This window comes from Haliotis rubra, unplaced genomic scaffold, assembly GCF_003918875.1.
Source record: "Haliotis rubra isolate DU_JTF1 unplaced genomic scaffold, ASM391887v1 Scf592, whole genome shotgun sequence".
Lineage (NCBI taxonomy): Eukaryota > Metazoa > Mollusca > Gastropoda > Lepetellida > Haliotidae > Haliotis > Haliotis rubra.
In genome coordinates, this window is record NW_025767293.1 from 79,717 (window position 1) to 223,895 (window position 144,179).

Genomic DNA, 144,179 nt, shown 5'->3' on the forward strand with positions numbered 1-144,179 from the left:
GTTACGTCAAGACGTCAAGATCAGAGAGGACTGAAACTTAGGTAGATTACGTCAAGATAGGTGAGGACGGAGGACAGATACTGAGGTAGATGTCACGTCAAGATAGGTATCTGTGTCAGTGAGGACAGATACTGAGTTAGATGTTACGTCAAGATAGGTAGGTATCTGTGTCAGTGAGGTCTGATACTTAGGTAGATGTCACGTAAAGATAGGTATCTGTGTCAGTGAGGACCGATACTGAGGTAGATGTCACGTCAGGATATGTATCTGGTTCAGTGAGGACAGATACTGAGGTAGATGTTACGTCAAGATAGGTATCTGGGTCAGTGAGGACCGATACTGAGGTAGATGTCACGTCCAGATAGGTGTCTGTGTCATTGAGGACCGATACTGAGGTAGATGTCACGTCAAGATAGGTATCTGGGTTTTGTGAAGACAGATACTGAGGTAGATGTTACGTCAAGATAGGTGTCTTGGTCAGAGAGGACAGATACTGAGGTTGATGTTACGTCAAGATAGGTATATGTGTCAGTGAGGACAGATACTGAGTTAGATGTTACGTCAAGATAGGTAGGTATCTGTGTCAGTGAGGTCTGATACTGAGGTAGATGTCACGTCAAGATAGGTATCTGTGTCAGTGAGGACTGATACTGAGGTAGATGTCACGTGAAGATAGATATCTGTGTCAGTTAGGACAGATACTGAGTTAGATGTTACGTCAAGATAGGTAGGTATCTGTGTCAGTGAGGTCTGATACTGAGGTAGATGTCACGTAAAGATAGGTATCTGTGTCAGTGAGGACCGATACTGAGGTAGATGTCACGTCAGGATATGTATCTGGTTCAGTGAGGACAGATACTGAGGTACATGTTACGTCAAGATAGGTATCTGGGTCAGTGAGGACCGATACTGAGGTAGATGTCACGTCAAGATAGGTGTCTGTGTCATTGAGGACCGATACTGAGGTAGATGTCACGTCAAGATAGGTATCTGGGTTTTGTGAAGACAGATACTGAGGTAGATGTTACGTCAAGATAGGTGTCTGTGTCAGAGAGGACAGATACTGAGGTAGATGTTACGTCAAGATAGGTATATGTGTCAGTGAGGACAGATACTGAGTTAGATGTTACGTCAAGATAGGTAGGTATCTGTGTCAGTGAGGTCTGATACTGAGGTAGATGTCACGTCAAGATAGGTATCTGTGTCAGTGAGGACTGATACTGAGGTAGATGTCACGCGAAGATAGATATATGTGTCAGTTAGGACCGATACTGAGGTAGATGTTACGTCAAGATAGGTATCTGGGTTTTGTGAAGACAGATACTGAGGTAGGTGTTACGTCAAGATAGGTGTCTGGGTCAGAGAGGACAGATACTGAGGTACATGTTACGTCAAGATAGGTATATTTGTCAGTGAGGACCGATACTGAGGTAGATGTGACGTCAAGATAGATACCTGTGTCAGTGAGGACAGATACTGAGTTAGATGTTACGTCAAGATAGGTAGGTGTCTGTGTCCATGAGGTCTTATACTGAGGTAGACATGTCACGTCAAGTTAGGTATCTGTGTCAGTGAGGACTGATACTGAGGTATATGTTACGTAAAGATAGGTATCTGTGTCAGTGAGGACAGATAATGAGGTAGATGTTACGTTAAGATAGGTATCTGTGTCAGTGAGGACCGATTCTTAGGTACGTGTCTAGTCAAGATAGGTATCTGTGTAAGTGAGGACCGATATTGAGGTGGATGTCACGTCAAGATAGGTGTCTGATGTGAGGTGGATGTTACGTCAAGATAGGTATCTGTGTCAGTGAGGACGGAAACTAAGGTACATGTCACGTCAAGATAGGTGTCTGTGTCAATGAGGACCGATTCTGAGGTAGATGTCACGTCAAGATAGGTGTCTGTGTCAGTGAAGACTGTTACTGAGGTAGATACTACGTCAAGATAGGTACCTGTGTCAGTTAGGACCGATACTTAGGTAGGTGTCACGTCAAGATAGGAGTCTGTGTCAATGAGGACCGATACTGAGGTAGGTGTCACGTCAAGATATGTATCTGGGTCAGTGAGGACGGAAACTAAGGTACATGTCACGTCAAGATAGGTGTCTGTGTCAATGAGGACCGATTCTGAGGTAGATGTTACGTCAAGATAGGTGTCTGTGTCAGTGAAGACTGTTACTGAGGTAGATACCACGTCAAGATAGGTGTCTGTGTCAGTGAGGACAGATGCTGAGGTAGATGTCACATCAAGATAGGTATCTGTGTCAGTGAACACTGATACTGAGGTAGATACTACGTCAAGATAGCTACCTGTGTCAGTTAGGACCGATACTTAGGTAGGTGTCACGTCAAGATAGGTATATGTGTCAGTGAGGACCGATACTGAGGTAGATGTCACGTCAAGATAGGTTTCTGTGTCAGTGAGGAAAGATACTGAGTGAAATGTTGCGTCAATATAGGTAGGCATCTGTGTCAGTGAGGTCTGATGCTGAGTTAGATGTTACGTTAAGAGAGGTTTCAGTGTCAATGAGGACGGATACTTAGGTAGGTGTCACGTCAAGATAGGTGTCTTTGTCAGTGAAGACAGATACTGAGGTAGATGTTACGTCAAGATAGGTTTTTGTGTTAGTGAGGACGGATACTAATGTATATGTCACGTCAAGATAGGTGTCTGTGTCAATGAGGACCGATACTGAGGTAGACGTCACGTCAAGATAGGTTTCAGTGTCAGTGAGGACCGATACTTAGGTAGGTGTCAAGTCAAGATAGATGTCTTTGTCAGTGAAGACAGATACTGAGGTAGATGTTACGTCAAGATACGTTTTTGTGTTAGTGAGGACGGATACTAATGTATATGTCACGTCAAGATAGGTGTCTGTGTCAATGAGAACCGATACTGAGGTAGATGTCACGCCAAGATATGTATCTGGGTCAGTGAGGACAGATACTGATGTACATGTTACGTCAAGATAGGTGTCTGGGTCAGAGAGGACAGATACTGAGGTAGATGTCACGTCAAGATAGGTATCTGTGTCAGTGAGGACAGATACTGAGTTAGATGTGACGTCAAGATAGGTAGGTATCTGTGTCAGTGAGGTCTGATACTGAGGTAGATGTCACGTCAAGATATGTATCTGGGTCAGTGAGGACAGATACTGAGGTACATGTTACGTCAAGATAGGTATCTGTGTCAGTGAGGACAGATACTGAGGTAGATGTCACGTCAAGATAGGTGTATCTGTGTCAGTGAGGACCGATACTGAGGTAGATGTTACGTCAAGATAGGTATCTGTGTCAGTGAGGACCGATACTGAGGTACGATGTCACGTCAAGATAGGTGTCTGTGTCAGTGAGGACCGATACTATTGAGGTAGATGTCACGTCAAGATAGGTATCTGGTTCAGTGAGGACAGATACTGAGGTACATGTTACGTCAAGATAGGTATCTGTGTCAGTGAGGACCGATACTGAGGTAGATGTCACGTCAAGATAGGTGTCTGTGTCATTGAGGACCGATACTGAGGTAGATGTCACGTCAAGATATGTATCTGGGTCAGTGAGGACAGATACTGAGGTACATGTTACGTCAAGATAGGTGTCTGGGTCAGAGAGGACAGATACTGAGGTAGATGTCACGTCAAGATAGGTATCTGTGTCAGTGAGGACAGATACTGAGTTAGATGTTACGTCAAGATAGGTAGGTATCTGTGTCAGTGAGGTCTGATACTGAGGTAGATGTCACGTCAAGATAGGTATCTGTGTCAGTGAGAACCGATACGTATGTACGTGTCACGTCAAGATAGGTGTCTGTGTCAATGAGGACCGATACTGAGGTAGATGTCACGTCAGGATAGGTATCTGGTTCAGTGAGGACAGATACTGAGGTACATGTTACGTGAAGATAGGTATCTGCGTCAGTGAGGACCGATACTGAGGTAGATGTCACGTCCAGATAGGTGTCTGTGTCATTGAGGACCGATACTGAGGTAGATGTTACGTCAAGATAGGTATCTGGGTTTTGTGAAGACAGATACTGAGGTAGATGTTACGTCAAGATAGGTGTCTTGGTCAGAGAGGACAGATACTGAGGTAGATGTTACGTCAAGATAGGTATATGTGTCAGGGATTGCGGATACTGAGTTAGATGTTACGTCAAGATAGGTAGGTATCTGTGTCAGTGAGGTCTGATACTGAGGTAGATGTCACCTCAAGATAGGTATCTTTGTCAGTGAGGACTGATGCTGAGGTAGATGTCACGTCAAGAGAGATATCTGTGTCAGTTAGGACCGATACTGAGGTAGATGTTACGTTAAGATATGTATCTGGGTCAGTGAGGACAGATACTGAGGTACATGTTACGTCAAGAGAGGAATCTCGGTCAGTGAGGACAGATACTGAGTTAGATGTCACGTCAAGATAGGTGTCTGTGTCAGTTAGGACCGATACTGACGTAGATGTTACGTCAAGTTAGGTATCTGGGTTTTGTGAAGACAGATACTGAGGTAGGTGTTACGTCAAGATAGGTGTCTGGGTCAGAGAGGACAGATACTTAGGTACATGTTACGTCAAGATAGGTATATGTGTCAGTGAGGACCGATACTGAGGTAGACATGTCACGTGAAGTTAGGTATCTGTGTCAGTGAGGACTGATACTGAGGTATATGTTACGTAAAGATAGGTATCTGTGTCAGTGAGGAAAGATAATGAGGTAGATGTTACGTTAAGATAGGTATCTGTGTCAGTGAGGACCGATTCTTAGGTACGTGTCTAGTCAAGATAGGTGTCTGTGTAAGTGAGGACCGATATTGAGGTAGATGTTACCTCAAGATAGGTATCTGGGTTTTGTGAAGACAGATACTGAGTTAGATGTTACGTCAAGATAGGTAGGTATCTGTGTCAGTGAGGTCTGATACTGAGGTAGATGTCACGTCAAGATAGGTATCTGTGTCAGTGAGGACTGATGCTGAGTTAGATGTCACGTCAAGAGAGATATCTGTGTCAGTTAGGACCGATACTGAGGTAGATGTTACGTTAAGATATGTATCTGGGTCAGTGAGGACAGATACTGAGGTACATGTTACGTCAAGAGAGGAATCTCGGTCAGTGAGGACAAATACTGAGGTAGATGTCACGTCAAGATAGGTGTCTGTGTCAATGAGGACCGATACTGAGGTAGATGTCACGTCAGGATAGGTATCTGGTTCAGTGAGGACAGATACTGAGGTACATGTTACGTCAAGATAGGTATCTGGGTCAGTGAGGACCGATACTGAGGTAGATGTCACGTCCAGATAGGTGTCTGTGTCATTGAGGACCGATACTGAGGTAGATGTTACGTCAAGATAGGTATCTGGGTTTTGTGAAGACAGATACTGAGGTAGATGTTACGTCAAGATAGGTGTCTTGGTCAGAGAGGACAGATACTGAGTTAGATGTTACGTCAAGATAGGTAGGTATCTGTGTCAGTGAGGTCTGATACTGAGATAGATGTCACGTCAAGATAGGTATCTGTGTCAGTGAGGACTGATGCTGAGGTAGATGTCACGTCAAGATATGTATCTGGGTCAGTGAGGACAGATACTGAGGTACATGTTACGTCAAGATAGGTGTCTGGGTCAGAGAGGACAGATACTGAGGTAGATGTCACGTCAAGATAGGTATCTGTGTCAGTGAGGACAGATACTGAGTTAGATGTTACGTCAAGATAGGTAGGTATCTGTGTCAGTGAGGTCTGATACTGAGGTAGATGTCACGTCAAGATAGGTATCTGTGTCAGTGAGAACCGATACGTATGTACGTGTCACGTCAAGATAGGTGTCTGTGTCAATGAGGACCGATACTGAGGTAGATGTCACGTCAAGATAGATATGGTTCTGTGTCAGTGAGGACAGATACTGAGGTACATGTTACGTCAAGATAGGTATCTGGGTCAGTGAGGACCGATACTGAGGTAGATGTCACGTCAAGATAGGTGTCTGTGTCATTTATGACCGATACTGAGGTAGATGTCACGTCAAGATAGGTATCTGGGTTTTGTGAAAACAGATACTGAGGTAGATGTTACGTCAAGATAGGTAGGTATCTGTGTCAGTGAGGACTGATACTGAGGTAGATGTCAAGTGAAGATAGATATCTGTGTCAGTTAGGACAGATACTGAGTTAGATGTTACGTCAAGATAGGTAGGTATCTGTGTCAGTGAGGTCTGATACTGAGGTAGATGTAACGTCAAGATAGGTATCTGTGTCAGTGAGGACTGATACTGAGGTAGATGTCACGCGAAGATAGATATATGTGTCAGTTAGGACCGATACTGAGGTAGATGTTACGTCAAGATAGGTATCTGGGTCAGTGAGGACAGATACTGAGGTAGATGTTACGTCAAGATAGGTATCTGTGTCAGTGAGGACAGATACTGAGTTAGATGTCACGTCAAGATAGGTGTCTGTGTCAGTTAGGACCGATACTGACGTAGATGTTACGTCAAGTTAGGTATCTGGGTTTTGTGAAGACAGATACTGAGGTAGGTGTTACGTCAAGATAGGTGTCTGGGTCAGAGAGGACAGATACTTAGGTACATGTTACGTCAAGATAGGTATATGTGTCAGTGAGGACCGATACTGAGGTAGACATGTCACGTCAAGATAGGTATCTGTGTCAGTGAGGACTGATACTGAGGTATATGTTACGTAAAGATAGGTATCTGTGTCAGTGAGGAAAGATAATGAGGTAGATGTTACGTTAAGATAGGTATCTGTGTCAGTGAGGACCGATTCTTAGGTACGTGTCTAGTCAAGATAGGTGTCTGTGTAAGTGAGGACCGATATTGAGGTAGATGTTACGTCAAGATAGGTATCTGTGTCAGTGAAGACAGATACTGAGTTAGATGTTACGTCAAGATAGATAGGTATCTGTGTCAGTGAGGACTGATACTGAGGTAGATGTCACGTCAAGATAGGTATCTGTGTCAGTGAGGACTGATGCTGAGGTAGATGTCACGTCAAGATAGATATCTGTGTCAGTTAGGACCGATACTGAGGTAGATGTTACGTCAAGATAGGTATCTGGGTCAGTGAGGACAGATACTGAGGTACATGTTACGTCAAGAGAGGAATCTCGGTCAGTGAGGACAAATACTGAGGTAGATGTCACGTCAAGATAGGTGTCTGTGTCAATGAGGACCGATACTGAGGTAGATGTCACGTCAAGATAGGTATCTGGGTCAGTGAGGACAGATACTGAGGTAGATGTTACGTCAAGATAGGTATCTGGGTCAGTGAGGACCGATACTGAGGTAGATGTCACGTCCAAGATAGGTATCTGTGTCATTGAGGACAGATACTGAGGTAGATGTTACGTCAAGATAGGTATCTGGGTCAGTGAGGACAGATACTGAGGTAGATGTTACGTCAAGATAGGTGTCTGGGTCAGAGAGGACAGATACTGAGTTAGATGTTACGTCAAGATAGGTAGGTATCTGTGTCAGTGAGGTCTGAGGTAGATACTGAGGTAGAGTGTCACGTCAAGATAGGTATCTGTGTCAGTGAGGACTGATACTGAGGTAGATGTCACGTCAAGATAGATATCTGTGTCAGTTGAGGACCGATACTGAGGTAGATGTTACGTCAAGATATGTATCTGGTTCAGTGAGGACAGATACTGAGGTACATGTTACGTCAAGATAGGTATCTCTGGTCAGTGAGGACAGATACTGAGGTAGATGTCACGTCAAGATAGGTGTCTGTGTCAGTTAGGACCGATACTGAGGTAGATGTTACGTCAAGATAGGTAGGTATCTGTGTCAGTGAGGTCTGATACTGAGATAGATGTCACGTCAAGATAGGTACCTGTGTCAGTGAGGACTGATGCTGAGGTAGATGTCACGTAGAAGAGAGATATATCTGTGTCAGTTAGGACCGATACAGGTAGATGTTACGTCCAAGATATGTATCTGGGTCAGTGAGGACAGATACTGAGGTACATGTTACGTCAAGATAGGAATCTGTGTCAGTGAGGACAGATACTGAGGTAGATGTCACGTCAAGATAGGTGTCTGTGTCAGTTAGGATCGATACTGAGGTAGATGTTACGTCAAGATAGGTATCTGGGTTTTGTGAAGACAGATACTGAGGTAGGTGTTACGTCAAGATAGGTGTCTGGGTCAGAGAGGACAGATACTGAGGTACATGTTACGTCAAGATAGGTATATGTGTCAGTGAGGACCGATACTGAGGTAGATGTCACGTCAAGATAGATACCTGTGTCAGTGAGGACAGATACTGAGTTAGATGTTACGTCAAGATAGGTAGGTATCTGTGTCCGTGAGGTCTTATACTGAGGTAGACATGTCACGTGAAGTTAGGTATCTGTGTCAGTGAGGACTGATACTGAGGTATATGTTACGTAAAGATAGGTATCTGTGTCAGTGAGGACAGATAATGAGGTAGATGTTACGTTAAGATAGGTATCTGTGTCAGTGAGGACCGATTCTTAGGTACGTGTCTAGTCAAGATAGGTATCTGTGTCAGTGAGGACCGATACTTAGGTAGGTGTCACGTCAAGATAGGTGTCTGTGTAAGTGAGGACCGATATTGAGGTGGATGTTACGTCAAGATAGGTATCTGTGTAAGTGAGGACGGAAACTAAGGTACATGTCACGTCAAGATAGGTGTCTGTGTCAATGAGGACCGATTCTGAGGTAGATGTCACGTCAAGATAGGTGTCTGTGTCAGTGAAGACTGTTACTGAGGTAGATGTTACGTCAAGATAGGTGTCTGTGTCAGTGAGGACAGATGCTGAGGTAGATGTCACATCAAGATAGGTATCTGTGTCAGTGAACACTGATACTGAGGTAGATACTACGTCAAGATAGCTACCTGTGTCAGTTAGGACCGATACTTAGGTAGGTGTCACGTCAAGATAGGTATCTGTGTCAGTGAGGACCGATACTGAGGTAGATGTCACGTCAAGATAGGTTTCTGTGTCAGTGAGGACCGATACTGAGGTAGATGTCACGTCAAGATAGGTGTCTGTGTAAGTGAGGACCGATATTGAGGTGGATGTTACGTCAAGATAGGTATCTGTGTCAGTGAGGACGGAAACTAAGGTACATGTCACGTCAAGATAGGTGTCTGTGTCAATGAGGACCCATACTGAGGTAGATGTCACGTCAAGATATGTATCTGGGTCAGTGAGGACAGATACTGAGGTACATGTCACGTCAAGATAGGTGTCTGTGTCAATGAGGACCGATTCTGAGGTAGATGTCACGTCAAGATAGGTGTCTGTGTCAGTGAGACTGTTACTGAGGTAGATACCACGTCAAGATAGGTGTCTGTGTCAGTGAGGACAGATGCTGAGGTAGATGTCACATCAAGATAGGTATCTGTGTCAGTGAACACTGTTACTGAGGTAGATACTACGTCAAGATAGCTACCTGTGTCAGTTAGGACCGATACTTAGGTAGGTGTCACGTCAAGATAGGTATATGTGTCAGTGAGGACCGATACTGAGGTAGATGTCACGTCAAGATAGGTGTCTGTGTCAGTGAGGACAGATACTGAGTGAAATGTTGCGTCAATATAGGTAGGCATCTGTGTCAGTGAGGTCTGATACTGAGTTAGATGTTCCGTTAAGACAGGTTTCAGTGTCAGTATGGACCGATACTTAGGTAGGTGTCACGTCAAGATAGGTGTCTGTGTCAGTGAAGACAGATACTGAGGTAGATGTTACGTCAAGATAGGTTTTTGTGTTAGTGAGGACGGATACTAATGTATATGTCACGTCAAGATAGGTGTCTGTGTCAATGAGGACCCATACTGAGGTAGATGTCACGTCAAGATAGGTATCTGGGTTTTGTGAATACAGATACTGAGGTAGATGTTACGTCAAGATAGGTGTCTGGGTCAGAGAGGACTGAAACTGAGGTAGATGTTACGTCAAGATAGGTGTCTGGGTCAGAGAGGACAGATACTGAGTTAGATGTCACGTCAAGATAGGTATCTGTGTCAGTGAGGACAGATACTGAGTTAGATGTTACGTCAAGATAGGTAAGTATCTGTGTCAGTGAGGTCTGATACTGAGGTAGATGTCACGTCAAGATAGGTATCTGTGTCAGTGAGTACCGATACGTAGGTACGTGTCACGTCAAGATAGGTGTCTGTGTCAATGAGGACCGATACTGAGGTAGATGTCACGTCAGGATATGTATCTGGTTCAGTGAGGACAGATACTGAGGTACATGTTACGTCAAGATAGGTATCTGGGTCAGTGAGGACCGATACTGAGGTAGATGTCACGTCAAGATAGGTGTCTGTGTCATTGAGGACCGATACTGAGGTAGATGTTACGTCAAGATAGGTATCTGGGTTTTGTGAAGACAGATACTGAGGTAGATGTTACGTCAAGATAGGTGTCTGGGTCAGAGAGGACAGATACTGAGGTAGATGTTACGTCAAGATAGGTATATGTGTCAGTGAGGACAGATACTGAGTTAGATGTTACGTCAAGATAGGTAGGTATCTGTGTCAGTGAGGTCTGATACTGAGGTAGATGTCACGTCAAGATAGGTATCTGTGTCAGTGAGGACTGATACTGAGGTAGATGTCACGTCAAGAGAGATATCTGTGTCAGTTAGGACCGATACTGAGGTAGATGTTACGTTAAGATATGTATCTGGGTCAGTGAGGACAGATACTGAGGTACATGTTACGTCAAGAGAGGAATCTCGGTCAGTGAGGACAAATACTGAGGTAGATGTTACGTCAAGATAGGTGTCTGGGTCAGAGAGGACAGATACTGAGGTAGATGTTACGTCAAGATAGGTATATGTGTCAGTGAGGACAGATACTGAGTTAGATGTTACTTCAAGATAGGTAGGTATCTGTGTCAGTGAGGTCTGATACTGAGGTAGATGTCACGTCAAGATAGGTATCTGTGTCAGTGAGGACTGATGCTGAGGTAGATGTCACGTCAAGAGAGATATCTGTGTCAGTTAGGACCGATACTGAGGTAGATGTTACGTTAAGATATGTATCTGGGTCAGTGAGGACAGATACTGAGGTACATGTTACGTCAAGAGAGGAATCTCGGTCAGTGAGGACAAATACTGAGGTAGATGTCACGTCAAGATAGGTGTCTGTGTCAATGAGGACCGATACTGAGGTAGATGTCACGTCAGGATAGGTATCTGGTTCAGTGAGGACAGATACTGAGGTACATGTTACGTCAAGATAGGTATCTGGGTCAGTGAGGACCGATACTGAGGTAGATGTCACGTCCAGATAGGTGTCTGTGTCATTGAGGACCGATACTGAGGTAGATGTTACGTCAAGAGAGGAATCTCGGTCAGTGAGGACAGATACTGAGGTAGATGTCACGTCAAGATAGGTGTCTGTGTCAGTTAGGACCGATACTGAGGTAGATGTTACGTCAAGATAGGTATCTGGGTTTTGTGAAGACAGATACTGAGGTAGGTGTTACGTCAAGATAGGTGTCTGGGTCAGAGAGGACAGATACTTAGGTACATGTTACGTCAAGATAGGTATATGTGTCAGTGAGGACCGATACTGAGGTAGATGTCACGGCAAGATAGATACCTGTGTCAGTGAGGACAGATACTGAGTTAGATGTTACGTCAAGATAGGTAGGTATCTGTGTCCGTGAGGTCTTATACTGAGGTAGATGTCACGTCAAGTTAGGTATCTGTGTCAGTGAGGACTGATACTGAGGTATATGTTACGTAAAGATAAGTATCTGTGTCAGTGAGGACAGATAATGAGGTAGATGTTACGTTAAGATAGGTATCTGTGTCAGTGAGGACCGATTCTTAGGTACATGTCTAGTCAAGATAGGTATCTGTGTCAGTGAGGACCGATACTTAGGTAGGTGTCACGTCAAGATAGGTGTCTGTGCAAGTGAGGACCGATATTGAGGTGGATGTTACGTCAAGATAGGTATCTGTGTCAGTGAGAACCGATACTGAGGTAGATGTCACGTCAAGATAGGTATTTGTGTCAGTGAGGACAGATACTGAGTGAAATGTTGCGTCAAGATAGGTAGGCATCTGTGTCAGTGAGGTCTGATACTGAGTTAGATGTCACGTCAAGATAGGTGTCTGTGTCAATGAGGACCGATACTGAGGTAGATGTCACGTCAAGATATGTATCTTGGTCAGTGAGGACAGATACTGAGGTAGATGTTACGTCAAGATAGGTATCTCGGTCAGTGAGGGCAGATACTGAGGTAGATGTCACGTCAAGATAGGTATCTGGGTTTTGTGAATACAGATACTGAGGTAGATGTCACGTCAAGATAGGTATCTGTGTCAATGAGGACCGATACGTAGGTACGTGTCACGTCAAGATAGGTGTCTGTGTCAATGAGGACCGATACTGAGGTAGATGTTACGTTAAGATATGTATCTGGGTCAGTGAGGACAGATACTGAGGTACATGTTAACGTCAAGATAGGTATCTGGGTCAGTGAGGACAGATACTGAGGTAGATGTCAAGTCAAGATTGGTGTCTGTGTCAGTGAGGACCGATACTTAGGTAGGTGTCACGTCAAGATAGATATATGTGTCAGTGAGGACCGATACTGAGGTAGATGTCACGTCAAGATAGGTATCTGTGTCAGTGAGGAGAGATACTGAGTGAAATGCTGCGTCAAGATAGGTAGGCATCTGTGTCAGTGAGGTCTAATACTGAGTTAGATGTTCCGTTAAGACAGGTATCAGTGTCAGTGAGGACCGATACTTAGGTAGGTGTCACGTCAAGATAGGTGTCTGTGTCAGTGAAGACAGATACTGAGGTAGATGTTACGTCAAGACAGGTTTTTGTGTTAGTGAGGACGGATACTAATGTATATGTCACGTCAAGATAGGTGTCTGTGTCAATGAGGACCGATACTGAGGTAGATGTCACGTCAGGATATGTATCTGGTTCAGTGAGGACAGATACTGAGGTACATGTTACGTCAAGATAGGTATCTGGGTCAGTGAGGACCGATACTGAGGTAGATGTCACGTCCAGATAGGTGTCTGTGTCATTGAGGACCGATACTGAGGTAGATGTTACGTCAAGATAGGTATCTGGGTTTTGTGAAGACAGATACTGAGGTAGATGTTACGTCAAGATAGGTGTCTTGGTCAGAGAGGACAGATACTGAGGTAGATGTTACGTCAAGATAGGTATATGTGTCAGGGAGGACCGATACTGAGTAAGATGTTACGTCAAGATAGGTAGGTATCTGTGTCAGTGAGGTCTGATACTGAGGTAGATGTCACGTCAAGATAGGTATCTGTGTCAGTGAGGACTGATACTGAGGTAGATGTCACGTCAAGATAGATATCTGTGTCAGTTAGGACCGATACTGAGGTAGATGTTACGTTAAGATATGTATCTGGGTCAGTGAGGACAGATACTGAGGTACATGTTAGCGTCAAGATAGGTATCTGGGTCAGTGAGGACAGATACTGAGGTAGATGTCAAATCAAGATTGGTGTCTGTGTCAGTGAGGACCGATACAGAAAAACATGAAATAAGAAAATGCAATTTCTGGTGGTTTACTGAAGTATACTGAGTCAAAAAAAAACTTAACAAAATGTAATTTGAAAAATATTGAATAATTTTGCTCTGATGATACATCTATGTATCCGAAATGGGATCCCTATCTTTCGACTCTAGAAAAACGTTAGCAAAACCCACTCAAACCCATCCATTCGTCGTGGAAATGACGTTAGTGTCAAATCAGATTTTGCACGTGCAGTCGATCACGTGATCTTCGCATCGAAGTTTTCTTCATATGCACGTGTTTGCATTGGCCTCAAGAATTGTAAAAACACTTTTAAACCACAGTTCTAACGGTACTTGAAATGCCACGATTGTCAAATGTGCAGCGTGAACGTGCCGTTGGCATGTTGCAAACGGGAAGATCAGTTAGTGACGTCGCAAGAGCAATGGGATGCAGCCGTCGTACTGTGTATGACTTGCGAGGTCGTCTACAACAAACAGGCACCACTTCTGATCGCCCAAGGTCGGGTCGTCCACGTGTGACGTCAAGAGCAGAAGACCGTCAAATCGTCCTACGTCACTTACGTGACAGATTTCTGCCGGCTACACGAACCAGGACTGAGATGTTTAGAGGTCGACTGTCCTCACAGACCATTCGAAATCGATTGCGGGCTGCCAATCTCCATTCTCGACGTCCATATCGTGGGCCAATATTGACGCCGTTTCATCAACGTCAACGTCTGCTGTGGGCCCAACGTCACCTCCGATGGACCCAGAGACACTGGAATCGAGTCGTCTTTAGCGATGAATCCAGGTTTACCCTCAGATTCGCGGACGGCAGGCATAGAGTCTGGAGACGATGTTGTGTCGACAGGAAGTCGACAGATTCGGGGGCGGAAGTTGCATGGTGTGGGGTGCTTTCTGTGGGAACAACCGTTCCCGACTTCTGGTCATCCTTGGAAACCTCACAGCTGCTGCTTACCGCGACCAGGTGCTCACCCCTGAACTCGTTCCTTTCATGGCGGCTCATGGCCCAGGTCTACAGTTCCAGCATGATAATGCTCGGCCGCATACCGCGATGTTGACACGAAATTTCCTTCAAAACGCTGGAATCAACGTCATGGACTGGCCATCGAGGTCCCCTGACCTTAATCCAATAGAGCGCGTTTGGGATGCACTTGGGAGAAGGCTTCGTGGTCTTAGGAACCAGTCTCAGAATTTGCAGGAACTTGGCGCTGCCTTGCAAGAGCAATGGCGCAGAATCCCCAACCACGTGTTCACAAGCATTAGGCAGTCGATGAGAGACGGTGTTTGGCAGTGGTGAATGCGCGGGGCGCCCATACACGATATTGAACTGAGAAATTTCCCATTTTTAATCTTGTGACTTGACATTCTGTATACCCATGTTTTGGAACGGCGGTGTAGCCTAATGGAACTGATTATGGCACTGTCAGTGTATCGAGTACATCACACAGATCTCAGCAATGACATAACAACAATTTAACCATCTTACCATCTCTTGTTCTTTTATAGTGCCCTGAAGAAAGAATGTGAAGTTCCTTTTTTTGACTCAGTATATATACGGAATTCCCAGGTCATTAAGTAATTAAATATAAAAGGAGTGATGATGTAAGTAAAGGCAATGATGACCATTTCACAAAGCTGCAACTGTGCTTCGAAAACAGGCTCTGGTTTAGAAACTAGGGTCAAACGTGGTCCTTACATGAATGCTGATCATCATGAAACGTCGGTGGTAATACCGAGTTGACTAAAACACACGCGCACGCAAATGTATGCCACCGTCCATGGTTAGATTTGTGGCACTACTATCGATGGCGTAACAGGCCAACGATTTAGCATGTAGTGACACACTTTAATTGTAAAAGACCACAAACTTTCGAGTCAAAGGGCAAAATTGGAACTATTTTCATGTCGACATTTTACAATCTAACCGAAACGGAAATAAACCTTGTTTTAACTGCGACTAAATAAGTTCCCATTTTTGCTGTAGAGCAGCATTAAATAAATGTCAATACCGAGATAAAGTAGTAAACGAAACACTTTGATATTTATAGGCAGATACAGATACCCATTTTAATTTTATACCCCCAGGAAACATTGCTCTTTTCTTGACAGAGTTACAGTCAAGCACGTCTTGCTTGACTGTGTTGAGTTTTCCAACACAAGGATAAACATTTCAAAATGAAAACAGTAAAGGATGTTTTTAGCAATGTTGGTTATCCTTTAATATTTTCTTTTTTAAAAGAAATTGAATTATTTGATGAATTTTGATGTAACTGTCTTCGTTTTATATATTGGTAGGATATGATTATGAAACTGAGATTGTCAGTGGCTGTGCCCTTGATGGGAACTGAAGCATTGTAAAATTATTGTCCCCCGGAGAGGGTGTATAAGACAATGTCTTTCAAAGTGTTCTTATAACTACCTGAATTTTAAAAGTGATGAATAATTGTTGAGTTTTAATCTCTGGCTAAACCTTCGACAACCGCCAGTAACTAGTGAAAGGTGTATCATTCTGGGGAACCATGTAGGTAGCAGAGGTACCGTAAGTACCCATGGTCCCCAGTATGGTGTCCTTAACTGTGTTGCTGGCGTCCTCTAGCCCCATTTGTATCATATTTGTCAAATACTCAGTTTTAATGTTCTATAACCAGTTTTAAAAACAAATATGTGATATATTGCTGGATGTTTTTTTCTGCACACCGATGACGTTTTTTTAAAATTATCGTTTAACTTTATCAAGTCACAATATAGGTGAAATATTGCCGACGTGACTTAAATCAAATTCACACACTTACTCACTTTGCTTGACAACAGTCCCCCCACACACACACACCCACACCCCCACACACACCCACACACCCACACACACCCAAACCCCATGACTTTTGCTTTGTCCAAATTAATATCTAAACCATAATTAATACAGACTGGTATTCTTCTAACACATCTGTGCGCTCCTGGGGTCCCCATGTACTATCACCAGCCAGTTGTAGACTCAATTTCCCCATAATCTTCACACCAATAAGTTAAACGTTCTGTTCTATATAGAAGCATACAGCTTACTCATGACACTAAGAACTGATATATCGCTGTGTGACGGACAATTCATGTCTCCTCACTTATGTACTGGAACAATAAGCAAGTTCAAGACACAAGCAAGTAACAGTTTTCCAAATATTTTTAAATATCAATGAATAACTGAATAAACATATCATTAGCATTTTTAAAAAAAAATATGAACTGAGAAAGCCATTACCTGAAGAGATACAATTTAAAGCTAACATTGCACACTACACTTATTTCTGTGTGAAAAGCATGTCCAACATAGGACAAAACATGTACAGATTTTGTTTGTTTGTTGTTTAACGACGCGCACAGCATTATTCCAGCTATATGGCGGCGGACTGTAAATGATCGAGTCTGCACCAGTCAATCCAATGATCAACGGCATGAGTATCGATCTAAGCAATTAGTTACGATGATATGTTTCAACCAAGTCAGCGAATCTGACCACGAGATCCCGTTAGTTGCCTCTCACGACAAGTATGTGTAGCTGAAGACCAAATCTGACCCGGATCTTCATAAGTGATATCTTTATTATCAATTTCAGCCATGTCTGAAATACTGGCTTCAATATCAGCCGTCAAGAGTATCAAACATCTTTAAATTGATCCTATCATTGTCCTAATCATATATTTGGAAGACGAGTAGCAACTAGTGTTGGGAATTGGTTAAAATCTCATAATTGATGATTGGTTCATTACCACCGATCAATCATCGAAAATAATTGGTTAGCGTCATTTATGAAATTTGTTAATGCACACAAAAAATAAGGGAAAAAACCATGTAGTTTATTTTGGGGGTTTGGGCAAAATTTCACATCTCTAAAGGATGACTAGTATGTTAGGAACATAAATTTCTTGGTGTCTTTAAGATAAATTCAATCATGACTTGGAACAAGCTTATAATGCTTATGAAATGTAACAGACAAAACCAACCTTGTGAAAAATATTGTTGATGAAAACAAGTGTTCAAGAATTGTTTGTGTTCGATTATGAGAAAACGTGATCGACTGCTTGGTCGTTTAGTCACTGCGACCAATCTTCGATTATTTCAATTAATCGGATCACCACTAGTAGCCACATCACCAGATACACAAAAGTATTTGATATTTGGATGATTGGATACAACCCTGACACATATATAGTCATCATATTTATATTGTTCTGACTCAGTAAGCTTGTATATGTATTTTCAGAATCCAGTCACACACATACGTTGCCACATAGACAGTGATTAACTGGCTTCTGTGTAACCAAGAAGAAGTGACGTTATTCTTTCAACAATATAAAATGAGAACTTACCATGAGTTGGAAGACAGAGCTGCCAAAGGTATAGAACAATACAGAGAAACACACGCGTGTAGTCCATTGTTACTTCCCGTGTCCGTGCTTCCCACCAACTGACAACATCACATCACATCAGGGAAGTAAGTATGAAATACACTTGTGACATGAGTAACTTGGCTATATCTATATCTCCAACACTGTCAACAGTGAAGCGTATTGGATAATTAGCGTTTGATTAGTTTACATACATACATTCAGATACACTGGACTTGGAATGTTTGGAAAATACCTCCGAAACGACGTGTTATTCACAATAAAGAAGTTGACATCCATAAATCTTACTTTTCTTATGTATACCACTTCTAAATGCCCTTCACAAATTATAGCTTTTTGATTAGTTTATGTACATTTAGATCCATTGGAAATGGAATGTTTGAAGCTCCTTAAGCATAACTATACAGTGCATTTAAGGAATAGTAATGCCCCGTGTATTTCGACATTTAAAATTATTTGAGGAAAATTATCTTGGTAATAATCGTACATTCGCTAATGTACAATGTTTCCATGTGACTGCTGTATGTTTGGTCAAAGGGAGGTAATTCGCATTGGGATGCAATCCCTTGTACTTACTATCAAACACAATTAAAACTATTCAAAAGAAACGGGTGTTGACCGATGTTAAGAAAGCATATCTGTGTGTCATGGTGATAAGAAACTTTTAATGCATTATGGAATCTCGTATTGTTTGTCATCAAGCAATCAATTTCGCTCCATCATGGGAGTAAGGAGTATTAGTGTATTAGACATGAAGCACTCTACGGATATAGCGTTTGAAATCATTGAATGACATTATACAATTCACGCAACTATGGCTAATTACAAATGACAGAACAGAACAGTTTATCCTCGAAAACCCACCCCAATCAAACCGACTTGGCAATTGCTACAGGTGGAAAGACCTACACATTACATTACCCGATCTGACTTGCATCGATTCATACATGTAACGCCTACTGCCATTTTGTCTTGTAGGACCAATGCAAATTTTGTTTTTTATCGGATAATCGAAGCTACACATTATCATTCCACTATACATTTACGTATAATGATACATCATGTCGAGTTTGCCATAACACATATTAAGGATATGGGAAAGTATTCACAGGCTTGGTGCATTTGCTATTAAAATTTCTTTCATCACAATCATTAGTGAGACGTTTTTTTGTTCAAATTTCTACCACGGATACAAATATAGGTTCTGGTAATTTTAGAGTTTTAGAAGGAATATACGAAAGAAAGAATAGAAACTCATGGAGAGCAACGTCTTCGTGGTGAGTCATGGGTAACGGTAATTTCTCTTCCACCCCAGGGACCCCGGGTAGAATCTCTCCTCAGCACTTCATTGCTGGTGGTAAAGGGCGACTGAATTGGGTGACACTGTGTGTTTGCGATCATGTCGGTGGTGGACAGACGTATGGTGGATGAGGGCGCAGGAGCCGGGAACCGATTTCATTTTGACCAACACACCACTTCGACCTTGACTTAACCTAGACGGGTGGTTAAATGGGCCCGGTTCTATCAATCGGCTGTTCATGCCAAGCCCTGTGCTACTATATAATGTTGCACAAAATTATTTCAAAAATGCGTTTTCAGTCTTATCCAATTGATGTTTTACTTCAGATCTTAAATGCATGCTTTCAGCTTTGTTGTATGCCCACTCAATGTCGTGTGCTTAGAAAGTGGTGGCGCAAAGGCCAACCTCATGGAAAAATTACAATCATTTCAGTTCCTTTCTGTTGGAGTATATTATCTTAGCATCCTTAGTGCTGCACGTCTGTGACTTACTTATTTTAGCATTGTCTTTATGATACTCCACAGTAAGTGGGTAGCTCAGATAATGAGACTTATACAACGATGGTATGTTAAATTCAGTACTTAATAAGGCCACATGCCTATAGTACATTATAAAACAAAATACACAATCAGACATAGTATAAAAATATAAATAAAATTGTTAAAGCTCACCGAGCTAGATTGCAAACTCATTTTGCAATTATGTTAAATCTGTACACAGAGGCATGAAAATTGAACATAGCTAAATGTTGAAGAACATTACCATTTGTATTTGATAACAATAAATAAAATTTACTTAAATTTTGGGTATATAAAGTAATAGGGTTGCAGATATCTTTCTCTAAGTTGTAAGTAAAAAGGACATACAAGCAGAAAATGATATTCATCTTCAGCTGAACTTAAGTTACAAACATTACAAATTCTTTGGTCCAGACTAAAATGATCATGAGAGGAACATCTAAAACGTGAAAGAGCAGTTCGGAAATTTGTAACAATAATCTTATAAAGGTAATCTTCCTAAATTATTTGTGATTTAAATAGTTTGTAGTAAAAACACTTATTTGATAAAGCCAGTGAAGCAGTCCATGTCTTTATATACATATCTTTTAGCCTCTGTGTTTATGACAATGCAAAATTTGATTTTGAATACACATTTTGATTTTGCCAAACTTTTCCAAAACCACTATTGAAAAGTAACTCTTTAACTCCAGTAACCCAGTTTCACTTTCCATTTTTATCATAAAGTAACATCATATTATAACATCGTTTTGGAGTCTGTATGAAGGTATATCAAGAAGTCTTAACCAGTATATGATAACCCTAATATTTGAGTGTAGATAAAGTGGAAACCGACCACACTCACCATATACCATCAGGCTAGATGTACACATTTTCACACCTTAGAATGTTTTACAGGCATATAAATGATTTTTTTCTTTCACATCAAACTTTTCTAAACCCCACACTTCTGAACCATATAATAAAATTGGGAGTATTTTAACATCAAATATTTTGAAAAATGATTGGTATGAAACAGTGACTTACTTGTCTTAGTATTGTCTTTAGGATACTCCACCGTAAGTGGGTAGGTCAGATAATGAGACTTATACACAAAGTGATATTGTTTGTGTTTGTGTTTGTGTTGTCCGCGTGTTTCTTTTGCCCCTCATATTAAAAAAGCAATATTAAAAAGTGCACCAATACGCAGGAACAACCCGTCTTTCTTTGAAGACGAAATATTATTCACCCGGACATTAGGTTTACACAAGTGAAATAAAAAATGTCTTAAGCTTAGAACTTAAAGAAACCCTTGCTTCCACCACCAGAATACCGTATAAAACAATCACCAGCGTAACCAAATCATCTGCAATCTTTCAAAGATTCTTTTGATATGGGTTAAAACCGATTCTTCTCAGATTCTGTTACAGATTAAGAATTGCAGAGGGTTAGGTGGAAGGGAAAATAATGCGGTTCACTACAGACATATGGGTTAAACCCCTTTCTGGTGTCCCCGGCAGTGATGTCAGTAGAAGCACTCACATAGGGATGTGTGGTTAAAAACACTGATGAAACCTAATTATAAATTTCGGTTATTTGAAGCGTATGCTCTTACGATGTATAACAATACATTTACACATCCCTTGGAACAATATCTACAATGATGTTGAGAGTGAATGAATCATAGCTGTAATAATCTGATGACATCACTTCAGTTTCATTTGTTACTTGCCTTATATTTAACTTATTTCAGAAATAAATGTAATGAATATGTATGTCGGCTGATAGGAAACAGGAACCATCAAATTGATGCGGGTGGGTGGGTGAGTGAGTGAGTGAGTGAGTCAGTGAGTGAGTGAGTGAGTGAGTGATCTTCACTGCATTGGTTACCTCATTGTTACTGGACTGACAACTGTTTATAGGAGTGTATGAAGGACCGTCCATTGGAAGACATTCCGGTTATGGGCTCTATTCACCATTCAGATATTCCCCATTGTGTCATCTTCATAGGGAATCAACAAACACTGCAAGAGGATATATAAACCCACTTTTTCACATTTTAAGGATGATCGAGTCCTTACGATGGAATTCCATTATTAATAATAATCATAACCTTTGCAGTAAATTCCTTTGAGAATAGAGAGAGGCATGCTGTAAATAATTATCTCAAGGGGTGCATAACTCATGTGCATGCATAGATTAGTCATAGTCGAATTTCTGATTTCAGTGTAGTGAAATGCATTCGACGGATGAGCACTGTGATCTTAGCTATTAATTATTGATCAAAACATTGGACCATACCCCCCAAAAAAGACCTAAGGGAAAGAAAGACAGACAGACAGACAGATAATATATTTGAGTCTCACCTCAACATCATACATATGTACATAGAAGGGAATAATAAAACGTTGAGCCAATCTATACAGACTTATGAGAGACTATATAACATATAAAATACAAAACTAAAAGAATATAGGACATATGTATATAATACATATTTACAGTACCAAGTTAAGAGTATAAAAGGGCATGTCGTCGCCGTAAGATAAGATAGCAGGTGTTGGCTGTATTAAAAGACACTTGTGGATTGGACAGTAAAAATCTTATCTTATCAGAGTCACTAAAAGACATAAAACTAACAATAAGCTGCTCACATTTACTAAAATGGACACCTCTTTCAAAAGAATACAGTAGACAATGCAGTAAAACATGACACTCGTCTTCAATAAAATCTTTACAGTAAAAACACGTTCTTTCCTTTAGAGGAGTATAATTATAACGTCCAGTTTCAACTCTGAGAGGAGCAACACCACATCTAAAAAGTGCTAAAGCACGTCTATTAGAGCGAGGCATGTGGCTAAATAAATAAAATTCAGGATTATATTCATCTTTAAAGGTAGCATAAGTTCTTAACTTATTACCTCCATTGCTCGTTGTACTATTTACATTTGAAATAGAATTAACATGTATGTTATTCAAATGTTGGAGACCAAGATCAGAAAATGTAACGTGCACTCTAAAATTCCAATTCTGTTTACTTAAAACAGCAGAAACATTACTCCAAACAAAAACTTTACTTGTTATACGGAATGGATCTAAATTACATAATCGTCTAAATATTCTAGACAAACCTCGCCACTGATCAACAAATGGTGGGCACCAACCCATGTCACCACTAACAGCATTGATTGGGGCATATTACGTAAACTCAAAAAAAACTCATTGCACGGTTTTGTACAGCATCTATACATGAAAATTTATAAGTGCCCCACATTGATACACCGTAATTAATGGTGGACCAAACCATAGAATAAAACAACGTGGAATATGTTTGATAAATGGCGTACCGCTTAACATTTTATACTTAGTAATTAACAAGCCAAGTGCCCGACTAGCGGAATTAGCTACAGAGTTTGCCATACGTAAATAATCTAAATGCTCTGTTAAAAGTAAACCTAAATAATTATAACAATATGTTGTCTCCAATTCCGTATCACCGCATACAAATAAACCATTACTTCTTGAAACTGACGGGCGTCTAAAATGAACATCTTTGGATTTAACATCATTGCCAGTCATCTTATTGGATATACACCAATTATGTAAACAGTCCAACATAACATTTAAATCACTCTCATTTTCAACAATTAAAACAATATCATCTGCATAAGCCAAAACTGGTACCGTAAACTTTAACACCCAGAGATAGATTCTCAATTGAAACAATAAGATCTTTAACATACATCTTTAACATAAACATAAGTGGTGACAGTAAACAACCTTGCTTTAAACCACACTGAACATGGAACCAGGATGTATATTGCCCATTAATACGCACAGCGCATTTAACATTTTGTGATAAAATAGGTTTATACATGTTACCATTCACACCAAGAGAACTTAGTTTCTCCCAAAGTAAAGACCTATGAATACAATCATAGGCTTTTTTAAAGTCAATAAAAGCTGTAAAAGTAGACTCTTTGTGATTTTCATGTTTCTATTATAGACGTTAGACTTGAGATGTGTTCCACGGTTGACCGACTCTTTCTAAAACCATTTTGATAATCATGTATAAGTTCGTTTTCTTCAGCATATTCACTGAGTCTGTTGTTTAGAACACCACAATAATGTTTATACGAGGCACTATAGTCCGATTGTCTCAAAATTGGACCGATGAATTGCAATCTAGCTCGAAAACTAATAAACATGAAATACTCAATGAAACACTGATCATAATTAAAACGTCAGACAAACTCTGTGAGGTTTTCACAGAATTTATGTCCTAAATTAAAAATGTTCTTTAACAAACTATCATTAAAATATTGACACAGTTCACTATTTGTTACGAGGGAGGAGTGCAGAGAAAGGGACAGCCAGGTGTGCGAGAAAGGATGGAGACGGCACAGCACAGGTTAATGAATCAATAACTTTGTGGGCACTTGTGCACGTGCTTCTCTAACACCTGGCTGTTCATATCCAAAAGTAACCGCTGCCAGTGATTATCACCTCTACATGTATATTCAATGTAAGACAAGTTTTATATAACTTGATTATCTACGGTTTCTGCTTTGACGAAATATAAATATGTTTAAACCAGATGTGGGGCTAAACATCCGCTTCCTCATCTGAGAGCCCTTTAACTTCTTTGATAGACATTTTAGAAGTTGAGTTGATGAAGAATGATGACAATTTTTATCGATGTACAATAAAAGAGAATAAAAGAAGTTGTATATCCATAAAAATTGTCATAATTCTTAACCCTTTAGCTGTTTAAGAAAACATGTAGTCTAATCCAATACAAGCCGACCCCCTAATTAATGAACTTAGACTCTCCCTGAAATTCGACCGATTAGCACAGAACCACTCAAGCATGATTCGACGGATCGGCACTGCGGATTAGGCCGTAATCATATGAAAAATGGACTACATCTTTCATGTATGTTTAATATACCAAATCAATTCATTACAAAACTATTGTTAATTATTTACAGTAGTTACTATGATCAAAGTAAGATGCGCCTGACGGGGTATTATTAGTTTCATTCAAAATACAATATTACTTCAGCGAATAAATCAATATACATATTGCTGTATTACGGACATTGACTGTAACATATGTCATAAAAATGTGTTTATGAATGTAATTGTGTGAAATAAATTTGATATTTGAGGTGGTCACGATAAAGTGCGCGTATCCTGCACCGCCGGTGTTTGTTACCAAACACATGCAAAGGCAAGTCAATTGTTCACCAGAAATATATATTCAGAAACGATCTGTATTATTAAATTATGAATCATAAACACATGTTGACAGTGTTGGTACAATAAAGATTTCTTATGATTATGCACATGATTCTTTTGATATTAGCATTACTGTCGATGCTACAGGACTTGTCAACGCTCAACATCAGCGATCTTCTAAACCAAACGCCTCGATGTTTAGCACTGGTACTTTCCCGATAAGGTGTAAGTCTAAACATTAAAATGGATCACCGAGGATTAAACATTTAAACATTCAGACACCATTGCCGGTTAACCTACTTAAAGCATGACCAAGATTCAAAGATCTTTAACACCTAAGATTGCTCCCTTTGCCTTTTCGGACTCGTAAAGATCTGGGTTAGAGTTGGTCTTCAGTAACCCATGCTTGTCGTAAAAAGCGACTAACGGGATCGGGTGGTCAGGATCGCCGACTTGGTTGACACATGACATCGTATCCCAATTGTGTAGATCGATGTTCATGTCTGGTCCAGACTCGATTATTTACAGGCCACCGCCATATAGCCGGAATATTGCTGAGTGCAGCGTAAAACTAAACTCACTCATTTACTCACTCACCCAATCCCACTAACTCACTCTTTGCTTTTTAAACGTTCTTGTGTACCCCGTCAACGCGGGTTATAACATGCACGTCTCGGGGAAAACAAACATTCCATACTGGTCGACAGGAGCACATTTATCAATCATATAAGTTCTTGTGATGCGTCTAATCAACTTGCAGAGATCTAACAGCGGTTAGGGAGAAAGGCCGTAGAGGGCGTCTCAGATTTGATTAACTAATCTTCAAAGATGGTGAGGTTATAACTTGGAAAATGAAAGATGATAAGGCTGATCTCAACGACTTAAGGACTAGCTGAGGAAGTGGCCGGCTCAGAATGATAGAGTTACCTCCCTTCTATCATGGAATGTACTTGGTCTCCAATCTAAGCTGAATATAAGTGAATTCACTGTATTTTGTTCAAAGTGTACGTCATAGGACTCTTGGAGGTGTGAAGTAACGTCAATGAAGACTTATTAGCCAACATGTTCGACAGATATACCTTTTATTTGAACTTCAGGGATTACAAGAGGTGATGTCATAGCTTAATACAAAACTCAATCAAAGAAATGTAAAGGTCACTAGTTAAAGTGACTGTATTTTTCTTACATTGAATTCAACATCTTTTGCCTGAAAAGAGATGTTATACTCGGTTTTGTATACACACATCACATATCCTTCAGTTGTGGAAGATCAAGACTTAACAACCAGCCAACCTATTATAAGCATGTCTGTGTTTGTCTCACCCTACAGAAAATCTCCACCCCAACATAAATACAGTATGCACTCCAGAAGAGAAACATCCTCGTCGCTGGGTAATAGGTCCATGAAGTCTCAAATGCGCCGGCCCAAAGAAAGAGACACTTATCCATAAAACATTTTCCTGACAGAAGTCACATTTTCATTTTTATACAGGCAAATGATTGATTACAGCTAAGGTAAAAGTTGAGTGATTCCGCCTCAGTTGGAATGTATGACCAATTCAGCCTAATTGCTTTCAGAAACACTAAAAGTACTGTTCTAATGAGTTCAGAAGTACATGGAAATATTATCTCTGAAAATGTTCATGCACATGCAGATTATGTGACATGGTAATATCGCCCCTTGGTTATTATTTCTTTTTAGACAGTGTACATGAATTGTCATTTGTGAAGTGTTAAGGCACAACTACATGGAAGCTTTGCTCGCCATGGCATCCTTCGGCGTCTGAAGCAGCTCCAGTGCATGTGCTTGAGAAAAAAGCAATGAGCTTTATTGAGTGTCCACGAATTTAAGGATAATTCTAAACCAATTGGAAAACAATCAAACTGTCCACAGTCAGTAATACAACAGGATTGCCTCTGAAGATTTCTCTGGTCTCTGATAACAGTTTATGCTCTGCTAATGGTTTCACAACTGCTATTCGGACGTTTCCGCGCTTCTGTTCGGCGCTCGGGAATTTGGTATTAGAGGTACCTTCTGTCTTTCTTGACCTTGCACACTATGACAGAAGTGATTTTCTGAAAGGATAAACAGATGCAGTCACAGTTTATGGCTATCTACTTGTAAGGGGCACGGGAGGTCTAGTCGTGTTAGGTACCGCAGTTCGATGTGCACAGCTGCATGCCTTTGGCATCCCAGAAATATAAGAATCTGGGTTCGAATCCTGGTTTGCCGTGATTATATTCCATGATCGTAGTTTTGTGGGTTTTGCTAAAGTGGTAAACGTTTCAGACCACTGTTGGTTGGACTCTAGTGGTAAACGTCTCCTTTCCTACCGCTTGATGCTGACACTTTGGGGTGTCTAAGATAACTCACTCACACACGTGTTCAAGTACCTGGAGAATTCGGAGTGGTTCTGAAGCGCAGGTATCATTAGATATTAATAATCCCCAACCACCTCGGTTAGATAAACGTCAATTGAAGGAAAGTGACTGAATCAATTACTGGTGTTCTGGGTTGTGCATACATCTATATGCAGTATCTGTACATACTGGCAGTATATATCTTCTACTCTACATAATGAATATCGTTTTTCATTCCGTAATCTCACCTGTTCAGGCAAGCCAGAAAACCGAAAGTCAGAACCACGATTATTGTGATCCAGACCCAGAAGAATAGTTTTGAAGAGGATATATCTTGCTCTTCATGTTCCACGAACTTGGTGTCTGAAAAAGGCGTTAACTGTAGTTATTCCACACATTTGCAGTGATGCCAATTGCACATATGCATATTATCAACAACAATGATTGGATAAATTCCCAACAATCAAAGTATATCTAATCTTAAACATAATCTAAAAAATTTAATAGTAAAATACGTGTCCTGTTAAATTATGGCTAGAAATGGTCTAAATTGCTAACAGCTAAAAGGATGGTATAAATCAAGCTAGGACCCATGGTCCTTATGATCCTTATTATGGCGATACACCTTCAGATTTGGGTAATGTATAGCCTGTTTTTATGTTGTATTATCTGCTATACTTCATTTTGTTTAAGATTTTGTATATCTATATCTGTGACATTCCAATTTTAACTTTGATCTTCTTCAGCATTGCAACTTGAATGAAAAGAGCTTTGTCTACAACAAACAATTTCAAAGTAAAGAGCTGGGATTATTAGATGTATGGACGAATGGTTGGCTAGATATACTGGATATACTGATTGTGTTTGTACCCGTGAAGGTACGGGTTGGAATTGATCTTCAGCAACCCATGCTTGTCGTAAGACGTGACTAACGGGATCGGGTGGTCACTGACTTGGTTGACACATGTCATCGCATCCCAGTTGCGTAGATGGATGTTCATGATGTTGATCACTGAATTGTCTGGTCCATATGATGATAATGTACATTTTTGCCATGTAAATGTGACTAAACGGCAAAAGGGCAAAATACGCTGCGGACAACACTCTAGATAAACGAAAATAAGATAGACACACACAAACACACACACTCCCCCCCTCATACATACACTCATACAGACATACATACACTCATGCAGACACACACACACACTCTCTCTCTCTTTCTCTCTCTCGCTCTCTCTCACACACACAACACTTCTACAACATATAATTCCGATGACACTTAAACACTTAGAGTTCCCACCTGGGGTAAACAAATGTCCCTTACCGACCGATATTCCGTAGTTTTTTTCTAAAGACAAACAGAGAGTTGAGTGTCATCCTTTCTGCAATGATATATTTATCTGTCTGTCTGTGTATCCCAGTAAAGAACGAAGCACACCTTATCATAACTACGGTTTGTTTTATTTTTTAGGAATGTTACAAAATATTGACGAGATCCATCTGAAAATATTAAGCATGTGAATTTCATTTTTATTGCTACTGACATTGCATTTATAGTCGTTTATGTGAACAATGGTACATAGTGGAAAAAAAGAAAACTACAAAAGAAAATCTGGCGAACTAACCGAATGAAACATTCATCTCAAGCAAAGTTTGAGTATTGCTGGAAACTGCCCATGTAGGACCTTCCAGACTCGTAGCAGAATTCAAATTGTTCCTGAAATTATAATAAAATATATAATCAAAACTTCGTAACCAAGTCTCTGTAAATGATTCTATAATGATTACAGTCATGCAAATTCCAGTAAACCTGGTACTTTCAACCAAATTGTTGAGTTGTCAGACGTGATTGTTTAACGCACTGTCGCCATTGTAAACGATATGCCCGTAACACATTCTTCTCCTGCTGCCGAGTATGCTCTAAATTCATTAATTCACCGATGCAGCTGTAAGTGTTCCCACAGCTGTTGTCATGGGAACTAACATCTCATGAAAATATACGCGAATCTATGGTCACGGCGATGGATACTTCTTCATATAATGAACTCTACCTATGAACTGTTTTTTGGGTAGCCGAAAATGACTCACCACATCGGAGATAAGAAACAAAACAAAAAACAAACCAATAACAACCAATAAGCACCAATACGGCGTAGGCAGTCCAAGATTCGGCAAGATTTGGAAACGGGAATCAACGACCATTGGATCCTGATATCCGTATTGGAGCCAGACTCCTAAATGATTGTTAGATTTTGTTTTACTTCTGCGAACTGTATGTACATGTATGTGGCATGTTTGTCCTATGTCTTATGGTGCTATATGTGCCATGTATCTTATTTTATTCTATTGTGCACTTTCAAATGTAAAAAATTCCCTCCTTTTGGTAATAAAGTATTGTCATTGTCATGGGGATTTGAGGGCGTTTGGCCAACTCCTCTTGGAACGCCTGGAACATTTAGCCCACGTGGTCGGCGACCCCCGATGCTAACGCACGCACCATGCTCAATGGAGAAAAGGTCTGAGGCATATTTCTGGCCATGCCATATTGCTGAAGGTGAAAAGTAACGATTCGTGCACTGCCAGCACGTCCTGAAAGACTAAACATCAATCCAAACGCCTTTAATGGGTGCTTCGATGAAGCTGTTCGGTGACCATTCCTTGCTCAAAAAGGAGTGGGGTACTCCTCAGTAATAACTGGGGCCGTTCTGAAAACATCACACGCAACCAGCGACAACTACCCTGGCTTTACGTTGTGTACAACATTGCTGTCCTTTGGTAATAAATGATAGGGACTAAAGGATATGTCACCAGCAATCTGATTCGCCGTTTTAACCGGATTTCGAATCAGTCGATTTTGGACTGCAAGTACACGCATGCCTGTGGTGTGAAACTATGCGCATTGCCAACGCCACATCACCGTTTGTTGCTTAACGCCACACTCTGCAATAATCAGTCTATGTGGCGGCGGTCTGTAAATAATTGAGTCTGGACCAGACAATTCAATGATTGACATCATGAGCATCGATCTATGCAATTGGAATACGATGACATGTGTCAACCAAGTCAACGAGCCTGACCACCCGATGCCTTTAGTCGTCTCTTATGACAAGCATGGGTTACCTGAAAATCAATTCTAGCCCGGACCTTCACGGGTGGTCACATCGTTGATTCATGCACAAGCAATGAATGAGTTCATGTTATATGATCTATAATCTTACCACAGAGATTAAACAACTTTCTCTGAACGTGTCAAAATCAGGAATGACACACACACATACAGCATACGCAAATTATTGGATGCGTTTCGGGGTTAAGGTATACAGACAACTTTTACCTTTCATCATCTCCTTGGGGTAAAAAATAACTTTAAAAATCGTGATCATCTTCTCTTTGAATTAATATATAAGGAATGAGTATTCAAATCAAATCAAATGTTTATTGTATGAAGGCCATAGGCCCATATACATGAAGTGTACATGGTACAGTATAGGATCTATTAAACAAAAGATTCACATTTAATTTCTACTCTTGAATGCATGTTTGAATTATAACATTACAGATTTTAAGTCTTGATAGTTTGTGGTTGCCATGAGGCGAACAAATAGTTGTACTGAAGGGAGATTTAAATATTTAATTGGTTTGTATTTCTTTTGAATGTTCTTTAAGGATGGACATATCTGAATAGGTGAAATGGTGCATATCTTCGACGTTGTTTAAATTACAATATGCACATACCCTTTCAGACTTTGCAATTTTATTATAATAATCATAATAACTAATAATAATTGATTTGTAGAGCGCCTATTTCCAAAAGATTGTAGACAATGTCTATGGAAAAGAGAGTTTGAACAGATGAGTTTTGAGGGCAGTTTTGAAAGCGTCAGCAGATTCTATTTCTTTCAGGGCGAGTGGTAGAATGTTCCAGAGATAGGGGGCTGCAGCAGAGAACGCTCTTGATCCCATGGCTGTTTTGACGTGAGGCTGTGTAAGCAGTAGGGAGTTTGACGAGCGGAGCAATCGGCTTGGAACATGGAGATAAATGAGGCTTTTAAGATATTGAGAAAACATGTTTTCATAGATGCAGCTGTGTGTAAGAAGAAGAAGTTTGTATTGAAGTCTGCTTGATACAGGAAGCCAGTGAAGAGTTTGGAGGATAGGTGTCACAGTTTGGTAGCGTGGTGCACGGGCAACAACACGGGCGGCTGAATTCTGAAAGGAGCTGTTGAGGAATGTTGTAATAGAGGGAGTTGCAGAAATCAAGTTTAGAGAGAACAAGGCTGGTCGTTAGAAGCTGGGCGGTGTTGAAGTCTAAGAGGGTTCGGATCTTGCTAATATTGAAGATATGGTAGAAGCATCCTTTGCTGAGTGATTTGATTTGATTTTCTAATGACATTGTTGATTGAAAAATGACACCAAGATTTTGTGCAGTCGGACTGCGAGATAACATCTTGTCCAATTTCAAGAGATAAACTGTCAGGCACTTTGGAAATTTGATGCCTGGATCCGATGGTCAAGAACTCAGTCTTTGTGTCATTCAATTTCAGAAAGTTCAAGGTCATCCAGTCTCTTATTTCAGCAATACATTGTTGTAGCTTCAGTGCACAACCATCAGCAAGGTTAGGCTCCGCTGACAGATATAACTGATTGTCATCAGCATAAAGATGAAATTTCAGTGAGTGCTTTCGGACAATGTCACCAATGGGAAGAATGTACAGACTAAACAGTAAAGGTCCAAGGACAGATCCTTGGGGAACGCCATAGTTGAGTGGTAATGCAGTGGAGAGTACAGATTCCACTTTGACGGACTGTGACCTATCAGATAGGTAAGAACGTACCCAGTCAAGGACAATTCCATCGATACCGACTCTGACCTTCAGACTCTGCAGAAGAATTTGGTGATCAACAGTATCAGTTTCTCCCGGTATCAATATTTAACCGTGTACATCCAACTCGAGCACAAGCAAAGTCGGTTGCAAATATACACAAGGTCGAATATATTACATATTTCTCTGCTTCAAGGCTAATCTTAATCTCGCATAACATTCACATCTAGTGCTAGATGCTATTATATTTGTCCATTCTTGGGAGTACATATCTTTTAATCTGGTTTTGAAAAAGCTGAGAAAAGTAGTTATCCAACGTCTTGATAGACCCAAGCATAAGCAAGACCTGAACTAAATAAGATATGTCTAACTTTACTTGCCCAATTATGTCTACCTACTGAATCAAGATTAACTAACATTTCGTACGCCTTACGTGGAAGTCGACTAGGTGGCATGTGAAGTAGTTTTAGCCAATATTTGATGCGCTTCTCTGAACTGTCTATAAACAATGGGTAACGACTACACTCCCCAAGGGCCATCACATTAGGAGTGTTAATGCCAGTACCAAGATAGTATTTACATGCGAGAAACTGGACCCTCTCTACGACCTCTGGTCTTTGATGTCCCCATATTTCGCATCCGTAAAGAAGGATGGGTTTAATTTTTGAATCAAATATTTTGAAAAATGTTCCGAGTGAGACTTTTCCATATGGCCAAAGTAATTTTAAATGAGTGAGTTTAGTTTTACGCCGCACTCAGCAAAATTCCAGCTATATGGCGGAACTAATTTTAAAACAGTCATTAGTGCTCTTTTTCCATTTAACGCTAAATGGGATACTTCCCTTGTTGAATTTAATGATGGAATCATCAGTAGCCAAAGGTACTATTATTCTGGAACAACTTCTACAATTTCATTGCGACAATACCATTTTTTAAGATTTCCACCCTTTCAAAAAAAAAAAGATTTTTGTTTTTGAAAGGTTGACATTTAACTTCCATGTTGAACAGTAGTCGTCTAGAATATTCAGTTGCTCTTGTAGCCCACTAACTCTATCAGACATGAAAATAGCATCATCGGCAAACATCAGTAGAAACAGTTCATGTAAATCAGGGTATAATTGTACTCCCCTACGACAAGTATCAAGAATATCGGCAGCCAACTCATTAATAAAAAGAGTAAAAAGAATTGGGCTTAATACACAGCCCTGTTTTAGTCCGATAGGACAATCAAAACACTCAGTAAAACCAGCGTTACACCGTACGCATGCTGTTACAGACGAATACATAGACTGGATCATAGTCAACATTTTAACAGGTAGACCACTTCTTTTGTAATACAGACATAAGTTTATTTCTATCTATAGAGTCAAATGCTTTTTTAAAGTCTACAAAGCAACATAGAATCGACCCCTACGTTTACCTAAATATTTCAGTATACAAGCTGTTAGTGTGCACAAGTTGTCCGTTGTTGCGTATTCAGGCCTAAAGCCTGCTTGTTCTTCGCATATCTTATTATTATTTTCTGCCCATGTTTTTAATCTGCGCTTAATTATAGTTGCAAATATCTTTCCGAATATACTGTTTAAAGTTATACCCCTGTAGTTATTAGGATCATCTCGAGGGCAATTTTTGTAGATAGGTACTATGATACCTTTGCTCCAGGAGTAAGGAATTTCGCCTGTGGAATATATTCTATTAAATAAAGCCTGCACGTAAGGCATAGTTAGGTCACATGATGATTTGAACATTTCCGGAAATGACATATCTAAACCTGATGATTTTCAACCCTTTAATAATTTTATACCACTCAGTATCTCTTGTTCTGTAATCGTTGACTCCAGCTCATGATGAATTTCTGTTTGATCTTGGCATCTCCAAATTACAATGGCCACGTACAGAAGAGACCTTCTTATCTATAATACTTCTGTAAGCATTTAGCCCACAGTGTCCAAGTTTGAGACGTGAAAGAATAACCTCATCAGGCCTTTTACGACCACGAATTTTATGACCAGATTTTAGTGATGGTCTAAGTTTGTACATATGTCGGCCGGTAGAACCTGTATCCCACAACTGTTGCCAACTCCTTGTAACAGATTTCGATAAAACATTTTCAAAATCTTTAGGGATTGGTTGAAATTTAAATAAATCAACTTCTGGAAACTGTAATCCGGATTTGGCCAAATTATCTGCAATCTCATTCCCATGTATTCCAACATGTGCTGGGACCCACACGATGTCGCATGCAATGTACTTCATGTTTAAAGATGTATCCAACTTTAATATCTCATGAACAATGTTATCTCTGGATCCATTTGCACCAGCTTCTACAGGTTTGATTGCTGCTATGGAATCTAAAAGATAATTGCTTCACTACGCTTCCGTTCTTCTACCCATCTCAGTGCTTGCAAATGGACACAAGTTCAGCTGCAAAAACAGAAAGATAATCAGAGATTCTGAACACCTTAGCGATCGATAAATTGGGTATCCCAAAAGCCCCAGCAGTACGATCATTGGATGGTTCTTTCGATGCATCAGTGTATATATGTGTGAAATTAGAATAATTTTCAGAAAGAAAGTCTTGAGTTATCACTTTTATTATGTTTTTGTCCATTCTCTTATTCGTGATTAAACTGAGTTCAGAATTCAATCCAGGCTTCAGCAGAAGCCACGGAGGTGTGACAGGTGGTGTCCAGGCGGGAGAACGGAACACGGTTACCGCGCTTTCATCGTTCTGCGTAGTAGGACAGGCCCATGTAGATCAAAGAGACATAAGTTGATGCACGATGTCGTCTTCAGAAAAGGAACGCACAGAATATTATGGTGATTTTGTACATTCGTCACCACTCGCCCCTTTCCGTAACCTCCTAGAAGACTCGTCCCCCACTCGATACTTGTTATTATGCGAAAATACGACAAACCAATCAGAACGCGCGTAAATGAGCGCGGTGCTTTGGTAAAAATAATCCCGAGTACTTAAATCGTTTATGTCATTATGTCATTGTTTAAAGAATCATGAAAAATATATATCGTCATATTGAAAGTACAAAGAACGTAGCCAAAAGGATTTTGCTGCCTATTATGAAGTTTTTAATAAGAATCATGCCATTGACGGTGAGAGATTCAAATACACGCACGTGCGTTTGTTGACATCACTGCTCTCATGGGTCCAACTGAGTGTATTTCTGACGATCTTGCGGGCTTGTTATGGAGATTGTACGTGCGCTTCGACCAATTTTAGGATATGTAATTATAATCGCTACGAGTTTCAAAACAATAATATCGTATTTGTATGCAACTAATCAACCTTAATCTTTAACATTGGGCTTATATTTCATAGCTCTGGGGATATTTTAGTCTGAGTATTTTTTTCAGTCGTACTTATTTTTTTCAGGGAATTCATTTGAAATTCCACCAGGGGTGTGACAGCAAAGTTACACGAATGTTCAGTTTGAGAAATACTTTAAAGTCATTTTTGAGTATCTGCTTTGGGATTTAATGTAGCTGATTTTTTTAATTGATTTTTTGGGGTATATTCAATAAAACAATTCCCATTTGTGATAATTAAACCCTATTAAGAAAATTAACATAATTGGAAATATAAGGTGAACAGCTGGTAATAATTACATTAGAATATGTCTAACAAATATGTTTTTCTCCTTCTTTTAGTTGTATGGGAGAGGTTTAATTATTTAAAATAAATAAGTAAAAAAAACCACAAAACAACAACCTAGCAATACAATGTACATGTGCTTCAGTGATATTAAGAAACTTTGGAATCAATCAGGGATAGAGTTATCGTTCTTTTTTAAAGTAGTTCTGAAGTTCATGCGCCAATATGAAATCCTTCCAGAGAGGCACGAGTCGCTATTCGGCTTGTCCCGGAATAACACGAGTTGGTCACAAATGGATTTTGTATTATCAGAAAACATTCAATACAAATGCAATATTTTTGACTGAACGATTAACTGGTGAAAAACACAAACGCAACATTTGTAGACCTTTGTAACTTTACAGAAGAATTTTTGATAGCCTGCACGAAAACGTCTTGGAAAGTAAATTAACAGCCGGGAGAACGTGGAAGTTATGACAACCATATGCAGTCACAAGGACTAAATATAGGCACAAAAATATGTCAACATTTTATCATATTACGGTCCTCGACTAATTGGTAATGGGAATACTCCTTAAACGTAAATCATCCGCTTCTAAAACAATGAACGTTTTATTGAAGTATCGAATCTGTGTTCTATAGTGTATGAAATGGAGGTATTGGAAAGAGGCCGTGCCTATTGCTCTGTAATTTTCGCTTTTTAAGCCTTCGAATGTTAAAGATCACATATACTCTAGGGGCGTACAAATACATTATCACTAATTGGCATCGTTATAAATGACACCCCGTCATTAAAACTACTCATTTCGATCTTTAATTAACTTAAATCGACCTTTTTGACAACAGTGCTCAATTCCCACCCGCAAACGAAATTTCAACCAGTCTCTGTGACGTCATGTGAGGAATAGATAGGAAGGCCGATGCAGAATTCATGTACATTTCAGGGGGTCAATTATCTTGTTTACAGGTTTGTATAAACCTGAAATCGTGACAACTGTTTTGAAAATTGAAAGCTATATGTTCTCACAATCTACTGTTATTTATTTTTGTCTCCTGCTTTGCCTAGTTTCCGAGTTACAACTTGTTTTCATAGACGATTCTGTCAAAATCGCTTGGTGTCGCTAGGCCTTATTTGTTTGAGCCAGACGCTAGTGATAATGAAAACGATGATCAGCCTCGCTCATCACGGTTACGGTTAATTTCTTCAACCTAAACAGTGCGACATTAAGAAGGGTGGATGCCCGTCAGATGCAGTTATTTCAAAATACCCCCGGTAGTTCTTGTCTGATTGTAATAAAGTATCAAAGCAGTGAGGGCTTTTTCAAGTTTTCTAATGCCTGGATGGTATGACTGATCCAAATTGATCCCATTTCTGTTTTTTTTTTCACTCGATATTTAATCATGTCATGTAAAAATATGACGTCTATTGCGTATGGTATTAAAAATTGACATTTGATGTATTTGAATCCGTAAACTAAACAACCCTACTTTGCCATTGCTTAGGTAAATAGGTAAATACAGTCTTAGCACACAGCAAAGCCTTATATGTATTTCTTATGCAACAATGAAGTTCTGTTCGTATTCTCAAAACAGTGTCGGCCCATAAGTTTTCAGATGCAATTAAAATTGCATGCAATACAGCAATTGATACTCCCTTGTTGTAACCGGTGTTAGGTGGTATAAACCTACACATGTTATTTGTCATCATTCACTTGATGGTCAGGTAATGACTTTATAACAGGTATAACAAGTGGTAACACCACTTAGATTACTCGACAAAGGTTCCCATTTGGCATTTCTTATGTCTGGAGTAAATACTCAACATTATAAACGTCGATCAAAGGATTAACCGATAACACACTGATTGATTAATTACTTTTATCTTGCACAGCGGATTTGTCAAAAGATAGTGTTTATATATGTAGATTTACTAATCTATACTGAATACACTCTGTCGTGTCTGTGTCTGTGTAAAAAACCCGTCCTTCTTTCAAAGCATTAACCGCCAATACATTGATTGATTGCTCATTATTGGCTAACTAAATTACTTTTTTTTTTTTAAAGAATGCATTATGCAATTAGTTGCCAGGTGTGCTATCTTGGGTGACCAATGAGACTATACACCACTGTGAAATACCTGAAACGATATATTACTCTTTCGTATATTAGACTGTTAAAAGGCACATCTCATGGAACAGCTGCAGATGAATGGCATATCACTCGTTTTTGTGGATATTGATGGATACATACCTCGAACAAGGTAATAGCCTGACATTGTTCCTATAACTTTAATTTGTTTTAATTTTAATATTTGCATTTTGCTTTTATTCATTTGTCGTAGCATTCAACATAATCATTGTTTTCGCGGTGAAGTGTAATGAGACAGACAACATACACTTGGGCATGTGTGCGAATTATGATTCACATTGGCAAACTATAAAATGTTTAGATATTACAGTCCTGTTATAAATTCACTATAAGTACCAGCACATCGCCTGCTTTTTATTAAGTTTCAAAATGCATACAAGTATGATAATTAATTAGGATTATAAGACCAAATATAAAGACGTACATTGACTACATACTAGTGAGTGGACGTTAACCACGTGAATGTAGCAAGAAATTTATCGCGCAGTATTGTCACTTCGACCCCCACCTTGCTTCCGTGGAAGACATCCTTATGTTACAAGTTGTGTCATGAAAAATCCCTTTGGTCATGATTCAAATACATATTTAACTACGAGAAGAAAGTAGTTTGATTTGATGATTTGATCAACAAACAAACCATAATCTCATTAATTCTAACAGACTTTAGCCCGTGTCTTCACGATTTTCAAAAAAGGCGGCGCCCTGTCGCGAACATCCGCCAGTCTGAGGATAAATGCTATTTAGGTTTGTTTTCACCGAGTTATAAAATCAAAACTACTTTCTACTGGTATGACACAGATTATAACATAACAATTTCTCTCGTGGAAGCAAGGTGGGTGTCAATATAATACTACTTACAATATTATTGTCACTTCGACCACAACCTCGCTTCCGAGGAAGATATCGTTATGTTACAAGTTGTATCATGGAAAATCTATATGGTCATCAATCATATACATATTTACTACAACTAGTCAGTAGTTTTGATTCTTTCACTTCCGTGAAGCGATCTGAACACAAGTAAGATATCGTTCCAGGCTTCCACAACGCTCGCTTCGCACTCACAAACATAACCCATTTGGCACGAACTGCGGGGTCCTGTGGTGACACCATTGACCGACCCCTAGGAGCAATTGACGACAACGCAACGATTCGGCATGTCTTCGTTGATGTCGAGAAATTATCAAAATGACGAGCTTGCTACACACTTTACATACAACTAACTGAAAATCCTTCCTCACATGACATCACTGCAGTGCTCTGGCGACAGAGTTATGTAACCTGTCTGTGGTTTCGTTGGCGGGCGAGAGTGAAGCAGGCGACTTTTTGGCAACTTTTAATCGCTCGGTATTAATTAACCATAAGGTGTTTTAAGAATGAATTTGATGTTCCGCATAAGACTAACCACAAATCTTTCATATGTAATGGTAAAAAGAGAACAAAACACCAAAGTTTATTTGTTCTGTAATGAAAAGATGCAGCAGAATAATGGGAATACTACATACATTTATAGAGCGCTGCAGTTCACAATCATGATGGGCTTTGTGCAGTAGCAGATGTGGAAAGGCGGGAGGGCAAGAAGTTGTTGACTTAAAAACACAAGCAAACTTTTCGCTTTAATTTGAAAGAAGAGAAAGTGGTTGCAGTTTTGATGATATCCGGAAGGCAATTCGTTTCAGATGTTGTGAAAGAGAAACATCTTTTTCCAAAAGTAGAAGTAACCATAGTGCAGTGTTACACTGAGTGATTGAGTTGGGATTTACGAAGCGTTTAGCAATATTCCAACAATATCACGGCAGGGGACGCTAGAATTTACATGTACATGCGCCATTCAGATTTCTTGTAATGTCGATAACGGCGTTTTGACATGTAATTTGAAGACTTTACTAACAAGTGCATCGGATTTTCCAGTTTTGTGTGATGCGTTTCTGTATCACTACTCCATAACAATATTAAATATTGTTACATTATACATATAGCCCCCCGGAACATGATCCGTCATATCAGACTAAGTAGCAAGGCCAGACTATCAGTGCAAAAATATCTGATCACTGCACGTCATCAGGCAGGACAACATCTGGTGAACCTGACGCCGGAGTTTCATTGTACAGTACATCCTGGTACAGAATATGGTCCGGGTTACCCTAGAACCAGGAACAGAGTGAGAACACACCATGCTGGTGTCCATTGCACATTACATTACATACATTACACTACATACATGCATCTTGTTTTTATTGTCACACTAGACCAACCAAGGAGTTTCATATTTAATACCAGCACGAGCAGGGATCGGTTACTGCCGTCCATAGCACCAGCTTCCGTGTTGAAACGGTGGAGATTGTAGAAAGTGTCTAATACTGTACAAAAACTTGGAAGTCGTGTATACGTGCAGAACAAGGATGTATATCGTCACTGACAATCACGATCTTTTATCAGTTTTTATATGAATGGTGAGGCCAGAGACATGCTTGCCTGTTAATCTGAAACCATCATGTTCCATCATGTTTGTGAAAATATTCCTTACTATCAGTATCCAAACTTTTAATCGTTCCTACATTATGAAACCCCGGTTCGATTCCTCACATGGCTATCATTAGCGAATTAAGTCGTAAAACCACACTCACTGACTCACTGACATTATGAAATATGCTATTTTTCCATTAGAGATAAATTCAACAACATTTTACTGATCTTTTAACATAAATTACTTTCATGTTCAAATAAAAAAAGACGAATTATACTGATGATTTTCATTTCAAGCAATTTCAGATCGTAATATAATACATTCCACATCCGAACAACATTTTTTTCATTTCAAACTGCATTTATGAATTGCAAACCGTACAATGATGCAGTAAAAGTTTGCTTTGAGCACAGCTGAACTTCAGATTCATATGAGAAATAAAGAACAGTTTCAGCTAACGTATCGTTCTTACAATCCTGGAGACAGACTGTATTGGAATTGTTATGACCCTTTGTTGAAGCGCCATTTCCGTGGGATTGAAACATACACTAGTTGTCTAGTTATGAAATGGTTACAAGTATGTGTGTATAAAGACATGTATCTACATGTTCTGGTTCTTTTCTGAAATGACGTTGGTGACTGAGTTGTGTTTACGCCGCATTTGACATGATACGATTCAAGCCATATCACTGTGGAGGAAGACATATCACCATGCTTGTGTTAAGGTTTAGAAAATGCCGTGACAAAAGGTTTGTGAGTCTAAAATATTCAGTAATATATTGAATAAACAATGATCAAGGTTACAATGAATGACAATACAGATAATACAATACTATTGAGTCACAAATCTAAAATACACATTAAAATATTAACTAAATATCTATAATTACCGGAGTCTTGATTCTTGTCGATATACTGATTGAAGATTGTTGACACTGACAGTCAATGTAGACAGGGCCTTGTGAGCAGTTGGTCTTGAAACGTCATGTTAGCAGACACATGAGCGTAAATCCGAAGCAGTAGTTCCAAGGTCGTGTACCAACTATTGCGCGCGATCTTATAGATATTGTTTACATCATCCAGGGTGACATATGTAACAAGAAATAAATACAAGGAATACGTTATAAAATGTTTCCAAAAATTACCGTCACGACTGACTAATGACCATGCATACACACTTTTTAAAATCTGGTTTTACTTACTTTTATTGCTTAATCTTCTCAATGGCCTTGTACAGAAAACACGATATCGACTTATATGTTGGAAATATTACATCTAGAAATTTGCATTTAAAATTCATTGCTTCTAAACTTGTAAACGTTCAACTATGTCATTACAAATGTTTGGTTTTCATCCTCTGACAAGAATGTATAAAAATATTAGCCGCACTACCTAAGATCTACATCGTAACATGGTGTTTCGTCTCTAAAATATTTTATTGGTTGTAGATTCACTAGTCCATTCAAATAAGTGGAAAAAAAACACTCGCTGAAAGAAAACAAGACACATGACAACTGCTGTCTCCTTAGAAAGAGAAGGAGTCCAACGATGAGGTTTACATTGTGGTGTCCGGCTGCAATAATAACAGGTACACTGGTAGAACAGGAGGTAGCACTGTTGCAGGTACAGTTACAGGAATACTCATAGTGAGTGTAATGAGGATGGTTTATATGAGGACGACGATGGGAGGTGCTCGAGAAATATGAAAATGGCAATGAAGGTACCATGGTGCGAAGACAAATATATTTCATTAATTGAATTTTCTAGGTCTATAAAACGGACATAAAACATTCACAAAATGATGAATCTGTGGGACAAACCATGTGTTAAGTTACAAAGCAATCGCAGCTCTTGGATTGCAATGCCTCTGCTTTAATATATATTGCTTCTTGAAACACTATGCTCATAGAAAAGGACGAGAGTGCGATGTATGTTTCCTCCCTGCACAGCATTACAATACTTAACACAGATGTTCCTACGTGAAGATCTAGTTGTATATGTAGCGGAATTCCGCATATTTTCCATTCAAAAGGTGGCCATACTGACTTAATCAATAATGAGAGCATTGACAATTACCTTCAGAAACTTCACAATACTCGCCACTTCTTCCGTCCAGACAGCCATGAGTACAGGAGCCATTCACATGGTGACACGTGGCATTGATACAGTGGATGTTGCAATCTTCCTTACAATTTTCGCCATACCTTCCATCGTCGCACTCTGAAACCAAAATAAGTTTTGAAAACACCATCTTGTATGCACCGTAACACATCCTTCGATGATTTATATTTCAAACAGACATACGCTAACCCGTTTTGGGGGACTCCAGATATCGGTCGTACTTGACACTGATTGTAGAGTTTAGGTTCTTTAATGTGTTGCTTCCCTTATGTGTAAAATCATTGTGTCATTGTGAATTGCAGATATTTATCACTTGATAGATATACGCGATTTAGGCAGTTTGGAGGAAATATTTTCATGTCATAGATACATGCATGCATTTGTCCTTTTGCACTTACCTGTTTGAAAACATGATACACATAACATTTGCCGCCAAACAAGGTGACCATAGATAAAGTTACATTATCTATTTTCAGAGATTCAAGTCAGGTTACCAAATATGAAGGCATACGTGATCTGTTTATTTAGAAAACGATATGTGAGATGCTGGACTTCATCATTGTTCATATTTGGGGATAATACATAATGCAAGAAGTAAAAACCCCCAAGGGCACCAATTGTGCTTAACGTCTTGCTGATCTGTTCAGTCGGTTTTTCTGCTTGCTTTGCCTGAGACAAAACAAAGGAATTTTGACTGAAGGCCAAAGTAGCGATGATCTGCTATTGCTCATTAACGGTACAAAAATCCGGAACACTTCCACTAATATACCCACCTGAGGTAAAAATAAGGGAGACCAGTGAGATAGCCTCGTTATGTTTGATATTTGGACCTATACATAACGATAGATACACTACACAAGACAGAATAACAAGAAGGGTGACTTCAACACACCAACAGTCAATTTCCCTCTGTCAAGCAATATTTCAGCAGCGGCGACATTTTGTGAAAAGACTGTGGGTTCGGGAAAACTTAACCTCATGTTAAAATTGATGCAACAAATCCCTACAATAAGCCAATAGATCATACTCATCGTACCATCAACACAGTTTTCTCCAGTCCATCCGGCTGTACAGGAAGTTCCACAATGTCCATTGTCTGAGTCGCATTTCTCAGGTTGACATCCTTCATGACACTGATTCCTGCAATTCTGGCCATATGTGCCTGGTTGACATCCTGCAAAGAAAGTCAGAACCATACAAGACTGACAAGGTTACAATATACCTATGAAAACTGATTGCCGTTACGTTAGGTACAGACAAACTTACGTGAAGAGCAGTTTTCCCCATGCCACCCAGAAAGGCAGTTACCGGCACAGCTCCCTGTGACATGGTGGCAACTGCTACATTGACTGCGGCACCGGTTGTTACAACTTGGTCCATACCACCCTTTCCTGCATTCTTTTCAAAAGGAATAAAAATGACAAACATTCTGGGTGACATTCATAAAACTTTCTTAGCCCAAAGAAAATTTCATCTTTACGACTGACGATAAGAGATAATAACTCTTCATGAAGCTGTCATGAAGCTGAAGTTGTCTGTCATTATCACACACGTATTGCCAATCATCACTCAAACAGATCTTTGTTAGTACTATAGTAGTCCATTGCGTTGAGTGCTAAGCACCAATTACACCACAAACAGAGAATAATGCTGTGTTAGGATTGTAAATGTCGATCAAACCTTTTCTTATTGGAATTGCTTTGACAGAGTTTTCAAATCATTTACGACACACGTTTATGTCTGATCCATCCATTCAATACTAACAATGTGCACTGAGATTTGCATCCTTTAGTAAAAATTGTTTCACTCACAACAAACACATGTAAGAAGAGCGGAGTGGAAGTAGCATGTGATTGATATAACAGATTGAATTATCACTACTTACTGTTCAGACATTGCTGACCTCTCCATCCATCTTTACATTTGTAGTTACAATCACCGGTGACGCGGTTGCAGTGTTCAGGTTTACATCCCTCGTTACACGTCTTTGTACAGCGGTGTCCGTATGTCCCAGCAACACAAGCTGCAGATCAAGTAGTAATGAAATTTCAAACGTTTGATGTATAAAGAAGTTGGAAATTGCTTTCTCCTAGCGGTGTGTAACTACAGTCAAGAGATTGGTCACTCCGCCAGGTGGCGTTGATTAAGGGTATATATACTGAGTTAAAAAAGAAACTTCACAAAATGTAATTTGAAAATTAATGAATAATTTTTCACTGATGATACATCTATGTATCCGAAATGGGATCCCTATCTTTCGACTCTAGAAAAACGTTAGCAAAACCCACTCAAACCCATCCATTCGTCGTGCAAATGACGTTAGTGCCAAATCAGGTTTTGCACGTGCAGTCGATCACGTGATCTTCGCATCGAAGTTTTCTTCATATGCACATGTTTGCATTGGCCTCAAGAATTGAAAAAACACTTTTAAACCACAGTTCTAACGGTACCTGAAATGCCACGATTGTCAAATGTGCAACGTGAACGTGCCGTTGGCATGTTGCAAGCGGGAAGATCAGTTATTGACGTTGCAAGAGCAATGGGATGCAGTCGTCATACTGTGTATGACTTGTGAGGTCGTCTACAACAAACTGGCACCACTTCTGATAGCCCAAGGTCGGGTCGTCCACGTGTGACGTCACTAGCAGAAGACCGTCAAATCGTCCTACGTCACCTACGTGACAGATTTCTGCCGGCTACACGAACCAGGGCCGAGATGCTTAGATGTCGACTGTCCTCACAGACCAATCGAAATCGGTTGCGGGCTGCCAATCTCCATCTCGACGTCCATATCGTAATAATATTGACGCCGTTTCATCAACGTCAACGTCTGCTGTGGGCCCAACGTCACCTCCGATGGACCCAGAGAGACTGGAATCGAGTCGTCTTTAGCGATGAATCCAGGTTTACCCTCAGATTCGCGGACGGCAGGCATAGAGTCTGGAGACGACGTCGTGAACGGTATGCCCAATGTTGTGTACAGGAAGTCGACAGATTTGGGGGCGGAAGTTGCATGGTGTGGGGTGCTTTCTGTGGGAACAACCGTTCCCGACTTCTGGTCATCCGTGGAAACCTCACAGCTGCTGCTTACCGCGACCAGGTGCTCACCCCTGAACTCGTTCCTTTCATGGCGGCTCATGGCCCAGGTCTACAGTTCCAGCATGATAATGCTCGGCTGCATACCGCGATGTTGACACGAAATTTCCTTCAAAACGCTGGAATCAACGTCATGGACTGGCCATCGAGGTCCCCTGACCTTAATCCAATAGAGCACGTTTGGGATGCACTTGGGAGAAGGCTTCGTGTTCTTAGGAACCAACCACAGAATTTGCAGGAACTTGGCGCTGCCTTGCAAGAGCAATGGCGCAGAATCCCCAACCTAGTGTTCACAAGCATCAGGCAGTCGATGAGGAGACGGTGTTTGGCAGTGGTGAATGCGTGGGGCGGCCATACAGGATATTGAACTGCGAAATTTCGCATTTTTATTCTTGTGACTTGACATTCTGCATACCCATGTTTTGGAACGGCGTTGTAGCCTAATGGAACTGATTATGGCACTGTCAGTGTATCGAGTACATCACACAGATCTCAGCAATGGAATAATAACAATTTAACCATCTTACCATCTCTTGTTCTTTTATTGTGCCCTGAAGAAAGAATGTGAAGTTTCTTTTTTGACTCAGTATATAAGGTTGGCAAATTTGAATTCGTGCTGTCGCTTGTGCGAGCAAGACCTTGTAGCTTTAAAATGAACACCGACGCCAAATCAGACACCATCTTGAAACGGCTGAACGCAGATGAGGACCAATTGGAAGAATACTTCAACTCCCAACTTGGCGCTTTACGACAAGAGTTTACTCAAGCTTCTGCTGATTTGAAGAAACACAAAGCTAAGAACGATTATACGTGGTCAAGAGAAGGGAATAGAATACAGTTCAATTTCAACAGTGAGACAATAGACTCTTTGAATAATCTTTTGGCGGTTCAGAATCAACGTTACGAAGAGGCTGGGACGGTTCTGACGTCAGCAATGTGTCCATAAAAGAATTAACACTTTAAAATTGCGGATTCTAGTGAAGGGGGATGGAACACTGTGAGAAATTATGTTGCAAGTGATCTCGCTGATAACTCCTACGACGACAAAAGGATTACTTCGGCTGAGTTCTCACTACCGACGAGATTGCCCCTACAAACGTCAGCGTGTCTCAAGCCCCGGGGGTCACAGGCGGAGTCTCCACCCCAATAAGCAAACAGAAAAGATTTGTTAGTTAAGTATTCTCACTGTGTTGATGTTGAGATCAATTCATACAAACGAACTGACGACTATTATTAGTATGAGCAGGGTATATCAGATATAATTGTCAAGGGTCGGCTGAAAGAGAGCTTTTTTTGGTCGCCAAATTGGTGCGTCAAAATTTGTTATTGAATTGATTACTTTGGGGCATAAAAAATCATTTATGTCTACTCCTTCTTCTATGTTGACACCCAATAACAAGCCAGCTCTTAAAAACGATGATTTTGTCACGCAGGCTATTGAACAGCTGACGATGAAGCAGTTCATCGTGACCTGCCTTGAAACACCTACCGCAGGGAATCCATTAACTCCCTGTTCAATCATCGTGCAAAGAACGACTTATTCTTGACTTGTCCAGGGTGAATGTATTTGTTTTTAAAAGAACTGTGAAATGTGAAGATTGGAAAACTGCTTTGTGTTATATTGATAAAAGTTATTAGCTTAAACTAATTGACATCCACTCGGTTAATCATCATATTGATATTTAACCTGTTCAAGCAGATTACCTTGGTTTCGAGTGGCAGATAAAGCTGGAAGACTTTGCTTCTATAAGTTTATGGCTTTACCCTTGGGACTCATGTCAGCGGCTCATGTGTCTACGAAAGTGACTAGGTAGCTGGTTAAAAAGTGGAGGTCAGACGGACACAAAATAGTGACATTTTTTAGATGATAGTATTTTGTCTGGATCCTCATCATCTATGACATTTCAAGCAGGTTTTTGTACGTAACATTTGTTATATTTGGGATTACACTTTCTTAGTAAAGTACACATTCTAGTACTTTCTGAACTAAGCCCCACCCTCAGAGCCAGGCACCTAATGGCCAGCACACAAAGTCAGCCGCCCAACCCGCTCAGCTACCGCGACTTTGACCACTTTCTAAATGGCATTGTGTAATCACAGGTTTTTGTACCTAAAGTTGAGAAATCCCTGTGGGTCCTATCCCGGAATATCGAATGGTTAGGATTTTCTATTGACACTAGTCCGATGACTATTTCTGTCCCAAAAGGCAGGATCAACAAGGTTAAACTTGCGATTAATACTTTGCTTCAGTGTATTTCTGAGCCAGTCTGTGTAAGGTCAGTTGGTCAAATCATTGCCATGAAGTTAGTTGTGGGCCCGGTATAGCAACCTATGACAAGAACATAGCAAAATATGATTTTAGATACCTTGTACAATTAGCTACAGCTACAACTGTTGTTTATTCAGATGCAAGTGACGTTTGATTTGCAGGGTACCGTGTTAATGTAAATGTGTACCGAGTTGTAGTCAGTGGTCCAGTAAGAAAGCTAGGCTCAGTTCAACTTGGAGAGAGCTCAAAGCTGTGCAATTGGTGTTTGACAGTTTGATTTCAAAGGTTAAATGGTTCACTGGTAACCAGAATGTTGTTAACATTATAACAAAGGGTAGCATGAAGCAACATCTACAGTTCATTGCTCTGAAGATTTTCGATTTGTGCCTGAAGTATAGTGATGTGTTAGAGGTTCAGTGGATTCCCCGTTGTACTAACCAAGAAGCTGATGTTTGAGTCGGTTGATTGTGATGACAGGGGTGTTTCTCATGATGTTTTCTATAAAGTCGATGCTAGTTGGGGGTCTCATCATGTGGATAAATTGCTTCTTTCTACAGTACGAAGTTGCAGCGTTTCAATTGCAAGTTCAGTAATCCTGGGAGTTAAGCAGTAGATAGTTTTACAGTCAACTGGAGAGGAACTATGAGCTGGGTCGTCATGCCTAATGGTTTGATTCCAGGAGTTACCAGGCATTTGAAGGAATGTCGTGCAGCTGGTACTTTACTGATTCCCGATTGGCCTTCTGCATGTTTCTGGCCGTTGATATGTGCAAAAATGTGTTCATTCCACAGATCAAAGATTGGATGTATCTTCCCACAGTTAAGGAAGCGTACATAGCTTCTTGGCTACAAGGGGGTTGTTCGGCCAGAAAGATTTAGATTTTAATAGGCTTGCTCCGTTCATTGATTCTGTGTTTACAGAGGCTTTCCAGCATGTGTCCAGGGACGAATTGAGTAATCTCCCAGAAGGTGTTAGAGCACTGGCTGATGATATCCAATCAATGTTGTCTGGAGCTAGAGCTGATTCGACAAACAGAAAGTATCAGTTCGGGTCTGCTGCTTGGAAAGGGTGGGCTATATGTAATGAGATTACTTGTGATCGCCATTTCATTGAAAAATAAAGACTGACATTTACAGAGACTGTGCATGGGTCATTATAGGCCGTACGCAACCTGAACTTTGTCCAGTAGCTTGTTTACCACATTATCTTCATTATGGCTGCTATTAATTCTGATTCGGATCAGTATATTTCAGAGGTGTGACAAAATGTGCTTCTGGATATATCTTCAAGAAAGGAAATGTTCCTATCTCATATACAAGAATATGAGAGATATTTACTGATGCTTATGTTAATAACACCTAACAGTTTGGTTTGCATAGCTTGAGTAGTGGTGGAGCAACGGCGGCTGCAAATAATGGATTACCTGATCGAATGCTTAAACCTCATGGACGATGGAGAAACGAAAAAGCTAAAGACGGGTATATTAAAGATAGTATGGAGGATAGGACTCTTGGCCTATGACTTTCTTTGCATATCTCACCAGTCACAAGCGTATTCCAGTAAATTGCATTGTGTTGTGATGTTGTTGAACGATGGGGGTTAGGAGAAATGTCTACTAATGACAATGCATGCGTGATTGTTTAACGAATGTAGGCAGACGTGCTTACATCTATCATTCTATAAAGGGGGAGAGCATTCTGTTAGTCACTGAGAGCACAACGCTCTCACTATCAATCAATGACAGTTGGCAGAAAAATGTCAACAAACTTAACAAGGTCATAAATGACTAGCTATAAAGGCTGTACGTATTCCACGTGATAGTGATATTATCGTGCAATCGTTCCATGCCATTGTCCGAACTCATCACTTCAGACTTTCCCCTAACCGTAAATATGAATGGTTACATGATAGCGATATGCCTAAACTAAATAATTTCATTTCGTTACTAAAATGACACTCTCGTCATACACCAACAGTTTAAAGAAAAGACAATCACCACACTGACTGATTCTGAAAACTTCACAACTCAACTCCCACCTGTCCATCAACTCTAGCACACACATGGTTTTCGCCACAATGCCAAATGATTTGTGGTAGCCAACAGCGGGATGTTCAACAGCAAAACGTTCAAATAATGATCATGCATTTTCAAATCCTAAAATGTTAATAACATCAACATACCATCTACATCCGATATCCTACATATCGTTTACAGTCCTTATGGTTAAAGCGCCGAAGACCAGGGTTCGATTTCCCACATATGTACAATGTGTATGGCCAATTTCTGGTGTCCCTCGCCGTGATATTGACGGAATATTGCTAAAAGTGGCCTAAAACCATACTCACTCACTCACTTTATGAGTTTGGAGGCACAACCAATCTAGTCATAAGATCCGACCAAAGGCGTTTGTCAGCTAGTTTCCAGGCTTGATATTCACGATGAGTCGTTCAACCACAATTCGAGAGTAATGCTGATATTATGCTTGTGAATATCAATCAACCATTGTCCTATTGAATTGCCTGGACAGAGTTTTCAAACCATTATACAACACACGTTTTGTCTGATCCATCTATTCAATACCAACATCGTGTACTGCGATTTGCATCCGTCAGTAGAAATGGTTTCACTTATAAATAACACATGTAAGAAGAGCGAAAGGAAAGTAACATGTGATTGATGTAGATTGAATTATCACTACTTACGGTTTTCGCATTGCCAACCTGTCCATCCATCTTTACAGTCACAGTCACCGGTCACGTGGTTGCACGACCCTTGTTTACATCCCTCGTTACACGTCTTTGCACAGCGGGGTCCGTATGTCCCAGCCCGACAAGCTGCAGGTCAAGTAGCAATGTCTACTGATGACACTGTCCCGTGTGACTGCTTAACGAATGTAGGCAAATGTGCGTACATCTATCATTCTAGAAAGGTGAGCGTTCTGTCACTGAGAGTACATCGCTCTCACTATCAATCAATGACAGTTGACAGAAAGATGTCAACAAACTTTAAACCATCAAGAATGACTAGCGAAACAAGCTGTATGTATCCCACATGATAGTGACATTACTGTAGAATCAGTTCATACAATTTTCAGAGTCTCCCCCAACAGTAAATATCAATGATTATATAGTGATATGCCATAATTAGATTGAATTACGTTGCTGAAATGACACTCTCGTCATAAACCAACAGTTTAAAGATACGACATTCACCACACTCACTGATTCTGGAAGCTTACTTTGTTCACAACGATCACCTGTCCATCCTTCTTTACAGTTGCAGTAACCGGTGACGTGGTTGCAGGACTCCAATTTACATCCTGGGTTACACCTCGCGTTACAGTTTTGTCCATATGTCCCGGTATCACAGTCTGCAGATCAAGTTGTGTTCATTACTTTATAAACTGATGGATTAAAGAATGTGTACACCCATGGTTTGCTTTCTGCTACACTAAGGCGAAGAAGAGACGGTTATTCGAATGTACAAAATTCTCAAACATCTTGGAAATATGAAATCAGTTCCTGAATACCATCATACACATTTGTGGTTACAGTCACCGGTGAGTCGGTTGCAGTGTTCAGGTTTACATCCCTCGTTACACGTCTGTGTACAGCGGGGTCCGTATTTCCCAGCAACACAAGCTGCAGATCAAGTAGCAATGTAATGTGAGTAGTCTATTGATGACACTGTCATGCGTGACTGGTAAACGAGTGAAGGCAAGTGTGCGTACACCTGTCAAACTGTACAGCGCTTTCACCATCAATCAATGACGGTTGACTGAAAAATGTCAACAAATTTTACAAGGTCATGAGTGACTAACGAAAACGTTGCAAGTAACATGTAGAGCGATTACTGCGTATTAGTTTAAAGAATTTGTTTTCTGGAAATATTATGTTTATCAGTATGGCATCAAAAAACAGTTCCTATTTGAAATGCATTGTATCACCACTAGTGCAAGAATATGATTAATAATACTCTGTCGAGTACTCTGCCTGGGACCTTATTTTGGCCCTTACATAGGTCATGTAGGTCTAGGCCCTTGTTATGTATGGGTAAATCATGATTACAAAATGTGTGAGAGTGACTTCACACTGCTTTTAGCAACAGTCGTGTAGTATGGGATTCACACATTGCCCCCATATAGGGAATCGATCCTGGGCATTACCCATAACGACCAGAGTTGAACTACAATTAAACCACCCATGTAAAATAATAAACATCTGAGATATAGTTCTCATGAACATTATCTTTTCCGACAATTGTAATCAACACATACACAGGTGTTACCTAAAGGTGACACTAAAACCCGTATATGAATTGATCCTAATAAACACACACACATCGAAATGATTAAATGCCTGTGGTAACCAGGGAGACAGATATGCTGAAAACATTGCACTGTTTGTGATTCATACCATCATTCAAACTCTGAACGCAACTGTCTGGCTAAACTGTTTAATCCATTACTTTCACATACAAAGAGTACTCTTGTCTAACTGCTGTACACAAGAAAGAAGGAACACGCTTTTAGCAAACAATACATAATGCATTACTTGATCAGATATTGTATATTACCTTGATCACATCGTTTAAGTTGGGGATCAGTGTTCGTCCATCCGGGTTTACAACGTCCACCCGGACACTCTCCAGTGGAACTGTCACATGCCCAAGTCTCACACCCAGATGAACAGTCCTGTGTACAGTCAAATCCGTACTTGCCTCTGGCGCACCCTATCGTTGCACACAAGAGCGAGAGTTAGTAAGTACCCCATCGTTGCAAACAAGAGAGAGAGTTAGTAAGTACCCTATCGTTGCAAACGCGAGATAGAGTGAGGGAGAGAGAGAGAGAGAGAGAGAGAGAGAGAGAGAGAGAGTGAGAGAGAGAGAGAGAGAGACAGACAGAGAGAGACAGACAGAGAGAGAGACAGACAGAGAGAGAGAGAGTGAGAGACAGAGAAAGAGAGGGGAGGGCAGAGAGAATTAGTAAGTACCCTATGATTGCAAACAAGAGTGAGAGTTAGTAATTTGCAACCCTCCTTTATATTGTCATCGAATTACTAATGCTGTTTTTGATTACATGTATGATGAGTAAAAATCAGTCATAACTCAGTGGCTCAGTATACCCAATACTGTCCACTATTTGTTGTTGATTGTGAGTGGTTTGAATATATGTTCTTTTCTGTGTTTCAACGTACAAACTCGTATCTGTAGGATATTATATAGTCGAGCGTGAGGTTAAGTGTGTAGATTTTATCCCGAGTGAAATAATTTGCCCAAGATTTACTGAATCATCATCATCATAGGATATTTATATAGCCCACATATCCACGCACTAGTGCATGCTGGCGCTGGTATTTTTTCCCCTCGATCATTGGATGTCAATCTAACGGCACATCGTATTATCAATTTCAACTCCCTGGGGAGTATACAACTCTTGCAGCCACTAGGCTGGGACCAGCAGAGCTTCAACTATGAAATTATACTCTGTCTAAGCACTGACGCAAAGTGCATAGTAGACTAGACGCAACGGACAGCGAGTTCCAGGTGTTTCAAGTGCAGAATGTATCAAATGACAAATGAGTTGATGGGGTTAAAGCGTTTGCTCGTCACGCCGAAAACACGGGTTCGATTGCCCACATGGTTACAGTATGTGCATCCCATTTAGGTGTCCCTGCTGGAATATTGCTAAAAGCGGCATAAAACTAAACTCAGACAATTTATGAGATGTTCCAGGGGATACTAAAAACTTATATATTCGTCTTATTAGCCCAACCTCAAACTGCCTTTGCGGGTGCCAGTTGGTAGCTTTGATGTACCTGGATGTCAATACTTCAATATTTACAAATTATTTGTCCCCCTGGTATATTTTTCTAAAAAGAGTGATGAATAAATAAAATCCCAGTGTACTTCTACATACTTGTACCAGCTGTAAGCTGCATACCGGGTGCATGGAGGGCTCTGGGATGTTGCCAGCCGAAAACGACCATGTGCCAACGACTGTGCCGAATATGGTTATTAACGTGTAGAATTTCTCAGTTTAATGTTCATTGAGGAGGTTTATCCTCACTTTGCAATCAAGCCACCAAGGATTAACATGGATTAGTATTAACAGCGTTTATACAGGAGTGGTGTCAAATTCGCCCTAATTGGTGAACATATTTCACTTTGCAATTAGTGCCATGCCCTGAGATTCGTTAACTAAATTGGTGAAAATGAAAGCAATCACATCATGCACATGAGCGTCATTACGCATTGCAGCGACCGCATATACTGTTGTATGAATACAATTATGTTATATAATAAGCACGTGTCGTTCTTCAGTGCTTTGTGGAATAATTGTCGTCACATTAAAACTCATTTACTTGTAATTCCTATTATGTCACTCGAGGGAAATTAGTTTGAAGAAATGAAAATTACTTCAGTTTGACTAGCATTGGTTGTTGAAGACCACTGCTAACCCGGGCCTTCACGGGTTGTTGTTTTTTAAGCCAGGAAATCAAACGATAAGCGTTGACACACAACCATCCAGCTGTTTTGATAAGCAAGATGTTTCTTGTATGCAGTCTTCCCGAGCGTCTGTTCAGTGATCATGGGATTCAAATGTAGAATTTCTTCCGATAACGTTCAGTAGGATCTCGCCAGCCACAGGTGTATGTTACTAGGCACATTGGTAAAAAAAATGAATTAATTCCTACTTTATTTACGCTGGGAGATTGGTTACTTGAACTAATCTTACAAGCATCCTATATTTCAATCCCACTACTCATTCAAAATAATAAACATCTGAGATATAGTTCTCATTAATGAAATGATCATTTCCGGTAATCATAATCCACTTACACCGGTTTTACCTAAAAGTGACACAAAACACCGAATATAGATTGGTCTTAATAGCCACACACATCTCCTCAAAGTGATAAATTGCCTGTGGTAAACAGGGAGACAAATATGCCACGTAAACACTCCGTCTGGCTACATTTATACAGAACTTAAGTCCCTTACATGATGTAACTGGGAAGGCAGTAGATCCCGTTCCTTGATAAAGAAGGAAGAATCCAGATCTGACCATAGATAGTTGCAGCTTGTTAGCTATCCATGGCAGCATGTTCACGGTGCAAGTACTCTCAAGGTTACCCTCAAGACTATCCGGGAACGACACATCATCTGAGGATGGTTTAAGCGACTGGAAGCAACACCAAGCAGGACGAAATAGCATCAAGCTCACAGAAAGATCGGTTGAACGTTGACGAGTAGAAGAAAGAATGGGCTGTGAACATTATAGAACCATCTGGAAATCCAACTAGGGAAGGTCGACTGAGTGTCTTGTATACGATGATCTTAGAAGGATTTTTTTTCGTGTTTGTTGTTTAACGTCACATTTAGAAATGTTCCAGCTATATGGGGGCTATTGGGATATAATGACAGGTGTCAACCCTGACATACCAATCCCGTTAGCCACCTCTTACGACAAGCAAATGGGCTGCTGGAGAACTCGGACCTTCCCTGGGTATTAGGAGGCTGGGAGGATTGTAGACGAACAAAGCACGAGAAATGAATGGCCTAGAACGCGCAGAGACAACGTTCGTAACAGCTGTAAGATCCGTAAATGAGCTAGTGAGTGGGTGAGTGTAGTTTTACGCCGCACTCAGCAATATTCCAGCTATATGGTGGCGGTCTGTAAACAATCGAGTCTAGACCAGACAATCCAGTGATCAACAGCATGAGCATCGATCTGCGTAATTGGGAACCAAGTCAGCGAGCCTGACCACCCGATCCCCTTAGTCGCCTCTTACGACAAGCATAGTCGCGTTTTGTAGCAAGCATGGGTTGCTGAAGACCTATTCTACCGCGGATCTTCACTGGTCCGTAAACGAGCTAGGCCCATGAGATGGAAGCAGAGGATGTAACGACGATCAACTACATCATGTCGGAGAACCGTGAGGGTTGGGAGGCCTTCGAACAGCGACCACAACTGGTAGTTTGACCAACTGATCCGTGGAGACATGATGGACGAAAACAAGCGTTGTAAGTTCATGAGAACGCATATATTCCAGAGACATATCATATCATATATCAGTAACTGGAACAGGGGCGTATTTGAACGAGCCCTTCAGAGAGACTGAATGCGAGAAAGTGCTTCACGTGAGACAGTATAAGTTGAAAATTTTGGGAAACGCAAGCATGCATTTAGAACATAAAATGTACATAACATCAAATCGTTTTCAGAACTAATTGTTGCAAAACATGGAAGTCGATCAGTTTATTGGTTAAAACCTTTCTCCGCTGTACTGACTTCATACGACAATCACTTGACGTAACATTCTGGAGGACAATGTACTCACACTGCGTCGTGACATATACATTTAGCTAACGCCAATGCAAACATTGTCATTGTGATGAATATATGTTAACCTTGACTGATCTAATAACATTGTCTGAAGTATTTTTATTCAAATATTTACTCACAATGGCTGTGTTATAAATCGACCTAAAATGTCGTCTCAGTTTTAGCTGTGATTACTTACTGTCACACCTGTAATTAGACCCGGGCGTCCAGCCAGGTTTACAGTCTGTTCGTCCATTGTGTGCACACCTTCCAGTTTTCCGATCACACGAAAATGAAACACATCCAGGGGAACATGTCGAGGCACAGTTGGCACCATAGTAGCCGTCAGAACACTCTGTGTCAACAAGAGGATGGATACATTCCAGGATACAGATGGAAGATTTTGCTATCAGTAAATAGGATGTTTACCGACATCATAACAACCATGTCTATTTGAAATACATTGTGTCACCAATAGTGCATGAATATGAATAATAATAATCGGTCGAAATATCTGACTGGAACCTTATTTTGCTGGCAACGCGAATGGCGCTGACATAGGTCATGTAGGTCTCGACCCTATCTTTATGTGGGCAAATCATGATTAAAAAAATGTATTCCTGTGTCAATTACTAATTGGTGAAACGATGGAACTGCATTCTTCTTGCCTTATATCACGCAGCATAAAACATATTTTGCAACAATAATGAGAGTGGGTGCGTGGTCTTACACTGCTTTTATCAATAGTCTTGTAATATGAGCTTCACATATTGTCCCCATGTGGGGAATCAAACCCATGCATTCCCCGTGACGATCAGAGTTAACTACTAGGGTACCCCACTTAAAATAATTTAGATCTGAGATATAGTTCTCACGGACATAATCTTTTCCGACGATAGTAATCAACACATACACAGGTTTTACCTAAAGGTGACACAAAACCCCGTATATAAATGAGTCTCAATATCCACTCGCGTCTCCCCGAAATGATGAAATGCCTGCAGTAAACCTGGAGACAAATATGCCGAAAACAATTACATTCTTTTGTTAATTTATACCATCATTCAAACTCTGAACACAACTGTCTGGTTAAACTTTTTAATCCATTACTTTCACATACAAATGGTACTCTTGTCTAACTGCTGTACACAAGATAGAAGGAACACGCTTTTAGCAAACAATACATAATGCATTACTTGATCAGATATTGTATATTACCTTGATCACATCGTTTAAGTTGGGGATCAGTGTTCGTCCATCCGGGTTTACAACGTCCATCCAGACACTCTCCAGTGGAACTGTCACATCCCCTGGACGGACACCCAGATGAACAGTCCTGTGTACAGTCAACTCCGTACTTGCCACTGGTGCACCCTGTTGTTGCACACAAGAGAGAGAAATAGTAATTTGCAATCCTGCTTTGTATTGTCATCGAATTGCCAATGCTGTTTTCGATTACATATATGCTTATAAAAACCAGTCATAACTAATTTCAGAGGCACAGTATTCCCAATACTGTCTACTATTTGTGGTGGATTGTGATTGATTTGAAAGGAAAAGAAGATGACTCCCCAAAAATTGATGACGTCACCGTAAGAGCTCCCAAATTGTAAATGCTAAACTAATTTGTAACCACATGCAACCTACGCTGAAGCCGACTCTATCTGGTGGGTGGATCACAGAAAATCTCAACAGGTGTTCGCGCAAATGTTGTGCCCTATCGTCCGTACTCAGGATTTGCATTAACAAGTAAGTGTTCGTTGCCTGTCCCCACACAGTAGTACTCCTGCCATGTTGTGACATGTAAACAACCAACAAACAGTCAAGACATGTTAGGGGGAAGATTCGCATTTTCAAGCAAGGATGGTGCCACCAGAATACATGTAGGTGTAAAACTATTGCTGTACCTTGTTACTAAACTGCATATTGACTTCAATATATATCACAGAGTAAGTTTTTTTAAACCCCTGACCAATGCCCCAAAATATATACCGTCCGGATTCACGATTTGCATTAAAAAGTACGTATTTATTGCCTGATACTCTACTGCAGTTCCCCTGTCAGGCGACGGTGGCATGTAAACAACCAACAAACAGTCAAGACACGGTAGGTGGTGAGGGACATTCCATATCATGGATAGTGCCATCAGCATACATTAAGTGGAGAATTTGGGACAATACCGATTGTTGTACCTAGTTATTAAACTGCATATAATACATCCCAACAATGAGTTCAATATATATAATAGTGTCTGGAAAACAACAGTGTCATCAGTGTCAACAATCAGGATACACTTTAGGACACAGATTGAAGATTTTGATTTTAGTAAATTGGATGTTCGCTGACATCATAACAGCTATGCCTATTTGAAATACACATTATGTCACAAATAGTGCATGAATATGATGAATAATACTCAGTCGAAACATCTGACTGGGACCTTATGTTGCTGATTATGCGATTGGTCCTTACATAGGTCATGTTGGACTGGACCATTGTTTTGTATGGACTAGTCGAGAATCAGAAAACGACGACTCGAATCCTCCCGGAGCTGTGAGTTAGAATATTTTACTCAATGGTGAAACGAAGGAACAGCGTACTTCTTTCATAATATCACGAAAGGTACAAGCATTGTTTGCAACAATAATGAGAGAGAGCATACTTTTATGCAACTTTTAGCACTATTCCAGCAATATCACGGCCGGGGATAACAAAATGGGCTTTACACATCGGGGGGATATCGAACCTGAGTCTTCCGTGTGACGACAAAAGTTCTAACTACAAAGGTACTCCACTACCCATTTAAAACAATAAACATCTGAGATATTTCTCATTAATGAAAGAATCATTTCCGGTAATTGTAATCAACTAACACCGGTTTTACTTTAAGGTGACGCCAAAACACGTACATCTATGGTCTAAATAGGCACACACGTGTCCTCGAAATGATGAAATGCCTGTGGTAAACTGGGAGAAAAATATGCCGAAAACCTTCTCCCTTCTTAGCATCATTTCTACCCCGAACGCAACAAATCTATGATACCGTCTGCTATTTTCATTGTAATAATATACTGTCCAAAGAGTACTATAATCTAAGTCCAAACTGCTGCACGGCAGAAAGAAGGGACACACCCTAACCATAGAATACCTGAAATAGTATCCTCATGGTAAAATGTCTACGCTACATACCCAGAGTTTGTAAATACATGCAACCTACACTGAAGCCGACTCAATCTGGTGGGTACATCACTGAAAATCTGAACAGGGGTTAACCCAAATGTTCTGCCCTACCGTCGGTATTCAGGATATGCATTAACAAGTAAGTGTTTGTTGCCTGTCGACACACAGTAGTACTCCTGCAATGTTGTGACGTGTAAACAACCAACAAACAGTCAAAACATGTTAGGGGGAAGATTCGCATTTTTAAGCAAGGATGGTGCCACCGGAATACATGCAAGTGTAAAACTATTGCTGTACCTTGTTATTAAACTGCATATTGACTTCAATATATATCACAGAGTAAGTTTTTTTAAACCCCTGACCAATGCCCCAAAATATATCATCTCGTCCTTCGTCTTTCCATATCAAAAGGGTGCAATTGTAAATCAGGAAATATTGATAAGAATATCTTAATCCACTACTTTGGGACTTCGCTTGGGATTGTGTACGCGAGGGGAAAGGAAATGCAAGAAGGCATAAGGTAATTCCCGAAAGGAAACCTTCACATGAAATTGTATTCTTTGAAACGGTTTCTGGACAAAATATACATTTTATCCTCACAGGTGTAGCATGGCGTAGGGGCAAGACATGCTAAAGTGAGTGAGTGAGTTAATTTGTTATATTTTATATCGCATCGGCAATATTGCAGCCATATCGCGACGATAACGAGTTGAGTATAATTAAATGTCAGTCAACAAAAACAGTATGTTCAGTATCACAGTTTAGATATAAAAGAAACCAATTCAATATTTTTAAAGATACCTTTGTCAGCATATCAACTGGCATGAATTAAAACCAGGCTATAGGCCACTGGTGACAAAAGTTAGTCCATCTTCCTGGGGATCCAGGGGGCGATATGATTTCCAGGAGGATTTACGAGATCACTTTGACCACTAGTGGCTTTAAGCGATTCTAATCAATATTAAATATGTAACTACAATTTAGTTATTGAAACGCTAGTCGATGTTATATACTTCAATCAATGTGGACTCAAGTGTCACTGTCAGGGGGACAATACTTTTACACTATTTTAACTCCCTGAGTGGCACTGCCTTTAATAATCTCAGTTGGTGATAATAGCACCACAAGTTTCAAAATTTATCAAATATTTTTATTTCTTTAAAAAAAATCTAGAATTAAAAGAGGAGTGATGCTCATTAAAATCTTGTAAAGAAGATGATTAAGTATCCCTTATCAGAGAGAAATCAATACAGTCAAGCAAAATGTGCTTGACTGTTTCTGTCATCAATAGGGACACAAAATAGAGTATCTTCACCTTTTAAAAAATGTTCATGTATGAAACGCGTATGGCCAATTCGACATCGTCACATTACTACTTTGTCATGTCTTGAATAACATCCCAAGTAGGTATAACCTAATTTCATCAACCTTGCATATGCCTACTTGGGTGTTCCACTCGCTTGCATTAACTGTCTGATGTAGTCTTTGATGTATGTTTGAAATCGGAATGAGGTATCCGTAGTTGAGAGACATCTTCTCGTGTGTTACCTGCAGTGCCAACATAAGACGATGTCTAACCGGCCAGTAGAGAGCTTATCATATACTTAAAAAAATATCAAGTATCGAAGAATGTTTTGGAGTTAAAGACGATAAATTGTTAGAATGTTAGAGACGATGATCAATTGTTTATATTTAGTTTAGTGCTGAATGTATTCCAGCGCTATTTGGATCGCCTTGGCTTCAGCAGTTATAATAGAACTGTTATCAGGAATCCTGGGAGATATGAATTGACATCCGATGACAGTGCCACTAGAAACCTTGCCACTATCCTTAGAATCATCTGTAAAAGTCGATTGATGAGTAATATATTTAGCTCGCAATTCTCCGTATTCTTGGTTTTAGATAAATGGGTTTGTGTCATATTTTTAAAACTTAATGAATGAAAGGTCTGATTATTTGCCAAGGACGAGTAGACAGAAGCTGGTAAGGCGACACTGCATTTGATAACATAATGTTTGATCCAAATACCATGTTGCGGGACAACATTGGATTTATTATCAAATAATTGGTCACAGAGAGGAAGAAAGATAACGCTATTAGCTGGATTGGATGGATTAGAACGTAACTTAGTTACACATTGAAGTGATTATTTGTTTAAACAACGTTGTTTAAGTGACGGCTTATCAGCTTAAGCGTACAAACAATGAGTGAGTGGGGTGGGTTTAACGCCGCTTTTAGCAAGATTCCAGCAATATCACAGCGGGGAACACCAGAAATGGGCTTCACACATTGTGGCCATGTGGGGAATCGAACCCGGGTCTTCGTCGTGACAAGCGAACGCTCTAACCACTAGGCTACCCCACCGCCCCTCGTACAAACAGTCTACCGGAGATGTTATATACGCTCCAAGACAGAGCCTCAGTCCGTCGTGGTGTATACTATTTCCGAAGCGCTGTCATATATACTGATTCAAAAAAAGAAACTTCACATTCTTTCTTCAGGGCACTATAAAAGAACAAGAGATGGTAAGATGGTTAAATTGTTATTATTTCATTGCTGAGATCTGTGTGATGTACTCGATACACTGACAGTGCCATAATCGGTTCCATGAGGCTACACCGCCGTGCCAAAACATGGGTAGACAGAATGTCAAGTCACAAGAATAAAAATGCGAAATTTCTCAGTTCAATATCGTGTATGGCCGCCCCGCGCATTCACCACTGCCAAAACACCGTCTCCTCATCGACTGCCTGATGCTTGTGAACACGTGGTTGGGGATTCTGCGCCATTGCTCTTGCAAGGCCGCGCCAAGTTCATGCAAATTCTGAGGTTGGTTCCTAAGACCACGAAGCCTTCTCCCAAGTGCATCCCAAACGTGGTCTATTGGATTAAGGCCAGGGGACCTCGATGGCCAGTCCATGGCGTTGATTCCAGCGTTTTGAAGGAAATGTCGTGTCAACATCGCGGTATGCAGCCGAGCATTATCATGCTGGAACTGTAGACCTGGGCCATGAGCCGCCATGAAAGGAACGAGTTCAGGGGTGAGCACCTGGTCGCGGTAAGCAGCAGCTGTGAGGTTTCCACGGATAACTAGAAGTTGGGAACGGTTGTTCCCACAGAAAGCACCCCACACCATGCAACTTCCGCCCCCAAATCTGTCGACTTCCTGTACACAACACTGGGCATACCGTTCACGACGTCGTCTCCAGACTCTATGCTTGCCGTTCGCGAATCTGAGGGTAAACCTGGATTCATCGCTAAAGACGACTCGATTCCAGTCTCTCTGGGTCCATCGGAGGTGACGTTGGGCCCACAGCAGACGTTGACGTTGATGAAACGGCGTCAATAGTGGCCCACGATATGGACGTCGAGAATGGAGATTGGCAGCCCGCAACCGATTTCGAATGGTCTGTGAGGACAGTCGACATCTAAGCATCTCGGCCCTGGTTCGTGTAGCCGGCAGAAATCTGTCACGTAGGTGACGTAGGACGATTTGACGGTCTTCTGCTCGTGACGTCACACGTGGACGACCCGGCCTTGGGAGATCAGAAGTGGTGCCAGTTTGTTGTAGACGACCTCACAAGTCATACACAGTACGACGGCTGCATCCCATTGCTCTTGCGACGTCAATAACTGATCTTCCCGCTTGCAACATGCCAACGGCACGTTCACGTTGCACATTTGACAATCGTGGCATTTCAAGTACCGTTAGAACTGTGGTTTAAAAGAGTTTTTTCAATTCTTGAGGCCAATGCAAACACGTGCAAATGAGATGAAGAGCCTTCAAGCACTTAGTTTTAAGATGTTTAATGTGGGATAAAAAGGTAAAATATCGGTAAAAAAGCCATAAGAACTTCGTTTCATCCACAACTTTGATAGGGGTACCACTTAACAAAATTCCTGTCTTCATATGATCTATAATTCCCACAAAAATGTATGCAATTTGTCCTAGTCATGGAAAATGTAAGACCGTTTTCTAGTGAACACTTTTGAATTTTACTGAGTTGCAGTCTTTCTATTGTGTGCATAGTTTTACCTCGACAAGACACGTGGAAGTCATCTTCAAACAGTGAACCATCAAGTGAGTCGTTCAATACCTGAGAGAGACTGGTAAATCTAATGCTGAATAATGTGACAGACAGGATGCTGCCTTGTGGAACACCCTGATACTGATTATAATGGTCTGACAGGATTGATCCAACACGAATTGAGGCACAAGACCTCTCAATCCAAAATCCTAAAGATCTCTTAAAGTGCCATGCTTCCACGTTGTATCATACGCTTTTTCTACATCGTAAAAGATATCAACAGCATGATGTTTACTTATGATGAATTTTTTTAACGATTCTAGATGCAGAAGGTGATCAATGGTACCAGACTATTCGATTATTCACCATACGCTCCATAGTTTTGCGGACCCAGCTAGTGAGAGATATTGGACGGCAATTAGATAGCTCTGTATTCGTATAGGGCTGAAATTATGTTAGTGGGCTGGTTTGATTTGATCCATGTCAAATTAGTATGAACAGAAAATGATGTGCAGAATGAGCAACAAATGCATACAAAGTTTTATTGAGTTTTGAGTGTAAACAAGTTCCTTTTTCATGTTTTAACTTTAGTATTTTGGATTGTTATTGCCACAGAGGACATAACCTTGATGAAGCTACATGTTGACTTGTGCAATTTGCGCATTTGATTTCTGCTGAGCAATTTGCGTCCCCATGTCGCTCTCCACAACGGTGACAAACAGCAGATCGATTGCAAGACTGGGATCCATGTCCATATTTTTTACACTTGAAACATCGGAGTGGATTGGGGACTTACATCTCCTCTCCGATGTTGACATACCAGCTTTTATTCATTTAGGTAATTAGATCGGTATTTGACGCGATGACATCAACGTCTCGTGTCTTCATTGTAAAACGTTTGAACGTCACTCCCTTTTTCAGTTCGTTTGAATTATCTTCCTAAGCCATGTCGGACAGGCAACGGGCTCTGTGACGCACAATCCCTAGGCAAGAATATCCATATCGCCAAGACCTATCCAATGTATACCTTGTTCCGCCTCCTCAACATTGGCTTCCTCCCATTGTTATTGTATTATTACTTACCCCATCTGTTATGTATACCCTGTTCCGCCTCCTCAACCTTGGCTTCCTCCCATCGTTATTTTATTATTACCTGTCCCATTGTTGTTGGTGTTAATCCCTTTGATGCATTCCCTCATGTTGTCTTACTTAATTCCCTGTTACATGTACATAAGTCTGTTCTGTGCTGTATGACTTTACTCCTGCTTGACAACGGTATAAGAAGCTATACCGAAACGTTGCACCATAACAAATAAAGAAGTTATCCATAAAGTATGATACTTTACTATTATCCATCGACTTCTAAAATGCCAACCAAACAGAACATTTTAACTTAACATATTCCATCATGTATATTCCAATATTTACAATTCGAAATAGGGAAAAGAGTTCCGCATAACCAAATAAGTGCACAAGGGACAAGGATGCATCCCCCCCAAAAAAAATTTAAAAAAATAAAATAAAATAAAACAAAAAAACAACAGAATTAAAAGAAAGAAATTAACACAAAAAAACAAACACACACACACACACACAATATGATCGCAGTCATGATTTCCAGGAGGGTGACATAACACTACAGCATAAATATACATAAAGCTTATGTCCTTATACTAGTTCCCCTGTAATTAATGTAAGAGTAAATATCCTTAAGGAACAATGTTATATGTCCAGCACATTATATGAAATCGGATTAAAAATGTAATAAATCCCTCACATGTAAACTTGGAATTCGAATCTGGATCTTGTTTCATAAAAAATCATGTTTAAAAAAGAAAGTAGCTTCTACCATAGTTTCGATATTGATTGTAAATAAAATGACAAAGATATTTCCAGCTTGCACATTATATACCTTTCAAGAAAAAGATCAAATCCAACGATATCAGTAATTTGTTTTTTAACATGTATATTCTCTGGCAGTCTGTTTAGACATTGAGGCGGCAAAGGTAGTACTTTGTAACAATCGTGAAGTACCTGTAGGTGTTGGAGGTGAGCTAGAAGCTGCAGATGACACCAGTGTGACCTTTGATGTCGACATTTGTCCAGGATCAGAAGTGTCTTCTGTAAGTAAAACGAGTGATTATTAAATCCAGCTCAGCACAGCAAAAATCACACCGGTTCTATATTACGACCCCACTCTAATACCCCGCCACAGTTTAACAGGAATATTCCACCAAAACAAGCTACTGACTCTGAGATGGCTAGTCCTTTTTCCCTGCTCAGTGTCTAGAGACAACCAGGATAAAAACAAAAACGACATGGGTGATGTATTTTAGAATGATGTGATTAGAGATCTAACCCCGAACCTTCCGTTAACCAGGCAGACGCTCAGTCCACTGGGCCACATAGAGACTTAACATTCATATATGTATATATATATCAACCTCATCGTGACTATAACATGTTATACATTGATATTAAACAACTAGAAAACGGAGTCGATAGCACGTTAAAAAACGCAGAGAGGTATTAGCATGTCACCGACATGAACTATGTGAGTAAACTAATCCAGAAAATTCCACAAACATCTTTTCATTGTCATAGGCCGCCCATCTATAGTTTGGCATGAAATGCATGTGGACCCGGTTTTGTGTAAATATCTCTTCATCCAATGACCCAATCGATCTCAAACTGTGCAAATGGATGTTTTGTCAGACAACCTAATGACATTGTAAATCACCGATTTTATGCATTTGTATTAAAGAATCTGTCTATGTAACTGTCAACAAAATAAACAGCAGAAGGCTTGCAGAGGGAGGGAGCAATGACCTGTAACAGCGGCAGTGTTTCGGGCCCAAAATATGACATTATTAGATTCACTGACCTAAATCCAATAGAAAATGTTTTGGGACTTATGAAGGAAAGTGTCAATAAGAAAAATCTGACAAATATTGCTGAAATGAAAGAAGAGGTGGTCCGATATTGGGACAGCATGGACCACGACTTTCTAACTTCTTTGATGAGTAGTATGCCCCGCCGCATTGAAGCCTGCATTGCTGCCCATGGTAACTTGACAAAATACTAACTGTTCATCTGTCTTTGAATCTGGAGTTATGTCCTGCTAATATTCACATTTAATACGTTTTTGAAAACCAATACCAATGGGTATAGACCCAACCCGATCACTAATGTAGTGATGGGTGCTTCTTCACTCGTACGTCGGGTACCATTGGACTGGCCATCCGATGCTGCTCGTATGTTTCAGGGTGTGACCGTGGCACGTGGTCAGCTTACCTACCAGATCTAACAGGTGACAGATGACAGATCGATAATGGACACAGACGAGAACAGATGTACTTAGCTGAACCCTAAAGTTTGATCTCCCCATTCATCGACGCTTACCAAACGCCTTTCCCTTTCACTAGGCTTTCACAACAATGGCGCTGTGAACAGGATTAAGCCTATTTGTGAAATTTGCGACAAGATAAATATGTCACAAGGACTGATGAATGGGTCACGTGATGTCCTTATATAGAGCAAAAAGTCGCTGTTGAGCGTTGTCAGCTTTTTCATTGGCTAATAGAGTAAAACCAAAATGCTCTTTAGTTTTCTATTTATCGCAATAAAAAAACATAGTAATACTAAAGGGTGTTGATGTATCCAGTATCCATGTCGACCGCTGGAAGCTGCATGCCTCGCACCCGGCGTATTACGTTGTAAATGTCATGGTGTTGATTGCAGTGTTTCGATGTACCCAGCTGTCAATCACTTTCGCTGGATACATGGCAACACTGCAGCAACGTTCACATGGCTTTGGGTGTTTTGTATTTAATATGTTTAGTGTTGCCAGTATATATACATTTATATTATTATTACACATATTATGTATAATTACATTAATGCACATTAAAAAGCGGGTAAGTTTTCTGCAGGCCTTTTTATTTATAAATGGGCTGGCAGGTATGTATTCACTGTGCATTATTGTTTATACAAGGCTTCAGGTTGACACTTCTGCACTCACTCACTCATTCTTATGAATGATAGTGGTTAGCTGTCACGTGAACCTGGGGTATACTAATGTATGATATGGTACGTTTTGTATTGTTTATACAAGGTGTTAGATTGACACTTCTGCACTCACTCACTCTTGTCAAGACTGACTGACAGTGTAACATATGTTATATTTACACTTTCTCAGTAAAGTACAAATTCTAGTACTTTTTGAGTTGAGCCCCATCCGGGATTCGAACTCACACCATCAGAGTCAGGCACCTAATCGCCAGCACACAAAGTCAGCCGCCTAACACTTTCTTAGTAAAGTACAAATTCTAGTACTTTACTAAAAAACTGTAATCCCATATATAACATGTTACATTTGACCACTTTCTAAATGGCATTGTGTAATCATGACTGACTCACCTAGGCCTGGTGTGTGTATTAATTACTTATTATTTATATCCATTTGGTAAGTGTGGTAGCTTGTGCAACTTGTTAGTGTTTATTTATTATCATTTTATGATCATGTTAATGCTATGCATGAAATATGATTGTGTTTTATTAGCATAGGTCAAGCGTTTGATTGTGTAAATGTTTCACCCTAGTGTGGCCAGGTTGCATTTCAGCGTTGGACGCTCGCTGACCATACACATTATTTTGAGGTATACCTTCTGCCATTGTTCACTGCTGGTACGGTTCTGTTATCTTGCCTGCAATGTTGTGTGTGCATCTGTAAGTCTGGTAGTGTTAGGCAAGGGTAGCTTACGCTGGGTTGTCTGTCCTCCGGGGAACGATGTCGTTCACTTGGTTCTGGTTTGTGAAGCCTGTAAGTCCGGTTGCTGACAATATGCCATCCACTTTAATGCTCTGTCCTTAATACGAACGGCAACATTCTACTGATCCGCAGTCAGTATATTCGGCAATGTGGAGCATTCTTCACGATCAACTGGCGCTCTTCGGACAATGGGCATCACAGTCTGCTGCCATTGCCACGCCCTGTCAATGTAGCATAGTGTTGTTTGGGTTGGTATCAGTTCTCTATTGGTAGTGGCTGTGGTTGATCGTGTATGTCTCGGGTCTTCTCTGCCGCCATGGTCTCATTTGCTCAGGTGTAAGCCCGTCGCACAAGTTGTAACATTCACTTTCTGTCCTTTGACATACATAGAGTTTGTCTTATCCATAATATTGGCAACTCTTTAGCTAGGTTAGTTGAAAGGTATGCAGCAACCATGTAAGTACCTACAAGTCAGCTTCGTCTTACCTTAGGTTGTAGTACTGCGTAAGGCAAAAGCAATTAGTGGCAGGTGAACATCCCATTCTTCCTGATCCTTGATGAGTGAGTGAGTGAGTATGGTTTTGCGCCGATTTAGCAATATTCCAGCAATATCACGGCGGGGGACAACAGAAATGGGCTTCACACATTGTACCCATGTGGGGAATCGAACCCGGGTCTTCGGTTGATCCTTGATGAAGCAGCGGACAGCATCCATGAGTGTGCGATTGAAGCGTTCTACCTGGCCGTTTGATGATGGGCGATAAGGAGTAGTCCTGGTTTTGTGAATTTGGAGTGTGTCACACATGGCCTTGAACAACCTACTCTCAAAATTCCTACCTTGATCAGTGTGGATAGCAAACGGCAAAAGAATTCATTGACTGCACTGCGGGCAGTTTCCTCAGCCCCTTGTGTGAAGGCAATGGTATACATTCGACCCATTGGGAAAACTGGTCTACGATCATCAGAATGTGTTCATTGCCACGAGGCGTTCTTGGCAATGGGCCCAAATAATCTAAATGAACCCTCTCCACAGGAGCACCTCCATGGAAATTGGTCATGGAGTGTTTTGTCGTCCTTTTGCCCTTCTTTTGCGAGTTACACTCAGAGCAAGTGGATACATGAAGTTGAATGTCACGCGACATACCATACCAGTGATAATTGGGTTTGAGCCTAGCCTTGGTTCGCTTCTGCCCCTGGTGACCTGCTGAGGGAATATTGTGATGCAAACAGAGAACATCATGGTGAAGATCCTTTGGGATGACCAATTGACGTTTGGAGTCTCCAAAATGATATCCAGATCTGTGTCATTCCTCTCAGCATTGACGATGTTATCTCTAATGTGGGTGTGAATCTCATCCTCAGAGTACCAGATCCCCCTTGAGAGCTTGCCTGACCCTGAAATCTGAGTCTGTTCTGGCAGATACAGGGTAACCCTCATCGACGGACGCACAACCTCCAGCGGAGGGTAATGCTCCTTCAAACACCTGGTTTTTTGGTCAATCTGTCGAAGGATATATTCAGGGCGCCATCAGGGGTTACAAGAATGTTGGCACCTGGAGATGCTGACCTGAAATTTGGAGACTCATTCATGTTCCTCACTGATTGGGTGTCTGTCGGGTCGCACCTGGAACTTGATTGGTCTACGCAGAGAGGCTTGTCATTCCCAGCTGGAGATAGCGATTCACTTGTGGATTGAGTTTCGCCTCCATTGGAGGATAGAAGAATGTGTTGATTGTATCAAGAGTTGGATGTCATCGAAATATCTTAAATTAAATGATGATAAAACTGAGCTCATTGTGTTCCACCCTCTTCGACTTCAGAAAAAGCTTCTGCTTCCACAGTTTTGCATCGGTGAATCTGCAATAAAAATTCGGCCACATGTTCGCAATCTTGGTGTAATCTTTGACTCTGCCCTCAGCATGGAACCCCATGTTCGCAATGTCTGTCGCCAATGTTATTTCCATCTGCGCAACATTGGTTTGATCCGCCGATACTTGGATGTGAAATCTGCACAAGCTCTAGTTCAAGCATATGTAACATCCCGCTTGGATTATTGTAACTCTTTGCTGTCTGGTGTGCCAAAACAAGTCCTCTACAGGCTACAGAAGGCACAAAATTCAGCCGCACGATTGATCTGTCAAATTAAATGGACTGAACACATCTCTCCTGCCCTCAAAACCCTACATTGGCTTCCAATTCGCTTCAGAATCGACTACAAAATCCTGCTCCTTGTTTTCAAGTGTCTAAACGGTCTAGCTCCAAAATACCTCTCGGATCTCCTTACACCATATCACCCAACTAGATCCACTCCGCTCAAGGGACCAGTCTCTCTCCTTGAAATACCACAAACTAGAACTAAGTCATATGGGGACAGGTCTTTCTCTAGAGCAGGACCCTTCCTCTGGAACAATTTACCATCCATCCTTCGTTCCGAAACAGAACTGTCAAATTTTAAAAGTGGACTCAAGACGCACCTATTCACCTCTGCACATGGATAAAGTGGACTCAGATAGCGCTTTTGAGCAATTAGATTGATAAAAAGCGCTTTACAAATATTTGTATGTATGTATGTATGTATGTATGTATGTATGTATGTATGTATGTATGTATGTGTATGTATGTATGTATGTTGGAGGGTGATTGAGTGGTCAAAAAGAGTACTTGGTGAGTGGGATCTTCGGGGCACTTGGGACCCTTGGACAGTGGCAGCACATCATCAACAGATTGGCGAAATTCATACCAGTTCTGGTGAGCCTTCATACAGTACTTGCAGCCATGGCAAGGGAGCTGCAATGGAAGGACATCAGTGTCTACATTTGGGCAGGCTGTCCGAGGTGAACGGTGGGATAGGGAGTCAGCATTACAGTGCTTGAAGCCTGGCCGATGAACTACTTTCAGGGAATACTGGCTCAATTCCTCAAGCCATCTTGCAGGCTGACCGTTAGGTTGTTAAACATTCATGAGCCACTGCAAACTGCTGTGGTCCGTTCTGAGCGTAAACGGTCGGCCAATTAGGTAATGCCGATAGGCCCTGGTGAACTTCACAACAGCTAGCAGCTCCTTTCTCGTAGTACAGTACTTGAGTTGTTCTTTTGACAGAGACAGCCTTCCATAAGCGATGACCTTTTCAACACCATTCTGGACTTGAGTCAGTTCTGCACCGAGAGCACAGTCAGATGCATCAGTGTCTCAAATGAACGGATCATCCATGTTGGCAATTCCCAAAACTGGAGTGGACAGCAGGGCATCCTTTATTGCTTGGAATGCCTGGTCACGTTCATCAGTCCAGAGGAAAGTTTTTCTACCCGTCACCTGGTACAATGGCAAAGCCAAGTCAGCATACTTTGGTATAAACTGCCGATGATAGTTTGCCAGTCCTAGGAAGCATTCAATGTCCTTGCAAGAGTTTAGGGTTGGCCACTGCACCACTGCGCTGACATCAACTCCTGCTTCAAGGCCATTTGGACCAACTTTTCGTCCCAGGAACTCGACACTCACTTGAAAAAGTTCACATTTCTTCGGCTTCAACTTGAGTTGATACTTCCTGAACCTCAAAACAAACCTCTCGGAGGTTGTCAAAGTGGCAGTCAATTGTTTTCCCAAGAACCAGTGTGTCATCCAGGAAAGCCAGGACTATTTTCCAATTCAGCCCAGCTAGAACTAAATTGATGTCACGATCAAAGGTGGCTGGGGCATTACACAGACCAAAGCTCATCTTGGTGAACTCAAACAAGCCATATTTAGCGATAAACGCAGTCTTGTGTCGGTCCCCTGATTTGATAGGAATCTGCCAGTATGCATTATTGGCATCAAGCTTATATACCACATATTGCCGGAGAGTGATTCCAGACATTCTTCTATGAGTGGCAGAGCAAATACTGTCTTACGACATCGTAGATTGACCTTACGGTAATCTAAGCACCACCTTACTCTGCCACATCTTTTCCTCACTAGTACAGGTGATGCTGCCCATTCTGAGGTGGAGGGTTGGATAACCTGAAAATCAAGCATCTTCTGTAGATGACTTTCCTCCTCGTGTGCAAAGCTTGGCGGACTTCGTCTCATCCGTTGCTTCACAGGTGCGGCATCACCTGTGTCAATATTGTGCTCTATGGCTGTGAAGTTGCCCAAATTTATGTCATGGGAAGCGAACACATCCTGGAATTCAGTGAGCAGCCTCTCAAGCTTTTTCACATCGTCTTCTGTGAGCTGTGCTGAAGATCGATTGAGGAGGTCTCGAAGGTGCCCTGGTACAGAAGTAGCTTCAGCTGACTGACGAACACAGGACAAGTTGTCTTGATTGTGGTGAAATTCGGGCACTCAGGTGTTACACCACGTGGTGTAGATGTTGTCACTGGTGTTGGTGTCTGTACCTGAGCAGAAAGTGTACTGTCAGACTGTTGTAGATCCCTCCTTGGAGACTGTGGAGACATGCAATACTCATTCCCTCCTGATAAAGAGAGAGATTGTGGGACCTCCCGCGAAGCATGCATCAGCCCCTGTGGAACATATGGACGTCCTCTTGAGGAAAGACTTTGCCTTGACTTGTCAAACCCACGAGTTCGCCTTGCAAGCAGATCCTCATTTTCACTGTCGTCCTGAAAATAAGAATCTGAAACTCGGCGAGCTTGTTTGCGGGACGTCCACTGATTGGTGTGGAGTGCCCAACGGATGATGCGAACAGCTTCGTCCACTGTCTGTGGTCTCATGTTAAAGACTCTAGCCCCAGCATCGGAATCAAAACAGCCTCTACAAACCTTGTTAATTGCCTGTGTTTCACGATACAACGCAGGGCAGGTAGCAAAAGATTAGCTGGCTTGTAGTTTCACACGGTCCGCAAAGTCTCTAATATCTTCATCTCGTCCTTGCATCAGATTGTCAAACTTTATTGACTCTTCAGCAGGATTCTCACCAGCAGCATAACGCATCCGGAAATCTGATACTAAAGAACTCCAAGGAATAGTTGACAAGGGTCTATCACCAACCAACAAGCTGTAGTACAACGTAGCACCACCAGTTCTCCAGTCACCAGATCTGTCAAATGTGGGAGGCTTCGACGGTGTCCGGTCAAAATGTGTTCTGCTCTCATTGAAGTATCTAGTGGAATGATTCACAGTGCGGTTTTCAGCGAGGTCCTGGTATATGCGGCCAAAGTTCTCACGTACAGCTGTGCTGAAACGGTTGAGTGATGAACGGGGTGAAACACTGTATGCAGTTTGTTCATATTTCGAACTGCCCAATAAAGAATCCCTGGATTCAAATGACAAGCACTGTTTGGCAATATCACAAAGTTTTGGCAAATTACGTGCTACATCATCAAACTTCAGGTCACCTTTGCTATCTCTCAGTTTAAGGATGTTGACCGCAGCACTCTGTGTCAACTCTTTAAGGGGAATCAAATCCTCTAAAGTGGCTACATTAATGTACACCAGCATCATGGAGGTTGCAATATTGACACTACCTCAAAACAAAAATAGTGCACAAATTGTGATTCAATAATGATAATCGTCAATTCAACAGTCGCAGGTATGAGGGACAAAAACCAGTACTCTTCTACAAATAGCAAACTTATCAATCACCCGGGTCAAATGGCTGTCATGCAACCGCGGCGTTTCTCAAATGCCAATCACAGCCCAGGATATAAATGGCCAAATTGTCTCATATTCAGTCGTGAAATCTTCAGCGGGTAATCATACAAAGCAGTTACACGACTCTCATCCAATAGTCACTCAAGAACTCAATGAAAACCCAAACGAAGCCAATCTGAACTCGCCACAACCATGCGTATGCCAGACACCAGCGATGTCCACACATAAACCAAAATTTCAGTTCTGAAAAATCACAAAGCTGACATAACAACCACTGTCAAAAACGATGAAAGATAAGAACAAAACCCTTCCACACATTTTAAAACACAATACCACTCAAAATATCGAGCCAAAGTATGACAGTTCACCTCTGGCCAAGCAGTATAATCACTAGCTCACAGTGACAACCACGTGTCACAAACGCGCCCGACTCGGACTCCAAAACAAATCAAAATGCGATGGGCCCAAACAAAATAACCAAACCACACGTATCCCCGCGATTCGACAGTCACAGCGCCAGTAAAGTGAAGCGGCCTGCTTGCACCTATGATACAACCTATATAGATCCTAATAGCTAAACTATTCTACACGTTTTTAACTTTCAAGTCTAATCTACTTCCGGGTACTACAAAAAGTCATAATTCTGCCTAATGTGGAACACACCCGCACAACAGTAATCGGGTTGGGTCTATACACCTATCTGTCTCTAAGCGAGACACGCTGCTATGGATTCTTACATCGTTATCAAGCTAAAAGCATCTAAAGCAGAGTCGGTTAAAACATTCCGACCACATATGAGCATGTGGTTGCCTGTGTCACACATGCAAAAGCAAGTCATTTCTTCAGTCGAAAAAAGCAAAGTAAATAATGGCGATATTGTATTAGAGCTGACTACTGGAACGTTAAAGTCACACTTTCTGGTGGAAAGTATTTTGTCACTCTGAATCTAAATGTTTAACAACGAGTCAGTCTCACTGGTCTTCTTTTTCAGGTGGATATACATATGCCACATTAATTAAAAAAATATAAAAACATTGAAACACAGTTCGATTGGGAAGTAATGAAGTGTATACATTTCCCACACACATAGTGCCTTATGAAATTCGGAGAGAGTGTCTATGATGTAAATGTAACCCTTTAAGTCAAAGGACAGGTCAAAAGACACAAAGGAGTCAAAGCAGGCCATTATTGTTGTCCCGACCTTTACCAAGTTTCATCACACTACATTCTCTTGCTATTACTTCATGCTTTCGTTCGTCTTCCCACGAATCATAGCATGTGAAACCCACGAAACACAAGTTATTAACTCTCTCTCTCTCTCTCTCTCTCTCTCTCTCTCTCTCTCTCTCTCTCTCTCTCTCTCTCTCTCTCTCTCTCTCTCTCTCTCTCTCTCTCTCTCTCACACACACACACATACACATAAAAACACACTCACACATAAATAAAAATATAATATCTTATTTATTTTATATAGTTAGATAAAATAAATAAGATATATTCCTTTCAAGAACATGATGTAAATATGCTCCCTAAAACTTACTTTTACAGCCATAGTTTTCACCGATGTAACCTTCTGCGCAGCCTGACGGACACCGACTGGTGCTCTCCAAACAGTCCGAGGCATTCTTACAGTTGCACTCCATGCCACATTCACCATTGTGAAGGCATTCTGAGAATGGAAAACATAGCTATAAAAGCTGTAGAAACAGAATTGCAAAGTCAAGAACAACCTAACAAGCTAATTTTCGCGATTATATTAACTCCAGAATATCAGCAGATAATATAGTATAGCTCCCGTGGTACGTCAGTAGTATGCTACTCCATTAATATGGACTGACTGGCTGACTGAGTTTGGTTTTACGCCGCTTTTAGCAATATTCCAGCAATATCACGGCGGGGGACACCAGAAATAGGCTTCACACAATGTACCCATGTGGTCCATTAATATGGAAGCGAAAACATTAACCCATAGAGGATAACTACAGACTAAACAAAAGAGACTTTGACCTAAATGAGCAGTGCGTTTTGGTGTAATTAATCATTTCTACAGACGTCACTGTACTGGATATTTGGTAGTTCAGTCTCCACGTGGTTTAATTTCGCAGTTTGCAATTCGAACCCGTAGGATTGAGGGCAGCCTTGGTATAACGTCAGTTCTGGTCTTACCGATATATTGCGTATAACTGAAAAGCATTTTAGTAGACATCAGCATTCCAAATATACCTGGCCATGAATACATCTTTACCATTTTAACTTATTTCACGAGCAATAATTGTTAACTTGCCGTAAGTTACAGCTACCTCGCACACCCCGCGCTGTAGGTTTAACTTAAGACTGGAGAACTTTTGCATCCCACTGTACTTGTAGACAGTAATTGTTTTGGTCACTTTCCTGTAAATCGATACTGGATTCCAGAGACGTCGTCCGTAAAAATACTTTGAAGACAGAGGTTCACCTTTATGAAACAGGATAAAAACAAGTCATTAATGGACGTCTTGCGTAAAATCATCACTTGGCCCTTCTGTAGCTTAGACTTTCGGGCAAATATCTAACATGACATGGTTGAATGCTTGAACACATGTTTAAATAATTATAATTGGAATGTATAGATTATAGAAATACTTTTCAATGAAGAATTGTGGTAGAAATCTATCAAATTGGGCTGAATACACCTAAATATAGTTTGCGTTTACCCCTATCTATACTATTTTATACGGAAGGTGTAGTGGAACGGAGAATTTGTGGATATTGTCCCTATTTAGATAAATAAACGGGACAAATTGATATTACAGGTCGAAATCAACATTGCAGGCGTATGGATTTGCAAATGAGAATCTAGATACTTACTTAAGGTACAGACAAATGTGAATAAACGTCTACTGTCAGAAGGCTTCTAATTAACATAATTAGTATAAAGATATGTTCAAAATACATGAACATAATTTTAAGCGTTGTTACACCTTAATCCCCAGTGATTAAAGTAACCAAATCATGTTTAAGATAACTACACAATAAAAAGAGCATAAACATTCAATTGTTTGTCACTTCATTCAGTCTAAAAAAATAATCAAATATCAACATAAGATTTACATATAGGGTTTGTGTAAAACGTTGAAACGTTTATATGTTTATACTTTGAATGACCAACTAATACTTATACTGATAGAATAATTTAAAGTACTTTTAAATGTGGTTAGTAATGCCGTACCTGGTTCATGAACAATTCGGATGATGTTAAATGTCCTTGCTGGTCCTTCAAAAGTGCATTTAATGATATGACGTGCACACGTTCCGAGGTCACTATCGACAGCCGTTTGACCCTCTGTGCAGGATGCAAACGTCAACTGGTTGACTGAAAACAGTAACCATATGCTGAATTTACAATTTCAACTTGATCATAATCATAGCCACTAAGACAAAATATACAAAACTATATTCCTGTCAAGCAGATGCATCAGCTTCTGTTGATCGTGTCTGGCCTATTTCTTCGCCTACTGCATCAGGTTTGTAAATATATGTTTATATGAATAACTACAGAAAAATGACTATTTGGACATACTTCCATATCGTGTCACAAAAATTAAATGCTTTCAAAAATGTTATAACCCTAGGGTTATGTACTTGTTTAGAAAGCGGTTTCCCAGCAGAAACATGAAAATATTTATGATATATACACATGCAGTCTAAATTAATGCATTTCATGGTAAACTGACATTGACAAGGAATGCTTATGGGAGCTAATCTTTGTAAATTTTGAACGCTCGTCGGCACCAAGGTAAACAAGAGTCACCAGAAGATGTCCCCCATCGCCACAAATGTGAAAGAATAAATCATCTCACAGTTACTAAAAGTCCAATTTGAGATAATTTCTGTAATAATCTGTCCATCTGTGCACAAATTATTGAGCTATCAAAACCATAACATGGAATTGGGATTCGAAGCTTTGTACTTCTATGTCAGGTGCACACTAATATCCAAGTCAAAGGAAAAACTACAAATAAAAAAATCCCTACCAGCTAAAGGCAGCAATTGGCAAACTGGTTTTGGCTTGTGCACAGTTTCATGAAAGAATACCTGGTACTCTTTCGAGGTATGATCCGGACAAACACACTATGGACAGAAGTTAAACTTGTTGCCATGGAATCATGAAATAAATTCATTTTCTCAAAATTCCAAAATAGCAAAAGGAAATGGAGAACAATAAATGTGCCAAAAAACTGTAAAAAGCAAAAGGCCCCACGCTTGATTCGTTTTTATATTCATACCATTTTTTGTTGAAACAAATTAAACGGGTTTTGAGTTATGCTCAGGAAAGGAAATGATTACGGGCGGACATTTCTTATGAATGTGAAAAGGGTTTTGTCGCTTTTATTTTAAACTTCATAATGAAGAACTCTACAATAAAGTAAACACGTGTTTTAACTAAACTTTGGAATACGACTACAATCTGACATTTCATAATGACAGGTGACAGGTGAAATAGATCTTGAAATTATAGAGAACACACACACACACACACACACACACACACACACACACACACACACACACACACACACACACACACACACACCACTGTCTTCATCACCACTGTCTTCATCACCATGGCAAGTAAAGCCAGATATTGACTAAATTTAAGCAATCTAAAAAAAAAAACAGCAACAAAAATACAAACAAGTTAGAAATATACATGATTCGTTCAAAGATATTGGATGTTGATGAATATGTTTGGGAAATAGCTAAATATGATTTCATAATTGTAGAATAAGTTAGCAACTAAGATTGTGGCTGTCGGTGGGGGTTACAGTATTGCAGAACTATTTCCCTCCGGACATTAAAAACCATATATAAAATACAGTTAGGCCTACATCGTTCATATTCTTTGTATATGCGTTAGTTAGAATTATTAAACCATTTTAAATTATATCTTTTGGAAGGTTTCATCTTAAACCTGACGTCATATTCGTATGACACATAGTGCGTGCCTTACTTAATACATGCATTAGTTAAAAACTTGTTTTAAATTATATGACGTAAGCTTCTAATTTTAAGAACCCTCTGATGTGCATAAGGAGGCACATTTGATTGGGAAGCGCAAGAAATACTGCTACTTTGTAAACCTAAAAGCAATGTTTCTTGAAAAACACAGAAATAGTTTGTCTCTTAGCCTCTGATTTAAAATACGTAATGCATGCATTGTGACATTTGAGTTCATATTTGCAATAAGAATTCAACAAATTATCATTGTAGGTTAAACTTTATAAAAGAAATTGCTTTCTTTTGAATGTCTCTTACCGTACTGGCATCGACTTCCAGCAAAACCAGCTTCACATCCAGCCTCACAGTGTGTGTAGGGAGGATCACACTGCGCCTGATTGAGACAACGACAGGCACCTGAAATATTTGAAACATTATTTGATAAAGGAACATTAACGAGTTTGACGCTTTAAGCCTGTTAATAATAGTAATACAGTCAGTCATATAAACATATAGGTCAGTATTAACTGATACAGAGGTAAATGTCACCTCAAGATGACTATCTGGGTCGGTGTGGACGGTTAGCGAGGTTGATGTCTCTTAAAGTTGAGTAACTGGGTCAGTATGGACTGATACACATATTGAAGTGCCATCTTCCTCAGTATCAATGAAAACGCATGGCTGATTTTGATGTGGAATAAAGTGACAAAAAACCAAGGTTTAGATGCAAAATGACTTTTAGTTTATGACATTGGTAATAAGCAATGAATATTGTTTTGAAAATGTTGGATATCAGCAAATGCGAGTTGTACAGATATGGCCAAACAAGGTCACCCCTTTAAACACTGTCAGTATCTTGTGTGTCTGCCATTCGCCCTGATGCGGGCATTGAGACGATGGGGCAATGAATGCCATGGGAATGTTCCTCCATTCTTGCTGCAAGGCCAGTGTGAGATTTGCGACGTTGGCTGGCGGTGGATGACTTCGATAAACGCGTCTCCCCAGTTCATCCCACAAATGTTCAATAGGGTTGAGATCTGGCGAATACGCTGGCCAGTCCATCACATTAATTCCAGCTTGCTGAATGAATGCTTGTGTCACGAGGTCGGGCGGCATGAGGACGGGCGTTGTTATGTTAGAATATTAGTGGAGGGCGTTGGTGACGGAACCACTACGGGCCTCAGGACTTCATCCACATAACGCTGTGCAGTCAGATTACCTTGGATGACAAGGAGATCACTCCTGAAACGTGCGTTGAAGGTCCCCCAAACCATTACACTATCGCCACCAAATCGTTTTCTCTGTCTGACACATGGGCCTGCATAACGTTCCCCACGACATCTTCCCTCAAGAAATGACACACAATACCGTGACTCGTCTGAAAAGACAAGCCTACAGAAGAAAAGTCGTTGTTGTTGCGCATACTGCTGTGCGAATTGACGTCGGGCTTGGCGGTCACGGGGCTGAAGCCCAGGGCCACGGTATGGACGTCGACAGTTCAATCCGGCCTGTCTCAGGCGTCGAATGACTGTCGATGGGTGGATCCTTCTTCCATGGCTACCAATCGTTGCTGCTGTTGTTGCTGTTGCCGTTCTCGAAGGTACGCCAGTCGCATCTGTCGATCTTGTCTGGCCGTCGTAACCGGAAGTCGCCTTGGTCGAGGGCGGTCGGCAATGCTCCCTTTCATCAGGTGACGACTGACAAGACGGCTAATGGTGGACTGGTTGACATTAAGGCGCCTAGCAACAACATTTTGTGAAATACCGACTTCAAGGAGTCCCAGAGCGTGTGCACGTTGCTGCAGAAGATTCAGTCGCGGCATGTTTAAGACTGGCTACTGCATTACATAGGAAAGACCTCACTAAGTGCACGTGCATTTTCATTGTCAGGATGCCCTTGCTGTGTTTCAACGAATGAAAACAAATGCGTTTTCACGACTGTTTCTGTTTCCAGTTGTTTGAACTCAAGAACTGTTCCTAATCAAGTCTTGAATATTCATTTCAAATAGTCAGTGCATCATTAGTACTTCTCACTTATGTTTCAAAATATGCGTTTTCATTGCGGGTCAGGATGTCACGTGAAGAAAAGTATCTGGGTCAGAGTGGACTGTTGATGTCTCTTAAGAATGAGTATCTGAATCACCGAGGACAGTTACCAAGGTAACTATCACTTCAGGATGAGTATCTGGGTCAGTGCGGACTGATATCTAGGTAATTGATGCTTCAAATTGTTTATCTGGGTCAGTGTTAACTGATACTGAGGTAAATGTCACGTGGTGATGAGTATCTTGGTCAGTGGGGAATGGTACTGAGGAAGATGGCACTTTAAGATGTGTATTTTGGTCAGCGTTAACTGATACTGAAGCACAGGTCCTTTTCAGATGAGTACCTGGTTCAGTGTGGACGATTACGGAGAACAGAAATCCCACGAACACGCGCATATAGCCAATGGGTCATTTAGGTAGATGTCACTTCAAGATGGGCATCTGCTTCAGTGTGGGCTGTTTCTGATTTAGATGTCACTTCAAGATCGGGTGGTGTTGTAGCCTAGTGGTTAAAGGGTTCGCTCGTCAGGCTGAACTCCCGAGTTCGATTTCCCACTTCGGTACATTGTGCAAAGCCCATTTCTGGTGAAATGCACATAATGGAATTTGGTATCAAACAAACAAACAACAATTTCTAAAATTAACTTTACAAGTCAATAGAATTCACTTCAACAAACTATTCGTGACAGTTAAAAATAGAGTGACAGTAAAAACACATAGCTGTGCATGTGCACTGACACTAAAATATAGAAGTTTCTTGTATTTTAGGCCTCAGGCCGACATATAAATAAACAAAATTTAGAGTGAATTACACAATCGGATGCTACATGCATTATTTCATCCATTTGGACATACAATATTTTAAATACGTTATTTCGTAACCAGTAGCATTTTTTTAATATAATGACAGGTGTAACATATCGGTATCATGTCTAGAGGCGAGGTCATAAAAGAAGAGAATGCAATTTCTTTTGGTTTACTAAAGTATATATTCTCGGGTTATTAAAGGTCACATGCAACGTAAAACACAACTTTGCAGATTCTGATACCTTTCGGTATGGACTTTCAGTAACAAATTATCAAAAAATGCAAATTCAACTTATATTGTTGGAAAATAACGCGATGAAAATAGCCCCGCGAAATCGGAGTTCAAACTATTCACTAAATTCACCCCAGTTGGGGTGAAATAGTATAGTGAATAGGTTCGGGCAGCTTGGAAGCGACATTTCAAGACGGGAAACCTTCGCTGGCGATAAATACTCGGAGTAGACTTTGTTGTGAGCTATTTTTGTAATGTTTTGTTGATATTTCACAGGTGCGAGCTTTTTATGTTATGACAGGAGACTACCGATTTAACCGTTTATATAATTTCATTTGACTATTTCACCACACGTTCTTCTTACCGAGTCACTTTCTCAGTTCGATACTTAAAAGCAAAGTCATTATTTAGCATGGTCAGAATTTGTAACTGTGATATAGATATGCCTCTGTCACAGACAATGTATGTTTTATTGATACCTATATGTCTGCCTTCCTGTCTGTTAATGACAATATGCAATACACAACTTCGATCACTGACCAAATGCAATTTGAACTTAACACCTATCAGGCTATACACCATAAACAAAATGCATTGAATTATGGCTCGTTCTGTTGTCACATTATGTAATTACACAGACAGGCAGGTGTGATTCTTGCACACATGACATGTTATGATATCTGCTGATTGCAAAATGATATACACAAAAACTGAGCATGTATTTACAAAACCCAACATCCCTACACACACACACACACAAACAGCCCTGAGTGTATCTGCAAATGAACCAGCCAATGACAGCCGTCGATACACTTAAGTGCACGCCAACCCGCTCTGAGTGGGTTCGGTATCCCGGGTGCTTCGTTTCAAGGGAAGTAAACCCAAGTACAAATTATTGCACTTTTGATTTGCGATTGTAAGCTTATAATTTTATAATCAGCAATATATATTACATGTCATGAATAAGTGATAATAGTGTTTTAATTATGTTTGTTTTTTTGGTTGCATGTGACCTTTAAGTAATTAAATATAAAAGCGATGTTCATGGTGGTACAGACAATGATGATGATTTCATCAAGCTGCAACAGTGGTTAAGCTTCCAAAATAGGCCCGGGCTAAGAATCTTGGGTGAACTGTGATCCTTACATAATGCTGGTCATCATTCAACGTCAGCTCGCAATCATGCACTGACACAAGTGACATTCTACTTCAGGATACCCATCATTACAGACACAACGTCCACTACTCCGTGGGGTATTAATGTATAATCCTGTTTCAATTAGCAGGAAATTTAGTGATGGTAACACAGCTAATACACAGTTCTGAGACAAACGATTGCTTAAACATTATGCATGTTGGATATTCAATGCCATGTTCGAGTTTATCATGCCAATCGTGTTCATATACTCAGCAGCAAAAAAACCCAAAACAACGTCAGTGCGAATTCAAAATTAGATAGGCACTGTAATCAAATCATTACAGAAATGGACATAATAAGCGGATCAAAAACATTTTTTGTGTACAATATTCTGATACATCAATAAATAACTCAGCACAATTCCAAGACTTTATGTGAACGTTTGCAGTCCATTCAGGCTCTTGACTTTAGTATCTAGTGTGACCACCACGAGCGACAATAACTGCAGCACAGCGTCTATGCTTGGAGTGCGCCAATCGATTGATGAAGGCCATTGGCACATGGAACCACACTCTGAGAAAGGCCTGGCGCAATAAATCGGCTGTGTTCGGCCTTGATATGACATTATTCAGTCATCTCTGAATTTCATCCCAAAGATATTCAATTGGGCTTAAATCAGGACTAAGGGCTGGCCACTGCATACTGTTGACACCGTTCTACTGTAGGAAGTCCCGTGTAGCTCTGGTAGTATGGGCCCGGGCGTTATCATGCTGGAAAATGTGGGGTCTGAGAGCATGGGGTCTGAGAGCTTGGTCGATGTAGCTCACCGCTGACATGCCGCCACCTCTCCCTGGACCAAGGTTCTGGAACACCACAGGACCCACTCTCTGGTTCAGGCCTTTTCCATCCCGCACCAAGATGCTTGCACCTCCCCATGAGTCTCTTTCCATAACATATTGGCCTGAGTAACGCTGGCCACGTCGTCGCCATATTCTTGTTCTGCCATCTGCAGTTGATACGCAGTACCGACTCTCATCTGTGAACAGTTTTCCATTGCCTGTATCGCCAGTTTTGGTGTTGTTGGGCAAACTGTAGACGTTCACGCCGATGACGAGGGGTAAGGATAGGTAAACGGTAAGGTCTACGGCAATGGAGGTTCCCGCTGTTAAGACGTCGGCGTACTGTGTCAGTACTGATTGGTGTTACCACTGTCTGGCGTGCTGTTTCGGATGCCTGCATGAAGGGATTCTGTACATGCTGTCGCACAACATGGCTGTCTTGTCGTCTTGTGGTCACCCTTGGTTTGCCAGTACGGGGGAGATCATTTGTGGTGTTGGTGGGGGTGCATTTTATAGGGCTGGTCCTTGTGAATAGCACGTGCAGCATGAGTTGCATGAAAAACATGGAGAACACCGTACCATCTCCGAGATCAGGTTGCGGTTTTTAGACCATTTCTTGGGTTCCATTCTGAGTTTAGGAAGGAATGTCTTTGCTCAGGTAATATACAATCAAAACATTAAATGAGTTTACAGTTATCCGTTTCTGCGAAGGAAAATTCCAACTGACGTTTCTTTGCTGCTTAGTATATATACTTAAGACGTGACGTACGTTCAGACATAAAGAATTGATGTTGACTATAATAAACTGTTTTTTCCAACTATAACCCATCCACAAACTAAACGTGAAAGCTTTACATTTTGACGCCCAGCTGACTTTACCAAAATGTTCTGCATGCAGCTACATTTATAACGCTTCCTTGGGTAACAACAGCCATGTATATTAACAGCCAACTCTTTTGTATTTATGGATAACGACCATACTCGCTTCGCGCTATGATGTTCGGCTTTTGAGGCCTGACCCCGAGAGATCGTTTTCTTGCTCAAAGTATGTATAACTTCAATTTCCTCATTTGGAAAAAGACCACAAACTTCCGAGTCAAAAAGAAAAATTGGAACTATTTTCGTGTCGACATTTTACAATATAACCGAAACGGAAATAATCCTTGTTTAAACTGGGACTGATATTGCCTTTTTGCTGTAAATTAGCATTACATAGATGGCAATGCCGAGACAAAGTAGCAAAGGAAACACATTGGTATTTATAGGCAGATTCACATTTTAATTATATACCCCCAGGAAACATTGCTCTTTTCTGGATAGAGTTAGTCAAGCACGTCTTGCTTGACTGTGTTGAGTTTTCCAACACAAGGATAAATATTTCAAAATGGAAACAGTAAAGGATCTTTTCAGCAATGTTGGTTATTCTTTAATATTATCCTTTTAAAAAGAAATTGAATTATTTGATGAATTTTGATGTAACTGTCTTCATTTTATTAATTGGTAGGATATGATTATGAACTGAGATTGTTAGTGGGGGGTTTGTGTCTGTGCGCACCCCTGCTCACTTACTTTTCTTGACAACATACTTATTTCTTTGAGAATGGCATGCCCAAAATAGGGCAAAACATAAGATTGCATTTTGTGTTTGTTGTTTAACGGTGCACTCAACAATATTCCAGCTATATGGCGGCGGACTGTAAATAATCGAGTCTGGACCAGTCAATCCAGCGATCAACAGCATGAGCATCAATCTAAGCAATTGCTTACGGTGATATATGTCAACCAAGTCAGCGAATCTGACCACCCGATCCCGTTAGTTGCCACTTACAACAAACATAGGTAGCTGAAGACCAAGCTTAACCGGATCTTCATAAGTAAAATATTTATTATCAATTTCAGCCATGTCTGAAATACTGGCTTCAATATCAGCCGTCAAAAGTATAAAAACATCTTTGAAATGATCCTATCATTGTCCTAATTATATATTTGGAAGACGAATAGCCACACAAAAGTAGCTGATTTTTGGATGATTGGATAAAATCCTAACACACACATATATAGTCATCGTATTTGTATTGTTCTGACTCAGTAAGCTTGTATATGTATTTTCAGAATCCAGTCACACCTATATGTTGCCACATAGACACTCCTAAGTAACTTCTGTGTTACCAAGAGGAAATTGCGTTATTCTTTCATCAATATAAAATAAGGACTTACCATGAGTTGGAAGACAGAGGTGCCAAAGGTATAGAACAATACAGAGAAACACACGCGTGTAGTCCATTGTTACTTCCCGTGTCCGTGCTTCCCACCAACTGTAGCACATCACATCACATCAGGGAAGTAAGTATGACATACACTTGTGACATGAGTAACTTGGCTATATCTATATCTCTGACACTGTCAACAGTGAAGCGTACTGGATATAGCGTTTTGATTAGTTTACATACATACATTCAGATACATTGGACTTGGGAGCTCATTTAGCATGATGATACAGTGCATTTAATGAATAGTTAATGCCCCCGTGTATATCGACATTTAAATGTATTTGAGGAAAATTATCTTGGTAATAATCGTACATTCGCCAATGTACAATGGTTCTATGTGACTGCTGTACGCTTAGTCAAAGGGAGGTAATTCGCCTTGGGATGCAGTCCCTTGTACTTACTATCAAACAGAATTAAACCTATTCAAAAGAAACGGGTGTTCACCGATGTTAAGAAAGCATTTATGTTATCTTGGTGATAAGAAACATGTAATGTAATATGCTTCTGGTATTGTTTGTCATCAAGCAAGCAGTTTGGGTCCATACTGAAAGTGAAGAGTATCAGTGTATCAGAAACGAAGCACTACGTACGGATATATCGTTTGAAATCATTGAATGACATTATACAATTTAGGCAACTATGGTTAATTACGGATGTCAGAACAGAACAGTTTATCCTCGAAAACTCATCCCAATCAACTCGACTTGGCAAAGTAGAAAAGACCTACACATCCCATTATCAGATCTGATTGGCACCGATTCATTCATGTAACGCCTACTGCCATTTTGCCTTGTAGGACCAATGGAATCTGTTTTGTCGGATAATCGAATCTGCTCATTATCATTCCACTATACATCTACGTATGATGATACATCATTTCAAATTTTCAATAACACATATTAAGGATATGGGAAAGTATTCACAGGTTTGGTGCATTTGGTATTAAATTTTCTTTCATCACAATCATTAGTGCAGGGGCTTACGTAGCAAAAATGCTTTCCGTGGGAAGTGCATGTTAATTTTTGGAACCACTGATAATTGTAATCAGTATTGCATATGGATGCAGAAAAAAACATGGTTCCATTTTTTCTGATGATTATAAGTGTCATTCTGGGGTAACAGAACATCGGTACCCATATTTTTATAAACCTGTCACCACATAGGCATGTAGTATATCAAAGTTTACCTTGTGATGTATGTTTTATAACTTCCATTATATATCATGAATCTCAATAACATATGTATGCATAATAATCAATATGATCATAATTGCTTCTGCCCAAACCGAAGGTTTGTTGCAGAGGGTATGCTTCAACCCTGTTTGTGTGTGTATTTACTCAAACCTACTAGATGGATTTCATTGAAACTTACTGGATCTCTTGGGTATGTTCCAGGACAAATCAATTAGATCTTGAAGAAAGTACACTCTTCAAAAAAGGAACGCAAGAGCAAAAACTTGGTCTTATTCAATTAGGTAAATCAACGAAAATAAATGGTACAGCATTGAAATTATGTAGAGCAATACATTGGTATGTCGAGCACATTTCACAAGAATGATAGTCATCATAGTCATTACTGCTGTCCACGAGGTGACATTGACGTTACTACCTTGTATGACCACCTCTTACTGCTAGAGCTGCACCTACTTGGCACCACATTGAACCAGTTGCTGGATGTCTCTGCTGTGGAATCTAACTAACACACTCACTCACTCAATGACTGATTACGACGTTGACGTACACGTTTATCTATCTGATCAATTGGTTTCTGATCTGGGAATCTGGAGGGCCAGGGGAGGACATTGATGTTGTTATTGTCCAGGTAGTCCACTGTAGCACGTGCTGTGTGAGGTCTGGCATTGTCCTGTTGGTACAGCTCGCTTTGGCGGTCGACAAGGCGATGCACGTGAGGGCAGATAATCTGGTCAATATATCGAGCGGCCGTAAGATTGTCTTGGACGAGCACCAATTCCCATCTGCAGGTGTGTGGGATGGTTCCCCACATCATCACACTATTTGCATCAAATCTGTCCACTTGCCTGATGCAGTTGGGTGCAAAACGTTCAGTGCGTGGTCTGTAGACACGTTGTCTTCCGCCACGTCGCGATTCATCACTGAACGATATATGCCTCCAGTTTCCAAGGTTACATGGCTGGTCCGCGTTACACCACCCGACACGCGGACGTTGATGTAATCGTGTCAGTGAATGAGTGAGTTAAGATTTAAAGTCACACCGGCAATATTTGAGCCATATTGTGACGTAATCGTGTCGGAGAGGGGGCAACTTTTGGACGTCTGGCACGCATACCTGCCTCTCGAGGACGGTTCCTGATTGTCTGGTCGGACATTCACCGGGTCCAAAACAGTTCTTGTGCTGTGCCCCGGGCATCCTCGATAATCTCCAGGGTATATGTTACGATACGTCTCCACTATACCCTGGATGAATCTACGGCTTAGCCCAATGATTTTATTACCTCACTTTGCTAGCTCCGCATTCTCACAGTAGCCAATCAGATAGGCTGCCGTTACAGACAAATTGGCAGGTCTGAAACCTTAAAAATATAAATGCAAGAACTTCTTTCAGAGTACCTCTGCCAATATATTATTATGTTGACAAGTTTAATCGGGTAGATAATTCCAAAAGCAAAAGTGAGTTGTAATTGGTACGCTCAACTTCCCAGCCTAGACACCTGATTGGATAAAAAGCCAACCAAGGGAAGGAATAAAATCATCGGGCCGAGCCGTAGATGCATCCAGGCTATAGTGGAGAGTTATCGTCACGTCTACCATGGAGATTATCGAGGATGTGTCCCGGGCCGAACGATGGCAGTCACGTAGGTGGTTTACCCGGCGATGTAGCGATATTGGGCTGGTGTGGTGACTCATAGTCTTCCTGGTCTTAGATGGTCATTTGTTGAAATGGAATGCACAAAACGATCCAACAAACGAGTTATTGTGCGGGGATGAATGCTGAAGGTCCTCGCCATGACACTTTTGGATTCGCCAGCTTGTAATCGTCCAATGGCAATATTTCGGTGGGCCCCGTTGAGACGTCATCCAGTATTTGCAAGTGTCTTGGATGAATTTGAGAGATGCATTTGGGTCTTTTATAGTCAAAGGTTGTATTCATGCTTTGCATGCTTTTGGTTGTGTTCCATAATAGTCAAGCTCATGACAATCATGATAGATAAAACCATTTAAAACCGCATATGGTTGTTCTTCTAAACCATACCAACTACAATATTCAACCCTCAAAACTTGCTTAATTTGACATATGTGTACAAACTTTCGATCATTATTTTCAATTTTGTGTGTGTGTTCCTTTTCTCGTTTGAAGAGTGTATGTTAAAGCACATGTACACAGAGGTACTTTGAAAATAATCGCAATGTTATATAAATGGAGAATATGAATATTATCTCTAAACGTTATGGATGGATGTGAAGGAATCTTGGTGGTTATGTTAGGTATGACACAAGGGCTATCTGTGTAGGGTTTGGTGAAAGTACATTAAAGTACAAGTACACTGTAGTACTTTAAAAATGTAATAGTGAAAGGAGATTGTTGTGCAAGGCGGAGACATGTTCTCTAACGAGGGCCCTTCTAGTTTACAAATTAAGAAAAACATATGCGTAGAATTCATGCTTGTGTTTGTATGACAAATGATGTCGAAGCATGTATTTCAACAGCATATTTTGTTCTTGCAGGTTAATGACGGATTGATTGACTATGGCATTTACTTAAAAATGTGAAAGTTAAAATAAATATACTATTGCACATTACATATTGCACTTGGATACCCTATTTGTAATATGTAGTTATCTGTTCATTGTGATATGATTTGTCCCTCCTCAAATGGAACCATGTTTTTCCTGAATCCATACACAATAGTGATTACAATAAGTATTGGTTCCAAAAATGAACATGCACTACATTAGTGAGACGTATTTTTGTTTATATTTCTACCACGGTTACAAATAGTTTCTGGTAATTTTAGTGTTTTAGAAGGAATTTACGAAAGAAAGAATAGAAACGTGTTCGTGGTGAGCGATGGGTGACGGTAAGTTCTGTTCCACCCCAGGCATCTGTCCTCAGCACTTCATTGCTGATGGTAAAGGGCAACTGGATTGGGCAACCTTGTGTGTTTGCGACCATGTCGGTGGACTTATGGTGGCTGAGGGCACAGGAGCCGGGAACCGATTTCATTTTGCCGAGCACATCACTTCGACCCTGACTACACCTAGACGGATTGGTAAATAGGCCCGGTTCTATCAATCGGCTGTTCATGCCAAGCCCTGTGCTTCTGTATAATGTTGCACAAAATTATTTGAAAAATGCTTTTTCAGTTTTATCCACATGATGTTTAACTTCAAATCGTAAATGCATGAGTGAGTGTGTGAGTGAGTGAGCGATTGTTCTTCACAGCATTGTTTTCATCATTGTTACTGGACTGATAACAGTGTATAGGAGTATATGATGAGAAATTGATGACTGTCCAGTGTCAGACATTCCGGTTATGGCCTTTTATTCACAATCAGATATTTCCCTTTGTGTCATCTTCAAAGGGAATTAAGAAACACTTACGATGGAATTCAATCATTTATAACCAGCGCACCAAATTCCTTTGAAAAAACCCAGTGGCATGCTGTAATTCATTATCTCAAAGGGTGCATCACTCATATGTATGAGTAGATTAGTTATATGAAAAATGGACAACAGCTTCATGAATGTTTAATATACCAAATCAATTCATTACATACATATTGTTACTTACGTACAGTAGTTACTATGATCAAAGTACCATATTTCTTCAGCGAATAAATCAATATACATGTTGCTTTATTACGGACACTGACTGTAACATATATCATAAAAAATGTGTTTTTTGAATGTGTCAAATATGTTTGATATTTCAGGTGAGTGTTTGAGCGTTTACTGCACCGCCGGTGTTTGTTACAAACACGTGCAAAGGCAAGTCAGTTGTTCACAAGAAATATGTAGAAACGCTCTGTATTATTATTGAACTCTGAATATAAAACATGCGGATGGTATTGGTAGAAGGAAGAATTCTTGTGATTGTGGACATGATTATTGTCGATGCTACAGGACTTGTCTACTCTCAACACCAGCTAGCATCTAAAACAAACGCCTCGATGTTAAGGACTGGTATGTTCCAGATAAGGTAATGTCTAAACACTAAAATGGTTAGTTACTGGTCCGAAGCTTGGATCACCGAGGACTTACCATTTCAACATTCAGACACCATGGCCGGTTAACCTACTTAAAGCATGACCAAGATTCAAAGATCTTTAGCACCTAAGATTGCTCCCTTTGGTTTTTCCACGTTCTTGTATACCCCGTAAACTCGGCTTATGATATGCACGTCTCGGTGCAAATAAACATTCCATACTGGTCAACAGGAGCACATTTATCATTCATATTAAATCTTGTAGATGCGTCTAATCAACTTAGAGAGCTCTAATAGCTGTAGAAATCAAAGGGTTTTGCTTTCACTGGAACCAAGAAGTCTTCAGACAGATTCAAGGACAGGACATGCAGGCATCGTACCATTTTAGGAACGATCTTATAAATTCGTCTGGAATCTCCTCGCACCAAGCTGCCGTAATCACAGCTAGTGATGCAGTTTCAGCTCTGTTCTAGTACATCCAGACAGACTGACAGACATACACTTTATTCGGTAATACACGGCCTTATGTCCCAGCAGATCGATGCTCATGCTGTTGATCACTGGATTAACTGAGGCTAAACTGTGTGAAATCGATGTCACCGATATCCCCCGGTTTTGTGTTTACACAAATACCCGTCCTCAATTCCTGTCAAACCGTGGATCAGGAGGAATCATAGTAGCTATAAAAATCATCTAAGAGACTATATATCTGTGATCCCAAGGACAAATGATATAACTCTATGGTGTAAAAATTCCAAGGTTTATCTCAAACTCCCATCTGATTTAATCCTTGGATGTGTTTATATGCCGCCAGAAAACAGTAAATATGGAGATAAAGAACACTTTACGCAACTCGAACTTGATATTGTTAATATACTTTCTCAAAAAAGAAACGAATATAGAAATTTCAACTGTATTTTTATGTTAAGGCTTTATGAGTCAATGAAATATAGCGAAATTGCACACTGGGAATGCAGACTTATCCGTCTTTGGCACCAACTCGAGGAAAGTCAGTTTGAGTGTCACATGGAGACGTGTGGCGGCGCTGAAGTCAATACCTCGTGTGACCACCGCTGGCATCCAAAACTGCACGGCATCGCCTGGGCATCGAACGAATAAGTCTCAGAATCTCGTGCTGCCCAATCGCAGCCCACTCTGCCTGTAGTGCCTGTGCGAGTTGCTGAAGTGTCTTGGGCTGAGGGTTACGGCGTCGCACCTGTCTGTTCAGGGCATCCCACAGATGTTCGATCGGGTTTCAGTCCGGTGATCTTGAGGGCCAGGGGAGCACATTGATGTTGTGGTTCTGGAGGAAGTATCTAGTGTGACGTGCTATGTGGGGCCTGGCATTGTCCTGTTGAAAAAACTCCCTCTGGCGATCAATGATTGGAAGGAGGTGTGGGCGTAGGATTTCATCACAGTACCGTTGAGCTGTCAGGTTGCCCTGGATCATCACCAAATAACTTCTCCTACGGCAGGTGATCGCTCCCCACATCATAACACTTCCCCGGCCGAATCTGTCCACCTGGGAAACGCAAGCGTCGGCGAAACGTTCACGTCGACGTCTGTACACCCGCATTCTTCCATCGCGTCGTTTCAACAGAAATCGTGATTCATCACTGAACCAGATTCTACGCCAATTTGGTAGGTTCCAGGCCTGGGCCCCGTTCCTCAAAGCGATCGTAGCGCTACGACGTGTCGACAGTCGTAAGTCTGTGTTAAAGTATGGGAGTTACGATCAACTTAGCGCTACGATGGCTTTGAGGAACGGGCCCCTGAACGTTGCTGCACCATTGAACTCGATGTCGACACGCCGAAATCGAAAATCATGCTGTTAAATACGGGTATTTTACGGACGGTGCGTTTTGTTGTGATGTTTCAAAACATAAACACCATAGGACTCATAAACAGAGCAAAACCTTTGGTAAAATGAATCGCGTTTTAATTCATTGCTACATGAAATTGCTATTTTCATGATGCGTTTCTTTTTTGGGAGAGTATGTAATCTGAAAGCTCTGATAGATATATACCAAAATATGAGGAAGAAATTAATTGTTTTGTGTCTTCATAGACTTTCGTAAAGCATTTGATACTGTTTGGCGCTATGGTCTCTGGCAAAAAATGATTAGGAATAATATCGGTGGGAAATGTTTTCGCATTATCCATGACATGTATCAAATATAAAATCTTGGGATTGAATCCCCTTTCTTCGCCTGTAATATTGGTGTCAGACAGGGCGAAAACTTGTCGCCTTTTTTATTTGCCCTGTATTTGAATGACCTCGAATCTTTCCTTGCTGAACATAGTTATACTGGCTTGAAGTCAACTCAGAGTTGACGATCATATAGGTTTGTACATTGAGTTGTTTTTATTGTTGTATGCGGATGATACTGTAATATTTGCTGAATCCAGTGATGATCTTCAGAATGCATTAAATATCTTCTCAGAATACTGGAAAACATGGAAACTGAAAGTTAATATATCAAAAACTAAGGTTGTAATATTCTCTAGAGGAAGTTGTAAAAAGAGTCCCATATTTAAACTTGATGATGAAAATATTGAGGTTGTAAGAGAATACATTTATCTTGGTATCTTATTTAACAATAATGGACGTTTTTGTAAAGGTATTAAACGACTACATTCCCAAGCTTCCAGAGCCATGTATGCAGTAGTGAGAAAAATAAGAATGTTAGAGATGCCACTAGATTGCCATTTAAAACTGTTTGACCAACTTGTACAACCCATATCATTGTATGCTTCAGAAGTGTGGGGATATGAAAATACACAAATCATAGAACGTCTCCATCTAAAGTTTTGTAAATTCATTCTCAAGGTTAAAATGACAACTCCTGACTACATGGTATACGGCGAGCTAGGTCGATATCCGCTAAATATCTCTGTAAAAATCCGAATGCTTTCTCATTGGTGTAAAATGTTACTATTTCCCAGACAAGCTGTCATACAAAATATATTCTCTCATGTATACCATAAAGTCAACCTGGCCTAATTATAACTTTAGCCTGCTGACGGCAATAGAAAATATCGTACTGGATACTGGCTTATATCATGTGTGGATTTCACAGTATATTGTTCTCCTAATGCTTTAATAACTAACGTTAAAAGGATTCTTATTGACCAGTTTTATCAGTCATGGACTGCAACAGTAAATGCTTCCTCAAAAGGTAAATACTACAATCTTTCTAAACAATTACCTCATCTAATTCTTATCTTCTGGAACTACCCCCAAATCTTAGAATATGGTACACACGCTTTAGACCTGCTAACCATAGACTATCCATTGAAACTGGAAGATGGACTAACGTTGTAAGATCCGACAGACAATGTACATTGTGTAATGAAGCAGTGGGCGACGAATACCACTTCCTCTTAACATGCCCATGTCTAGCAAACCTAAGAAATAAATATCTGTCCAAGTATTTTTCTAATAATCCATCAATAGATAAATTTACCTCAATTATGAAATCCACTTATAAACCACTCGCTGTGAAATTAGCCAAATATATCAAGGAGGGCTTATGTTTGTACAAATGAGACTTATCATGTGCATATTTGTAATGTATTTTTTGTTATTGTTGCCATGTATAAATCATACTGTTCATATCTTAAATTATCTCTGTATGTTCTCTGTGTCACACAAAGTGATTTATGAGAATAAACTTCTTCTTCTTCAGGTATACTTGATACAAATCTCCACGCCGTTGCATTCACTATGTTCTCTTTTGTACGGTGCATCTTCATCATCTATTCAACTGGATCAGCTTCAATCTCTTGATGATCATTTTCCTTTTGTCCCTAAAATGTTTCCATACATTTTTCTGGACAGACGGGCCCCTCTAATTTGCTTTTTTTCTATCAAAAAGGTTCACTTGTCATTAGGTGACAAATCATTACTAGACACTTTAAAAATGTACATACATTCACTGTTTTGTTCACAGTAACAATTTAGACATTCTGACGAAGTTGGTGACATTCGTGAATTTGACGTTTACGCTAATATTCAGTTGTGGATTTCTTTTACAACCAAAAGGTGTAATTATGCTTTGTTATTAATATATGTATCAAACTCACACAGTTCGTGTGTGGTTTACTTATCAAAACATGTATTGATCTTGCCTCATGTTCGGAAAACGTTCGTTGCAAAACTGACGTCTTTGGATAGATAGATAGATAGATAGATAGATAGATAGATAGATAGATATAAATTGATTTAAATTGATTTAAATTGACACAACCCACTACGTGGTGGTACAGCCATAACACGCTATATGTAAAATACAGGAGAATTTCATTAACAAGCTGTGTTTGCAAAACCATGGAATGCATGATTAATAATCGACTAGTTTGGTTAGTAGAAAAGAATAACATAATGACATATACAATGTGGTTTCCTCGAAAAAACTGAAGTATCATCGATCATTTGGTACTATCATTCGTCAAACATGCCCCAATATGTAACTTTTCAATCGGTGAAAAGATTATGAAACTGCAAGGAAAATTTAGTACCTTAAAAGATTTACATCACTTTTGATTGCGAGGCCGTTTACATCCAAATTAATACTGACAGGCAATTTAAAGTCCGCGTGGGTCCTATCCTGTCGGGACAATGCAATCAGGATAGGGATGTCCCGCAAGGATGCATCTTGTCTGTCAGATTGTTTAGTTTATCAAAGCTTTCAGTTGACAGGTCACGTATTGTGGATGATTTTTTTCATATTTGTTAGGAAGGTAAAAACACGCTTTTGAAAGACAACTGCAGCTGGATTTAAATAAATATAATAAACGGTGTCCTTTACGTTACACGGGAGCCAAGACCAACTGCGTTCATTTTTGTAGAAGATATAAGCCAAATAGTTTTATATAAAAACAACAACTCTTCTCCAAGTACACAGCGCCCATCCGTTCAAAACTTGATTACGGCTCCATTATATATAATGAAGGTGCACCTGAAGGAGGGACAAGAAGTAGCCCAGAAACGTTGTGTTATACAATAAACAAGAAGTTGCCATCCATAGACTCGTCTTATATATTCACCAACTTCTAAATACCTCTAAAGAATCTCATTTATCGTGAAGAATGAAAAAAGCTTCAATCCTCATCTAGACCTGTGGATTTGTCTTGGAGCCTAAGACCGTCTCCAATTCATAGTTTATATGTTGAGGCTGATGAGCCTACCCTTAAACAACTTCGATTTCAGTTTTCTTTAAAGTATATTTCTTTCCTCTCTATTGAATCTAATGCGGCCTACGACTGAATTGTACAATCGACTCTGCTTTGGGCACAGGTTTCTTATGAATGTTCAATTGTGTGTTTTTAAAAATTTTAATCCTCACTATGAAGAACTCTACATGGAAACAAACACGTCTCTTGCTTACCCCTTGGAATACGACTACGTTCTGACATTTCATTGAAATAGATCTTGAAAATATAGCCCCCTTCCAACTCCCGTTTTTACCACACTGTCAATTAGTAAAGCCGGACATTAACTACATTTAAGAACTCTGAAATAGACCAATGTATTCAACAACAAGAATACAATCAATTACGAAATACATATTGTACTTACAAAGCTATATTTATAGATTCCTTTTATATTAATATACAAGTATGCTGTAAATATACTCTATAAAGAAAAGGGGAAACCTGAACTTTCAGTTTGGATAGGAAGTAAAAGCGTTAACAAACTTTTCAAAGACAGACATCTTATGAACGCACCACCATTTTTCTATATCACCACCTCTAAACATAACGCATGGGATACACGTGCAAAACTCAGTAGCCCCATACACGTGCATGGGGTATCATTCTGGATTTTGACGGTTTTCAAGAAGGTTAATAAACCACTGTAGACCATTAATTTTGACAATCATTTTGCATCACACAGTTGTCAGTGTTTGTTTCTAGCCGTTTTTTCATTTGAAAATACAAATCGTACACATGCAAATTTCACTTCATACACCAATCATCTTTCAAGAGCGATTACTGTACAAACAACTATGGTCATAAGGAAGTGCAAGTGGTGATGCTCTCTCAAAACATTCATTATTATCATATCAACATTTATTGACTCTGATATATATCTCCCAGTTCTTTCAATCGTAAATTACAAATGAAGTTACCCTGCTTTTTTTAGAAAAAAGTATACATGAATGTAATTTCATAACTAAGCAAATAAATCAGCAAATTAGGTTTTTAGTGGCTGGTAGTGGGGTTTAAAGTATTGCCAGACTCATTTCCCCCTGATGGCATCTAAGACTATCTATAACAAGAAGACATGGTCATCAACATCCCCCGCCACAGTGCAGTTTGGGATGAGATGTTAGGGATGTGCAAGATAAAGCATACAGAGAAGCATCAATCACCACCAATGAAACCATTTCAAGAAAAAAAGATTGTGAAGATACGTGCAGTCTTGTGTATGTTACCGGTGCCGTTGCGTGGAAGCATGTCGCCTATATGGCACCAATTTGAGAACACCATGCACTAAGCTAAGAAATGCATGACAAGGGCCATGACTTCGTTAACATTTGTAACACGGTTCCTGCTTTTTACCTCCACTTCGACATTCATGTCCTCAAAACACATACCACATTTGGATTCCCTATCTGTAACGATTACTGAGGAAATCTGTCCTCATCATCTCGGACGGACGGACGGAGCTCAAACCTATACATCTTCCCACTTCGTGGCGGGGGATAAAAATACTGATACAGAGGTAGATGTCACGTCAAGACAGGTATCTGTGTCAGTGAGGACCGCGACTGAGGTAGTTGTCAAATATTGTGGCATAGATATGCTTTATTCCTATTACAGCTGGTTAAAACAATTTGCTATACAACAGGATCTCTGCTGTTAAAAGACATTTCACTCTATTGTAAACAGGCTGATCCAGCATTGTCTGCAACGCTTAGACATCTCAGCACCAAGTAGATTACACTGTTAGCAATGCAAGACCCACGCACATGCGCATATAGGCACTGGGTCAATATGGACTGATACTAAGGTACATGTCACGTCAAGATGAGTATCTGAGTCAGTGTTAACAGACACTGAGGTAGATGCTTGAGAACGGTATAAGAATCTGTACCGAAACGTAGCCATTGTTAAAATAAAGAAGCTGATCATCCATAGGTTTGTCATCTCTCTGTCACGTGAAAATGGGTATTTGGATCAGTGTGGACAGATACTGAGGTACATGTCACGTCAAGATGAGGATCTGGGTCAGTGAGGACCGATAGTGAGGTAGATGTCACGTCAAGATAGGTATCTGTGTCAGTGAGGACCGATACTGAGGTAGATGTCATGTCAAGATAGGTATCTGTGTCAGTGAGGACCGATACTGAGGTAGATGTCACGTCAAGATAGGTGTCTGTGTCAGTGAGGACTGATACTGAGGTAGATGTCACGTCAAGATAGGTAGGTATCTGTGTCAGTGAGGACCGATACTGAGGTAAATATCTGTGTCAATGAGGACTGATACTGAGGTACATGTCACGTCAAGATAGGTATCTGGGTCAGTGAGGACAGATACAGAGGTAGATATTACGTCAAGATAGGTAGGTATCTATGTGAGTGAGGATCGATGCTGATTTAGATGTTACGTCAACATGAGTATGTGTGTCAGTGAGGACCGATACTGAGGTAGATGTTACGTCAAGATAGGTATCTGCCAGTGAGGACCGATACCGAGGTAGATGTCACGTCAAGATAGGTAACTGTGTCAATGAGGACTGATACTGAGGTAGATGTCACGTCAAGATAGGTATCTGTGTCAGTGAGGACCGATACCGAGGTAGACGTCACGTCAAGATAGGTATCTGTGTCAGTGAGGACTGATACTGAAGTAGATGTCACGTCAACATAGGTATCAGTGTCAGTGAAGACCAATACTAAGGTAGATGTCACGTCAAGAGAGGTATCTGTGTCAGTGAGGACCAATACCGAGGTAGATGTCACGTCAAGATAGGTATCTGTGTCAGTGAGGACCGATACCGAGGTAGATGTCACGTCAAGATAGGTGTCTGTGTCAGTGAGGACCGATACCGAGGTAGATGTCACGTCAAGATAGGTATCTGTGTCAGTGAGGACCGATACCGAGGTAGATGTCACGTCAAGATAGGTATCTGCCAGTGAGGACCGATACCGAGGTAGATGTCACGTCAAGATAGGTATCAGTGTCAATGAGGACCGATACTGAGGTAGATGTCACGTCAAGAGAGGTATCTGTGTCAGTGAGGACCGATACCGAGGTAGATGTCACGTCAAGATAGGTGTCTGTGTCAGTGAGGACCGATACCGAGGTAGATGTCTAGTGAAGATGACTGTCTTTGTCAAGGTGGACTGATACTGAGGTTGATGTGACCTCATTCTGATTATCCTGGTCGGTGTGGACTGTTAGTAATGTAGGTATCACGTGAAGTTGATTATCTGTGCCGGTGTGGACGGTTACCAAGGTCAATGTCACTTGAAGATAATTATCCGGGTAGGTGTGGACTGTTACTGAGGTAGATGTCACGTCAAGATAGGTGTCTGGATCAGTGAGGAAGGATAATAAGGTAGATGTCATGTCAAGATAGGTATCTGTGTCAGTGAGGACCGATACTGAGGTAGATATCGCGTCAAGATAGGTATCTGTGTCAATGAGGACCGATACTGAGGTAGATGTCACGTCAAGATAGGTGTCTGTGTCAGTGAGGACTGATACTGAGGTACATGTCACGTCAAGATAGGTATTTGTGTCAGTGAGGACCGATACTGAGGTAGATGTCACGTCAAGATAGGTATCTGTGTCAGTGAGGATCGATACCGAGGTAGATGTCACGTCAAGATAGGTGTCTGTGTCAGTAAGGACTGATACTGAGGAAGATGTCACGTCAAGATAGGTAGGTATCTGTGTCAGTGAGGACCGATACTGAGGTAAATATCTGTGTCAATGAGGACTGATACTGAGGTACATGTCACGTCAAGATAGGTATCTGGGTCAGTGATGACAGATACAGAGGTAGATGTTAGGTCAAGATAGGTAGGTATCTATGTGAGTGAGCTTCGATTCTGATTTAGATGTTACGTCAACATGAGTATGTGTGTCAGTGAGGACCGATACTGAGGTAGATGTTACGTCAAGATAGGTATCTGTCAGTGAGGATCGATACCGAGGTAGATGTCACGTCAAGATAGGTATCTGTGTCAATGAGGACTGATACTGAGGTAGATGTCACGTCAAGATAGGTATCTGTGTCAGTGAGGACCGATACTGAGGTAGATGTCACGTCAAGATAGGTATCTGTGTCAATGAGGACCGATAGTGAGGTAGATGTCACGTCAAGATAGGTATCTGTGTCAGTGAGGACCGATACTGAGGTAGATGTCACGTCAAGATAGGTATCTGTGTCAGTGAGGACCGATACTGAAGTAGATGTCACGTCAAGATAGGTATCTGTGTCAGTGAGGAAGGATAATAAGGTAGATGTCACGTCAAGATAGGTGTCTGTGTCAGTGAGGACCGATACTGAGGTAGATGTCACTTCAAGATAGGTATCTGTGTCAGTGACGAAGGATAATAAGGTAGATCTCACGTCAAGATAGGTGTCTGTGTCAGTGAGGACTGATACTGAGGTAGATGTCACGTCAAGATAGGTAGGTATCTGTGTCAGTGAGGACCGATACTGAGGTAAATATCTGTGTCAATGAGGACTGATACTGAGGTACATGTCACGTTAAGATAGGTATCTGGGTCAGTGAGGACAGATACAGAGGTAGATGTTACGTCAAGGTAGGTAGGTATCTATGTGAGTGAGGATCGATGCTGATTTAGATGTTACGTCAACATGAGTATGTGTGTCAGTGAGGACCGATACTGAGGTAGATGTTACGTCAGATAGGTATCTGCCAGTGAGGACCGATACCGAGGTAGATGTCACGTCAAGATAGGTATCTTTGTCAATGAGGACCGATACTGAGGTAGATGTCACGTCAAGATTGGTAGGTATCTATGTGAGTGAGGATCAATGCTGATTTAGATGTTACGTCATCATGAGTATGTGTGTCAGTCAGGACCGATACTGAGGTAGATGTTACGTCAAGATAGGTATCTGTGTCAGTGAGGACCGATACCGAGGTAGATGTCACGTCAAGATAGGTATCAGTGTCAATGAGGACCGATACTGAGGTAGATGTCACGTCAAGATAGGTATCTGTGTCAGTGAGGACCGATACCGAGGTAGATGTCACGTCAAGATAGGTATCTGCCAGTGAGGACCGATACCGAGGTAGATGTCACGTCAAGATAGGTATCAGTGTCAATGAGGACCGATACTGAGGTAGATGTCACGTCAAGAGAGGTATCTGGGTCAGTGAGGCCCGATAGCGAGGTAGATGTCACGTCAAGATAGGTGTCTGTGTCAGTGAGGACCGATACCGAGGTAGATGTCAAGTGAAGATGTCTGTCTTTGTCAAGGTGGACTGATACTGAGGTTGATGTGACCTCATTCTGATTATCATGGTCGGTGTGGACTGTTAGTGATGTAGGTATCACGTGATGTTGATTATCTGTGCCGGTGTGGACGGTTACCAAAGTCAATGTCACTTGAAGATAATTATCCGGGTAGGTGTGGACTGTTACTGAGGTAGATGTCACGTCAAGATAGGTATCTGGATCAGTGAGGAAGGATAATAAGGTAGATGTCATATCAAGATAGGTATCTGGGTCAGTGAGGACCGATACCGAGGTAGATATCGCGTCAAGATAGGTATCTGTGTCAATGAGGACCGATACTGAGGTAGATGTCACGTCAAGATAGGTGTCTGTGTCAGTGAGGACTGATACTGAGGTAGATGTCACGTCAAGATAGGTAGGTATCTGTGTCAGTGAGGACCGATACTGAGGTAAATATCTGTGTCAATGAGGACTGATACTGAGGTACATGTCACGTCAAGATAGGTATCTGGGTCAGGTAGGACAGATACAGAGGTAGATGTTACGTCAAGATAGGTATTTGTGTCAGTGAGGACCGATACTGAGGTAGATGTCACGTCAAGATAGGTAGGTATCTGTGTCAGTGAGGACCGATACTGAGGTAGATGTTACGTCAAGATAGGTATCTGCCAGTGAGGACCGATACCGAGGTACATGTCACGTCAAGATAGGTATCTGTGTCAATGAGGACTGATACTGAGGTAGATGTTACGTCAAGATAGGTATCTGTGTCAGTGAGGACCGATACCGAGGTAGACGTCACGTCAAGATAGGTATCTGTGTCAGTGAGGACTGATACTGAAGTAGATGTCACGTCAAGATAGGTATCAGTGTCAGTGAAGACCGATACTGAAGTAGATGTCACGTCAAGATAGGTATCTGTGTCAGTGAGGACCGATACCGAGGTAGATATCGCGTCAAGATAGGTATCTGTGTCAATGAGGACCGATACTGAGGGAGATGTCACGTCAAGATAGGTAGGTATCTATGTGAGTGAGGATCAATGCTGATTTAGATGTTACGTCATCATGAGTATGTGTGTCAGTGAGGATCGATACTGAGGTAGATGTTACGTCAAGATAGGTATCTGCCAGTGAGGACCGATACCGAGGTAGATGTCACGTCAAGATAGGTATCTGTGTCAGTGAGGACCGATACTGAAGTAGATGTCACGTCAAGATAGGTATCTGTGTCAGTGAGGACCGATACCGAGGTAGATGTCACGTCAAGATAGGTATCTGTGTCAGTGAGGACCGATACCGAGGTAGATGTCAAGTGAAGATGTCTGTCTTTGTCAAGGTGGACTGATACTGAGGTTGATGTGACCTCATTCTGATTATCCTGGTCGGTGTGGACTGTTAGTGATGTAGGTATCACGTGAAGTTGATTATCTGGGTCGGTGTGGACGGTTACCAAGGTCAATGTCACTTCAAGATAATTATCCGGGTAGGTGTGGACTGTTACTGAGGTAGATATCTGTGTCAATGAGGACTGATACTGAGGTACATGTCACGTCAAGATAGGTATCTGGGTCAGTGAGGACAGATACAGAGGTAGATGTTACGTCAAGATAGGTATTTGTGTCAGTGAGGACCGATACTGAGGTAGATGTCACGTCAAGATAGGTAGGTATCTGTGTCAGTGAGGACCGATACTGAGGTAAATATCTGTGTCAGTGAGGACTGATACTGAGGTACATGTCACGTCAAGATAGGTATCTGGGTCAGGTAGGACAGATACAGAGGTAGATGTTACGTCAAGATAGGTATTTGTGTCAGTGAGGACCGATACTGAGGTAGATGTCACGTCAAGATAGGTAGGTATCTGTGTCAGTGAGGACCGATACTGAGGTAGATGTTACGTCAAGATAGGTATCTGCCAGTGAGGACCGATACCGAGGTACATGTCACGTCAAGATAGGTATCTGTGTCAATGAGGACTGATACTGAGGTAGATGTTACGTCAAGATAGGTATCTGTGTCAGTGAGGACTGATACTGAAGTAGATGTCACGTCAAGATAGGTATCAGTGTCAGTGAAGACCGATACTGAAGTAGATGTCACGTCAAGATAGGTATCTGTGTCAGTGAGGACCGATACCGAGGTAGATATCGCGTCAAGATAGGTATCTGTGTCAATGAGGACCGATACTGAGGGAGATGTCACGTCAAGATAGGTAGGTATCTATGTGAGTGAGGATCGATGCTGATTTAGATGTTACGTCATCATGAGTATGTGTGTCAGTGAGGATCGATACTGAGGTAGATGTTACGTCAAGATAGGTATCTGCCAGTGAGGACCGATACCGAGGTAGATGTCACGTCAAGATAGGTATCTGTGTCAGTGAGGACCGATACTGAAGTAGATGTCACGTCAAGATAGGTATCTGTGTCAGTGAGGACCGATACCGAGGTAGATGTCACGTCAAGATAGGTGTCTGTGTCAGTGAGGACCGATACCGAGGTAGATGTCAAGTGAAGATGTCTGTCTTTGTCAAGGTGGACTGATACTGAGGTTGATGTGACCTCATTCTGATTATCCTGGTCGGTGTGGACTGTTAGTGATGTAGGTATCACGTGAAGTTGATTATCTGGGTCGGTGTGGACGGTTACCAAGGTCAATGTCACTTCAAGATAATTATCCGGGTAGGTGTGGACTGTTACTAAGGTAGATATCACGTGAAGATGAATGTCTTTGTCAGTGTGGACTCATACTGAGGTTAATGTGACGTCATCATGATTATCTGTGTCGGTGTGGACGGTTATAACCAAGGTCAATGTCACTTTAAGATGAGTATCTGGGTCAGTGTGTACTGATACTAAAGGAGATGTCACCTCAAGATAAGTATCTGGATCAGTGTGGATTGTAACCGAGGTAGTTGCCTCTTCAAGATGGGTATCTGGGTCACTGTGGACAGTTATTGATCTAGATGTCACTTCATGATGGGGCGGTGTTGTAGCCTAGTGGTAAAAGCTTTCGCTTGTCATGCTGAACACCCATGTTCGATTCCCAACATGGGTACAATGTGTGAAGCACAGTGTGGTGTCCACGCTGAGATATTGCTGGAATATTGCTGAAAGCGGCCTAAAACTAAACTCACTTCAAGATGAGTGTTTTACGGTTATCGCTGTAGATTTTTTTGTGTCAGTGTGTTTTGCAGCCAAGGTAGACGTCACTACATGATCAGTATCTGGGTCGGGGTGTAATGTAGAGGTAGTCAGGTAGACCTGACTTGTTACGTATCAACTGAAAACAAAATGTTAACCAGAAATCTGCACATAATGGAATTTGGTATCAAATCAAGAAACAACAATTTCTAAAATTAAGTGAGTGAGTGAGTGAGTTTAGTTTTACGTCGCACACAGCAACATTCCAGCGATATGGCGGCGGTCTGTAAATAATCGAGTCTGGACAAGACAATCCAGGGATCAACAGCATGAACATCGATTTACGCAATTAGGACACGATGACATGTGTCAACCCAGTCAGCGAGCTTGACTACCTGATCCCGTTAGTCGCCTTTTACGACAAGCATGGGTTGCTGAAGATCAATTCTAACCCGGACCTTCAAGGGTAATAAAATTAAATAACTTTACAAGTCAACAGAATTCACTTCAACAAAATATCAGTGACAGTTCAAAATTGAGTGACAGTAAAAATCACTGGCAGTGCATGTGCATTGACAATAAAATATAGAAGAGGGAAACAAAGTTGTCTTGCACTTTAGGCCTCAGGCCCTCTTACAAATAAACAAAATTGAGAGAAAAGTACACCATCGGATGCTACATGCAGTATTGGTCATGAAAGAAGAGAATGCAATTTCTGGTGGTTTACTGACGCATATACGGAATTCTCAGGTTATTAAGTAATTAAATATAAAAGCAGTGATCATGGAAGTAAAAGCGATGATAACCATTTCACCAAGCTGCAACTGTGCTTCGAAAATAGGCCCTGGTTTAGAAACTAGGGTCAAACGAGGTCCTTACATAAATGCTGATCATCATGAAACGTCGGTGGTAATACCGAGTTGACTGAAACACACGCGCACGCAAATGTATGCCAACCGTCTATGGTTAGATTTGTGGCACTACTATCGATGGCGTAACAGGACAACAATTTAGCATGTAATGACATACTTTTTAATTGTACACTGTTGACAGCGTATTTCATTTACATTCATTTCTAGGCATAGTGAGGTTTAAGTTATGTCCAGTAGTAACATGAAATAGTAAGTGAGTGAGTGAGTGATATAATTTAGTTGCATAGACTGAGCAGACTAAAAGCAAAAACGTAGTTCATCCTACCCATCAATACAGACTGTCAAAGTCTACTATTCCTGTTTCAATAGCCAGCTGGCGTACATGCCTCTAAACCGAGACCGACAACAGCCATGTTTTCTCAACAGCCAGCAGCAGGCTATCTTGTATTTATGGATAACGACCACATTCGCTTCGCGCCATGATGCTCGGATTTGGAGACCTAACCTCGAGAGATCGGTTTCATGGCTCAAAGTATGCATGCCTTCAATTTCATCTTTTGGAAAAAGACCTCAAAATTCCGAGTCAAAAGGCAAAATTGGAACTATTTTCATGTCGACATTTTACAATATAACCGAAACTGAAATACACCTTGTTTTAACTGCGACTAAATAAGTTTCCATTTTTGCTGTGAAGCAGCATTAAATAAATGTCCATGCCGAGATGAAGTAGTAATGGAAACACATTGATATTTATAGGCAGATACAGATACCCATTTTAATTTTATACCCCCAGGAAACATTGCTCTTTTCTTGACAGAGTTACGGTCAAGCACGTCTTGCTTGACTGTGTTGAGTTTTCCAACACAAGGATAAACATTTCAAAATGAAAACAGTAAAGGATCTTTTAGCAATGTTGGTTATCCTTTAATATTATCCTTTTTAAAAGAAATTGAATTATTTGATGAATTTTGATGTAACTGTCTTCGTTTTATATATTGGTAGGATATGATTATGAACTGAGATTGTCAGTGGCTGTGCCCTTGATGGGGACTGAAGCATTGTAAACTTATTGTCCCCCGGAGAGGGTATATAAGACCATGTCTTTCAAAGTGTTCTTATAACTACCTGAATTTTAAAAGTGATGAATAATTGTTCAGTTTTAATCTCTGGCTAAACCTTCGACAACCGCCAGTAACTAGTGAAAGGTGTATCCTCCCAGGGAACCATGTAGGTAGCAGAGGTACCGTAAGTCCCCATGGTCCCCTGTATGGTGTCCTTAACTGTGTTGCTGGCGTCCTCTAGCCCCATTTGTATCATTTTTGTCAAATACACAGTTTTAATGTTCTATAACCAGTTTTAATGTTCTATAACCAGTTTTAATGTTCTATAACCAGTTTTAATGTTCTATAACCAGTTTTAATGTTCTATAACCAGTTTTAATGTTCTATAACCAGTTTTAATGTTCTATAACCAGTTTTAAAAACAAATATGTTATATATTGCTGGATGGGTTATTTTCTGTCCATCAATGACGGTTTTTAAAATTATCGTATAACACACACACACACACACACACACACACACACACACACAAACCCCATGACTTTTGCTTTGTCCAAATTAATATCTACACAATAATTAATACAGACTGGTATTCTTCTAACACATCTGTGCGCTCCTGGAGTCCCCATATACTATCACCAGCCAGCTTTAGACTCAATTTCCCCATAATATTCACACCAATACGTTAACCGTTCTGTTCTATATAGAAGCATACAGCTTACTCATGACACTAAGAACTGATATATCGCTGTGTGACGGACAATTCATGTCTCCTCACTTATGTACTGGAACAATAAGCAAGTCCAAGACACAAGCAAGTAAAAGTTTTACAAACATTTTTAAATAACACTGAATAACTGAATAAACATATCATTAGCATTTTTTGAAAAATTCTGAACTGAGGAAGCCATTACCTGAAGAGATACAATTTAAAGCTAACATTGCACACTACACTTATTTCTGTGTGGAAGGCATGTCCAAAATAGGACAAAACATGTACTGATTTTGTTTGTTTGTTGTTTAACGACGCGCACAGCATTATTCCAGCTATATGGCGGCACCAGTCAATCCAATGATCAACGGCATGAGCATCGATCTAAGCAATTAGTTACGATGATATGTCTCAACCATGTCAGCGAATCTGACCACCCGATCCCGTTGGTTGTCTCTCACGACAAGTATGGGTAGCTGAAGACCAAATCTGACCCGGATCTTCATAAGTGATATCTTTATTATCCATTTCAGCCATGTCTGAAATACTGGCCTCAATATCAGCCGTCAAGAGTATAAAAACATCTTCAAAATGATCCTATCATTGTCCTAATCATATATTTGGAAGACAAGTAGCCACATCACCAGATACACAAAAGCATTTGATATTTGGATGATTGGATACAATCCTGACACATATATATAGTCATCATATTTATATTGTTCTGACTCAGTAAGCTTGTATATGTATTTTCAGAATCCAGTCACACACATACGTTGCCACATAGACACTGATTAACTGGCTTCTGTGTAACCAAGAAGAAGTTACGTTGTTCTTTCAACAATATAAAATGAGAACTTACCATGAGTTGGAAGACAGAGCTGCCAAAGGTATAGAACAATACAGAGAAACACACGCGTGTAGTCCATTGTTACTTCACGTGTCCGTGCTTCCCACCAACTGACAACATCACATCAGGGAAGTAAGTATTACATACACTTGTGACATGAGTAACTTGGCTATATCTATGTCTCCAACACTGTCAACAGTGAAGCGTATTGGATAATTAGCGTTTGATTAGTTTACATACATACATTCAGATACACTGGACTTGGAATGGTTGGAAAATACCTCCGAAACGACGTGTTATTCACAATAAAGAAGTTGACATCCATAAATCTTACTTTTCTTATGTATACCACTTCTAAATGCCCTTCAGAAATTATAGCTTTTTGATTAGTTTATTTACATTTAGATCCATTGGAAATGGAATGTTTGAAGCTCCTTAAGCATAACTATACAGTGCATATAAGGAATAGTAATGCCCCGTGTATTTCGACATTTAAAATTATTTGAGGAAAATTATCTTGGTAATAATCGTACATTCGCTTATGTAATGTACAATGTTTCCATGTGACTGCTGTATGTTTGGTCAAAGGGAGGTAATTCGCACTGGGATGCAATCCCTTGTACTTACTATCAAACACAATTAAAACTATTGAAAAGAAACGGTTGTTCACCGATGTTAAGAAAGCATATCTGTGTATCATGGTGATAAGAAACTTTTAATGTATTATGTAATCTCGTATTGTTTGTCATCAAGCAATCAATTTGGCTCCATGATGGGAGTAAGGAGTACCAGTGTATTAGACACGAAGCACTCTACGGATATAGCGTTTGAAATCATTGAATGACATTATACAATTTACGCAACTATGGTTAATTACAAATGACAGAACAGAACAATTTATCCTCGAAAACCCACCCCAATCAAACCGACTTGGCAATTGCTACAGGTGGAAAAGACCTACACATCCCATTACCCGATTCATACATGTTACGCTTACTGCCATTTTGTCTTGTAGGACCAATGAAAATTTTGTTTTGTCGGATAATCGAAGCTACACATTATCATTCCACTATACATTAACGTATAATGATACATCATGTCGAGTTTGCCATAACACATATTAAGGATATGGGAAATTATTCACAGGCTTGGTGCATTTGCTAATAATATTTCTTTTATCACAATCATTAGTGAGACGTATTTTTGTTCAAATTTCTACCACGGATACAAATATAGGTTCTGGTAATTTTAGAGTTTTAGACTGACTGACTGACTGACGCCGCTTTTAGCAATATTCCAGCAATATCACGGCGGGGTACACCAGAAATGGGCTTAACACATTGTACCCATGTGGGGAATCGAACCCGGGTCTTCGGCGTAACGAGCCAACGCTTTAACCACTAGGCTACCCCATCGCCCCTTAGAGTTTTAGAAGGAATATAAATATACGAAAGAAAGAATAGAAACTCATGGAGAGCAACGTCTTCGTGGTGAGTGATGGGTAACGGTAAATTCTCTTCCACCCCAGGGACCCCGGGTAGAATCTGTCCTGAGCACTTCATTGCTGGTGGTAAAGGGCGACTGAATTGGGCGACACTGTGTGTTTGCGATCATGTTGGTGGTTGACAGACGTATGGTGGCTGAGGGCACAGGGGCCGGGAACCGATTTCATTTTGACCAACACACCACTTCGACCCTGGCTTTAACTGGGCAGGTGGTGATATGGGCCCAGTTCTATCAATCGGCTGCTCATATCATGCTCTGTGCCACTATAAAATGTTGCACAAAATTATTTCAAAAATGCTTTTTCAGTCTTATCCATATGATGTTTAACTTCAAATCTTAAATGCATGCTCTCAGCTTTGTTGTATGCCCGCCCAGTGTCGTGTGGCTAGAAAGTGGTGGCGCAAAGGCCAACCTCGTGGCAAAATTACTATCATTTCAGTTCCTTTCTGTTGGAGTATATTATCTGAACATCCTTAGTGCTGCACGTCTGTGATCTACTTGTTTTATCATTGTCTTTATGATACTCCATCGTAGGTGCGTAGCTCAGATAATGAGACATACTCAAAGTGGTATTGTTTGTGTTTCTGTTCTCAGTAAAAGCATACTCATAGGAAGACACATTCATGATTTAACAATTTGGAAACCTAATTATAAATCTCGGTTGTTTGTAGGGTACACTCTTACGATGTTTAACAATACATTTACACATCCCTTCGAACAAGATCTACTCGGATGTTGAGAGTGGATGAATCATAGCTGTAATAATCTGATGACATCACTTCAGTTGCCTTATATTTAACTTAGGTCAGAAATAAATGTAATAAATATAGATGTCAGCTGATAGGAAACAGGGACGCACCAAATGATGCGGGCCTCATACGTTTGCTAATTTGGAAAAAAACCCACCACAGTCAAGGTTCGGGGAGAGGAAGGACAGTGAGTGAGTGAAAAGAGAAAGAAAGAGAAATAACAAAGACAAGTGTAAGGCAACGTATATCCATCTGTTGTTTCACACTGAATGTCCAACATGGTCGGTGTTTCCAGTGCTTTGAACAATTTCCTTATGTAGTGATCGCCCCCGAACACTGTGTCAGGGGCCAGTGTTAAGGAAATATAAAGCTCAGTCGAAACCGTCTCATTAATACATTGACATGTGGTAGTGAAAGACAGTGAGTGAGTGAGTGAGTGAGTCTTCACAGCAATGGTTTCATCATTGTTACTGGACTGATAACTGTGTATAAGAGTGTATGATGACTGTCCTGTGTAAGACATTCCGGTTATGGCCTTTTATTCACCACTCAGACATTCCCCTTTGTGTCATCTTCATAGGGAATTAAGAAACACTGAAAGAGGATTTATAAACCCACTTTTTCACGTTTTAAGGGTGATCCAGTCCTCACGATGGAATTCAATTATTTATAACCATTGCAGCAAATTCCTTTGAAAATAAACAGTGGCATGCTGTAATTCATTATCTCAAAGGGTGCATCACTCATATGTATGAGTAGATTAGTTATATGAAAAATGGACAACAGCTTCATGAATGTTTAATATACCAAATCAATTCATTACATACATATTGTTACTTACGTACAGTAGTTACTATGATCAAAGTACCATATTACTTCAGCGAATAAATCAATATACATGTTGCTTTATTACGGACACTGACTGTAACATATATCATAAAAATGTGTTTATGAATGTAATTGTGTCAAATAAATTTGATATTTCAGGTGGCCACTAAGTGATGAGTGTTTCCTGCACCGCCGGTGTTGTTACAAACACGTGCAAAGTCAAGTCAGTTGTTCACAAGAAATATACAACGCTCTAACACGCTCTGTATTATCATTGAACTGTGAATATAAAACATGCGGATGGTACTTGTACAAGGAAGAAGTCTTATGATTATTGACATGATTATTGTCGATGCTACAGGACTTACCAACGCTCAACACCAGCAAGCATCTAAAACAAACGCCTCGATGTTAAGCACTGGTATGTTACTGATAAGGTAACGTCTAAACATTGAAATGGTTAGTTACTGGTCCGAGGCTTGGATCACCGAGGACTAACCATTTGAATATTTCAGACACTATGGCCTGTTAACCTACTTAAAGCATGACCAACATTCAAAGATTATTAGCACCTAAGATTGCCCCCTTTGCCTTTTCTACGTTCTTGTATACCCCGTCAACGCTGGTTATGACATGCACGTCTAGGTGCAAATAAACATTCCATACTGGTCAACAGGAGCACATTTATCAATCATATAAGTTCTTGTAGATTTATAATAATAATTATCTGTATTTAGTGAATTAAGGCCGAGGGGTTATCCTTTCACCACCTTGATCACAATCACGCACCATATGTTATGAGATACGACTATTTTCAGGGATATAAATTTATAACCTACACCAAGCTCGATCGTTCATCCAGTATCATTTAAGTCCCGTGCGATCTGTACACCATCCAGGTAACCACATGCAAAGCAATGTTCAGTCCCGTTACCCTTGTCTCGGCTCTACCGCGCTGGCACACCCTGTCAATACTAAATATCTGTGTTAAAGTACATGTACTCTACACTAGCTAACTGATGCGGGGCTACTAAGATAGCATTTAGAACACTAAACTAATTATTTAGCTATACTAAACAAATAATTCAGCTGATACTTAATCCCATTCTTAGTTTCACAGCAGCGGTGCCACCAGTGTGCCCTGGTTGTGCGTTGACATCTGGTCTGTTGAGCTACTACACTACTACTCCATGCAGGTCTCTCAACGTCCCGCTCCCCACCCCACTAACCACCCACTAACCACCCACACATCACACACACCCCAACCTTCGTGTCATGTCCAGTTTGGAAGCCTTGCACAGAAACTTGCTACACATACAAAACCTCAAACACGACTGCTATATAAATAACCATGAATTTTGGCAGTCAGACGTATCGTGAACCTCTTATTTTGCAGAATATTAGGATATTGGGACTGATATATGGTACAAGAAAGCTGGTGGATGAGTCCAAGGTTAAAATTCGGATTCTACATAGTCAAAAATGTACGATTTGACATCAAGATAGTTCAATCGAACAGGTCTCAGCAATTTTATTGCGAAATGCAACATTTCTTTATATTCAATGGCGGCCGTCTTGAAAAATGGTGGCCATCTTGAAGTTTAAGTGGGCTAACGGGTTTTATCAAAACAGCAATCCCACAGAAGTATGTGTGCCAATTTTGGTGCTTGTTTCCGGAAGTGAAGGATTCTCTTGAAATTTTCAGTTATCTGCTCCACTAATAAAAGATTGGCTCTGCAAATGTTCAATACACATGCAGATTATGTGGCATGATAATATCGCCTTGGTTATTATTTGTGGTGCTTTTCTTTCCAAATGATAGTGTATTCTCATTTGGGAAGTGTTAAGGTACAACTACATCAAAGCTTTAGGCGCCATGGCATCCTGCGGCGTCTGTAGCGGCAAAGCAGCTGCAGGGCATGTGCTTGAGAAGAAGCATTGAGTTTTATTGGGCTTTGAGTGTCCACCAATTTAAAGGTATTTCTAAACCAACTGGAAAACAGTCCAACTGTTCACAGCCAGAAAGACAGCAGGATTGCCTCTGAAGATTGCTCTGGTCTCTGATTATGGTTTATGCTCTGCTAATGATCTGTGGCTCTCATCATTATTCAGGACTGTTTCCCGGTTGTTGTTCGACGCTAGGAGGTCCCTGTGACCCTTGTTCTGAAGGGGGTTTGTTATTAGAGGTCCCTTCCGTCTTTCTTGACCTTGCACACAATGACTCAAGTGATTTTCTGAAAGGATAAACAGATGCTGTTGCAGTTTATGGCTATCTACTTGTAAGGGGAACAGGTGATGTAGGTTCCACTACACTAAATCAGAATCACATGTTCAATGAGCGAGTAGTGTATGTAAACATCTGAAGTAATAGCGACATGTGACAGCTGTGATTGGATGAAATAGTGTAAGAATTTTTATGTTTTTTAAAAGCACAATGTCATCCATCCAGTAATTTAAACTGACCGTGATTTTAAGTATTCAGTGCTGTCATTTTTATCAGCATGATTTGTGCTTATTGTGTGTACAGATATTTTCAAATAGGTGACATTTTGGGCGGAACAGGGGTTGGTGTGTTCCGCTTCCTGTGCTCGGAAAATTGGCAGGCTAAGTTAGCCGGAATTAGTCTTTTTATTGTAGTTTAAAGGCCAGACTGATGTGTACATGGAATGGATGTTGACAGCCTGGGTGATTTTAAAAAAAATATAACTTTACTGACTGACTGAGTTTGGTTTTACGCCGGTTTTAGCAATATTCCAGCAACATCACGGCGGGGGACACCAGAATGGGCTTCACACATTGTACCCATGTGGGGAATCGAATCCGGGTCTTCTGCGTGACGAGCCAACGCTATAACCATTAGGCTACCCCACCGCCCATAACTTTACTATAGAAGTCTGTGGGAAAACATTTGGTGTTGTGTAACCTCTAGTCGTGTTAGGCACCGCAATGCGATGTGCAGAGTTGCGTCCCTTGGGCACGCCAGTTCGCCCTGGTAATGTTTCGAGGATCGTACTGTTGTCTTGTAAACGTGGTAAACGTTTCAGATTGTTGGTTGGACTCAAGTGGTAAACATCTTCTGTCCTTCCACTTGATGCTGACACGTTGGGATATCTGAGATACTGTTCAAGCGGGGTAACTCACTCACTCACGCAGGTGTTACAATACCCGGAGTGGTTCTGAAGTGCAGGTTAGATAATGAATGTGACTGAATCAATTACTGGTGTTCCGGGTTGTGCATACGTCTACTGTTATATGCAGTGTCTGTACATACTGGCAGTATATATCTTCTACTCTACATAATGTATATGGTTTTTCATTCCGTACTCTCACCTGTTCAGACAAGCCAGAAAACCGAAAGTCAGAACCACGATTATTATGATCCAGACCCAGAAGAATAGTTTTGGAGAGGCTATATCTTGCTCTTCATGTTCCACGAGCTCGGTGTCTGTGAAAAAGGAGTCACTTGCACAAATAAGTAATTATTATCAACAACATTACTTGGATCTCACTCATCATTACAACTTGAAAAAATATGGCTTTGTCTACAACACACTACTTAAAATGTAGAGCTGGTGTTATTAGATTATAGACGGACGACTGGCTAGATATACTGGACATGATTGTGTTGACATGGGTCATATTACGGGACACAGAAATGAAGCTTTCTTGTTTCCCATCTCCGTGTGATCTAAAATGTCATTTTGATACTAGAATGATGGCATTCATAGAATGATGCATTCATACTTAGCGGAAATTTTCCAGACCAAACTATTTACATGCTGCTGTCCCCACGAAGGTCCGGGTTAGAATATTGGTCTTCAGCAACCCACGCTTGTCGTAAGAGGCGACTAACGGGATCGGGTGGTCAGGCGTACTGACTTGGTTGACACATGTCATCGGTTCCCAGTTACACAGAGCAATGTTCATGCTGTAGATCACTGTATAGTCTGGTCCAGACTTGATTATTTACAGACCGCCGCCATATAGCTGGAATATTGCTGAGTGTGGTGTCAAACTAAACTCACTCACTCACTCATGCTACCGTCATATAGTTTGAATACTAATGACTGCGGTGTTAACAAATAAACACGCACGAAAACTAACTAACCTACGACTGGTAGCAATACACATATTTCCCAGTTGTAACATGTAGAAGCGAAGCGAGTATTGTGACGATCAGTATTGTGACGATCAGTATTGTGACAGATTTTATGGTTATTCTAGCAGAGTCAACAAGAACTGGCTAACCACTTATACCAATATGGGAAATCGAGCGATGATCTTTACTTATGATGTAAATGTTTTAACATATAGATACACATGCCACACATCAAGTAAGAATCCGGACACCGGGGTTCTCTCTCCGACTTTATGTATGTCTCAAGCTTCACTTATATATAACCGGGACATAAAATTATAAAATTGTTTAATATTTAAATTAAAAATGACCGATGATTAAACTCTCAACATGACGTCATTATTTCGTAAATCATGCAAGGAGTAACTTTCAGCTTACGCTCTTCACAACGGGGACCTGTCCATCCATCTTTACACTGGCTGTTGCAGTCACCGGTGACGTGGTGGCAGGACCCTGGTGTACATCCTCTACTACACAACCCTGAACAGTTTCGTCCGTATGTTCCGTCAATACAAACTGCAGATGCAATGTGGTACATTGTAATAACTGCATCTGCTATATCATTATATACTACATATGGAAATGCTGCACACAACTCTCATTTCAGATATAGAATACCCATTGTAAACGATTGAAAAACACCAGAGGAAATAAAACGCTAAAACAAGTAGCAGACTACGGTGTGAACCGAACACCGGGCACCATACAGACTGATAATAAAACCTCACTGTGTTCACATCTCCGACCTGTCCATCCGTCTTTACATTGATAGTTGCAGTCACCAGTGATGTGGTGGCAGGTCCCCGGTTTACATCCTGGGTTACACTTCTGTGCACAGTCTCGTCCAAATGTTCCCGCATCACAGACTGAAAATGATGTACAGACATAGAGACAAACTGCCACATAACGCTGTTTAAGTGCCGGCAAACCATGACAATAAGAAGACGGAGGTCCATATAAGAGTAATCAAATAAATGCAATTGGAAAAGAAATACTAAAAAGCTTAACCCAGTTTACAATGAATATATGTATGGAAGGTATTTTATCTCTCATACATTTGAATTAAATCACTGCAACCATGTCATTGTCATTGTGGAACCATTTCGTTAATAGCGCTGACCGTGTCCATTTTTTTTGCCTCTATCCACTGAGTAACACCTGTTGAGATATTACCGTCTAACTGAAATATTTAAATTGACGCTGGTACCCACCGGATTGATGACGAAAACGTACTTTGTTTACATCGCTGCCCATTCCATCCGTCCTGGCACTGGTTGTCACAGTCACCTGTGACGTGGTGGCAAGACTCTGGTAAACACGTGGTACACGTCTGTGTACACTCATGTCCATATGTTCCGTCATTACAAGCTGCAGATGAAGCAATGAAACCCTGTGAAACAAGTGTTCACTGTAAGCAGTACAAGCTGCATCAGAAGCAATGGCACTCTGTGATACAAGTGTTCACTGTAAGCAGTGCAAGGTGCATCAGAAGCCATGGCACTCTGTGATACAAGTGTTCACTGTAAGCAGTGCAAGGTGCATCAGAAGCAATGGCACTCTGTGATACAAGTGTTCACTGTAAGCAGTGCAAGGTGCATCAGAAGCCATGGCACTCTGTGAAACAAGTGTTCACTGTAAGCAGTACAAGCTGCATCAGAAGCCATGGCACTCTGTGATACAAGTGTTCACTGTAAGCAGTGCAAGGTGCATCAGAAGCCATGGCACTCTGTGATACAAGTGTTCACTGTAAGCAGTACAAGCTGCATCAGAAGCCATGGCACTCTGTGAAACAAGTGTTCACTGTAAGCAGTGCAAGGTGCATCAGAAGCCATGGCACTCTGTGATAAACAAGTGTACAAGCTGTCAGAAGCCATGGCACTATTGCAAGTGTTTATAAAAATGCATCAGAAGCCTGCGGACAACTGCGGACAGCTCGTATATTGTGTGTCGGAGAAATGTTGTCAACGATTTCCCCATATATGTCTTCTGTTAAATGCCTAGGTCACTGGATGGTCTCTGCTGGATGTAAAGAATGTAGGAATCTGCAAACGATGCTATTGCAGCAGCAGAAACGTATTTTCGTCTCGCAAGATGGAAAATTGTTTATATAACAATATAGAGACTTCTTTAACTGAAGTATAGTACTATTTTGGGGGCAAGATAGTTTTTAAAAACTTAGGGGGATCCAAATTGTTTTGACATCCAACTTACCAGCTGACACGAAAAGGTCCAGGTATATCTATAAGCTGTTACCATACAATTCTTTAGATGTCAGCGCGATGTTATACCCGTCATCGGGCTTTATAATTAAACACACATTCACAGACGAGGAAGTGAACTTTACACCCATTGTATACATAAGAACTAGCATTCATCAGAGGAACTACCTTTGAACCTTTGTTTTTTCATTTAGGACTCATAGCAAAAAGTGGTCAAATAGAGATTAATGAGCTACTGTGACTACTGTAATGCTGTATTCTGTGTATCATTGCTGTCTGTACTTATCGAATTATTAGTGTTTAACCTTTTATGTACACTCGTGTGCCATGCTGGAAAACAGCATGTTCTCTCATTCTGGAACAGTTCGTGTTCTTGTAATTAGGTGGTTTCTGTGTGTGTAGCTATTAGTCAGAAATGTCAAAATCAATATCTTTATGTCACGAGTTGATTCATGTAACCAAAATTAAATAAAACAAGAATTACATAACACAACAATAATTATTCAAACACCACATGTATATCAGTTCCGTAATTTCAAGCTTAAATCTCAAACATGTCTGCTTTACACAATCTCCAAAATACACACACTATCTTGTTTTTAAAGCATTAAACCTGGCAATTTATATACAGCTGTAGGAAACAGTTCAAAATGCATTTGGGGATTTAGTTCAAACATGACGATTTTTGCATTTTCAAGGTTTGTAACAAATATCATATGTCCATTTATCTCATTTAATCTTTTAGACATGCGCAGAATATCACTATGAACAGTGTCTGCACATATAGTTTGTATGCTGTATATATTCAAGACAACTGACTCAAATTAACAGTACTCTGATGTTGACTAACGTGAGCAGCTATATGATACAAACACTGACAACGGTACGTTAAAACTTAACTCAGTGACACTGTACGACATACTTGATGTGCAGTTGGTTCCTGTCCAGCCAACCCTACATGTGCAGCTTCCATCAGTAGCGTTACAGATTCCTCCCTGACACCCAGCTGCACACCCCGTACAGTTTTGTCCGTCCATGTAAAAGCCGTCCTTGCATTCTGGAATGATATAGTAAAAGATAATTGCTTCAGTTCTATGGTAATGACAAAATCAGGTCTATATGAAGATACCATCCTCATCCTGACTTTCGCTAACACCCGGTGTCATCACTAATTGTTGTTGATGATGATGATTTTTACGCTCATGATAATTTTTACGACTCTTTCACCTTTTATGCCTTTGAAATCTGTTTTGATGTGCACTGAAGCTGTTATTCTCAGGCGTTAACGTTTAACAATTGTTCTGTTCTTGTGTGACTATGTATGATATTGTCGGGCGTACGGCATAGAATATATGTCAGTCTCGGACAGATCGTAAAGGTCTACTGCATATGGTTGTGTTGACAATGTTTGATTAGTTGTCAAAAAACGTCATGACTTTACATACCATTATGGATGAACAACTTCTTTATTACTACTCTAACTTTTTAATGAAAGAAGTTTACATACCATTGCAGTTACTTCCTGTCCAGCCATCTCGACAGCTACAGCTACCGTTGGCCACGTTGCATGTCTCCCTAACACATCCAGCCCCGCAGTCCACACAACTGTCTCCGTCCACGTAGAACCCGTCTCCGCACACTGGGGAACAAAGCGTTGTTGTGATCTAGGTGAGGAGACTCACGTTGGAGCACAGGAAACATTTTCTTTGACATACCTCATGTGGACATTTCGATATTTGACAAATGCCTCGTCAGCATAACATGCTTTCAAACATGCTTCTCTGATTCCTATGGTGTCCTATAAGTGCCATCGCGTGGCGCGTAAAAAAAGAACTACGTCGCCCACGACGTCGCATAAAAAATACTAAGTCGACGACGTCGCCCGTTATTATTGTAGTCAAAGTATATTTTACAAAGCGACGTCGCGCAAGACGTCGTCTTTTTTTACGCGCCACGCGATGGCAATTATAGGACACCATAGATTCCTGTTTGCTTCATCGTTATCCTGATTCGGAAACAAGGAAAGCTAACTCAGGAGGACATGTGGTGGTGTGTGGTTCTGTGCACTAAGCCCAGGTCCCACATCAGTTGAAGTTAAGCAACGTTGGTCATGGAGAGTCCTTGGATGGATGACCATATCTGGCAGATTGACTCCTGAGAAGTTTTAGGACTTCAGTCCTGCCCCACAACGAATCACATATGACACATGTGGTCTCACCTAGGCAAGTGAGTTTTTTAATAAATTGCCTCTGTCCACCAAGCAGTGAATGGGTACCCGGTGAGATAGGCCATATGGCTGTTAACCTTCTTGCTCCTCACACGCTGCTTGGGTTATCCGGGGTAATAATGTATTACCGCCTTGGAAACAGGTGCTTTATAAATAACCATTATTATCAATAATCATGAACATAACGTTGAAAACTTGGTTCTCATGACCATTATCACTCCGATGTTTGACATGTTGTCACACTTGTAACGTCAGAATGAATCATAACATACATGTGGAATAACGGTCGTCTGACTCGTTACTGATTACTCTTCTGAGGTTTTGATGTTTACATTTAGAATCCCTTAAAACAAATATGTCAGAAAATATCAATATTAGAACCTACACTCTTCACATCGCTGACCTATCCATCCGTCTTTACATTGGTTGTTGCAGTTACCGGTGATGTGGTGACAGGTCCCTGGTTTACATCCTCGGTTACACTTCTCAGTACAATCCTGTCCATAGGTACCCTCATCACAAGCTGCAGATGATAATGTGCATTTGTACATGTTAATGTTAATAAACGGCAAAATACATTCTAGATAGACTAATAAATTTGGCTTCAAAGGACTACACACAAAAACACACACTCACAAACATACACACCCACTCACACCCACCCCAAACCACCTCACTCACTAACCCACTCATCCACTCACCCACCCACACATCCACACACCCACTTACTCACTTACCACTCCACTCACACCACTGAACAACACCATTTAAAATCCAATTCCAAAACAACCATTGACATGAAATGTGACTCGGACTTCATGCACCCACTCGCATCCACTCACAAACATCCACACCCACTCACATCCATCCCCACCTCACTCACTCACTCACCTACCCACTCACTCACTCACACCACTGAACAACACCAGTTAAAATCAAATTCTAATACAACCATTAAGATGACATGTGACTCGGACTCCATGCACCACATGGAGTAATGGTAAATCCTCACTGTGTTCACAGGTGGGACCTGTCCATCCATCGTGACACTGGTTGTCACAGTCACCGGTGACGTGGTGGCAGGAACCTGGTTTACATCCTGTGCTACACATCCCTGTGCAGTCTTGTCCATACCTACCCTCATCACAAACTGCAGAGGAAAAATGTCACATCCCGTTGGAATTATCCTCGGTAATATTGTATTTGACCAATGTATAACATTTCATTATTGATATCATATTCATATATAATTGGTAGATTATGTTGTCAACAATAGCCAAATAGAACATGTGACGTAAACCCGACTGGCAAACCATTCACCAGAGTCCCTATACACAACGTGTTCAAGGCACAATATGGCTAATATTTTGCTGATGTACCTGAAAATATTACCTCACGCACCTAAACGATTCAGTGAACTGACGTCGAGTATAGCAGGTGTTTTGTGGCTTATATGGTTATATGACAATGCTAGGTTAAAACTTAACTCACTCACTCACTGACTCGCGTGCGACATACTTGATGTGCAGTTGGTTCCTGTCCAGCCAGCTTTACATGCGCAGCTTCCGTCAGTAGCGTTACAGATTCCTCCCTGACACCCAGCTGCACACCCGGTACAGTTTTGTCCGTCCATGTAAAAGCCGTCCTTGCATTCTGGAAGTAGGAAGACTGTTCCTGTGACCAGTTATAAGTTTTATCGACTTTATAAAGGTATAAAGTTATCTTGAACATAACAGGTAGAAACACTGACTACTTACAGTGAAGAGTTATGCATACAGATGGATACACTCATCGCATGCAGTGCACAGTAATACCAATAATAGATTGTAATACCAACTGCATTAAGGTATACCAACTGCAGCCCTGATTATCTGTAGCGTTATAACACTAATTGCACGGTAAGGCATATGGATTCCAACACTAATTGAATTCAGTACTCAGTGAGGCATACGGATTTACACAAATCAGGTATGCGGATTCTGCCATCCATAACATGTAGGATACTGTAAGCAACACGCATTGATTGAATGTAGCTTACAGTATACGGATTGTAACACTGATAAAGTGCAGGGCACAGTAAAGAATACAGATTATAACACTGATTATGTGTACCCCACAGTAAGGTATAAGTATTGCAACACGGGTCACATGACAAATATCCTAAGAATTTATAACTCATACAGAATGTACAAAATAACACGTTTGCAAATAAATATTACATTTCGACATAAATATGTAAATAAATGTAGACTTTACATACTGTGGCAGCCAGTTCCTGTCCAGCCAGCTCTACAGGTACAGTTGCCGTCTCCAGAGTCACACACGTCCCCCTCGCATCCACCACCACATTTCACACAACCGTGGTCGTTTCCGTAGAAGCCGTCCATGCATTCTTTAAACAAAGCCTTGTGTCGGATAACGACGGATAATCAGGTTGTTAAAATAAATAAAAGCGAAAAAACATGAACATAATCATAAGATAAAGTCACCTGTACAATTTCGATTATCACCACGCTCTCTTTAAACAAAGGCTTATGTTAACGACTAATAATCAAAGTATTAAGAAACAATCTTAAATGCAAGCGAACAGAAAAATGAACATAATCATGAGATAACGTCCACTGTACAATTTCGAATATAATCATGCTCTCTTTAGACTGACCAATCTTAGTTTACGTCATTTTTTATCATTTTAATATTTGTATATTTTCCTCGGACAAGTCTGCAAAACATATTCAGAAACACTGAGTACATTGCAGTAAGGAGGATGGTAGGGACATGACTGATGTCCCTTAAAACGATGAAATGGCGTTCTAGCTACACTGCTTTTATTGTATGTTTAGAGGGATTGTTAACAAATTTCTATTTCTTCGTATTGCAGTGTTAAGCTACCTTAACAGCACTATTTAACACATAATTTTCGAGAAAGAAACATTTGAAGTAAATCAAATCAAACTTTGATTTTTTTTTATTTTATGCTTTGGTCAATCGTACCTATCGTGCACCCATGTCCAGCCCAGCCAGGTGCACAGCTGCAGCGGCCGTCAGCAGCGTCACATTCTCCACCGTCACATCCGTCTCCACACTCTGTACATGCCTCTCCTTCCGTATAGAACCCAGGTGGACAGGCTGATACACAAAGACTCTGTTGAATTCCATTTTGCAAACTTGAAACCGCGGAATTTGAGATGCAATGTCGACTAAAGGATCCATTGAAAGAAATTAACTGGTGGATGATCAAATCAAACTTCCTATGCTGTCTGAGAATTATATCATGTTGATTGCCTTCGTCATTCTATAAAACTAGTGAATTGATATTAGATTGTTTGTTTGTCTGTTTAACGCTGCACCCAATATTCCAGCTACTAGTATATGGCTATCAATAATCGAATCTGGACCAGACAGTCCAAATATTACGACAAGCACGATATTGGAAAGGTTGAAAAGGGAATCCAATTGCTATTATACAGCTTATTTAGACAAAGGTGTTACAAAACCGGTGTGTAAAGGATGGAATGCAACGACGAATTGGTAGTAAACGTAGAACTAGTAAACCTTGGTTTGGCGCTGAATGTGAATTTAAAAAGAAAGTCAGGTGCAGGACTTTGAATAAATCCAAAAAAGATAAGGGACCCGTTTCCCTCCGCGAATACGTGCATGCTAGAAATAGTATGATGCTAATTGTCAAGTTAAAAAAGAACAACATCATGAACACAAACTTCGCTTGTTAGAAGAGTCACTTGAAAATCCTGAACGTTTTGTGGAAGTAATAAAAAAGTTTAAAATCCAACTTTATAGAAAATACTATTCCAAGTCATGAGTGGTACGATCACTTCAAAACTTTATTTAATGTTTCATACCCTGAGAAAGAATATATTTGTAACATGTTCAGGCCTTCCTCTGATTTTATTATGGACACTGATGTTGAAGATGAAATAACAACTGATATTCTAGATGCACCAATTTCAGAAGTTGAAATAAGAGGAAGTATTCGACATCTGAAGAATGACAAATCTGCAGGAATAGACAATATTATACCAGAGTTTTTCAAGAACGCGGAAGATGTGCTTACACCTTACCTACTAGTAATATTTAACATTAAGCTCGAAAATGCAACCTTCCCAGAACCATTGGATGCTGGTATTATCATTCGGTGTAACTACTTAAATGATGTGCAACTAAACTATTGCCTTTGTACGTGTTTGAGATTTTTGTCGTGATCGACTGATAAATTACTGTGCATTATAAACACTGAGTGATTCTCTTAAGGTTAAGCTACAGAATAGCGTTTTGTCATACGATAGATATGACAAAACCATTGTTTCAGTTCATATTCACGTCAGTAAAAATAGCTATAATGAGTGTGAGAATAGTCTGAAAATTGGCACTGTTATTAATTAAAGCAATTATGGCCACAACGGCATGATACCACCAAGTCGGCGACATATATATTATAAATGGCAACACAAAAATACATACATATGTGGTTGCACTACTTATGACTAATAATTCTTTTTGTATTCAAACGTTGAGAATATAAATCATGAATGAAGGGCACATGAATAAACTCTATTAGTGAGAAGACATAACTATGCATATGTTTTATGTGTGTGTGTGTGTGTTCGTGTGTGTGTGTGTGTGTGTGTTCGTGTGTTGGGGGAGGGGGGAGTGTTTAGTTTAAAAAAAAATTATTCACAAAGTGAAAAGGATCGAGGTCAAGTTCTTGCAACTTATAAAACCCCTCTCCAAAGATATTTATAATACCTAAATATTACATCACAAGCAATTATTAGAAACACAGACAGAGGAAGATTGACAGTTCAGGGTAAGTTATATGATACAAAAGATGTATAGAAAGAAGACTGAAGTGTGTGTGGGGGTGGGGGTGATAGCCATGGCTTTGTAGTTTATGGCTGATTTAATAGTTTATACATTGGTCCTACCCACAGCTTAAAGATCGTCCTTGAGTCAGTGAGATGGGACTGTGCTCATAAGAGTTCATTTACCCATTGCCATTTTATCAGAATGTAAACATCTAAAGCGCTATTGAATCTGATTAATATCTAGAGCATGCTGATGCTGCATCGAATGTATACACACAAAAAACAATCATGTCGAAACAAAGCCACATGGAGTCAGCTCAGTTTCCTTGCTGCCTGGCCGTTATGAAAGGTTACCTAGCTGTGTCACCAGCATGTCACACTGTATGACATTCCTTAATGTAATATCGCCATTGAAAAAGGAGTCTTATTGGCTCATTTGTAAGTGCAAACATTGGATAATGTGAAGGCCTGGGGGAATAAAACTGTTAATTGTCACTGGCATATGTAGTACTGTAAATGTGTCTAGTATTCTGAAACACTTTCGAAACATATTAAAAGTGAAAATACGGGTTAGAGAGAATCTCCAGCAACCCATACTTGTAGGGATCGGCAGGTCAGGCTCGCTGACTTGGCTGACACATGTCCTCTTATCCCAATTGCCTATATCGATGGCACTGATATTAAGCACTGGATTGCCTGGTCCAGATTCTATTATTTACAAACCGACATCATACAGCTGGAATATTGCTGAAGGCAGCGTTAAACAACAAACAAACTGATGACGCATATTCGAATATATGTAATATTTGGGCCACAAAATCCACATTAAGTTCATATATGTTAAGGGGCTTGAGGTTGGAACAAATATTACGGTTATTGTGAGTTATAAACAACATAATTCACCACGAAAGTCAATGTTGCTGAAAGACATTTTGAATCACTTGGCTGGGAGGGGGTTAAAAGCGGCCGACAATAGAATACTGTAGTCATCACTCTACAGAAGTAGCAAAGGTTTCAACATACTCAGTGTACAGTAGACTCCTAGCCAGCCAGGCCTACAGGTACATTGTCCGTCTTCGCTGCTGCAGCCACCATCACAGCCCTCACTGCATTGTCCACGGCAGTCAACCCCATAACTCCCAGTCTCACATTCTTGGAGCAATTAAAGAAACAATAGACAGTTTAATTAAAATATATACTATCACGATGTAAGGGTGTTATACCCTTTTATCAGTTGTTAAATGTTGCAATTCATTTCTGTTAAATATTCAATATACATGTTGTACACCCTTTTATCAGTTGTTAAATGTTATAATTCATTTCTGTTAAATATTCCATATACATGTTGCACACCCCTTTTGTCAGTTGTTAAATATTGCAATTCATTTCTGTTAAATATTCAGTATATGTTGTACACCCCTGTTATCAGTTGTTAAATGTTATAATGTCAATTAAGAAACAGTATGTGTCTCCCTGTAAACAGATATAACTGCAGATATGGAGTTAAAGTAATATCAACTCGCTCACTATGAAAATTTGATTAGACTCAGGAACTAAAGCTTGTTTTGCTACATGGTGTATTTTTCATATTAGATATACATTTTCTAAAATACTTTACAGTTCCAGTTATACGTGTTCAATGGTCATAAACCTATGGCTATCAGAATTATCAAAAGCCTGTGGGTGAGTGAGTGAGTTGGGTTTTACGCCGTGTTTTGCAATATTCAAGCAATATCACGGCGGGGGAAAATAGAAAATGGCTTCACACATTTTATCCATGTAGGGAATCGAAGGCGGGCCTTCGGCCTGACGAGCGAACTCTTTAACAACTAGGCTACCTCATCCCCCTGTCAAGAGCATTGTAATACTTTCCAGATAAAGGCAGTATATGAGTATATTCCGTTATTATAGCATACGATAGTAACAATTATATTTTTAACTGCAACAAAAAAGTACAATCGAAAAAGCATATGAGAAATACAACAGGAGAGATTGAGCATGAGAAATGCTTACACTGAATGATATAGTGGAGGGCAGTGGTGAAAGTATCACTTACCAGCGCTTGGCTTACACTGAAGCAAGAAAAACCAAAGTACAAAGAAGCAGTGCATTGCAAGCCCAACACACTCAATCAGCCAGCGAATGTCAAACTAAAGCTTATGATTGGGGCACTTAATGGACGTCGATGCATTGCTATTAAGCAAAGAGTTGTGTTTTGTTCCCTGGTGTGTGCTGATTCACTACACTGTTGATCTTTTGCCGATCAGTCATCGTTGCACTCAGTAGGAACCATAGCCACAAATATGTGAAAAGAAACATAAAAGATATGTGCATCCCTTTAGAAGATAATGATTAAGAACAACCCACTCATTTGTGATAATTAACTACAAGCGCTGAATCTTTCAATAAGTTGTACGATTTGTTGGGTTTTGTTCGTTACGAAAAATACACGTTTGGAAGTTATTCTTTTGGTAACTTCTTTCTTGAAAAAATATGTGATGCATGTTTATTTCAGCAATTAAGATTTGGATGTCATACAGTCTACAGAGTTTAAACTGCTGCTGGAACAAACACCAATCAATGTGAAACTGGAAGTCTACCAGTTGGTCGGTTAGTTGATGGTTAACGCCTCAATCAGCAGTATTCCAGCCATTATGCGGCGGTCTGTAAATAATCGAGTCTGGACCAGACAATCCAGTGATCAACAGCATGAGCATCGATCTACGCAATTGGGATACAATGATTTGTGGTAAGTATATCAGACTGCAGAAACATATTTAGTGATATCAATCCCAATTGCAAGTAGAGACAGCGGATAATTCACAAGACTTATATGTCATCAGTGATATATGACAAATGATCACCTGTAATATGTTGTTACAATCACCAAGATCAATGTAGGAATACTCATTGTTCTAATACAGGTGACAGGGATACTGACGGTCGTACATCCTGGGACTACTTTCACGAAGCAACCTTGACTAAGGTTTACCTTAACTCCCATTCATTGTACTAAGGTTTCCTTAGTAACTTACGATCACCTTAGTGCTTCGTGAAAGGAGGTTGGTTGGTTTTATAGTTTTAGGGCGACGTGGGCCAATAAGAGGCCTATTTACGCCCAACACATTGACTTGATTTAATCAACAATCATAGGTAATATCATCGCCAAAAGGAATAGTTCAGTTAAGATAAAAGAAACGACAACACTATTAATATTAATTTGGATAGAAGTATACATATGTCGAATAACCTCTGCTTTGTGTTACGGATTAAAAACCTTAAGTAATCACTTTCATTTCTGAAACATGAAATACTCATTCATTACAAAAAGCAGTAGGTTCAGATGACAGAGTGTTAAAATGATTTAAAACCACAGAACTAAATGTGAAAGGAGGCCCTGGTGTACAAGTATTTCCCTTGGTCCGAAAGCACGTGTTTGGTTGAGGGAACTGATCCCAGTCTAGTGCCGATTAAATCACTGGTATGTCAGCACCAAACCCATCTCATGCTGATAGTCAAGAATGTCTTCGCCCAGTTGAATCGTTTCAATTCGCTTTGCCTAGTTCGGAATATTACAGTTTTGACCAGGATCCGCTGATGCGAGTGCCACATGAAACTGATCTTATCAACACTACATCCGTTATCATAATAAATAACAAAGGTGACACGGTCAACGACCTGTGTCACTCTAAACGAACTGCCCGGAGAATTTTTTATTGTATTTAGATCACCAACCATATTTTGTCAAATGTGGTAACAAAGAGTGCCTTGCTTTGTAATTGATTGCTAATTACAGGTCAATTCTTCAATCACATTTAACATGCGACAGATTTAAACGACGTAAGAAATTGTGACATACTCTAATCATCTCATCTTACGAAGGGATTATATGCCTCACGCAGCTTTATTCAAATTATATGTGAAGGCTTGTGAACAGTGTACCAGTCGAGGAGCGGACACTATTTGAAATGATTTTATGCCCAAAGAACCACACTGCAGATGTCTCCAAGCTAGCGGGACGTCGCTAAACTGGCATGGCTGCTTCACTTCAGGCTAAGTCTAAACGTGCGCCTAACACTTCAGACAAATAATTGGCAATATAACTGTAGAGCAGTGAAACGCTCTTAAAATATCAAAACACCCAATGTGTCCTGACATGGATCCTGGCCCGCTGCACCACTCGTCATTAGTAGCACTTCCATTTCGACAAGCACACACTCTGAACAAACAAGTCCTGATGTGTGTGTACAAACATGTAACTAATAAGACTAAAAATAACTCTACATTGCAGCCACGTCATTCTTTAGTTTGGAAACTACAAGATGTTTGCATAAACGTTTCAAGTGCTTTGTATATTCATACAGCATTCCTGTCATTTTGTATGCAATTATAACCATAGAGGATTTGGAATACTAAACGATTATAAGAAATGGGACCAATCAGTTTCCTAACATAGCTTACAATGTCGCAGCTAGTAGAGACAAACAATTTGTAAATGCAGTACATGAAGATGGAATGCAATATAGTGAAATGGACTATGGCGGGCACACGATAATCCAGGGACATACATAAGTTAGAAACTAAGCTGGGATATTCTGAACCTTAAACGGCCAAACTGTAAACGGACCAAACAAGTTTGTAGATGTATTCTAGAAAGAAAGAAAATATAAAGAATCTGATGTATGTGCATGTAGGATATTTCCCACGATACCACCAGGAAGTCAGCGTGAATTGTATATAGTCAGTGTAACGTCCAGGTAACGAATAATAATGATAATACCAGGTCCATTTGTCATGCACATTTCACCATGCACAATGCATGCTCGAAGCTCCCAAACAATCTGCCAGTTACCTATGATGACGAAACCTGGAACTCATTCAACCCATGTAATGTGTTGCAATAATAAAAACCGCATAGGTCATTGAAGTATTTTCTACATAATACTTTCATAACCTTATCACCAGTACAATTACATTTTCACTTGATATGCGTACAATTTGACACGATGAAAGTTGTGTGATAGTTTGTTGACAGCCAAGCGGTGTTACTACAGATCAGCAATGCTATAGCAATGACGCAGCGTCCTACATGAGGTTTACCACATCACTGTGTAAAACATGATCCTACAGCAAGATGTAAAAGCGGTTTACTAACATGTTTTCACTTCCAAATAACATGGGTAATGATAAATTGTATTGTTGTTGCTATTATAGCTGTTTAACGCGCTGTCTAATGTCCTAGCTTTAAGACAGCGGTCTGTCCTGGTGATTGACATCATCAGCATCAATCCACGCAACTGAGATGCGATGATATGCAAGTCACTCTGCCTGACCATAGGATCCATTAGGAGGAGCGTAGGTCGCTGTGTACCTCTGTTCCTACCAACACATCAGCTGTAATTCTGTAGTGGGTCTAGTGCCGGATGAACGGGCGGTAAACGTACACTTAACTACTTCCGTAATCTGAATGGCCCATGCCACATCATACTTCATTCGTACTGATACAGCCCGCTCACAATGGATATGTATGATACTGGCTTGTACAAACCATTCGTTACTCGTCTGGGATCAGGAGGCAATACACCAGTTCTAGTATTGCGAAAGCTAAAATGGAGTTATTTAATCACCTGATATCTATTTGTCCTTCTAGACAAACCAAACTCCTTAAGCTTGATAATAACGTAATAACTTAATAACTTTCTTTGTATCTACTCGGTGTACATAAAAGGGGCCTTACGACCCTTGACAGGCACGCAAGGGGTAGACGATACCAGTACCAGGCGAAAATGCAACAGTTACTTCATTTAGCAGTCATCAAATCATTCTAAACAGTACTTTATACCAATGTACACCGTGGAACATACAACGTGGTTTTCTTGATTCGAAACAAGGGAAGAACACTTATCTGACAATGATGCCGAGGCATATAAATCATTTCAACGACAAATGAAGTGTAAGGAGTTCGGGGTTTGTCTGGTGTCCACCGCCGTGATATTGCTGGAATAATGCTAAAAGCGGCTTAAAGCAATACTCACTCACTCACTCCTTTAACTGTAATAGACCTTACCGTAATTATAAGTTTTGTCTTCTTATTGTGATATTTTAAACTCGATACATCAGTTAAGATCATACGGATTTACAGCTAAAGGTATATATATAACATGTTAGTTCATCTGGTGACATGATAGTGGATATCTTCGCTTGTGGCAGTTTATCTGGTCCAGTGACATGATACATGGATATGTCCACCAGAGAAAATATTAACTGCATAAGCTCACTAGTTGAAATTACAATGTATTTGGACAGAAAAATAGAACTATCCTGAAAACACTTTCAGCTGTTTCTCAGAGTTCGTTTCTACATATCAAACCATTCTGACAGTTCAGTATTTACGCTGCATATCTGGAAGGGGAAGCAACCCATACATCCTCAGCATATACGCCTATGTCAGTATTCTGTCAGTCTCCTGCAGCCCAACCGCACACAGAGCACTTGCTGTCGGTACTCGTTCAGTGTCAGTCACTGTTGTCATGGAAAGGGGAGCAACTCTTGCTATCATAAAGAATCTGCTCCAACTAAAACTGTAAACATTTCTACTACCAAATTTAAGCGTATCTGGGGTGACAACGTATTCCACCTCCCAGCTATAATTAACACCTTCGTTACTCTGCCTTATAGTTTATGTTACATTATATTACTTTCTACCATTTAAGCGTATCTGGGGTGACAACGTATTCCACCTCCCAGCAATAATTAACACCTTCGTTACTCTGCCTTATAGTTTATGTTACATTATATTACTTTCTACCATTTAAGCGTATCTGGGGTGACAACGTATTCCACCTCCCAGCAATAGTTAACACCTTCGTTACTCTGCCTTATAGTTTATGTTACATTATATTACTTTCTACCATTTAAGCGTATCTGGGGTGACAACGTATTCCACCTCCCAGCAATAGTTAACACCTTCATTACTCTGCCTTATTGTTTATGTTACATTATATTACTTTCTAAAAGATTCATAACTTGTTATTCAAGCATTTCAGTGATTGCAAACCCACATATCTTACAAATTGGATATCTGATGACGCACCCACTTGCTAACACGGCTGCATTGATATCATCCTTTAGAGAATCGGGTACCGATTGTACCTATGAGGAGAACGGAACCAGGCGGTTTTTCTACGTTTCTAAAATATTACACATAAAGTGTTCATAACAATACTGTATATTGTTAAATTGGTGAATCCTAAATTTTCACGTGAGCCGTAGACAGGGTAACACATGTTTCTTTTCATTGATAAAAACAGTTTGTGAAAATATCTACTTTATACCAATGTACACAGTGGAACATATAACGTGGTTTCCTTGATTCAATACAAGCGAAAAACACTTATCTGACAATGATATGATGCCATATAAATCATTTTCAGCCACAAATGAAGTGTAAGGAGTTCGGGGTTTGTCTGGTGTCTCCCGCCGTGATAGGATAGCACATGTTTCTTTTCATTGATGAAAACAGTTTGTAAAAATATTTTCATGTTTATCTCATCTAGTGCCATTATACATGAATAAGTCCGCTTGAAAATATTAAGTCACTTGTTGAGATAATAATGTTATTTGAGAGAAAAATAGAAAACATTTTCAGCTGTTTCTCAGAGTTCGTTTCCACATATCAAATCATTTTGACAGTTCAGTATTTACTCTACATATACGGAAGGGGAAGCAACGTGTTCAGTGTCAGTCACTGTTGTCATTGAAAGGGGAGCAACTCTTGCTATCATAAAACATCTGCTCCAACTAAAACTGTAAACATTGCTACTACCAAATTTAAGCGTATCTGGGGTGACAACGTATTCCACCTCCCAGCTATAATTAACATCTTCGTTGCTCTGCCATATATTTTCTGTTTCATTGTATTACTTCCAACAGTCATGACTTGTTATTCAAGCATATCAGTGATTGCAAACCCACATTTCTTACAAAAAGGATATATCTGATGACGCACCCACTTGCTAACACGGGTGCATTGACATCATCATTGAGAGAATCGGATATCGATTGTACCCATGGGGAGAACGGAACCCGGGTAAGCAAACGCATTGCCAACATGGTTACACTACCACCGAGAAGGGACCATTGGCAACACGCCCTGACAAACAGTCGGGTTAGATGAACATTAGGTAGACTGTTTTCACGATTCTTTGTGAATAGACCACCTATATTAAACATGTTTGATTAAAGTGTCAATAGACGAAATACAATACTAAACGATAACATTTTAAAGATGTATAAACAAATTCTGGGTATGAGACAAAATGGTGATCAGTGATACTACTTCCTAAATGGGTGATCGAAAGTCCCATTGATAATTGATATAACATCCGCTACTCAACCATCCAATTTATCCAGACAGTAAACACCGCCACCATTTTAGCGACACCGATTCTCAACCAGACAATTGCGAAGTTAATAGTAAAAGAAACACAAAAGAAGTAAGAAAAACACCTTTTCGTCCATACTAACTTGCTTGTTGCTCTCTTGCCTTAATGCTCATTGTTATTCAGTAGATAAAGCGTTCTCTCCTCACGATAAAGACCCGGGTTCGATTCCCCATATGAGAACAATGTGTGAAGCCCTCTGGTGGCCTCGGACTTGATATTGCTGGCATATTGCTAAAAACGACGTAATGTAATACTCACCCACTCGTTATGCGATTCAAAGAACAAAACCGTTGAATGCAAAAAGCAGTTTTATTTTCTGCCAGCAGCATAACACTATATAACCTCGGTACCATAACTAGAGCATCAAATAGCAATCAAGAGCTTTTATATATAGAAAAATATACATCAAACATATAAAGACACATATAGCTAACAATACTTCTGCACTATCTCTATTCTGCGGTGCGTATGGAGATGCAGCGATTCATTGTGCCGGCTGCATCTCATAAACATGCATAGGTGTTCACCTTAAAGAGGTGTCAAACGCACAAACTCACTACTATCAGTGCAAATTAAAATCATGCAAAGAAATATTTCGAAATATCTAGTTATCTGAAAGATGTAAACATTGGAATTATACTTATTTCTAATCTTTGAAGTTTGGCATATATCTCACTAACTCAGCGACTTAAAGTACATAAGACAATGTAGGATACCTATTTGTCTAGGTTTGTCATACATAGCGTGTATCGTAAACAGGGTAACTCAACACATGGTTTTTTTTATTGATAAAACAGTTTGTAAAAATATTTACATCTTTAGTCATGAAATACCAAGAAACAATTGAACTATCTACACACGTTTGTCGGAACATGTTCTTTTGATCCCGACAGGATGTAGGAACATTAAATCAAACAAGGAAGATTGACTGAACATTGTATCCACAACCCATAAAAACTCAAGAGTGTCATTTGTTATTAAAATATGCAACTGGTTAATAATCACTTTATTTGCATAATGGACGCTTCCACGTTATATACGATCCCGACCCCAAGGTTTCTGTTGATAATGTCATGTAACGTGAATTTGTTAATTAACGGTATTTTGGAAAGTTATATTTTCTGTTACGCTTAACGATAATCCTGGAACATCACACTTAGATACATAAAAGGAAGGAATATGAAACATTCAGCTCTAGAGTGCAATCACTCTTAGTTATCTAGAACCCGTGAAGGTCCGGGTTAGATTGAACCTTCAGTAACCAATGCTTGTCGTAAGAGGCGACTAACGGGATCGGGTGGTCAGGCTCGCTGGCTTGGTTGACACATGTCATCGGTTCCCAATTGTGCAGATCGATGTTCATCCTGTTGATCACTGGATTGTCTGGTCCAGACTCGATTATTTACAGACCGCCGCCATATAGCTGGAATATTGCTAAGTGCGGCGTAAAACTCAACTCACTCACTCACTCACTAGTTATCTAGATATTCCATAAACAAACTAGCGATGAAACTTGCATGGATCACATAAAGTCTGTGATGGCACTGGGTGTTCTCTGAAAGAGTAAACTGTGCCCTTTGGGATGCTTAATGTCCAGATGTAATCAAGTGTTAACTGGTATATGCACCCTTGTTTGTTGAATTAAATATCATCTTCTGAAGATGCAGGATCTGGTTTCTTTGGCGATGGTTGGCCTGGTAACCTCATTGCAAGTTTTTCCTGGAGTTGCTTCGTTACTTGTGAAAACGCCATGAAATTGACTGGAGTAGGACCAGATTTGGGTATTGCTTTGGTTTGTGTGGTGAGTTTGGAATCTTTTCGTGGTGGTGGAGGTGGTGGACCGCCTTTGCCTGCTGGTTTCAGTGATGAGGAAGTTGGCCGTTGACCAGAATTTTGATAGTCCCCATCAAAGGTCTGTAGATCGTCACTAGATGTGGAGCCTCGGCAGCTAGATGAGGAGCCTCGGTGGCTAGATGAGGAGCCTCGGCGGCTAGATGAGGAACCTCGACTATCTGAAAATGTGCTATCTCTGTCACCAAACCTATGATCAGCTAGCTTTGACCTGATAGGCTGTGGTGATATCTCGGGTGGTCCATGGCAGGCCTGTTTTGGCAGTGGTGGTAGTGGACGTTTCTGTATTGGTATCGTTTCATTTGAAGACATTTCATTTTGACGACCAGAACTGCACAAGGAAGTAAGGGATGGGTATTCTTTCACATCAGGTGGGTCTGATGGTTTATCCGTTTCTCTTAAGTTTCCAGGACTCTTGGTTAATTTTGGTATTGGAGGGAAAGAAGGCAGTTTGGGAACTGTTGATACCTCTTCATTTTCAGCACCCTTTTCCTTCATTCCAAGCAGTTTCTCCTTATTTTCATAGGTATCCGACAATCTCGGGATTGGTGGAAAAGATAAATCATCAACCTTAGGTTCTCTTTGACGTGAACGACGAGCATCCGAGAGGTTCCGCGAAAGATGACTGGTTTTGGCTTTTAGTGGCAGTCGTGGAAGTGTAGATGGTCCGGATGGTTGCATTTGACCACGAGTATAAGAGAACTGCCTTTTCTGGGACTCCATTTCAATACTTGTCAGTTCATCATATTCTGAAGACTGTGATGTTGTAGAAGCACGCCCAAAGTGAGCATCATGTGTTTTGGTAGTTTCGTTTGATGCTGGATGTAACTCGAGCAAGTTTCTTGAAAGAGGCAAGGTTTTCGTTTTAGGCAAGAGTGATACAGTGGATTTTCCTGCTGACCCCGGCAGATCACAGTCATCAAGAGATTCCTTATTATTCTTTGAGGAAAAATTATCACTGATCATATCAATGATGTTTTGAGACATTTCCTGGATATTTGGCACACCACTTTCCAATATGGGATGGGTAACGTCCTCTTCGGGTATGAACATCCCTTCTGTTTCCATGGAAACAACTGAGCCAGCAGATGCGTACACGGACCCAAAGTCCGCATCTGCTGCGGGTGGCATGTCGAGCCAGGATTTTCTGAAAAGTGTAGACATTGCAGATTGACGTGAATTCGCATCTAATGATTCTCGAAGGATAACATCATCTCCCTCTTCCGGAGTAACTCGTGTGAGGACAATATCCATGTTTTCGTCTTCATCAGGTACGAATGTGTCTGTTTTCTTAGTGTTGGAAAGGTACGCCATCTTGCTGGTTTCGAAAGTAGATACTGTGCTGTCTCCCCTGCTGTCGTCTACATGAACGTAATCATTTGTTAGATTTGAACTGACACTTCCACGTGCCAGGGCTCCTTTGTAGTTAGATTTAAAACGATTATCGCTTTTACGCCATCCACGACCGAGTTTCTTCAGTAGGATTCCGCTCAATGTTGAACATTTCTTTGGGGGTTGAGGGGGTTGAGGCCTACCAGTTACTGCAAATTCTGTTACTGCTTTAATAGATTCTTCAGAAGATGCTGCACCACAAGAATCATTTGACACAGGCCTTTGTGCACCTAAATACTCATACGAATGACCGTCACTCTCATTTGATGATGTGTCTGAGTTGCTTTCGCTTCTCTTCTGCTTTCTTAAGGGTACAGCATCACCCTGGTTCTCGTAGATTGCAGCAATGTCCAATATGCTGAAGGACAGGTCATTCAGCCTTTGGTCTCGTTTGCAGCGTCTCCTTTGAAAAGGTTGAAACAAGTCATATCAAGAAAGGTACCAACTATGTAAAATAGTTTTTTCTTTATACAGGATATACTATAACATACAAATTCAAAACATTTGTACAGATATACCAATAGAAGTATATACACACCGCGGTTCAAAGGCTACAAGGTGCTTTTAAGCTATGATTTTGAGAGACAGCTGTCTGGACTCGGTGATAAGAGTACTAGTATATGTGTGAGACATTTCACGAATCAAACAACACACTTTTGTGAAAATCACCACATAAAAGAGAAGCTAATCAATTACTTGTATGTTGTCACAGCGAATGTTCTCAGCAGTTTTCGTCTTGACAGGACGTCCAGTGAACAATTTTAAAACAATTATTCAGTATTCTTTGGATCAAATTGTTCCTTTCTTGTGAGAATATATCTACTTCCTGTATAAAATGACAAGCTATTTGTACTTACTTGGTAAACAACAGGATAGCCCATACGAGGAGGAGAAGCAGGATATATACGCCTATGAACCCCAGCGATATATATTCTGGAAAAGGAGTAAATAAAAAGGTACATGTGACATTTTGTAGAAACAACTAGCTACGTTAGAATCGGCCCTAATTTAATCAGATATACCTACTGGTTATACAAGGTTCGGTTGCATTTACATGATTCTGAAAAAGGATTGGGTTTCTTTAAAACATATTTCAATCACCAGCTCTACTTTGTTAAAAAAATTCTGAAAAATCGAAATTGTGAAAACATTATTGAATTCATTTGATGCTGAGTGCTGACAGGTTATAGGAACATTAAATCAAACAAGGAAGATTGACTGAACATTGTATCCACAACCCATAAAAACTCAAGAGTGTCATTTGTTATTAAAATATGCAACTGGTTAATAATCACTTTATTTGCATAATGGACGCTTCCACGTTATATACGATGGCGACCCCAAGGTTTCTGTTGATAATGTCATGTAACGCGAATTTGTTAATTAACGGTATTTTGGAAAGTTATATTTTCTGTTACGCTTAACGATAATCCTGGAGCATCACACTTAGATACATAAAAGGAAGGAATATGAAACATTCAGCTCTAGAGTGCAATCACTCTTAGTTATCTAGAACCCGTGAAAGTCCGTGTTAGAATTGCTCTTTAGTAACCCATGCTTGTCGTAAGAGGCGACTAATAGGATCGGGTGGTCAGGCTCGCTGACTTGGCTGACACACGTCATCGGTTCCCAATTGCGTAGATCGATGCTCATGCTGTTGATCACTGGATTGTCTGGTCCAGACTCAATTATTTACAGACCTCCGCCATATAGCCGGGATATTGCTGAGTGCGGCGTAAAACTAAACTCACTCACTCTGACTAAGAGGGAATGTCCCGACTCATGAAACGTTAGATATATTCAAATGTACAACTTCCGGTTGTGGCATTTCGTCAAGGACAGTATTCCAGTTTTATCAAGGAGTGTCAGCATGATGTGTGAATGATGCATTTCTCTTATTTAACACTTCGGTGAATCCCATAAGTAAGTCATATGATGCTATGACAACATATACGACTGAGCGAACTCCCACTCATGTTAAGTATCGTTAACACAAGCTGCAACATGTCATATCGATTGAGTACGGGTACGATACTATGATGCTATACATCGAGTGACGACGTCAATGAGGAGACGTGTGTATGGCTGCCCAGGGTGGTCGCACTCACCATTGATGACGTGTCCCCTGTCTCATGTCTTATTATATGACTCTTTATGCACTTTTTGAATGAAATCTAATTTGTGTAATTTTTAATTTTGACCCCTGGACCCTTTCTAGGTACCGATCCACAAGGCGTATGAAGCGTTACGACCTGTGGTAATTCTATGGTGTATCATAGACTTCCGAATGTCGTAGCGTTCAGGACCCAGCATTACAAAGAATTTTCAGTCAAATTGTTGGAAAATGATTTCTGTTTGTAAAATAATTATCATAAATCTCACAAACATCTTTGTTTCTATTTTTTCGGTCAAGTGAGGTCGGTGATAACTTTCTTTTGCCCGGTAGCTTAGTAACTGTAACTTGAAAACGGTAAAAACACACACTACCAAACCTCTGCAACAATGTAACCTTGTCATCAACAGCTATGACACTCAGAAAATGAATAATTCGACTCGAACTTGAGCTATCATTAATATGAATTTACGATTCAAACATATACAGCAAAACGAAATCCCATACATGTTTAGTATCGTAAAACAATTTGCAACATGTCACTTCACCTATGAGCAAAGTCATATAGATTGCTTTTCCATGATTCATATTTGGGCAACCATCAGCCCAAGTCTAATGCGAGGCATTAAGTTTGTCTAGTATATTAAATAAGAACTCTACATACCCGGTCTCATGTCTTTAAAGGACCATCCGTCCCAAGACATCCTCTAGTCATCTTTACTTGGGCCGAGTGTTACTCAACCCTGTGTTAAACATACTTTCTGCTGTGATTATTTATTTCCCTCTTTACATTACAGTTAACGTTCCTATTCCGCTTAACAGGGAAATAAAGCATCAACGATAAGGAATGTTGTAGACTGAATTCATGTTTACAATGAGTGTGGACTTTATAAAATGTTAAACATAACCAACGTCTTCAGCAATTAAGTTCAATTTTACCTGCACCGTTTTGTTTAAAAAATGAGGTATATTATACAAGGCCTGTGAACTGTTAATAGTACGGCAACATCTAATATGGTATTTCTTTCATTAAAGTGAGAAATGGTGAAGAGGTTTGATTTTGTAAAGGAAGATAGTTTTCAAAGTTTGAAAGAGAAATAACAAAGACAAGTGTAAGGCAACGTATATCCATCTGTTGTTTCACACTGAATGTCCAACATGGTCGGTGTTTCCAGTGAACAATTTCCTTATGTAGTGATCGCCCCCGAACACTGTGTCAGGGGCCAGTGTTAAGGAAATATAAAGCTCAGTCGAAACCGTCTCATTAATACATTGACCTGTGGTAGTGACAGACGGAATTTCATACGAGTGAGTGAGCGAGTTTAGCTTTATGCCACTGTCAGCAATATTACAGCAATATCTCAGCGGGAACACCAGAAATGGGCTTCACACATTGTACATATATGGGGAATAGAACCCGGGCCTTCGGCGTGACGAGCGAACACTTTAACCACACGGCTACCCTCACCGCCCCACACAACGAAGTGATATTGCAGGATAAACGTTATGTTCTAAAAGAATAAGATGTGTGTGTTAAAAATTGAAGAGCAATCCTTAAACGTGACTTCATACGACAAGGTATTTGAACCTGGAATAATCACAAACCATGAACGATAACTGGTTTTAGCAACCCGTCTTGTAGATACCACTTGTATTGACTTGTAGTCTTGTAGTCATCACATGTGTTAACGTAAGTGAATGATAATGATTTTATGCCGCATACCTTTTATTCCGGCATATTACATCACGGCGATTTCACCAGAAATGGACTTTACCTCGAACCCGTGTCTTGAGAGCTAGGAGTGAAAACCTAAACTACTATGTTACCAAACTAACACAGCGTTAACGTTAATTTGGTACGAGGAATAATATAACTCAAAGAATGAAGTCTTCTGGAAATATATATACTAATATATATACGTTTGGTGTTTTTCAGAAAAGAATGCAATTCGCTAACAGAATAGAAAGCTGCGTCTTCAAGATGGAGGTTCAGAAAACAAATTAGGTTTGATGAGATTGCCGATTAAAACACAACTGGATGCTGACGGCGTGGCAAAGGGGTTATCTTCGCGTGTGACTTGGATGACGTTTCTTCCTTACCAATCTCAGGACACGTGTCTCCTGGTGTCAAGGTGAAGGTTACGTGTGTCTCCTGGTGTCAAGGTGAAGGTTACGTCACGCCATGTGTTCTCGATGGCGATAAAGGTGGTCAAGGTGAAGGTTACGTGTGTCTCCTGGTGTCAAGGTGAAGGTTACGTGTGTCAAGGTGAAGGTTACGTGTGTCTCCTGGTGTCAAGGTGAAGGTTACGTGTGTCTCCTGGTGTCAAGGTGAAGGTTACGTCACACCATGTGTTCTCGATGGCGATAAAGGTGGTAGCGTTGTGACGGATCCATACCGTACTGTTTCTGATGATTCCCTGAGCAGCCGACCTTTCCTCTAACCTGTCATAGTTGTTTGATAGGGATTCAGAAACACAACACATGCTCAGGACAAAATCGGAATCGTACACATATATTTCAGCACTATTAAACCAGACGATATGTTGCCAGAGTGAGTGAGTGAGTTTTACACCGCTTTTAGCAATATTGCAGCAATATCACGGCGGGGACATCGGAAATGGGCTTCAAACATTGTACCCATGTGGGGAATCGAACCCGGGCCTTCGACGCTTTAACTACTGGGCTACCCCATTTCCCCATATGTTGCCAGAGGTATGCAGAATTACATGATTGAAAACAATGCTACTACGTATCGTGGTCTGGTAGCTACCCTCGTCTATCACATACATGTACTTGGGTTGAAATGCTCCTCAGTTCCATCCCCGGAAGACATACTTATATTATATATACTGAACCGCTAAAGAAACGCGACACCGATAAAGGTTTCGTAAACCACACACTTTAATTCGCTCTAATTAACAATCAAAACGGAGGATTGCGTTCAAACTTGAGAGTTATGGTTGACACATTTTCGGGAATCACATTTAGAGTTCACACTACCCAAATCACCAAAAATGGTACCAATAAGATACCTCAAATTCAGTATGGTGTGTCGCCTCCATGGGCATCGATGACGGCGTTGCGTCGTCTGTACATGGAATGAAGTTGTCGGCCTTGGTTGGAGGTCGTTCAGTCTTGTTTGAATCTCAACCCAAAGGTGTTCTATTGGACTTAAATTCGGCCTGAGTGCAGGTCGGTGAAGGGGTTTGGATGCCATGTTGTCGTAGGAAGTCCAGTGTTGCTCTGGCAGTGTTGACACGAGCTTTATCTTGCTGGAAGATGTGATTTCTGTGACGTTTAAAAATGTGGTAGAAAGTGGGGTCTTATAACTTGGTCAGTATAACTAGCAGCTGTCACGCCATTTCCTCGTCCTGGACCGAGATTCTGGAACACCACGGGGCCAACTCTCTGGTTCAGATAGATTGCACCTCACACCATGATGCTTGGACCACCCCTCGAGTCTCTTTCAACAATACCCGCATTGGATAACCGTTCCCCGCGCCTTCGCCATACTCTCACTCCGCCATCGGCTGTCGAAACACAATATCGGCTTTCATCAGTAAAAGCACAGTTCTTCATTGTCGATAACGCCAATTGCGATGCCGAACTGCCCATTGCAGTCGGTTTTAGCGGTAACGAGCGGTGGGGACAGGACCCACCGCACTGCGTGGACGGTCTTGGATGCTGTTAATGGCTTGATACCGTTCCTGCAGTCGGTAGATTGTCCTAACATGAAATTAAAATGATTGGCTACCCTCCGTGCAATCTGGCAAACTTGCAATCGTCCCAAGGCTTGGTTCCTTTGATCTCTCGTAAGTCGTACCATGGCGATTGTGTCAACACAAGAATGATTTCAAGTGAGTTTGGGACTCGCTTTCAATGGTAGGGTTGTCACGAAATGCACGTGCATTTTCATTTTCACGAATGTCATACGGAACCTTTTACCACGTCTGTCTTTTTTGCTACGTTTGGTCGATATGCTTGTTCATCAGAGAAAACACTGACGTTGGTAATAACTGTCAATTTGGATTGAAAAACATGTTAACTAAACGCTGCAATCATACAAAAACACCACATTTTGCATTTGGTTTTGTAAAGTCGCGTTTCTTTTTGCGGTTCAGTATATTACCTTCGTTGCATGTATGTGTTAATAACCTTTGCCTAGGCCCCTGTCAACGGATCTTGCAATGGGAAAAGGAGGATGACGTTTTTAGTTGACATTGCTGGTTTTCCCTGGTCCATTTGCCGCTGTTTCCTTTTGTGTCCGGTTTTATCAAATGCTCGAAACAGGTTAATCTCTTGCTTTGACATTATATGTTATCGCTGTGGAATTGTTTCTTTATTTTATCTCGTTCTATAACTTCGTGTTCATGTTTGTATGTATCGATAACATTGGTTTTAACGAGACTTACACTACGCGCGACAACTAAGTTCGACAACTGACACATATATTGTTCGAGTAATACCTAGTAGGGCAGAACATAATGTCCTATTCACAAGCATACACATTCAATCACGAGCAAATACGGATGTTAACAGGCGTTCGCAAGTTGTTTGTTTGTTGTTTGTCGCCAGCAATCGGCAATATTCCAGCTATATGGGGGCGGTGGGGTAGCCTAGTGGTTAAAGCGTTGGCTCGTCACGCCGAGGACCCGGGTTCGAATCCCCACATGGGTACAATGTGTGAAGCCTATTTCTGGTGTCCCCCGCCGTGATATTGCTGGAATATTGCTAAAAGCGGCGTAAAACCAAACTCAGTCAGTCAGTCAGTCCAGCTATATGGCGGCTGTCTGTACATGATCGAGTCTAGACCAGACAATCCAGTGATCAACAGCATGAGCATCCTGGTGAGCGTGTCCCATTTCGCCCGTCATGAAGGAACTCAGTACGTACTTGTATGTACCCAGGATGTCACAAGTACTCGTTGTCGGTAAACATGGGCAACAATGTGGCGAAAACTGAAACCACAGGCAACGTTTAAATGTTTCCTTCTAAACTTCATCAAATGTGTCGTACTTTCATAGTATGGCATCGAAGATTCCAAAACAGAGTTGTGTAAATACAAGACTTAATTTCTGTCAGAAGTAAGTACCTTGTCATTTATATTTTGCCATTGAATTTGATTCTGTTACCAGTATGTTTATGTAGTATGTTTCATACATTAGTCCATTATCCACGTGTATATTCCATACATTAGTCCATTATCCACGTGTATATTGCATACATTAGTCCATTATCCACGTGTATATTGCATACAACTAAAATGCTTATGCATTTGATAAGCTTGTTACTCGTCATTCACAACAACAACAGTGTAATAACAGTTCCTTACCGCTAACACCCGGTGTCATCACTGATTTTCAGTGCTCCATTAATGCTATTTTCAATGCCAGGTTGCCTTTACGCCATATGGCCAATGTTTCGCTGGATAATCGGAATTGGTTACTCCTAGGCCTTGCCTTGGCGTTATGTAGATATTATCGACATTTAGAAATAGCATTGTGCGTATCTATTTTATTCGTTTCCTTATTATTTTTAT

General features: G+C 40.4%; 4 protein-coding genes and 1 long non-coding RNA gene across 6 annotated transcripts in view; 1 reads left to right on the forward strand and 4 right to left on the reverse strand.

Moving 5' to 3' along the window:
* Window positions 1-25,559: 25,559 nt before the first annotated feature.
* On the reverse strand, window positions 25,560-28,750 carry LOC124255112. The gene is made up of 3 exons (XR_006892620.1): window positions 28,665-28,750; window positions 27,586-27,700; window positions 25,560-27,052 (listed from the first exon to the last, which is right to left on the reverse strand). It is a non-coding gene; the product is annotated as an uncharacterized LOC124255112 (long non-coding RNA).
* Window positions 28,751-39,969: 11,219 nt separating this feature from the next.
* On the reverse strand, window positions 39,970-108,465 carry LOC124255086 (protein draper-like). The gene is made up of 17 exons (XM_046688921.1): window positions 108,363-108,465; window positions 79,064-79,162; window positions 76,977-77,120; window positions 76,053-76,223; window positions 75,309-75,437; window positions 65,444-65,530; window positions 57,420-57,575; window positions 56,401-56,556; window positions 52,451-52,606; window positions 51,114-51,245; window positions 50,578-50,709; window positions 44,395-44,532; window positions 43,776-43,907; window positions 43,546-43,683; window positions 42,465-42,608; window positions 41,894-41,961; window positions 39,970-40,065 (listed from the first exon to the last, which is right to left on the reverse strand). Exons 1-17 carry the CDS (start codon window positions 108,427-108,429, stop codon window positions 39,970-39,972), a joined length of 2,145 nt encoding a protein of 714 aa, XP_046544877.1. The 5' UTR covers window positions 108,430-108,465.
* Window positions 108,466-111,387: 2,922 nt separating this feature from the next.
* LOC124255108 (multiple epidermal growth factor-like domains protein 10) lies at window positions 111,388-126,971 on the reverse strand. Of its 2 annotated transcripts, XM_046688951.1 has the most exons (14): window positions 126,897-126,971; window positions 125,864-125,992; window positions 123,012-123,146; window positions 122,278-122,409; window positions 121,536-121,670; window positions 121,030-121,167; window positions 120,403-120,540; window positions 119,298-119,429; window positions 118,713-118,847; window positions 116,805-116,939; window positions 116,300-116,437; window positions 115,950-116,087; window positions 114,764-114,878; window positions 111,388-113,667 (listed from the first exon to the last, which is right to left on the reverse strand). In XM_046688951.1, the coding sequence occupies exons 1-14, from the start codon at window positions 126,949-126,951 to the stop codon at window positions 113,538-113,540; spliced, it is 1,785 nt and encodes a 594-aa protein (XP_046544907.1). In that variant the 5' UTR covers window positions 126,952-126,971; the 3' UTR covers window positions 111,388-113,537. The 2 variants fall into 2 exon arrangements, with proteins under 2 accessions (XP_046544907.1, XP_046544908.1); XM_046688952.1 differs by lacking the exon at window positions 121,030-121,167.
* Window positions 126,972-134,650: 7,679 nt separating this feature from the next.
* On the reverse strand, window positions 134,651-139,392 carry LOC124255109. Its single transcript, XM_046688953.1, has 3 exons — window positions 139,305-139,392; window positions 137,385-137,460; window positions 134,651-136,930 (listed from the first exon to the last, which is right to left on the reverse strand). Exons 1-3 carry the CDS (start codon window positions 139,342-139,344, stop codon window positions 134,926-134,928), a joined length of 2,121 nt encoding a protein of 706 aa, XP_046544909.1. The 5' UTR covers window positions 139,345-139,392; the 3' UTR covers window positions 134,651-134,925.
* Window positions 139,393-143,617: 4,225 nt separating this feature from the next.
* Window positions 143,618-144,179, forward strand: part of LOC124255100 — a 5,210-nt gene continuing 4,648 nt past the window's right edge. The window contains exon 1 of the mRNA XM_046688941.1: window positions 143,618-143,724. Coding sequence (XP_046544897.1) covers window position 143,724 — 1 coding nt within the window. The 5' untranslated portion in view covers window positions 143,618-143,723. The remainder of the gene's footprint in view (window positions 143,725-144,179) is intronic.

Coding starts and splice junctions, on each gene's coding strand:
- LOC124255086 (XM_046688921.1), bottom strand. CDS start 108,429: ATGGACTACACGCGTGTGTTTCTCTGTATTGTTCTATACCTTTGGCAG. Junction 52,607..56,400: donor GTCTAATTACAGGTGTGACA/GTAAGTAATCAC, acceptor GTGCAACGATAG/GGTGCGCCAGAGGCAAGTAC. Junction 43,684..43,775: donor TGGGGAAAACTGCTCTTCAC/GTAAGTTTGTCT, acceptor CTTTCTTTGCAG/GATGTCAACCAGGCACATAT.
- LOC124255108 (XM_046688951.1), bottom strand. CDS start 126,951: ATGCACTGCTTCTTTGTACTTTGGTTTTTCTTGCTTCAGTGTAAGCCA. Junction 122,410..123,011: donor TGGACATGGGTGCACGATAG/GTACGATTGACC, acceptor CTTTGTTTAAAG/AATGCATGGACGGCTTCTAC. Junction 121,168..121,535: donor AGGAACCAACTGCACATCAA/GTATGTCGCACG, acceptor TTTCCTCTGCAG/TTTGTGATGAGGGTAGGTAT.
- LOC124255109 (XM_046688953.1), bottom strand. CDS start 139,344: ATGTCTTGGGACGGATGGTCCTTTAAAGACATGAGACCGG. Junction 137,461..139,304: donor CTTTAAAGACATGAGACCGG/GTATGTAGAGTT, acceptor CTCCTTTTCCAG/AATATATATCGCTGGGGTTC. Junction 136,931..137,384: donor GCTATCCTGTTGTTTACCAA/GTAAGTACAAAT, acceptor ACCTTTTCAAAG/GAGACGCTGCAAACGAGACC.